At 42.0% G+C, this 144179-nt stretch overlaps 1 protein-coding gene across 6 annotated transcripts; it reads right to left on the bottom strand.

The window, feature by feature from the left end:
- Positions 1 to 67474: 67474 nt before the first annotated feature.
- ZNF462 (zinc finger protein 462) lies at positions 67475 to 140598 on the bottom strand. 6 transcript variants are annotated; one of them, XM_040541109.1, is made up of 13 exons: positions 139775 to 140595; positions 122255 to 122506; positions 116159 to 121656; positions 115069 to 115233; positions 112767 to 113038; positions 106375 to 106493; positions 102333 to 102524; positions 84899 to 85163; positions 82802 to 82938; positions 77147 to 77370; positions 74559 to 74691; positions 69260 to 69374; positions 67475 to 68196 (listed from the first exon to the last, which is right to left on the bottom strand). In XM_040541109.1, exons 2-13 carry the CDS (start codon positions 122472 to 122474, stop codon positions 67995 to 67997), a joined length of 7542 nt encoding a protein of 2513 aa, XP_040397043.1. In that variant the 5' UTR covers positions 122475 to 122506; positions 139775 to 140595; the 3' UTR covers positions 67475 to 67994. The 6 variants fall into 6 exon arrangements, with proteins under 6 accessions (XP_040397043.1, XP_040397047.1, XP_040397044.1 ...); XM_040541113.1 differs by having other exon boundaries at positions 116159 to 121239; XM_040541110.1 differs by having other exon boundaries at positions 112767 to 112870; positions 139775 to 140591.
- Positions 140599 to 144179: the final 3581 nt, after the last annotated feature.

Raw genomic sequence — 144179 nt, 5'->3', positions numbered from 1 at the left:
TGCTGTTAAGTAGGCAACTGGCTTTGCAGATGAACAGAGACATGCTAGTTTCAACTTAATTTGTTTTTTCCAGCAAGACCTTTTTATGTCTGCCAGTTATCAAGTGATCTGCCACAGACCTTTACTAGTGAAGAACTTCACTAAGAAAAATGGAATAGGACACATTAGGCGATGTGTCCTACACGATGCTGATCAAGCAGTTCCATTTTCATCACAAATTCAAATTTTCTTCTTTCAAAGACTTTTTGTGACACTTCTCTGAGGGATAAAAGTTCCCAAAGATGTTGATCAAACAACCTAGGACAGAATGATTCTGTAAGACTTCACCTCAAAGGTTGACAGTCTGAGTGGCACCATGCTATAGTACTTTTTTTTTTTTTTAAGGTTATCTTTTCTACACTTCTCACACTCTTACTCTTTCAGAGCTTTTCTAATTAGGGAAGTCTCTAGGGAATTTGACTGTAAATGACAACCCTGAAAACAATTTGTCCCTAGATGGAAACACGCTTTGAATGAATATACTGACTGTAAAGTTCAGTATCATTTCTTTTTGCTTGTGTCAACACAATTTTGTTTCAAAATATGGAAGAAAATTGTTTACCTATGGCCATAAAATGGCAATTTTTGGATCAACAACTCTTCTCTTCTCTTCTCTTCTCTTCTCTTCTCTTCTCTTCTCTTCTCTTCTCTTCTCTTCTCTTCTCTTCTCTTCTCTTCTCTTCTCTTCTCTTCTCTTCTCTTCTCTTCTCTTCTCTTCTCTTCTCTTCTCTTCCGTTCTCCTCCCTTCCCTTCCCTTCCCTTCCCTTCCCTTCCCTTCCCTTCCCTTCCCTTCCCTTCCCTTCCCTTCCCTTCCCTTCCCTTCCCTTCCCTTCCCTTCCCTTCCCTTCCCTTCCCTTCCCTTCCCTTCCCTTCCCTTCCCTTCCCTTCCCTTCCCTTCCCTTCCCTTCCCTTCCCTTCCCTTCCCTTCCCTTCCCTTCCCTTCCCTTCCCTTCCCTTCCCTTCCCTTCCCTTCCCTCCCTTCCCTTCCCTTCCCTTCCCTTCCCTTCCCTTCCCTTCCCTTCCCTTAATCCCTCAGTGGAGTGTATTCTGATCAACATATGGCATTAAGCATTTATTGAAGAATTGCTTATGTCTTGGGCAGAGTTTATGCATTGCCTTCTTTAATTCAAGTAGATTTCTCTGATTTTTTTCTGCATTGTTAAATATTATATCTAACAACTCTTAATCTCTTTATTCTAAACTCTACTGTTTGTAATTATTCCAATTATTTACACTTATTTCAGCTTCACTGGGATTATCCCTGTTGGTTAACCATAGGTTTTTCAGAAATGCAGAATGCATAACTTATCACATACTTAGTAAACAAATAATATGTCGGTTACTAATAATATTCCCTTAATGCATATCTTCATTGTTGCATACTTGTGTAACTTTGCAAGAAGACAAATGATACTCATTCTTGAAGGACACTTCTAAAAGATTTTAAATTTTTAATTACTTATTTCACCAACATATTTATTTTATTGATAGTCCACCACTGAGGTAAATAAAACTAATAGTTGTGGGGGAAAAAAAAAAAAAAAAGTGGGAAATACCACCTGATAAGCATTTGATGTGTGCTGAAAATTGCCAATCTAAACAACTGTGTGACTGACTGAATAGTTTGCTACTGGAAGCTAGCAGCCCATCCAAAACCTTCTCAGGGCCCCCATGGAGGGCAGCCCACTTCCCCAGTCTGCTGGCTTGCTCTGGGTGGCCAGCTTTTTGGGACAGGGAGTTTAACCACCTCAGAATGGGCAGACATCTCCACCTGAGCTCTCTGTTGCTGCTGCAGTGCATGTAACAATGTGTTTCCTTTTGTTCTGGCAGAATTCCTGCTCGGATGAATCTCCTACAGCTTGCGTTTCTGCGAGCTGGAGGGTTGTAATACCCAGATTGCCAATTCTGCTGCAGAACAAGATGAGTTTGCTAGCACATTTCAGCTGCAGGCTCTTTCTTTGCCATCATCAAAGTCAGCAAAATGGTAGGGAGGGTCAAACAGAGGTGAGGCTTGCTTGCAGCCAAATTGTACTGATGTCCCCAGCTTCTTTCTTTGTCATGGAGGCAGTGCAGCCTATGACTAAGCTTAGAAGGCAAGGTTCAGTCAGCTTTTATTGTCTCTTTCAGTGTCAGCTGTACAAAGTAAATGGCAATTAAAAGACCTTCTCTGATCCTTCAGCTGGTAGCTTTCATTTGGAGTCCTACTCTCCTAACTTAATTGTAAGTGAAAATAGTATTTTTTCCTGCACGTTTCCATGTCCTGAGAGCTTACCTGCAGCTATAGTTTTGGACTGGGTCTCTCTTTCTACAAATGATAGGTTTTCAAAAACACTTGGTGAATTCTTTGCCTCTTTATTTCAGCTTACTCAAGAAATTGCATGCAGGCTTGCAGCAAATCCTACACAGTCATCCAGGGCAGGCTCTGTTCCCATGCTTCTTTGTGTGGAAAACATCCTTTTATCAGAAGATCCTTCATCTCATTATCAGCAGTTCACACGTGGTACATGCAAGCAGATACACATCCTTCAGCTGTCCTGACATTTGCTGGGAAAGTAACGTAGTGTTGCACAAGCCATTTACACTTCTGTGTTCAGGACATAGTGTGTCTTCAGGCAATATAATGCATACACTGTCTGGGAGTGTTGGTCTTCTGGACCTACCGTTCACAAATAATGAATACTTTTTGGCAGCTTGGTCTACAGCGATGATAAGATTGTGAAGTGTAATGTCCTAAGGGGCTTGAGGAAGACAAGTAGCAGAATAAAGACCCTGAGATCAAGAAAGGGAGATTTTAGCTTCCTCACAGAAGGGTTAAGGGAGATCCAATGAGAGACAGACTTTCTTGGAGGGCAAAGGAGTTCAGGAGTGCTAGAAGATTGTCAGAGATGGCCTCCTCAAAGCATAAGAGGGATCCGCACCCTTAATCAGAAAAAGGAACGGTCATAACAAGAAAATAGACTCCTAAATAGTGAGCTACTTGGAGAGCCTCAGTGCAGAAGAGAAGTATGACAGAGATCGAAAAGGCAAGACTCCTGCAAAGACATGCAGAAATACTGCTCTGGCACCAGGAGATGTGGTTAGGAAAGTGAAAGCTCAGACAGAGCTCAAACTAGCAAAAGATGTCACACATAGCAAGAAAGGCTCTTACAGGTACATTAGCAAGTAGAAGTACAAGGAAGCTGTAGGTCTGCCACTGTATGGGGCTGGAAGTTTAATTTAAGATGCCTACAGGAAACTACTCATAACTACTCAGTCCTTTCCTTGGCTCAGTTCTCCTGGGGGAGACCAGCCCGCAAGTCTCTATGCTGAGAAGCAATGACAAAAAAATAATTTGGAACTACCAATAGAGGAGAAAGGTTGAATTAAGAACCAAAAATTGAACACCTATTGATACTTCCTCCAATTTCATGGGAAATTCTGACCAGATATATCAAAAAATGAAAATAAAAATTGTTATGAGAACAATTAGACACGGGATCCCAGAGAAGTGGTGGACTTTCACTTGTTGAAATTATTCAAGACTCAGTGTGACAGAGCTTGGATAACTTGATCTAAGTCACTGCTTTCCGCAGAAGGTTGAATGGGATGATCTCTAGAGTCGCCCTCTAACTTGAACCTTTCTATCATTGTTATGATCCTCTCAGGGTCCAGATGCAGGATTACAAAGAATGAGAAACAAACAATCTGATTACAAACTGTCCATTACCACTAGGGGCCACTTCAGCAAACACGCATGTGTATCACAGAATCTCAGAATGGTTGAGTTTGGAAGAGACCTCTGGAGACCATCTTGTCCACCCCCCTGCCAAGCACAGTCCCCTTGAGCACGGTGCACAGGATGGCATCCAAGCAGGTTTTAAGTATCTCCAGGGAAGGAGACTCCACAGCCTCTCTGGGCAACCTGTTCCAGTAAAGAAGTGTTTTCTCAGATTCAGCCGGAACTTTCTGTGTTTCAGTTTGTGCCCATTGCCTCTTATCCTGTTTTTGGGCACCACTGAAAAGAGTCTGGCCTCATCCTCTAGACACCCTCCATTCAGGTGTTTACACATTGAGCAGATCCCCTCTCACTTTTCTTCTCCAGGCTAACCAGGCCCACCTCTCTCACCCCTCCTCGTACGACAGGTGCTCCAGCCCCCTCATCATCTCTGTAGCCCTCCTCTGGACTCTCTCCAGAAGCCCCATGTCCCTCTTGTACTGGGGAGCCCAGAACTGGACACAGTACTCCAGGTGTGGCCTCACCAGTGCTGAGCAGAGGGGCAGGATCACCTCCCTGCTGGCTACGCTTTCCCTAATGTAGCCCAGGACACCGTTGGCCTTCTCGGCCATAAGGGTCCATTGCTGGCTCACGTCCCCTAGGACTCCCATGTTCCTCTCTGCAGAGCTGCTCTCCAGCAGGTCAACCCCCAGCCCGTACTGGTGCTTGGGGTTGTTCCTCCCTAGGTGCAGGACGCTGCATTTGCCTTTGTTAAACCTCTTGAGGTTCCTCTCCAGCTTGGCAGCACAGCCCTCCGGGGTATCAGCCACTCCTCCCAGATTTGTGTCATCCACAAACTTGCCGAGGGTGCACCCTGTTCCATAACCAGGTCATTGATAGTTGAACAACTCTGGACCCAGTACTGACCCCTGGGGGACACCACTGGCTACAGGCCTCCAACCAGACTGCACCACTGATCACAACCCCCTGAGCTCTGCCATCCAGCCAGTTCTCAATCCACCTCACTGTCCACTCATCTAACTCACACTTCCTGAGTTTGCCTTTGAGCTTGCCTACTCATCCCTTTAGTTTCCTCTGTATTTCACTTCTTCATGCTTCCCTCCCAGTCCTGTGCCCCTCAGTTACCATCCACATCAGATTCTGTAAAGAGTTTTTTTTTTTTTCCCAAAAACACTGAAATTCTTATTCTGAATAATTTGCTCACAATGTTCAACCTTTGGCTTCTGGAAAGGGCTGTTGTCTTCTGTTCCAGGGGCAGTGAAAAAATACCTCTTCTTAATGATAAGATTTTGTTCCTGTTTCTGGTGTTTGCAGCTACTCAGCGTATGCCTTCTAGAACAAGATGTGATAACTTCTTCACGGCTCCCACTTGAATTATTTCTACTTTATGGCTGTGTTGTTTTGGTACATCTGTGTCTGCATTTTGGAAAGCTTTTGTGCTACTACATGGAAAGAGCTAGGCAAGCATTTATACCACGGTTCCAGGAAATTTAGTCCTCAAAACTCTCCCTCAAATGTTTTGGCATGTCTCCTGACATTTGAGGTCTTAGTGAGGAACATGTGAATTTCCATCCTGACCCAGAATTATATCCAACTAATCTCTACTTTTTTTCCATTATTGAATATTTGCTTATCTAAGATGCACTGGAGCCAATTGAGGGGGTTCACCTGACAGCACTAGTGTACTTATCTTACATATAGGAAAAGGCTGTGCTGCCACAAACCTGCTGATGCTCACCCAACAACTGTTTTTAGTCCCAGTAGACTGAGTCAATGTAAGGTGCAAGGTCCTGCATCTGGGCTGGTGCAATGCCAAGCACAAATAGAGGCTGGGCGGAGAATAGACTGGGAGCAGCCCTGAGGAGAAGGACAGAATCACAGAATCACAGAATTGTCTAGGTTGGAAGAGACCTCCAAGATCATCTAGTCCAACCTCTGCCCTAACACTAACAAGTCCTCCACTAAACCATATCACTAAGGGCTACATCTAAACGTCTTTTAAAGACCTCCAGGGATGGTGACTCAACCACCTCCCTGGGCACCCCTTTCCAATGCCTAACAACCCTTTCGGTAAAGAAGTTCTTCCTAATATCCAACCTAAACCTCCCCTGGTGCAACTGGCAAAGGACCTGGGGGTGCTGGTTGACAAGAAGCTCAACATGAGCTAGCACTGTGCGCTTGCAGCCCAGAAAGCCAACTGTATCCTGGCTGCACCAAAAGCAGCGTGGCCAGCAGGGCTGGGGAGGTGATTGTCCCCCTCTGCTCTGCTCTCGTGAGACCCCACCTGGAGCACTGCCTTCTGCTCTGGGGCCCCCAGCACAAGAAGGACGTGGATGTGTTAGAACAAGTCCAGAGGAGGGCCATGAGGATGATCAAAGTGCTGGAGCACCTCTCCTGTGAAGACAGGCTGAGGGCGTTGGGGTTGTTCAGCCTGGAGAAGAGAAGGCTCCAGGCAGACCTTACAGTGGCCTTCCAGTACCTAAAGGGAGCCTAAGTGAAAGCTGGGGAGGGAATCTATGTCAGGGGGTGTGGTGATAGGACAAGGGGCAATGGTTTTAAACCAAAAAGGTGTAGATTTAGATTGGATATAAGAAGAAAATCTTTACCTTGAGGGTGGTAAGACATTGGCACATGTTGCCCAGGGAAGCTGTGGCTGCCCCATCCCTGGAGGTGTTCAAGGCCAGGCTGGATGGGGCTTTGGGCAACCTGGTCTGGTGGGAGGTGTCCCTGCCCATGGCAGGGGGTATGTGGAATTAGATGATCTTTAAGGCCCCTTCCAACCCAAACCTTTCTACGTTTTTGTGATTCTCAGATCCACATCGGGTATGATTCCAGGCTCTGTGTCTGCCTCTTGCACATACCTTGCCACTGAAATTTTTGTGGCAAAATAGTTCCACAGGCCAGCCTCCATTACCAGGGCTGATACCCAGTATGCTCCAGCTAACTCCTCTTCCCATAGCTCCAAGCTCTGGAGCTCTCTGAGCTCTCTGTCCAAGTTCTCCCAGGACACACACAAGTTCCAGTAATCCTAATTACTTTTTGGCTGATACAAGAAATAGAGAGGGAAAAAAAAAAAAAAAAAAGAAAGGCAATCTGTACACATTGGCTCGCCTTTGTGCCCTTGTTGCAAAGGAACCTTAAGGTTTAGATTAGATGCTTCTAAAGAGCCCAGCCTTCCTCCTCTCCCCTTTCCTTCCTGAAAGTACCCTTTCTCTCTCCTTCTTCCAGCCATTTTTCTGCACCCAGTCTTTTCTCATTTTTGATGTGACTGAAGAGAGAACCCTTCTTGGATTGCCACTCATCTCCTTGTCAGGAGCCTCCCAGATCAGACCTGTCAGATGTTCAAAATCCATCACCACCTCATCCGTAGCTCACTTGTCACCCTGCCGAGTTTCAGATTGGAACAATTAGTTTGCCTTGAGCTGTTGCCAATTATTTTGCTGCTGTATGATTAAATGGACTGTAATTGAGTAGCTGATCACCAGGATTTAATGACCCTCCACTGTTAAATCTAGCCAAGTTAAAGATTTTTTTCCCTTCTGTCACCTCCCAGGGGACTCTAGCTGAATCCGGAGGCGAAAGGTCACAGAGGAGACAAGCAAACACAACAATCAGAACAGAATTTGCAATGTGATATAAAACACTATAGAGAGTCCCTAATATTAAACAGGATTTATATGCAGAGTGGCTCACAGGTTGTTTTGCATGCACACATGCACACATTGGTAAGAAAAGAGCATAGTGGACTTGTGTGTAAGAACTATGCATTATTTTCCGATCAAGAAAACCCTGTTATTTAGTATACAATCCAGTTGGATTGAAACATACTCTTAAATATATAATTCTACACTCAGAAAAATGGATTCTTTGTCTATGACTAATATTCTTATACTAATAAGTATCTGTTTCCCCAAAACCATCTCCCAGAACCTAGACATGTTATCTATTTGTAAGTTGAAAAATAAAATAAAATAAAATAAAATAAAATAAAATAAAATAAAATAAAAAGACAGTAAAAAAAACAGTTTGTTTTTAATGTGCCTATAGCAAGTTTTCTTTAATGTATCAGATGTTGGAGCTGTTACAAAATTAGATTTTTTTTAAAGTCTTGGACTACAGCATTGTGGATAACTATCCTACAGTCTGAACCAGCACACTCGAACACATCAGGAATGTGTGTTAATGGCCCAGTGTCTTGTTTAGAAAAGAAACCATGGTGCCTTTATAGTACATTTTGCTAAGCAAAGCTTTCAGCAAATGTTTGTGCACACTCAGCATCAGCACTGATGTGACTGACTTTTACAGTTGCAGGGTAGTTCTGATCTATTAACTCAGGTGTGCATGTGAAGCAGCCTCTCCTACATTCCTTGATACTGCAAAGAGCCAACCAATGATTCATCCAGCTGAAGACCTCTTTATGAGAAAACTGAATCACTGAAGCTCTACTATGTTCAAAATAATGAAGAAAAAGATGCTATCATTCATTCATACCTACGTATTGTAGGTACTGCTCACACATGTAATGGCATGTTCCTTGCTCTGAAATATTCCCGGCTCAAAAGACAGAGTTTTTCAGAGTGTACCATGTTGATTACACTGTGAAGGTCCTGGACCAGCAAGATAAATACAAATCATACTTCTTTGTATTGTTACTGATTTGGAGCTGTAACTCATCTTCGTAGGTTCATAAGTGGCTTTACCAAAATTGACAGGACTGTTCCTGGGCTTAGGTTTTTTTCTCAAGGCTTCAGCATAATATGCTAACAAGAAAAAAAAATCTGAAATAAAAAAAAAAAAAAGCATATACATTAAAACCAAATTTGATCTAGACAATGTTAAATCCTATTGACCATGAAAATAAGATATCTAGGTAATGAAACACTGAATCTAGGTAAGGTACACTGGATGAATTTACAGAAAAGCCATTCCATGAACAAATGAAACACAACAGTGTTTTCCTGCATGGAAGCTCCAGTAGTGGGATAAACCAGTGGGATAAGCTTAAGCAGTTGGAGAGATACTGGCACCGATGCTCTCCTCCTTGTCAATGCACATATTTTCACAAATCTCATGAGAACATCATTGTCGAGTTTGGATGAAATTAGCAAAACAGTTTGGAGGTCATGCAGACCATCTTCACAAAAGTACCAAGACCTACTTAGAGCAGGTCCAGTACACCTGCAGGTGCTTCTGTCTGCATGCATAGATCGATTTTTGTTAATTACAGTTATTCAGGTGCAGGTAAAAACATTATTGGATTTAAAGTAATCTCTAGGTAAACCTGGGTAGGATTCAGAAATCTTGTTTTGCTTCTTCAGAAGGTGATTATGTTCACATCCATCTGTGCAAAAGAAATATGATTCCCTCCTGCAGACAGCTGGTAAATATCATGTAGGCTCCCCTCAGCTGCAGAATCCCTGGCTGATCCAGTTATCTTTCTTTCCTTGTTATTCTCTCTGGCAGCAGGAGCCCTTAGCAGTCCTTACTTTGGGCCCTAAGTGGGAGGTAGAGTGCGGGGCACTCAGCCACAGCACCCCCAGGCATATCCTCATCTCCATTTCACCAGGGACCAGCACTGGGAACCTGAGCACAACACTTCATTTGTGGTCTGCTGGCTTCTTCTCCACATTTTTTGTCTCTCTTGTCTATTCAGCCTGTAATCTTTTCAAAGGCTGGGACTGTCTCTGACTGTCTAGACACACAGGACCTGTTACAATGGGACATTGATTTCTGATGGGGTCTCCATCTGCTTACTGTATTGCAAATGACTACTGCTAACTTTAAAAGAGCTACATTTCAGCATCAGGGTTCAGCAGCAATAAGAACATTTGGACTTTGTTACAAAGTTAAATAATGCCTCATACTAGTGAAGAGAGAAATAATTTATTTCAAAATCAAAGTTTGTAGGCTAGCAGTGAATTATGTGGCTTTCATGCTTGGCTAGTGATGTATGCTCTTGCTTTCTTTCCCTGCTATCTGCTAAAGCTAACTTGAAATGTCTGACAAGTTGCTTAGTTTTTCTGTGCAGTATCTGCTATACGTATTGTTATTTTTAGCACTGTTTCTGTTGTTCTTATTGCTGCAGCGTCTGAACATCTCAAAACAGCTGAAGAATGTGCCTACGACACATAAATGTTATTACACCCATTTTACAGGCAGAAATATAAAGGCATGAAGTAATTCGTCCATAATCATGTAAAAAATACATTGTACTGCTTGGAACCGCAGAACTCCAGAGCCCTTGTGTAATCCTTCATCTTGGGTCTAGCCTTTCTACAGTGCTGGATTTTATTTCAAAACCTCCAGGAAGCCTCTCAAGATCTCTTGTTTGTCCTTGACATATGAAAAATATGAAGTGTGATTAGTCCCTAGAGTGTTTTTGAAGTTTACAAAACCACTGGCACCTGAAACCTATTCCCAGAATTGCATCTTATGTCTGATTTTTCACATCCTTTGATTCTGTTTACGTAGACAACAAGAAGATTTTGAGAAGATGCAGCTTCCTTTAAAAATATTCCCTTCTCCCCCACCTAACAAAGTAAAGGAGAGAGACAGGACAGACAGAATGATTGGCACAGGGTAAATTAATAGGAAGAGATAGCTCTCTGTCCCTTTATAGGTTAACAGCTGCAACACCATCACAGGCTCCAAGAAGACAGAAATAATGTGTCTGTGGTCATTGTTCAGCCTTGGCAAGCAACTCTGGAGATTCAATGTTAGCAGCTATTGATACCAAGAGCAACGCTGTCTTCCTGCTTTTGTGTGAGTACCCTTTGGATTACCCAGGGTGCTCTGCAGTTGTGCTTTTGAAACATGCCTGGCTCACAAGTCATCCCAACCCAGAGAAAAAAAAAAAAATCAGCAAAGCCTGCTATGCAGAGCAGCGTCTGAATAGCCAACAGCCAATTTGCCAGCACAACAATTCTGCATTGAGCCGATTGCTAGATATGAATATCCCTTTCAGGGACAGTTTCCCAAATGAGGGAAATCCAGAAGCTGGCTTTTGAAAGTGAAATTCCCTGGGAATTCAGCATAAGGCTTTGCCTGGCAACATTCCCACCCAAGAACCAACAAAAAGCAACTGGCTCTAATCCTTCTCCTTATGTATTTTGGCAGCTTTCTTCCATTTAAAAAGAAAATAAAAATAAAAATCCATCTTGCTCCCATACTGGAAAGAGTCCAAGATACACACATTGGGAGTACAGGAACTGGCATTTAAAGTCCTCCTGATGCTTTTTATGCTGGGTCTTTGATCACACAGAAGAAGGCAGATTATTTTTGCCTTTTACAGTCTTAAAACAAAAAGTTGTTCTTGGAAGCTGTCTGTAATGCAATTTGGTGCTCAGCTTTCCTGATTAAACTGTTCTAAATAGTGCCATAAAACAAAAAACACCATAATAATCCTGATTCTGGCTTCCCTTATGTCTCTTCTGAACCATGTATTTAGTGAAGATTAAAACAAATGTGAGCCCTTCATTTTCTTTTGTTGTTTGTGTGACCATTGAACAGTTTTTATAAGATGCTATTTTTTAAAAGCAGCAACTGTTTGTGAGTTCAAGACTGTGCTGAGATACAAGCACACATGCTTTTAATGTCATAAGTGCTATTGCTTTTCAGATAAGATGAAGTCTGAGATAAAGCTGTGGGGAAGATATAGTGTGAGACGATGGCGAAAAGCCATTTATGCCACTTCTTCTGCCCTTCAGGCATGCTGCCTCCAGACAGGCATATCAGAAAATCTGATCCAAGATGTTTATAAACTCTGCTGCTATGTCTGGATCTGCTCTAAGTGATGTGTTGTCTCTGTCAGGCATATAGTCATGCAGAGTGTTAGCTCCTACTATTTGTAGAGGTCTTGTATTCACTAGTACAATTTGACCTTTATATGAGAGCAAAAATAAGAGAATGCAGTTGTCCAAGTGATGGATAGTAAAGATATTACAAATTGACATTTAAAATAGGTGTCTTTCTCATGTAGAAAATATCAGGCCTTGCATTTCATCATCAGATATCACGTCTTAATTTGGATGTTAGTGAAAAGTCACATCTTACCAACATGAAATAATCTTATTGATTCCAGCTGCATTTTAAGAAGAGAATAAACCCAGGAGAGAAATGCTGAGTTGTCCAGCTTTAAAAGCCAGTTTTTCAGATGGTATAATCACCTAGAATCGGTGGAAAAATCTCAGGTTTACACCTACAGAGTGTGCAGCGACTGTGGAATATGAGAACTCTGGAAATAGCAAATTAGAACTACAAAGCACTGAAGTGAAATGTATGCTCTAACAGATCTATCAGACAAGGATCAGTGAAGCAAAATCCAGTGCTCCTTTTAAATGGAATCTGGCAACATATGAGATCTTGTCTAACAGATTTTAATACTCTGACATGAAAGGCTAAGCTGAACAGATAAACCATGGTCATTTCTGCCAACATCTCCAGCCAGGCTGAGTATTTCCTGTGCTGGGCTGATGGAGCTGGCATTGCTCAGGAAGGCTGGTTGATGGAGCACTATGCTGCTATGTCATCCTTAGCAATGTAATTTTTGTTAAATAAAAGACAACTGGGCAGATGCAATAAAAAAGGTGTTACCAGTAGAAGTAGCGGAACTAAACTTACATGAAGATACTTTTTCAGCATCTTGCTTACATGAGTCCATGTGGGTGGTCCATGGGCCAGTAAAGATCCCACAGTCTGGAAGATGCTCTCATCTTCATCAACCTAATCCACCTCTGCCCAAAGTGGAGGATAGAGATAACAACTCTGCCTCAGGGGACACCTGGCTGTGGAGAACCTCCAGGGACGCCTGGGACCAAGCTCTCATGGCCACAGCCATGTGAGTTTGTGCTCAGTACCCTGCTCCTCTTGAGCACTGAGAGCCCAGCTCCTGTCCACAGAGAAAAGTGAAGTAAAGAGAACTGGTTTTCTGCAATTTTGTAGTTCTACATTACTAACCACTCTTTCACTGAGGTGATTATCCTTAACATGGACCCACACAGCCTACAGTGTCATAGTGAGTCTAACTTCAGCAACACCTGGCTCTGCTTGACCTAGTCATCATAGAAGAGCAAGAAAAGCCCACAGACTGCACAAAGGTGATCTTGCAGGCAGGCGTAGGATGGGACACAACACAACCCTGCAGCTAGCCCCTGTCCTAGATGGCAGAGCTGGTGGGGTATACAAGTAGAGGGACACTTCTGTTGAAAGACAGTCTGGGGAGGTGCCTTCAGAGAGCGCTGTGCTGTCAGCACATACAGGTGCAGCCACTGAAAAACTGTCCCAGCAGAAAACAAGGGGTCCTACCACCTGAAATCCTTGTCAGCATCCTTCATTTGAATGAAACGTGTAGCTTTCCTCTGTGGTTTCCTCTTTCTCGGTAACCGTTGACTTCTTTCAGGTTAAACTTGGTTCTTCAAGTTTTCTTTAGCCATTTCACTTAACACTTAACTAATTGGTTGGAAGTGTTTTGGAGCCAAATCAAACAGCAAAGAAATGAAGTTCATAGGCAAAGAGTACAATTTTGGTCTGCAGTTCTTTCGTTCTTCTGATACACTGTATTAAACATTGCTGAAAACTGAATCCACTGTCCCAGTGTTGTAAGGCTCAAAGCCTCAGAAAGTCCATAGGTCACTGCTGAGTGAGCAGTGACCCTTATCAAGCTGATGATGGTTAGATACAGCTCAGTTTATGTCTTGATCTATAAGACAAGGAGCTCTTTTTAAGAGGTAACATTGACCAGAGCAGGAGTTGATCTTTCGATCTCCCCTTGGGAAGAAGTGAATGCATCAACAGTGAGGTTGTTCAGGGCAACAGGCAACAAGAAAATCTACTGATATTCCACGACATGTCTAGGTAAGCAGACAGCAAATAATGCATGGCATTTTACTGCAGCAAGTCATGGTCCGGTCTAGATCTCTGTGTATGCTATGCAGTTTAGAGATGGCAGAATTTCCAACCTGGAAAGAAAAAAGTACTCTGCTTCTGCCCAGTAGTACTGATTTTCCAGAGAGCAGGCAGTTTTAATGGCACTTTTGCTCCCAAACCGGCCAACTTTTTGTCCTCTATACCTTCTTTTCTATAGTAAAAATACTTTTGATAAAACAGCACTAGACAAATAGCATATTCTGAGATCTGACCCTGTCCTTCTCCAGTTGTGTTGTGCTGGTTTTCATACTCTGCAGCATCCAGAAATGCACCGCAATGTTGGCTTCACTGTACAGCAAGTGCAGCCCTTGCTCTGCAACACGACTATTTCAGTGACTGTCTTGGAACAAAATCTGGTTTCACTTCTGCAGGTGCAAATCTGGAAGTTGCATCTGTCTAGCAAAATTTGGCTGCAGACTAAGCTGAAGCGCCTCAGAATAGATTGTGTGGTATTACTTTCTAACCACAAGTCAGCAGTAATGGAATGATGTTTCACAATATTTGTCAGATTAAGACATCCAGCAAAACTTGTCATAGGTATCAGAGACTGCATGTTTAGGGTGAAACGGTTCTCAAACGACAGCCAGTAATAAAGATTCAGCTGTTTTTTACCACAGTACTGAACTGCTGTGGGGGATCAGTACACTTTGGTTAGTGTGCCGTACCTGGACAATTATACCCAAGGTCTCAAATTTCATTATTAATCCTCTGTGCTGTGCCTGCCTGATGCTGGTCTTTTATTGAGAAACTGTTTTTCAAGACTCTGGTGTGTGTCCTGTCTCAACCTCGGCACAGGCTCAGGTGTGTCTTGCTTTCAGTCTCTAGCTACCAGAGATTTCTTCGTACATGGGAAGGGCAGGAGAAGGGGACATGTGTGTTTTCTCAGCTGCCACCATTGACAGCCCAGTGTGGTCACTACAGGGAAAGCTAAAATATTGACCGCGTGCAGAATGGCACAGGCACGTGCTCTGGTCTCCTTCTCCCTCAATGTGCCCTGTAGAGACATTCAGCTTTAGCCGTTCCGGTGATGGAGAAATTCTCTGAGACATAAGGAAGACATTAATCAACACAACAATGCCTTATTCACCTGGCAGAGGTCCTAAGAAAGGAAATTAAGATACACTTCCATTTACTCTGTGGTGCGGTAGCCCAAAGCTACTGGTTGCCAAAAGGTCAGAAGTTGCCGTGCTCTGTGTTAATAACCATGTCAGATGTTTATACCTGCAGTAAATGCAAAGTAATGCCAAGTACCTTCTGTCAGCAAAAAAGAAGTGAGCTCTTTCATTCACTGCAAAATGCAATGGAAAGAGCATGCACACTGACAGCTGGTGCTGCATAGCTGATGTATGGTACCCAACGTAAGAATAATACTGACAATCTCATGAGCCTGCATTAAAGAGAGAGATAGAGGGAAATGATCATGTTCTGAAAGTCCTCATGATATTAGAACTTCAGAAGGATACAGTAAAGATGACTCAACTTTACAATAAATAAATAAAAGTGTTTCCTGTTTTGGACAGCTATAGATGTTGAAGGCCTGGATAAAGACAGCGTACAAGAGAGCAGCTTGACATGCAGGTGAGCCCCATGCTATCATGGACATGATTCCTGCATGTCTTTCTTTCTGGCAGACAAAGAGGAACCTGTCACACCATTTCTCTGGGAACAAAGCTATAAGGGATAAACCTATAAATGTTGTGCCACACACAGCCCTCTTTTCCTTGCTTAGTAAGAGCTCCTCTCTTTTCTGAGAAGCTGTGCTCCATGCCCTGGCATTTGTGATGTCTCAAGGTCAAAACAGAAGCTGTCCAGCCTCAGATTTTTGGAGTGATGAGACCTTAGTCATGAGAGAGTGGATGTACATGAGTCAGCACAGGATCACCTAACTGTCCCCTTTGCTTTTCTTATCTCCTTTTTTTTTTTTTTTTTTTTTTTTTTTTACACAAAATGCTAACCACTTAATCCTGAAGTTGAAGTAAGAATTGTCTCTTTTGCTGTGTGTGGTAGAGCCACACTCAGTATGGAAATGTCTGGATGTCTATTACTCCCTGGTAGAGTTTTTGCAGGAATCTTACTGTCAGCTAGCTCTGCTGCAGCGCAGGAGCAGTCAGAGCACTAGGCACACTGCTCAATGAAAGATGGCAGCTTCCATCTCAGGAGCAACAACTTCAAGCTGTTCTTAAAGCCACTTCAGCTCAGTTGCTCACAACCGTCTGATGAAATCCACACCATGGAAGGTAATCTCAGAAAAAGCACTGAAGTCATTTTGTCTCCTGTATTTCAGGCCAGACAAGTACTTTGATTTGCGTTTAACAAGCCATTGGACTGTCTCACCAGCAAGAGAAAGTAGAGGCCATCTCTAAGCCATTCTCAGCCTCAAGGCACCCAGCAGCTGGAGCAAATGTCTTGGGATATACCCATGCACACAGATCCCATTGCAAAGATGTTTTTGTGTGTTGGATGTCCTGCACTTATTTTTGGTAGGAGACCCATCATAGGATGTACTGTGCTCCAAAAGTATTAATTCTAGCCCCCCTCCCTGTGCCTCCTCCTGACCTTTAGCCAGGCTATTTTTGCAGTGGATTTCTTTACTTCACTGGCTGTGAAAAAGCAGCAGCATAATGTAGTGATTTCAGGCAAAGGGACCTTTGTGGATTTACTCTGAGCTTTTGAAGTGAGGATACCTTAATGTTCCTTTCACTATATTAATAATCTTCTCCATTTTGTACTCTTGTAAGTCTGCCTTCTGTTGGGATTGCAGCCTTGGCAGCTGTAGGTGAACCAGATAGGGACTCTTCTCAGTAGCCCCCCTTCCAGTTCAGACAGGGTGCTTAAAAGCTCGAGGATCCAGCTTACTTCCTGAAGTTAAACTCAAGGATACCAAATGGAAGTGGGGACGACATTGCCCTGTCCATGTCTTCCATGGACATGTGTTGGAGTAGTCCCAAAGCCTTGGGACTTGAGCTTGAGACCAGGTGCCATGCCAGCACCCAGTAAGGTCCCTTGCACACAGACCTTTGCCAATGCAGTTTGTACACAGAGGAATCAGCTTGCCCAGAGCCATGCAGACACAGCCACATCACCCCTGCAGGACAGCGATGCCTTTGCCAAGACACCTCAGTGAATTCCAGATGTGAATCCTCTACACTTGCCTCTGTCATTTTTGCTGCAGTCCAGCTACATGGGCTGGCCTCCTGTTTGTTTTTCTTTTTTTTTTTTTTTTTTTTTTTTTTCCTGTAGAAATTCCTAAAGCTCTTCCAAGAGTTTGGCAAAATGCTGTCTTGCAGAACTGCCAGCATACCACAGCATACCAGGTAGAGACAATCTTGGGAGATCAAACAATCCTTAGGGCTTCCTGCCGGCAACTGCTTCTGAGAGCAGCTTGTAAAAATCAGTGCTGATGACTATGAACACGACCCCTAGTCTTGCTTTGGTCCCAGTCCAAGCCCAGAATCATTGCCTACACCTAATCCAGATCCAGCCTGACATTTGCAGAGTATCCCAATCTTCTCATCTGCACAACGTGATAATTGGGGTGCTTATAAAGGAGCAAGAAACCAATAGCATTTTTGAAGAACAGTCCTTTTCCTTGAAATTAGAAAAATAATTCCCTTCAGGATTTCAGAATGTGAAAACTTGGATGAGCACTAACATTCACACATAATAACATTTTTAATATCCTTGTTTAGGGCCAGACACTGATCCATTTGCTCAGTTTTCAGAAAGGCTGCTTATTCCTTGGCATAGCCTCTCTGATTTGCAAGTACCTGGCAGAGCAGCCCGTCAGCCAGAACCTGGCACTCCTTCTGCAGGCAACAGGATGCGGAGGGGAGAGAAATGTGATTTCATGATCTCCAGTTCCCCTGGCAGCTCAGCAGAGCCAGTCTGGAAGAGAAGAGCAAATAAGCAAGAGCCAGAATAGGGGCAAGAGCTGATCATTTTTTTCCCCCAGAGCGAAGTGAACAAGCTCATGACAGCATTGTTTCTTACTATGGACTGTTAGCAACACCTTCTTACATATGCATGTATTTAACATTGATTGGTCCTGGAGATCATTAATTTTGGTGTCCTCCTGTCCCATTCACGAGCAAGCCAAATCCTTACTGGCAGGAATCTAGAGTTCCTCTTGATCCTCCCACTTGATCACTGGAGTTGCTGATACTGATAAGAAAGAGTAATGCTCATACCACTTCTCCCAGTGGGAATTTCAGTAAAAAGCTTCCCTCTATACTTGAGACAGTTCCCATAACTAATTCCCTCTGCCATATTTAGGCATTTCCTCATATATTTATTTTTTATTCACTGTGGTATTAAGAGTCCATATTCAAATTTTATTTATTTATTTATTTATTTTTAATAAAATGGAAACTTTAAAGTGATGCTGTGCCCTCATTGATGCAGCACTGCTAGATTTGGGTTTTTCTCTTTTTGTCCATTATTTTGCAGCCCCCAGAGAGGAAGCACACAGGAGTCATTCTGGTCCAGAGCAGCCAACCTGAAACCCAAAGATACACCAAGGGAACAAGAGACTGCTGCTTTCTCCCTGCTGCTGAAGGGACTCATTATTGCTGGCCTGCAGCTAGCAAGAGGAAAATTCACTTCCTTCTGCCTGACTGGCAAATGGAAGGGTTGGAGCACTGACCTCCTCCTCACTGCTTCCTGAAGCAGCGCTGTCCTTCTGAGGCCCCAGCTCTGCTCCTGCGCCTACGGGCGAGCAGGCAGCCTTCGTCACACCTTGAACCCAACATCTGCCTAGCCCACGCATTGTTCAGACGATGCATCCTTTTCCCCTTGCCCTGCTTCCACCCGCACTTGCCTCTGTCCTCCTCAAGGTTTGCCTCATTTCCTTTTCCTTTTCCTGCTCAAGGCACCCATTGAAATGGAGCAGAAGAGGAAAAGAGATGTCTTGTGCAAATAGGCATGGAAGTGGGTCACTCTTCAGGGGCTTTCCTCTTCCAAGCACTGGGATTTTTCAGCTGGGATGCAGTCAGGTTATAAATCTGTTACTGGACATGTTCATGGCAGTGTAAGTGATCAACAAATTAGCACTGTTTAATTTCTTGTTGTTGCATCTGTTGGGCACCATCTCATTCTCAGAAAAGAGGGTAAGGCTTTTCTTTTTCTTTTTTGCCTTTCATTTTCTTTTGCTTTTTTTTTTTTCCTTTTTTTTTTTTTTCCCCTTGGAGCTCTCCAAGCAATACAGCCGTGCTGCATCCATGCTCTGGCACTGGGCCGTGCAGACCGCACAGGGAGGGGAGGTTGGGGCTGGGGCAAGCTCCAAATTTCTGCATGGTGCCAGATGAGGCAGATGTGCAAATGCCTTGGCAGACCTAGCCCACCAGCACTCTCAGCATGCAGAGAGCTCATCCTGGCGAGCAGGACAGCCGGGACGTGGCTTTGGCTGAGCAACCAGGCAGCTCCATGCTGGGAGCAACGAGTCAATGAGTTAATGAGTCCCATGTCAGAGGTGATGAGCAGCACCCATGGACATTCATGGACATGACAAGAAGGTGCCCCAGTGGATCTTAATCAGGGTTGCGCCAGGGTGCACTCTTCTCCCTGTCATCTTCCACATCTCACCCTAGAAATCACCTGAGCTGTATCAATGTTTTTCTATTTCAGTTAATGGGAGTTCTTCACATTTGCAGCAATATAGCTCTGATTTCCATCTCTGCAACCAAGGTCAAAATCAGACCTATGTCCTGATTCCTTAGGGATTTTTTCCATGTCTTTTACAGCTGTTGGCCACTTCATCAACTTTTAAGCAAGCACAAGAGTGTTTTCATTGACTGCGGGGGCTGCCCTAGTTGAAGTAAGATGACAAGCAGAGGCTTTGGCTTTGAAAAAAAAAAAAAAATGGTCTAAAAGCTATAAGACTAGAAGTCTGTTAAAATGCAATTTACTTTACTGGGCTACCTTCTTTATTTGTATTTATGAGGCTTTTTATCTGGTGGGTGACATTTGGCAAGCCACTTCATCTGCCTTGCTCCCTTTTAGCCTGTATTAACCTCCCCTGTCTATTTTTAGACCCAAAAGTCTGCAAAGCCGGTGGTTGCTCAGACGTTGTCTCCAGCCTGCAATACAGAGTAATAACGTAGAGGTGAAAATGTTTGGGCAGGACCCGGACATGGCTGCAAAATACAAATCTGCTACTTCACCTGTGTAAAATGTAACCTGTATTTTCCTCATCTGCTCTGCCCGGCAGACCTGCCAGGGTCTTTCTTCCTGACATGGTGAGTAAGGTGAGCACTTTTCTGTGGCCAAAGGCTGTCAGATGGAACACTGTTAAGTGTTTAGTTGATTGATTAAAGGTGCATTACTACAGTGAAACAGCTTGACTTATTTATTATAAAGCAGAATAATATTCTGGTTCAGTGCAAAGGGAGGTGGAAAATTATTTGTTTTGGGACCCTATCCTAGACGTTTGCCTAGGGGGGGCTGAGCAATGGTATCAGTCTTGCAATGTGTACCCAGCAGCACACGGACCTGAAGGCTTTAGCTAATGTCAGGGTAGAAATCAACGAAGACCAGTCTAATAAGTGTCCATACATATGGCTGTTGTGGTGATAACCAGCAGTCACTTGACATGAAATAGTCAGCGGCCACGGCAAGCTGACAAAACAGTTAGACTTCCTTAACACAGAAGTTATGAGATAAACTATGAGTTATGAAGGAAAAAAAAAATATCTTGTATGAATGCACAGCTGAAAGAGACAGTAGCATTAAGCTGTGGCATATTAAAATGCCATGTGGGTGAGACAGGCTAGCGGCAAGCCAGATCCTGCTGAAATGACTCCTTACACTTAAAGAACTACCCCAGCTCATCTCCTGTCTCTGCCCACTTCTGCTGTTGTTGTTATTTCCCGGTGTAAAACTAGGCAAGTTGCTTAACTACAAGGTATCTAAGTTACCTAGCCTAGGAGTGGACACGTGTGGTACTGTCTGCCATCCTTCCTCTTGCCTCTAGAGACCAGGGACCTTCATTTTGTCATGCATCTTATGAGTCCTAGCGAAACGGAGCCCTAAGCTTACTTGTGTTTTCAGATGTTGGTGTTACAGAAATAACTGTGACTGGGTTTTGTTTGCTTTTGTCTTTGTGCCTAAATCTTCTGCCCCCATCCAAGTAGGGGATGTTTGTATCACGCTGGGTGCTTGTATGCTGCATCAAGGTATTTCAGCTGTGTTAGGGAAAGATTTCTTGCATTAGCACAAGCTGTCAAAGTGGGAGCTTTGAAGTGGGTCTGAGTAAGGAGTCTTAGCCTAGCATCAAAGTGGACAGCAAGAGCTTAAAGGGTAAGTCCAAGCAAATATGGGGTTTTCACTGTCTTTTTTTTTTTTTTTTTTTTTTTTTTTTTTTTTAATGCTCTGGCAGAGGTCTATTCTGTGAGCTATCACATTTTCCACAGCGTCTGAGTGCACGTAGTAAGAACACACCTTTCCCGTCACTTAAACCAACAAAGGTTGGCAAACTGTACGGCAACAAAAGCACAGGAGCAGCAGCATGCAGATGAAGCTGGCACTCTGCTGCAGGAGGCTGCAGAAGCAAAAGGGCCCCTTTTGTTCCCCGGGAAGACTGAAGGACTGGCTTTCTTCTCTTTTCTCTCCCTTCTGTCCTGTTTTCTTTGTGATGCATATTTTTATGCCTGTGGTTAAGGAACACCCAACAAAATCAAGTCACCGAGCAGGCATGCACCAGCAGCCCTCATTTCTAAATCTCTCCTTCTCTCTGTAGGATCTGTTTCTGCTGTAGCTGCTCAAGTTTTGCTGAGGAAGCTCTGTACTGTGCTGAAAATCTGTTACAAATGGGAAAGGCTCTCTCTTCCATGAGGGAGATGGACTGTGGATTTTGCAATTTGGTGAGGACACTTCTAGGGCACTGCTCTCCCCAGGGTGTGGAATTTCTGATGGAGTGGTTGGAAAGCTAAAGAAAAGGCTTGTCTAGACCGAGACAAAAGGTGTGATGTTAGCGCACTGAGACACACGTGCTCCAACATGTTTAAGAGATCTTTCAATGCACGCAACAGCTAGAGGAAAGTCCATATGCTAATCACATTGCACTTAAGTCCATTTTTGCTAAGTCGTTTCTATTGAATTGCAAAACCTCAGGTATTTGGCATTTGCTTGAAGTCACTAGAGGCAGGAGTTAGGTGACTTTGTGACACACACCCACACCCCCATGCCCACCTCTCATAGCCTTGCTGAGACAAGGTACATGCGTGGAGGTGCCTGGCAGGTTTTTGAGGTCGCAGCACCTCGGGATTGCCAGCGGGCCTCCAGACACGGCTGCTAGACAGAACAGTTTGGTTCACGTGCTCTGGGGTGCTTGAAGCACTGCTGGAGATCAAGGGATTCACCCTGCATCTCTGCTAACAGCAGAGCAGCACACACGCCAGCTCCCATCTCCCTCCCAGGCGGAGCTGAGCAGTCCATAAACAGCTTTTAATCTGATTATCAAAAATTGAAGTTGCCACCTTTTGCCTGCTTTGCAAGACATACTGAAACAGAGATGCAATTGCTCAGGCAGTGGAGCCACACACAGCCCAAATCCAGGTGGGCAGCCAGTCGAATTCACCCCTGCCACCCTTTAAAAAGGGCTCTTTGACTTGGACCAGCCTTTGGGAGGGCAGCCACAGCCCATGGAGATGGCTGCTGCAGCGGGTCAGGGTCCTGGTGGAGCAGGAGCTGAGAGGAGACAGCAGAAGTGTGCACTGAGGGGGAAAAACAAGAAAAAGAAAGCAAGTTAGTAACCTGCGAACGGGGTTTCTATTTGCAACACACTTAAAGCAATTCCCTGCTCCACCTCATGGTAGCAGTGCTGCATCCCTTTTTGGGCACAATTCCCGGTTCATAGGCCAGCAGTGGAAATAATGAAATCTACAAAGTGGCAGGCTGGGAGAAAGATCGTCTCTGTTGAGACAAGATGAACGTGGCAGATAGTTTCCAATAGGTGGGAAGGGGAGGGAGGGAGAATAACCCTGCACAGCTGCAGGTGAGGAACTCCAATGATGGCAGTGAATCCTGTGGGAGACCTGAGGGAAACCTTCCCACAAGAATGAGGCACTGGGAGAGGTGCTGGGGCCTCTCTCAAGGGGCCTTTTCAAGAGCAGCTCAGGCAAACATCTGTGGGGAATAATCCAGATACAGCTGAGTCTGTCTTGTGCCCCGCAAGTGGACTTGATGGACTCCTGCTGTCTGTCCTGAAGGACTCATTTGCCCTTTTTTAGGGTGACGTTTTACTTAGGACCATTCACTAGGGTTAGTTTGGTGGTTGCAGTCAGACATCCCCTTCCTTCCCCCACCAACCCCACCTGTTGGGTACTGTTGGGAATGCAGCACGACGTGGAGCACGCTGCTGTTTTAGCAGTCACAGGGCTGCTTTCTTCGCTTTTGTGGAGATGGATCCTCACCCTTAAATTCATCCTTGAATTCTTCACATCTTTTTCATGCAGTGCCAGAGGGAGGGAGGCTGGGGCTGTCCATCCCTCTAGAAAATCCTGCTCTGTCTACGTGACAAAATAAGAGTAAGACTTAATTGTGCATTAGTCTCCCAGTTCCAAATACACATATTTTTCTTTTTATCTGGGGGTGTGGAGGGATGGTGATCAGTCCTTCCTTCCAAGGATACAGATGAGCACTGTGGCCTGGACATAAAGACCTGGAGAACCATTTTGCAGTCACCTAACCCAGGATGCAGTGGCATCTGTTCCCAAGGGCTGGGAGCTGCTGTCCTGAAATGGAACAGCCTCCAGAGCAATGAAACAACTACGCAGGCTGAACATGTTCAAGCTTCTCATCGTGTCATTACACTGGTATCTAATGGTGACTCACCAGTAGCATGGCAGTGATGATGGCAGCTGCATTAATGCCTGTGGCTTCTATCACCCACCAGCACAAATATTTTTACCATTGTTGTCTTGTAAATAATGTTTAAAACATCTGAGCTCTGTCTAGAGAAGCAGTTGTCTCCTTGCAGGTCTCTGCTGTGGAAAGCACGCTAAGTTTCCCCAGTTTGATGTACTGAGCTTATCAAATGGAGATAGTATTTCTGACTTCTCTCCTCAGTAACTCTTTAATGCTTGAGGCTTCTCTCACAAGTTTCATTTCTGTACGCCCTGTGAGGAGACAGGCAGGCAACTGCAGCGATTCTTGTACCCATGCTGATACCTTATTAAAAGGCATGCTTTCCTAAAAAGCAGACGTAGCACCACAGTGCCTAAGTGCAGAAAGCCCTTGATGTTGTTGTTCTGGTTTCCTGCTCACATTCCTTGCTCATTCCAGCACATCACACTTCATCTAGTCAGTTCTGGAGCATGGGGACCATATCACTCTTTTTTTTTCTCTGAAAGGCCATTTCAGAAACTGTTTGCCCAGGCCAAAAATAACAATGAATGCCTGAGTGTCTCTCCCTGGTGAAGGGAAGCATATGGAGCAGCTGAGTGCATGACCCTCCGAGCATCACCTCTCTGGTAAACCCCAGCAGGTCATGAGCTGCTTCAGGCTCACCCATAAAATATTTTAGGTCCTAGATGAAGCTGTATGGTTTCTCCCAAGGAAGTCTGAAGCCACAATCTCCCTGTCTGCTGCCAGCCAGTGAGGCTGAGCTGAGTATGTAGGTCCTATGACTCACAGTGCCTCAGTGTCTGAGTAACTCATGGGGATGTTTCCTCAGAGCCTGATAGTGATAGGGGTTGCACCTCCATATGGGGTTTACATGGCAAGGTTTTGGCAGCCAGGGTCTTCAGGGGTGGCCTCTGAGAAGAGTCCAGAAGTCCAAAAGGTCCTCACTGACCTTTTGCAAATCAGGACTTGAATTGCCTAAGCCACTAGACCATCTTCCTCTCTTTCTTCAGAACACAGCACAGATCATTTACTTCACTGTTATTAATTCATTATGGATTATGAACCCACCCAGAAGTGGCAGAGATTGATTCTTCTCCTTTTTCCAGTGAAGAGAATTTACAACAAGAGAAAAAGAATGGATAAAAAGTTTTGTAGTGTTTTTTTCTTTTTCTTTCTTTCTTTCTTTCTCTTTCTTTCTTTCTTTCTTTCTTTCTTTCTTTCTTTCTTTCTTTCTTTCTTTCTTTCTTTCTCTTTCTTTCTTTCTTTCTTTCTTTCTTTCTTTCTTTCTTTCTTTCTTTCTTTCTTTCTTTCTTTTTCTTTCTTTCTTTCTTTCTTTCTTTCTTTCTTTCTTTCCTTCTTTCTTTCCTTCTTTCTTTCCTTCTTTCTTTCTTTCTTTTTCTTTCTTTCTTTCTTTCTTTCTTTCTTTCTTTCTTTCTTTCTTTCTTTCTTTCTTTCCTTCCTTCCTTCTTTCTTTCTTTCTTTCTTTCCTTCTTTCTTTCTTTCTTTCTTTCTCTTTCCTTCCTTCCTTCCTTCCTTCCTTCCTTCCTTCCTTCCTTCCTTCCTTCCTTCTGTCCTTCTTTCTTTTTCTTTCTTTCTGAAAAGAAGTTTAAGTGGAAGAACATTTTTAAAGGATATTCATTTCTGCTGGAGACAATCTGGTTTTGATGATCAAAATGTCAATTTCAAAGTAAAATATCTCATTTTCTATGTGAAGTCAGTTCAGTTCCAAACTGTGAAGGGCTTTTCATGTTTGTTTTCCTCAACTACAACAAAACAATTTTTAACTTGTCTCCAAAACTGCTGGGGGGGGAGGTGAAGAATCCATATCCACTGCAGCTGCTCTAATGGCAGCATCGGCTGGCTTTTTGCACCTGTCTGTTTTATGGCATTATGAATATATGAATATGACCACCCCAGCTCCCAGTGGGAGCTGATCAGGATGAAATACTGAGTGTCCTGGTCGGCAGCAGGTGCCTCCCGTGGGGGCCCATTCTGCAACCAGGCAGGCAGTGATGCCAGCAGTGGAGAATCATTATTTTTTAAAATTTTTTATTTATTTTTTTATTTCTTAATGATGAACTTGTAACACAGAGGCTGGGAGAGCAGTTCTTTACAATAGTGTCAGCAAAAAGACCTAGGGTGTAAAAATCAGCTTTGTGCTCCTTTGGTCTGTGTTTTATAAACAAAACAAAAAATAAATAAATAAATAAATAAATAAATAAAAGCATCTTCAGTCATGGAAATTTCTTCTTGGTTTTGCAAAAGCAACACCACCACACACTGGTGGTTGGGATTGTGGTAAGACAGCATGAGACAGGCAGAACAACTGCACATGAGGTTTTGCTGTGCTGATAGAGACAGTAGGGAGCAAACACACACAAGGGAGAGTATCTTTGCTGCAAATGAGTTGCTGGGAGTTTTGTTCTGGGAGTTAGTAAGTTGATTTCAGAGTTAACCTGATTCTCACGTATAATCCGTTCCCCCCTTTTACCCTCATCATGGTATAGAGCCAAAGAGATCCTCAGTGCAAGTGGGGATTGCACTGACCTGGAATGAGGAACCAACCAAAGGATTTGAGCATAGTGATAATGCTTCCAGTTCTGTCATCTTTACCCTGAAGCTCTTCCAAAGTGGAGCCAGTTTCACTTAGCTTACTAATACCCTTCATCAGATGTCTCCTGGTGGGTGCTAGGACCTCTAAAATTAGCCACCGCAAAGAGAACAGCCGAGAGAGAGAGAGAGAGACAGAGAGACAGACAGACAGAAAGAAGAAAATCAAAATTCTGTTCCCATTAATTGCAGAGGACAAGAGATTGAAAAATCTAAATTCCAGTGATAGTGGAAAGAAATAGTCAGTGCTACTTATTAAGCTAATACTTGTTAGCTGATGAGCTGCTCCCAAAATCTTACAAGTCCCATCCTGTCATCCTATTTATGTTCTCCACCTTGTAATTCTTGCATTGCCCAAAAATCCAAAAATGTTTACTGAAAGTAGGGAAAAGAAAATGGGCCCAAGATACTGAAAGGCTATTAAGAAAAGATTTTTAAAAGTCTGAGTTTCTATCTCTGCTTTGGGTGTGATAATTCAATATCTTTCACCAGACCAGGAGGTTTGCAATCTTTTCCTCAAAACGAAACAAACAAACAAACAAAAACAACCAACAAACCAAAAAAAAAAAAAAAAGAAAGAAAAAAAAAAGAAAAGAAAACAAGAAAAACTCCAACTCAGAGACTGAGTAGCTCAGAGCAAGACAGATGGTGTTCACTGCCATTGCAGTTACTAATATGCTGTCAAGCCTAAAAACAGTAAACAGCTTCAGCATCAAGGCCAGCAGGATTTTTTGCTAAACCTCTGGATGCAGAACAAAGTAAGCCAAGACCGGTGTCCTGCTTTCTTTCACCGGGCTGCTACCCAGCCTCTGTCCACTGGGGCAGGACCCCACCATTGCCACAATTCACATGTGGTGGAGATGTGACTCTTTCACCGTTTCATTCCTACTGATTTTTTTTTTTTTTTTGGAACATGAATGCAAAGCTTATCTTTCCAGATCAAGAAAATCATTCGTCCTTCCCTCCAGACTCAGAAAGCCTTCAAGTCACAGATTAATGGCACAGCTCAAGGCAATGCAGGGGAGTGTTTCTGGCATTCAGCTGGCCCCTGTGGGTGTGCAGACCCAGACCTCTGCTTTCTCATTGATCACGGTCAGAGAACAAGACCTACCCTGATGGGGAGGTCTGGCTCTTTGGCCAGGTGAAGAGCAAATCCAACAAACCTCAGAGAACTGCCAAACAGAAGGGGGGGGGGGGGGGGGGGGGATGGAATTGGAGCTGGCAAGGGGTCAGATTTGGATAGCCCTGTGTTGGCAGGGGGTCTCCAAAGAGACATGCTCTTTGCCATGTTCAGCAGCTCATAAACTGTGCACAACCAAGAGGTGAAAGGAGTGAAGATTTAAGGGAAGGAGAATAAACTTTGTATTCTTTTTATTTGTCTTCTGGAAATTATGAATGTATCACCTAACATTTACCTGCATTCCTTATGTAGGTTTGCCCTTCTCCAGCTCTGTGCTCTATCACAGCAGGAACAGAGAGTACAGTATAAATACCCTGCTGTCCAGCCTTGCAGGTCTGTGTTGTGATGAAGGTTGTACAGCCAGTAAGTCTCTGTAATGTAGGAAAGGCTGGGTTAATAGGACCGAGAACCCTCACTTTAGATTAAAAGCTCTTCAGGCAGCAAGTGTCTCTTCGTTCAAGTGTGTGAAGAACCCATCTTGAGGTATTGTTTGGGACCTTGAGGTAATGCTGCTATAAAGATAAGGGGTGACTTATTTTCTAGTTCCTCCCTGTCTGAACAAACAGTAGGGGAATGCACAAGGAAACCTCCCTTTCCAACTGCACGCGGCAAGAAGAGTGGGAAGGGCAGCCTGCAGGTCTGGCCACCCAGGCTTATCAGCAGGAGGAAACGTGTGCTGCTCTCAGCACCGACAGGCACAGCCCAGGGTACAGCCTCTGAGGTTTTCTTGGCGGGTGCCTTCCCTATAGCTCCAATGGGGGCTTTGTGCAGATAATTTCAATGTCTGTCAGCATAAGGCTATCCATTAAAATCCAATTCAATGTCATGCTATGTGGGTCTTTCCTTGCTTTAAATATTACTTCTTTCTGCATTGATTCTATTTCCTTATTTTGTTACTAATTTCTATTCAAACCATAGCAGGAAAAAAAAAAAAAAAAGTAGTGCTGTATACAATAGAAAAAAAAAATCCTTAAAACTGACAAATCCAACAGCAGCATTAAAAATCTCTGTTGCTTCTGTTGACTTATGTTGCTATTCAAGTGACAGAACTTCAACAGTCCCCTTATATAAGTCAGAGTTTCATCCTCTGTTATTTTTAGTTACTATTGTCTCAGTAACCATCCTGCTTAATGAAGTAGCCTATTAGCAAAATCATATCAGCCATAATCAAAGCAGCTTGACTATCTGTCCTCCTTGCATTTGCACAAATGTCATAATTAAATTTCTTTAAACATTTTTTTTTTGGTGGGTAGACAAACAGCTAAGTCTTGCATTCCCCTCCTGATTTTTTAGGGTGGAAATTTCAGAGGTTTAACAAGACAGCCAATTGCAGTATGTTGTCCTCACAAGTGCTTAGGGGAAGGAGGGATGGGAAGAAAACAGTGGTGCATAGGTCCATGCTCTAAATACTTCTGGAAGTCTGCAGTGTGGATTCAGACCTGGGGCACAATGCCAGCTGGATTTGCCAGGGCACTGAGTATGGCAGGCCCCACTCCCAGCTCTCCTTCCCCAAACCCACCAGTGGGAAGACCAGTGCCTGCTCGGTGCACAGGAAAGGAACCTGAGGAGACCCAGAGAGTACGTCTTCCAGTACTGAGAAGTTTGCTGTATGTACGGGAATTGCAGCAAGAGATTGGGGAATTACACAGTGGAGGGGGGAAGGGCAGAAAAGCAGTGGAACAGATTTTTTGGAGGGTTGTGGTAGGCACAGAAGAGCGGTACAGAGAAATGCTCGTCAGGAGCAGCATTGAGTTGGTGAGTCTTCTTTGGGACGGGGGGATCAGAAGGTGTCTGGAAGTCCTCCCTGGGCCAGTTTTTAGAAGTATATAAGCTGGTGGATGTATGTGTGCGTGTTGTTGCCCCTCTGCTTGACAGGCCTGCAGGCCCAAGTGCCAGACGCATCTGCACAGCACTGAGCTGCTACGGGTCTCCTGTCCACAGTCATAAGGCGTGAGGAAGTAGTGAAGGCATGACCGGGCACCGGTATCAGCCACAACCTGCACTCCCCGGGCACGTGGAGTGAGGAGCCCACACCAGGCCTCAATACAGGAGCCTTGTGACCAGGAAGCAGCAATGGCCAAGATCATACAAACAGTACAAAAGGGCCAAGTAAGTATTTTGTTCAAGGAGGGATTGACATTGCCTGCGCCAGGAGGGCTGGACTAGGCTGGCAGCAAGAGGTTCCTGTGGTGGATCTGTCTCTGGGAGTCTCCAGCTCAGTGGGACAGTGGAGAATCAACGTTTCTCTGCAGCAAGTAAAGTAGGGGACACAGCAGCTGTCCACCAGCAACACACAGAGATCCACCACAGGCCTGCACCAAGCCACCTCCCAAAAGAAGTCAGAGGGGAGAAGCTTCTCCTCTTGTCTAAGATGGTCTCAGCACCATCTTACCACAACGACTCAGCAAGACAGAGTTATTCCCTCAAATGGGAAGGGAAGGGAAGGGAAGGGAAGGGAAGGGAAGGGAAGGGAAGGGAAGGGAAGGGAAGGGAAGGGAAGGGAAGGGAAGGGAAGGGAAGGGAAGGGAAGGGAAGGGAAGGGAAGGGAAGGGAAGGGAGGGAAGGGAAGGGAAGGCTGTAGATCTACAGAGAGGGTACATAAGACAGCCCAACTGCTCACCGACATTTGCCCACGATGCTTGTGTTACATCTTGGTGATCACCAGTTGCCAGGGATGGTTAATCTGCTCCATCTTTCTGTGCCAGAATGGTCTCTCTGCGGTGTAAATTCCTGACAATCAGGAGCTATTTGTGCTTGGTGCTGAGCCTCTCCTACTGCAAATTCTGCCATTTGTACACCGAGGTGAGTTACAAAAACAGACACTCATCATGAGGTGACCTCCCTACCTTTGCTCAGCTTTAATGCTAATCGTCATCGGTAGGGGAAGGAAAAACTTGGAATTTCATTTGTAAAATGCCCACTGGTGGCTGACCAATCCTTTCAAACTGAAGTTTTTCACATGGTCAGTCAGATTGATGAGTACAGGAACACTTGGGTGTGTATTGAAAGGGTTAAGTTTCCTGAGATTCACATGCTTGGCAGGCAGTTTGGCTAAAAGCAAGCTCCCTCACCAAACAGAGTTTTCCCAAGCTTTTACGGCCCACAAGACCAAAAAGGCATGTGTTCATGTCAGGGGGAGTGGTGCAGGCTAGGCAGAGTGGAATAAAAAAGATGGGTCTGCAAGGCTGCTGCCACTGAACCACCCACAGCATCTATTTCTAGGTCTGAAGAGGCTTCATGGGTGAGGACCAGGTGACTGACACCAGGTATTCAAAAGCCAGGATCTGCCACCCTGACAGCACAGGGCTAACCTGATCCAAGCATTTTGAGTCTGAAGCTGAAACACTCAAGTGATTGCTCAATTCACAAAAAGGAGGCTGCCATACAAAAGCCAAGGCCTCTAAGGACTTTGGTGGCATGTTGCATGGGAACAGCAGTGGATCAATGGGGGCAGTTTTCAAACCGAGCAAGTCAAAGATTCTCAGTGTCTGAATTCCAAGTTTCATTTCCAGGCCTGCATTATTATTTTTTTAATCCAAGGCAGCAGGCTCTTGTCCCAGGTGGTGTTTCTCCTCCTAGTCCCATTTGTAGGTTGAGGCTTAGAGAGCTGGGCTGTCCCATTTCTTCCACTAATCCACAGAACACTGTTCCTATAGCCTCAGGACTGTGTGGGCAGACTGATTTGTGGGTCTGAGGTCATGCTCGGGTGGTTGGAGCTGAGCCAGGGTGAGTGCAGGGAAGGCAAAGGCGCAGGCATAAGGCCAGAGTGTGGTGAGAAAGCGTGCTGGAGGGTGGCTCTGGGTACAAGTTCAAGAGCCCGCCCTACACTTTCTGCACTTCTTGATTCCAGACAGAGGCAGAGAAAAATGCTTCCAGAAAGTCTCCCTGCTGTATGAGATTCCCTCCTCCTGCTTTTCCTCCCGGAGTAAGACATGATCCTATTCTGAGCTGATCTCATCTTTGCAGATTGAGGGGGAAAACATAGACAGAATAGCTTTTAAACCGACCAGAGAAAGAATGGTGGAGTTTAGTAAATGCCTTCTAACTTAGGTACTTTTGAACAATGAATCCAAAAGGTGTGTGGATGGGATTTCTGAATGCCATGGGTTTCAGCCTAACTGAAAGTTGAAGTCAGCAGGAATTTTACTATTGATTAACAATGGGAATACACTGAAGTCAAGGCTGAGCCTTTTTGCAAAACCCTCCTATGTACAGGGTTTATAGGAGGTTTTAAACATTTTTCCCCCTTTGGCTGATGTCAAATGCAGGTTTTCTTTGCTGATTATCTGAAAGGTGCCTCTGCTCAGCTCTGGAGGGAAGGAACAATACTGCTCTGTAAAGGAGGGTTTTGCAAAAAGGCTTTCTTTCCTTCCCTCTTTCTTTGTCAGAGTCCTTGTGAACAATGCCTTCACCCAGTGTATCTTTTCATCCCTTGTGAAGTGAAGCCTCCTCTTCTGATTGTACAAAGAAAGAGGGAAGGAAAGAAAGAGGGATCAAGCAAGCATTGGAAACAGAAGGCCAAACAAACTCTGATCCTACCCAAGCTTGAGATCCTGCTGCAGTCAGTAGTAGCTGACTGCATCCCCCAGAGGCAAATCTGGGGAGGATGCAATCAGTTGCCTTTTCTTTTCTTTACCACAGGGGAATGTCTTATTTACACACCTATCCTGTCTGCTAGCTGTGCTGCAAGAGTCTGGGTGCAGCAAACAACTGCTCTGTGCTGGAGGGAAAATTAAAAAAAAAAAAAAAAAAACCATAAGTGCCAGCTACCAAGCTACCAAACCAAAAGGATAACATTAGTAAGATGGAATTGTATACACCCTTAAAAAAATTGTTGCACTGTCTGAGCTAATATCTAGCCTATTACTTTAAGGCATCCACAGCTGTGTTACTTCAGATCATTACTTCAATACTAACACTGAACAATAATTAAAAGAAATAAAATCCAGAGATGAAAATGTATTGCTTGCCTCTTTCTTTGATATTTGTAGTGGTGAATAGACCTCTAGTGGCAACAGTAAAAATATCCTATCAAGTATAAATAAGATACTTCAGTAAGCAAATATGCTGTAGATAAAAATTCTGAACAGAGGTGAAAGCAAGAAACAAATACATTGGGTAATCGAGCATAAGATCTTTTGCTTGTGAATAGCAGAGTCATAATTATCTTTGTATGCTATTAATTGTCCAGTGGTCTTTGCCATTTTTGCCAGGGTGTATAACATTGTTAACTGTGAAAAACAGTGGAAAGTTTCCTCCTATTTAATAGCCATAATTCATTTTGTGCCTCCTCTAATAATTTTTTTGTATAATTGCATCAATATTAGCTTTTGTTCTCGAAGCTGAATTTTTTACCTTTGAAATATGGAACTCTGAAATGCCACAGAAGATCAGTAGTTATTTGATCCATACCCAAAGTGGTAGGACAGCATTGCAGAGCTGGAAGACTTGATGTCCTTTCACAAACACTAGAAAATGAGGTGGGAAAAGATTAAGATAGAAATCTAGGAAGAAATAAATAAAAATTTTACCTTCAGCTACATCTTCTTATTCTCACTTATCATTACAGAAACACATAAGTTTCTCATTAGGAACAGGATAGGTGCATGAATTCATCTCTCTAATGGCACTTCAAGGATAGGCAGTTTACATCTCATTTTCAAAAGAGAATCAGAAATTTAAAAGCCTATGTCCTATTTATTTTCAGTAAGGCACTATGTTCCCAAGAGGTTAAGGTGGTTTTGAAAACGACAGTGAAGCACCCAAGATTTTCTGTTTAAACCTTTGACTGGCAAAAGTCCCTGTTTTGCAGCTAAAGATCACAAGTATTAGAAGAGCACTGTTACAGCAAGGGACTAGGAAGGGGAAGCAGAATGAAAAACAAATATGAAGGGAAGATGGAGAAAGATAGCCTAACAGAAATGTAAATATAACCATACATATGTATACACATACGCTAAATGAAGTGTCCATTTGTGTAATTTGGCTGTGTGCCAAGGGATATTGCCTATCGCTAATATGAAACACAGACTTCTGTTTAGCTTAAAAACAACATTTCAGGGTCAGATTACACACTCCCTCACACACAGCCCCAAAGAAAAGCTCATGCACAGGACCCTCAGTCCTGGGCCTCAGAGGCTGGTGTCTTCAGCAGTCTGGGGCAGGGGTAGAGGGGAGCCAGGTCCTCGGGGCTTCATGGACAGTGTTGCAGAGGGCTTTGTGCCAAGGGAGGGCCCTCAGTGCTGTTCGTCGAGCTTGTCCTCTCAGAGGCCCCCAGCTGGGTTTCTAGAGTCTTTCTGTTAAATGTTTGGCTACAAAACCTTTGAATATCAGAGGTTTCATCTCTGGCGTTGACCTCAAAATTCAGATCCTTGCCTGAAATAAGGCTCCTTTGTGTTACCTCAGCAGCAAAAAGCAATCACTGAATAAAGAATAGGCACAGATTGTCTCCATCAGTTTACTAACTGAGATGTTGTGAGGGGTCCTACTGCATCATGAATAGGTCTTGAAGAAACCATAATCAGCCCAACCTGTACAATACTGCTGTGCCTCCAGAGCAGGACCTGAGTAGCTGATGTTTGTCATTTTCCTATGGAGGTGGGATGGGGAAGTTGTGATATTCCTTTCTTCAGGTGGGGACCTGCTGCACCAAAGGACTAAGCAGGCTCAGGTGAAACACCTACAGGTGGAACAGGGAGCTGAGCAGAGGTGTTTTGGGTTTGCCACCACCCACCAGTGCCTCCAGCCTCCCCAGTAGACACACCTGTAGGAGCTGAGGAGGCATCAACCAGCTGCGGTGCAAGCACCCCGACCTGCAGCAGGATTAGGTATGCACCCACAATTCCTCAAGCCAATGAAAGGCTACTTGGCCTAATACTTGGCTGCTAGTATGCTTGAGTTGTGGGCACAGTCCTGCACGGTCTCCTTTCATGGGAGTGGAGCTTTGGTGGTGGTGCTGCTGTCCATGCAGGATAAAGTGTATGAACTGGATCTCCTTTTGGATCCTTATGGGGCAAGTATTAGATCACTGGGTGCTGCTAATTCACTCCATCTGTCTGCAGATACAGAGTCAGTCCATGCTTTCAATTTCAAGGGCTAAAAGTTTCTCTCCTTAGCTTTTTCCTCACAAGAAAATATATCCAGATGGTTTAATCTTACACTTTAAAATAGTCTTTTTTACCCTTTACCTGTCTTTCTTACCCTTTAAAATTGTTTTTTTTTTTTTTTGGTCTTTTCTCCTGGAGGTTAATATCACACTTGTCATCCCTGCTGTGGTCTTCTCCCAGTAACGTCCTGGTGGCAGAGAGCTAGCAATGCTGAGCAGCACCCCAGCTCCACTCCATAAGGTGCTGCAACAATAGGCTGCTCCACTCTGTGGTGTGGCTTTCCCTTTTCTGGCCCCTTTTTAGTGCTTGTGCAGAATGAAGGGGTGGGAGCAGAGTGTGGCTGCCCCCTCCGTGGCTCCCTGGGTAAGCCAGTTCTCTGAGGGATGCGCACGGTGTCCCTGTGCATCTCCCTGCATCCTCCTCCTCCTTGTTGAGGAGCAAGTTGGGAAGCACGTCCATCCTCTCTGTTTTTATGTGATTATCTGCTGGCAAGTTACAGAAAGGGAAATAATGGTATATTCAGGCTTAACTTTAAATAAAAGTTTGCTCTCTGGCCATAAGGAAGCTGTATCACCCATGTAGCTGTGCTAGACAGGGGACTGCCAGGTATTGAAGGCCACCATTCATCTTCATCCTATTTCTAACTGTGTCATCACTGATTGGTCAGAAAAGCAAAGTGGTCCCAACAGAACCAGAGAATGGCTGAGGTTGGAAGGGACTTCTGGAGGCCTTCTGGTCCAACTCCTCTGCTCAAGCAGGGCCACCTACAGCAGGTTGCTCAGGACCATCTCCAGGTGGTTTCTGAAGATCTCCAAAGAGGAGATGCCACAACCTCTCTGAGCAACCTGTGCCAGTGCTTGGTCACCCACACAGCACAGAAGTGCTTCCTGGTGTTCAGAGGGAACCTCCTGTGTTTCAGGTTATGCCCACTGCCTTTTGTCCAGTCCCTGGGCACAACTGAAGACAGCATGGTTCCATCCTCTCTGCACCCTCCCTCCAGGTACTTATAGACATGGATAAGATCCCCCCTAAACCTCCTCTTCTCTCAGCTCTACAGTCCCAGCTCTCTCAGCCTCTCCTCAAAGGAGAGGTGCTCCAGTCCCTTCATCATCTTGGTGGCCCTCTGTTGGTCTGTGCACCAAGAACATGTCCTTGTTGTGCTAGGACCTGTACGAAGCGCTCCTGTTTGCTGTAAGAGCTAAGAGCAGAGGGGAGACACCGAGGAGCCAGGGTGAGCCATCAGCCTGCCCAGCCCTGGGACAGACACTTTCTCAGCAGGGGTGAGAGATGCCTCTGGGCAGGCCAGAGGAGCTCACGTTGGTCCTGTTCTCTCTTTGCAAAGGGGCTTGTTTTGACAGATTGCAAGGATGTGGTGCAGAACGAATGCTCGTTTCTCACCGACACAGAGTTATTATTAGCCAATGTGCTCTTGCTGGGTGGAGCTCTTCTCTTCCACTCCATCGCTGACAATGCAAAACCTACTCAACCAAAGCATTTAGGAAACTTCTGTCTATGGCACAGAGCAACTTAAAACATAAGTCATTAGGAAGGTGTTTGTTGTTGTTGTTGTTGTTGTTGTTAGGGGGAGGAAGGGAAGATCAAGAGAAACCGAACACCTTTTCACCCACTATTGTCTGAACAACACCTTTTGATTTCTCATTTCAAAATGATAATCATTACCAAAACCCTTTCCATTTATTTATTTGTTTTCCAAACTGAAATCTCAGCTAAAAACAAATATTTTATGTCAAGGCTAAAGATTTTCTTGACTCAAAATGAGCTTTTCCCACTATTTTCTATCTTATATTTTTATTGGTAAGGATACAGTCAAACTGAAGGTAGAGGTTTAAACATTTTTAGTGTTTCACATGACCAGGAAAACCAAACTGAGTGTGAAGACCTAATATTCACAAAGTTCCATGCTTAACAGCCTCCAATATAAGTAAGGTCCTACAGACTCAAGCATCTCTTGCCCTCTCCTAAATCTAACCACATAGCATGTTATCATATGCTAAAATACACATGCGAAAACTGGAGATTTAACAGTCCCAAGTAATGTGGGAGAATAAGCCTCATTGAATGTCATGAAGAGGTCAGAACATTATAGCCTTCTTCAGTCGTTTTAAACCTTGATTTAAATCTGCAAGTACCTGACTGAATGTTATTTGTAAACCTTATGTGCCCCTCTACACTTCAGAAATTTAATTGTAACACGATGAGAAAATAACCCCTCCTCTTCACTACACACTGTCTCACAATATACATATTATAGACATATATAGCACATCAGCTATCATTCTGGGGTCACTGGTGTCAGATACTTCTCCATATGTATGTTCAATATTCTCACCATGTTCATGAGTTTTGTTCAGGTTTCCAGCCTCTTCAGAAATATCATAAAGGAACAAGCAAAGAAGTTATCAAAATCCTTACAAGAAACACACTTTTTGTTGTTTGTTTGCTGTTAAAAGTTTACTAAACCCTCTAGTGTTAATAAGCTGTTGAAGTCCATGCTTGCACTGTAAAAATAATTAAAATATCACCAATGGGAATGTGGCCCTCTGTGAACAAATGCTTGTATGACAATTAATGTAGTAGTGAGTTTTGCTCCTAGAAACAATTAAGATATAATTGGATGAGTTGATCCAGAAAGCATATGATTTATTTATAAGGGGGCGGAGGGGGAAGAAAGCAGCTACTTTCAACATGGCACAAATTAAAGCACGGGAACAGACTACATTATTGCACCCTAATTAATTGAACAATTTAACGTCTATTTTTAATTTAGGTTTTATCACAGGGAGAAAATCGCCTAATCATATGATTTCACAGCCTCATTTTCACCTCCACAGATCCTTGTGCAGCCAGATGATGCCACCCTCAAATAGGTAGCGAAGCAACCCGTTGTTGCAAGAAACACTGCCAGCACTACCTCTCTTCTCCTTGTGGTTTTATGCACATGAAGCTGTCCTCTCCTACCACTGAAATAAACTAATGCAAGATAGAGCCCATCACATGATGACAGGAGTATGGTTTGGCAGCACACAAGAAGGCTGGGACTGTTGGAGGCAATTTAAAAGATGCCCTGGGGACAGCCAGCTACTGGATTACACACTAAGCCTTCCACCCCTCTATCCAGACAAGATTTGTGTCCAGAAAGCTGATCAGAATCCTGGTGATTAACCTGCTCTTCTGTGGGGGACCCCAGTTCATTTTCTTTGCTATGCTCCTGACCAGGGGCTGTATTCACTTGCTACCTTCTGTGTTGTTGGTTGATGGGCCATAAATCTAGAGGACCATGATAGATATCCAAAGTCAGGCTAGAATAATTTTCATCTGGGGTCTATTGTGTGATTTTCTTATTTATAAAACAGACAGCAAAGTGTGTACCTGTGCACAAAATATACTGTAATCAGGACTGTAAAGAGACACAGAAAGCAGCTCCAAGAATTTTGAGGACTGAATATACCCTGAAAGGATGAACAGATTCAATGAAACCATCTGCAACTGGAAGTGACATTGTGCAAAGATGGCCCTAAAATATGTCTGTAATGTAAAAAATGCTAGACTAAATGAACTCCCAGTCTTCCTACCATCTGCACCTGGACCTCTTGAACTTAAGTATAGTCTCTTTCTTTTAGGATTGGTGGTAACCCAAAATAGGGCAAACATAATTCGTACCAAAAGAGCACTCCTACACTTGCAAAATAACAAGCAATCAAACAACACCCCAAATCCCACTGAGAAGTACTCAGTGTCTTGAGAAGGACTCCCAGACTCACTGTGAGAAGGATGAGAGGAGCTCACAATGCCTGGAAGAATCTTTACGTTTATGGCAGGCAGAAAATAACTCAATTCAAAGAAATTACCTCCTCTTTGATGTCCTCTCCCCAGAAGAAAAGTTCTTTGAAAATGAACTGGTACCAATGAAATGTTAGGTCCATGCTGCTGCTGTAGATCAGATCAGTCGAGGCCTGGTGGCCTCCACTCCAGTCAGTATGGACTTGTTTGTTTTAATGGTGCACAGGACTGGAAAATACTGGAAGAGACAAGCTACATTCACGCCACACAGATTTTGACTAAAGTCTCTCCTGGACTCAGTATCAGGAGAGAAAACAGAAGTGTGAACTGGTTCACTTTGCCATTGGGCACTTCAGCTACTGCTTGCTACTTTCCCACTGAAAGCAGCACATCCTGTCTCAGCCTTTAGTAGAGCCTAAATAAAACTCTGGGCTGCTGCAAACAAAAGATTAGAGAGAGCCCTAGTTGTCCTCCACTTACTTTTAAAGTCTTCTCCTTGCTACACTGGGTATGCTGGAAGGAGGTTATAAAGCTAGCTGTGCTGGCACCAAATAGTTTTCCAGAGGGACAGCATCTGTTCCAGTTTCAATGCAGTTTTCCATCCTAGGTTGTTCTAAAAGACAGAAATCTTGCCTACATATTTCCAAAGGGTGCCTAGTTATAAGCTCAGAGGATACAAATTTCAGTGTATGTCAAAAAATGGGATTCTAGAAGCACATCTGAATGCTTGCAAGGTACACTTGAGTCAGTATTCCGTTGGAAAACAGGCTTTAATGACTATTGCATTGGGAAAAAATCCCCCTTTTTTCTGTCATTAATTACATATTTTACAGTCAAATCAACAACACAGTTTCAAATTGACAGGGTAAGCAGGATCCTCTTCTACAAATTGGTGTGTTCTGTTACAAGAGTGAGATAAAATATAGGTATTATTCCTAAAGAAGTTCTGAACTTTAGCAAACTAGTTCAAGACCTGAAAAAGTTAGAGGTTTCTTATATAACAAAGCATCAGCCAAAAGAATCAGTAATAAATAGGTGTCTTAGGCCATATCTTTGGCTGGTAGAACATGCAGACAGATCCATTATCACCTTTTCTCTTTTTATACAAGCCCTTCCACCTCTGGCTGTTGCAATAAGAATGGATTCAAGAATCAAAGGAATTCATGGGAGCACTGGGGAACATAAAGACCTGTAGCATGCATAGGAAATACTTGTGGTAACAGATAGTCTTGAGGAGCTTGTGCAATTATTGGTGAATGTTAAAGGAGGTTTTGGACCCCTGACAAGTAGTAAAAGAAAGTGAAGGAATGACACTTTTTTGTCCCTTTGCAATGCTGAGTGAGTCACCATAGACTGGCAGGCTGTGATTGTTACATTCTTGGTTATACTGCTTGGTGAGGAAGAGATTCCTAATGTCTTTAACAAGTTTGGTGAGACCCAAAGCCAGCTTGAAAACCCAACTATAAGCCAGGTCTACAGCTAAACTCTGCCTCTTCTTCTTGCACAAGTCTCTGTTCCTATGATCCATGTCTGAAACTGGCTGTAGACACATGAGGAAAAATTGAGACATCTCTGTTTTCATCCTCTTAGGGAAATGTTATTCTGTGTGATGGAGCTTACCTTGTGTTGTGGTCTGGGCCAGCTGTCCTGGCTGTGTACCCTCCCAGCTCCTGGTGAACCCCCAGCCTCCTTGCTGGCAGGGCGGTATGAGGAGCTTAAAAGTCCTTGGCTCTGTGCAAGCACTGCTCTGCAACAGGTAAAAACATCGGTGTGCTATCAACATTACTCTATCCTAAATCCAAATCAGTACCATACCATCTACTAGGAAAAAATCTACTCTATCCTAGCCCAAGCCAGGACACCTTAACATAATAAATAAAAAGTGAGTTTGCAACAATATTCAGGTAAAGACTGTGGTCAGCCTTCTACTGCTCAGTATTTTTATTAGCAGGTCTTATTGAGGGACAGTTTATTGAGGGACTGGAAATTGTAGTCATCGGTTTGTAGATGATAAGCAATGAGGGCCGTAGGCTTTGAAAAACAAAGCTGAGAACTCAGACTGATCATCTTCTCTCACATGAAGAAATAACCTAGAAAAAGAATTTAAAAAGCAACTTAACTGTCTTAAAAATAGTCTTAGAAATAGAAGACAACCTGGCAGGAATAATCAACAGCACAAATACATAATAAAAAGTTCTGGAGGCTGTAGCTGGTTACAAACTATACGTAAGGCAGGAATGATACAGGCAATATATGTCCGGATACAAGTATGCAGATGTCATATCTGTGGTCTGAAGTCACCCCTCGGCTTCTTCACACTGGTCAGGATTTATGTGTACTTACTCAGCTGGGCATTTTGGGGCATCCCCTTTCAAGGAAAATATGAGTCTGTTCTAGCAATGCAGAGGAGAGTGGCAGTACGACTGAAAGTCTGGAAAACATGACCTACAAGGGCAGACTGCAAGTGCCAGTGGCTGCTCTGCTCAGAGGGCAGTGAAGGCAGGTATGAGAGCCGTCCTCAGCTATCTTCCAGACTGCTGTAAGAAAGAATGGAATAAATTGCTTTCCATTTCCATTGCAGATGGGACACAAAATTATGCTGTAAATTGCAGGAAAAGGTCTTTAGGTCAGGCCTCGGGAAATAAACATTCAAGCAGGAGGAATAGCGAAGCCCTGGAGCATGTGTCACACCTCCTTCTCTAGAGAGATTGAAGAAGATATTAAACAAACATCTATCCTGGATAACGTGGGCAAGGCTGAACCAGCCTTGAGGCACAGTGATGGAGTAGATACCTCTTCCAGACCTATATTCTGTGGTTTCCTTTTTACAAATTAACTTTTTAAATAAATCACCTTCATCAAAATATTATTTTATTCTTAGCTATATGAATCAGTTACTCATTCTGACTCACTTGCTCTATTTTTCTCAGGTTCATTTGTGGATTTCACATTGCAGGCAACCTGGGAGCAAACTTTTCTAGACATCTGATCACTGTGAGGGTCTCTTCTTTGGAGACTTACACAGACGGTGGCCTGAGAGCAGTAGACAGGCTCACAATACATAAGGTGGAAGTATCCTGAAGTCTCTGAGATCAATCACGAGGTGACATTACAGTGCTTAATGAGTTCCTCAGAGTCAGCCTAACCCACAGCAAAACTCAATTCGAGGGCAGAGATCTGCCGTGAGGAGCCTGAGCTGGCCAGCCTGACCTCTGTGCTGGAACAAGATGAGCACTCAGCTGTAAGCTACTACAGCTCAGCAGGTGTAGGTTCTCTCCTCTAGCTGTGGCTGATATGTGCCTGAACCCTGAGTACCCTGATGTCACCTCCTGAACTCCATTTGCTCATGAGCAGCATGAAAATCCTGGGGCAGCAGTGTTTAGAAAAATCACACCCCTTCCTATCCATCTGTGCTGGAGGTCTACACAGAAGCAGAGCTCAAAATTTCATTTGGTTTTGGTAGAGATGAGTTTTAAATTAATGAACATTTTATTTCTCTTCTTAAACAGCCACAGATAATTCAGCTTCTGCTCCCAGCTCTCATGCGTCTAGTAGCTGGGAGTGCCCAACCCAGAAATTATGGGCTTGCTTGCCAGCTTCAGGGAAATCAGTGTGAAATCAACAGTTTGAAGCCCTGTGAATTATGTTACTGCAATGGATCATTTCCTCTGTGCTGGCCATTCAGATGCAAGATCACACAAGCTAATTTAGATAAGAAGGAACTTTACAGCAGGGCTGTGTGATAAGAGGATCCAGAAACTAGTGCTGAGGGGACGAGAACCCTCAGAAGAAGGAAGGGGTAGGAGGAATTTCCTGTTGAATGCACACACACACACACAATCAAAATAGCAGCCAGAAACCCACAAAACATATGGCTTACCCCAAAGCTGATACTCACTTTTACGATTCCTTAAGGGACAGGAGAGAAGGATGCACACATTGTATGGAAGGATGGAAAACCATCACCCTATCCAAAGCCATCTCAGTTAATGGAAAGTCATCTATCAACATCAGTAGTCACGGTGTTTCTAAGGGCTTGACCCGATTTGTGGCAATTGTTGGATAGGAAAACTTCTGTTCCATCCATCAGTCTGGGTGGATAAGGGCCCACATCCTCAGCTGCTGTCCAAAAGCTGTGGAGCTCATGATCGTCTGTGCAGATATGCTTTCCCCAACACAAAGCTTAGCTGCCTGCCAGCTAGTTCTCTCACTCTAATTTTGGACATGAGATAGGAGAAATATTCCCAGCAGTGTTGCTGTGGCACTTGGATCAAAATGAGCGTTATCAGGAAAAGTGGGAGGAGGAATCAAAATACATTTTTTTCCCAGTATCTCTTCTTTCTCCTTATCTTTTTGTCTCACAGCCTAAAAAGTGGTAGCTGGAATTTGGTTTTTAAAATAATAATAATAATTAAAAAAAATACTTGCCCCAAAAGCACAGTAAACCTTGTCATTTGGATTTTTCTTCCAAAACGAAGTTTGTAGGAAACTACCTTTTTCACTTCAGAGAAGCATCCAACACACACACACAATTCCCTCCAAATACAGCATTTCTAAAGGCCAATTGTTGTCATATTTAAAGCAATTTGATAAATATGGAGATGATCAGGAACTCTACTAAAAAGGGTGTTTCTTAAGAATATCAAAGCTATGAAGTTCTTCTTACACTGCATATGATATTATCACTGCTACTTTATTTCTTTGGCAATAGCACTTCGCAACCTCAATCATTTTGGCAGATGTTATGCAAACATATAGGTTCATTTACACTTTTCTTCATGTCAGCCAATGAGCTCTTCTTCTGCTGTTGGGACCTATTTGCATAGCTGGTTAGTGTTATTATGTCAGCTCCTTTCAGACACCCTTGTCTGGGCCAGATCTCTCAGGGAGCTTCTCTAAGTTTGAACAAGCCAAGACTTGGTTAAATATCTCTTCAAACTATCACACTCCCAAAACATCCTCAGGCAGTTTTTTCTTGCCTTTGGGTTGCCCCTTTTCAAAATGGGATTCACCAATGTAGATAGATGAGAAGAGCCCAATGCTTTCTAAGTGCTTGCTGGGCAGTATGTCATTTATATTCTCCTCACTTTTAGAAGCCCTTCTCAGGGCTCTGTTTGCTTTTCCACTGCTGCCAAACATTGTCCAGATGGTCTTAATGTCACATCACTGTAGGTCTTTTATTTTCTACTCTGTGCTCTGTTTTGTCCTTCCTTCTAAGCTAATGTCTCTAGGATTATTTTTGGCCCCTTACTTCATTTCCTCTCCCTTCTGTGCATCAAGCTGGGTGAGTCACACTCATCCGTCCAGGAAACCTCATCTTTTACCCAAATGTTTTTGAATTGAAAGGAGAAGAGCAGCTATCTAGACGACTCTGTTTGCACTACCCCTAGGTGGCTCACCAAGGCTTTAGGTGTTTAACACCAACAAGTTTCTCTGAGCACACACAAGGCTGCCTGAGGGTGTGTAACAGCACTGACTGCACCTCCAGAAATGTGCTTTGGAGAGGGACCTCTTGCCAGGCCCCTATGGTTATCACATGCTGCTGTATTTTCTAACAACACCAGGAGATCCAATCCCACCTACACACTCACGCAAAAAGTACCCGTCTATGCCAAATGCCCTACTGTAAACTCTCAGCTGAGACTGCTCCACATGCAGAATAGATAAAGAAAGATACACAAAATCTATGGATCTTAAATTCAGACAAGTAGATACGTTTCTCTAGCATGTTTCTTATCAGCAAGATGATCAGAAACCTTTGTTTCCTTTTCTTGAATTCTCTCCTGTATCACAAGGAACTATTCACTGTATGTATAACCCCATTATATTTCTCCCTTTCTTTTTCCTTTTGTCCTGCTCCCACTTTCAGGAAAGAAAACTTTAATGCCTTTACTACTCCCTTCTAAACTCTAACATATGATTTTTCCAAGCCTATTACTCTCATCATTGTCCTTAGTTTTAGCTCTGCCCTAACTGCTCAGATTTAAGAACAAATCCTATCTAAATATCACATGCCTCCAGAACAGGCAACTCTTCCTCTGGGATGCTACCATCAATAACTGCAAACATGAAGGCAAAGCAATGGTGCAACCCTCAAGGAACAGCCCATCCCACTTTTCAGTTGTAGAAAAAAGATGGACATATGGGCTTTGGAGACAAAGCTGTGCACGTCAGCCACCTAAAGTCTTAGACCTTGATGTAAAAAACCTGATTTATGAAGAAAGGGTGAAATCTTTATGATTTAAATAGATAAGTCTGTGTTCTGCCTCTCAGTCGAGGAAGAATGAGGGTAGGTGAGTCTCTCGCCTGTTTGTCATCAGACTCTGAGCATCCAGTGCCACACTATCCCCAGCCTCCAATAATGGAAATGTCAGGTACAGTGACTGCTACTCACCAGATGAACTTGTTCCTACTCCATAAATCCAAGAATTTAGTCAAAATGACAGAAGAATAATGCAGCTCTGCATTCAGTACAATTAAAATAGCATGAAACAATACTCAGAACACCTCAAACTGTGAATGTCTTGTCATGTTTTGATGGTCAGTTACAGTAAACGGGTGAATTTTGGTGAAAGTCTGAGGCTCTGCAACTTTAAAGACAGGGAAGATGAGCCCCATTCCCATTATTGGGTCCAAACCTGTTATCCCTCTTGTTGCTAGCTGGCCCATTGCTCTGTAACTAGTTGTATGAGAGAAGTCAAGTTTGTCAAAACATCCACTTGGTTGCAGTTCAGAGATGTTCAAACCCGTGCCAACCAACCTTGCTCTGGCATCAGAACAACCCCATCAGTGTTGCACCCAGGCCAACATGAGCAGGGAATTGCAAACGCTTTGTAAATGGAACAGCTGATTGGTGCTGCTGCAGGAGTCCCCACATTACGTTCAGCTGCCATCAAATCTTGTAAACCAGGGGGCTAAGTTCTCACCCTGCTTACCCCCTAGTGCAGATAAAATCCACTCTAATTCCACAGAAATCACTTTAGGGTCACAAGGCACCATGATAGACTGTTCCCAAGAGGAGAACTTGGTGTCATATAGATTAATTTTTGGGAGGAAGGAAGTTTTTTCCTTTCAATCAGAAGAAAAATAAAATAATAATAAAAAAAAAAAGATCTACTCCATGGAAACCCCAGACTGACCTGATTTTTCTGAAAGCTACGAATTCCCATTAATCAAAGACACCTGCAATCATTCTGCATCTTTGTAAAATCAGAACAAATTGTGCTTTTTTCTTATTTCCAAGTGTAATATAATACAGCAAATGCAAGCAGAAGGATCCCTCCCAGCCTGCCTAGTACTCTCCTGAGAGCCATCCTGTACGGTCTAACACAAAGCCACCAGTCCACTGATGGGATCAAATAGCATCCAGGTTAAAACCAAAACAATGTGGAGAACAATGGTTTCAAACTCAGTGGGGTGGGAAGTGGAAGGTATGTTGATCCTTTTTTTCTTACATGCACAATGTGACCTTAGGAAAGGAGAGTGGAATTCTCACAGGTCACCCACTGCTCAGCATGCCTACCAAGACAAAGATAAGGGGCCTAATAGCTCAAACCACAGAGAAGGACATAGGAGCTTATAAAAGCCAAAGTTAAGTAGAGACCCGTTTTTACAAAATTTAAATTAAAGGGAAAAACAAAACAAAAACAAAACAAAAAAAACAGTATATGATTTGGGGGGGAGAAACTTTACAAATGCCATTTCTCACCAGGTTTTGAGTACTGGGGAAGTACAGTGACAGAGGCTTGGGACTGCAGAAACCAAAATCCTCAGGCACAAAGAATGACCTTGGACTTATCTCTGTACATAACACAGCTTCCTCTTGTAGAAAGCAGAGACAATAATCCTGACATCTTTAGTAAAGCCCTTAAACTCTAGAAATTGTACTGTTGTGTGCAGCAAAAATGTATCCAGAGCCTGCCTCAGGGGCCTGGATCCCATCATCCTGGTTGAGAAGGCTGCACATAGACCCTTCTGCATAAAGTGTTGATATTCAACATGAGAAAGGCACGTATAGTTTGGGGAGAGTACAGAAACGACAAATCCGTTGGTCAAAGCAGGTCAACCTATCCTCTCAACACACCAGAAATCCAGCAAACATGGAGGGGATTTAGAGAACTCCATGGCAAATACATCTTAAAAAATGATTTGGAGGAGAAAAGAGAGCATATTTTTAGGCAATACAACAAGTGGGGAATGTACCAGAGAAGGCATCCAGGTTCTTGTTCAATCATCTCCCAAGCACAAATGTGGGCTTGATGGGATGTTCAACAGAACCTGGGAGTTAGGGGAAAAAACAGTCTTGTGACTGATGCTGGAGAGAAAGAGCAGCTAATGAAAAGATGCAAAGACAGCTAAACAGCTAAACAGTCTCTGCAGTGATGGTCTAGACAGAAATGAGTAAGGCATAGAGTTGTTTTTTTTAAGATCACAGTGCTTTTTTTAAGATCAAAGAATTTTTTTGGTAGTATGCACAATAGTTTTATTTCCAGGAGGAAGTAAAAAAAAAAAAAAAAAAAGGTTGATTTTTGAGGTGTTATAAAGACTGAATAGGCAAAGTCAGAACCTGTTTGATGAGAATCCCAAATCAAAAACACTCATGAATAGTTTTCCTCCACCTCTATTATTATTACCGTTGCTGTTGTTGCTGTTGTTATTTCATCAGTTCTCATGGTTACATTTATTCTCCATCTGTCAGGAAGCTGCTGCAGAGCACAGATCCTCCGTGTATGTTCAGCTTCTTTGGTAACCCAGGTAGTTACAGCAGTACTTCATAGCTTTTTTTTTTTCTCCCCTGGGCACCACAGAGGTGACATCCCTGAGACAGCATGAACCAGGTTTGATCTGTGGCTGCATATCACCACCAAATTGTTTCCTGTTGCCACCCTGTAAAGGTTATTGTGAGCGGAATCGAAAGCGGCTTTGCTCTCAGACCCTTCGCCGCTTGTGCTTGCACAGGACGATGAGCGCATCCCACGTGGTCTCAGCACTTGAGGTAGAGCAGGCAAGACTGGCAGGTGAGAAGTAAGGGGCTTTTCATTGTATGTTGAGGTGCAGTGGATGTGAGGTCGCTGGCAAATTGAGCATGCAACTCCACTGCGCACTTCTCCAGGCACTTCTGAGAACAGAGCTGTATTTCGACAGGGTAAGGCTGAGCCTTGGTCAGGGACATCTCTTTGTCAAGAAGTGGATGTTCCTTGTTTTCACACCAGCGGGAAGCAGAACACAGTGCGAGCACTGCTATTGTCCTACCATGCATTGAATACGTTGTGTCAAGTAACACTCAACCTCAGAAGGCAACACTCAGACACCGTTAAGTCTGCACTACTCATCCCACTTCACGTACAGACATTCAGCACCATTACACGAGACCCCTCAGCTTAGCAGGAGCTCCAGCAGCACTCTGTGCTTTTGAAGTGATACATGGAGTGAGCTCGTGAAAGATCCTCCGTTACTGCACTCCCAACGCTGGGAGCCGCGGCGCACCGACCACCACAGATTTACGAGCCACAATTCACTCCACGGCAATCGCCCCCAGAAACATTTAAGAGCTAGATCTAGCTAGCTATTTATAGAGCGACATCTGAGCACCCTCCAAGCCGCTGGAACAGCTGGGGGATGACTCATTTTGTCGCTGGAACCAAGGGGTGGAATTTCAAAGTACCTGGCCACGCAGATCTGCACCCTTGTGCACCCACGGAGCAACAAAGGGTAGCATGTGCCTCAGGCCTGCACAAAGGGAAGTAAATCCATCCGTGTCAGTGGGGAGGTGCTGATTTATGCCAGTAGAAGAGTCAGTCCCTTGGGGGAACTTCACAAGTGCTTTAGTCACACATTCCAGTTCTTCAGGAAATTTCTTTTGCAGAGACACTGCAAAATGCATGTGTGTGCATGTGTGGAGCTCTTGTCAGTGCTTTGGAGCAAAGTTGTTTTTCTTTTCTGCCTCTGGGTGGGAATAGTATTACCATGGCTGCTTATGGACTGCATCCCAGGTATTCAACCACAACGTCTTGCCCCACCCCACTTTTGGGTCCAAGCTCTGTCACCACCCCCCTCTGTCCATGTTCATGCTCCCTACTACATCTGCACTTGCCAGGCCATCACCTTCACCCAGTACCCGCACTCTCTACAACCTCGTGCCACCCCACATATCCTCCATTTTCTCTTGCCCAATGCACCTTCTTCACCTTGTGTCCTGCACCACCTACATGCCACATCTTTGTTCTGGAAATGCCTTAGGCAGCAGAGCATGGTGTGGAGCACAAGCTTAGTGCTACAGCTACCCACAGGAACAGATAATCAGAGGTCAGCAGCTCTGCTGCCACTGCATTGAGGTTAGGAAATATCATCCAGGAGATGTCCTTCCATTATATTGGTTTTTCTCCCTTTTTGCAATAAACTTTTAATTATACTCGGAGTCTGACTGTATTTTTGCATCTTCCTGGAGATAATTTGACAGAACTCATCGCCTTTTTCTGCATCAGCGTAAATTGCTAGAGGAGGCAAGAGCTGTGAATGAGAAAAGAAACACTGACATAACTTATTATTATTTTTTTGTGTGTGTGTGTTTTGTTGGTATTGTTTTTTGTTTGTTTGTTTGTTTGTTTTCATTTTTTATTCACTGAAAGAAACAGGCCACAGGCATAGAGTTGAGCAAGAGAGGTGTTATTGCAAGGGAACATTACAGTCCTGGGCATTGTCATTCTTGGATGTTCCCAAACTAGGAAAACCTCTGTGCAACAAGAAAGAATATGCAATATTCAGAAGAGAGAGTCCACTGACAGCTGAAAACTTTGTTTATGGCCTTTGGTTATATCCACTTCACTGCACCAAATTCTCTGGTGTTGCACAGATATTGGCAAGATCCAGACAGAGGAAATGATGCAGCTTTCAGGCAGGAGCTGGTTGTAGGTGGCATAGGGAAGGGAAACATCAGCAGCAGGGTGCTTACAGGTCTGAGGGCATGTTCCAGATCCCTGACACGTTGGTATTTTTCAGCAGGACATCATGAAGTGCATGCACTTCATCAGGATCCATTGTTTGTGTGATTCCCTCACATTCCCCCTGGGCTTCAGAAGGTGAGAAACAGAGCCTAATGAGGTCATGGAAAAGCACTGAAGCAACACTGCCTGACATGCTCTGCCTTTCCTCAGTCTCCGCTGTTTCTGTAATCCTGACCTCATCCCTTTCTCTGGTGTCCAACCTGAATCCAGAGATGGTAACAGAAGCTTGTCATCTCAGTTGTCTGCCACTTTACCAAGGCTCAGGGAAGTTGTTGGTGTGAAGGTGACAATTCCCTGCCTCCTCTGCTACTGTGGTGGAGGTGCTGCCAAGCTTTGAAGTCCCCTTCTCCCTGCCCCTCTGCTCCAGGACCACAGAGGTGAGAGGACACAGCTTTAATCCGTCCTGTTCACTCTGCTCCTGCCCTCTGCATTAGTTTGAATAGAAATCGGAGAAGATGGATTCCTACCACCGGGTATTGATTTCACTTTAGTTAAGTCTCCGGTTGTAAAAGGGTATCGGGTGTCCCCTGAACCGAGACAGGCAGATTTGTGGGTCTGGGTGAAACCGAGGGATGCACAAGAAACAAAACAGAAGAGCATGGCACCGGCCTCACAGCGGGCCTGAGGAGCGGCAGTCCCCAGGCAAGGCCCTGCCAGCTGCAGCTCAGCCACGACCAGGCCCACGCTGCTGGTACACAGCTGAGGGAGGTGTGTGCAAGCTCCCACAGAGGAAAACCCGGGGCCTCTATCCATTCTCCATCACCTCAAGCTTTGGCTCCTCATGTGCTGACGCGTAGTTGGAGGTGCTGAGCTGCTGCAGGCATCCAGCGCCAGGCAGAAGGTGCAGAGGTCCCTCCTAGGGGCAAGGAAGGAAACCACGTTTCAGTCAAAATTAAAATCTTCTTTTTCAAAATGGACTTTCAAAACAGTGTGTTATCTCCAAAAAACATTAAAGCCTATCCCTTTCAGGACTTCAAACCACTGAAACCGATTGTTTTCATTCACAAGTAGATTCCAGCCAGAACAATCCTCCTGCATGGCAGGTTTTGTGATTCCTTGAATCAGCACCTCCCAGCAGAAAACCCTGCCTTTGGAAAGCTTCCAACCACCTCCGCTGCGGAGACGGCGCTCAGGGCAAATCACACTGCCACTTCAACGCTGAATCACAGTTCAGAGGGAGAGAGAAGCCCAGAGGATTTCCAGAGCAAGTTGTCCTACCACGCCCTCACTGCAAAATGGTTTTCCCACTTCCAGTTCTTGCAAAGGGCAACCAGCATTGTTGTGAGTGTTTATGTCGTTGCTTTCTGCCAAATTAACATGATCGTGCTATTCACTCTTACCACCTTAGGGACTTCTGGATAATGCTAATTACTTGCAAGAAACAGCCTTAGAAGCACTAAAAGGAACCAGGATAAATGGTTTCATTTCACTATAACTTCAGCGAAAAACTCCACTCCGACAAACAAGCTCAAATTGTAAATTTTGCAAAAACACCAGTATTTCAGATACTTCCCAGTTTTGTAAAAGCAGCTAACTCTGAGCACGTATTTTGTTGTTCTTTGTTCTTTCAGACACCAGTCCATGGTTACTGTTGTATCAGAAAGCAGGCAGTGAGAAGTAAGCAACACACTACTTAAAATACCAGGCCACGTCATGGACCAGGTTTACACAAAACTCGTGATAATCACCTGCTTTTCAAAAGTCACCCTTTGCCTACCTTGAGCTGTTGAGGGATCTACTTTCACTGTATTCCAGTTGTGTAAGGCAGCAGAGTCCCCACTGAATTAAAGACAAATCATTGGGTGGTGTAGAAGAGCAAATACCATTCATCTGAACTCTACCCCCAAGCCTGACCTTTAAGACTATTTTCCCTCTTTTGGTTGCATGCTGCAAGTCTCCATATATCATCATCATTGGGAAATATGCAGTAGCTCCAGAGGAGGACAATCACAGGGAGACATCTAGGTAACTGAGACAGCGCACTCCTGTCAGAACCACAGCAGCTGCTAGGGGCAACTTCATGGTTTGAATTTATGCACATGTAAATTATCACCATTATGTGGATGTTCTTGCGGGTACACAAACCAGAAAAGACTTTTCGGGATTTTTTAAATTATTTTTATCATTTTGTGGTGGAAATACTGAAAGAAGCATTTCACCCATGAGTTTAGCTGGAAGGGGAATAAAACTGGTGGAGTCCCTTCCAAAGTTTCTAAAAAAGACATTCCTTCAAAAATATTAAAATTACCATGTCAATGTAGGGAATAACACACTTCCTTAGACTGCCTGTACCTCCTTTAAATTAGAGTCAGAGAATCATAGAATGGTTTGGGTTGGAAGGGACCCTAAAGACCATCTAATTCCAACCCCCTGCCATGGGCTGGGACACCTCCCACCAGACCAGGCTGCCCAAAGCCCCATCCAGCCTGGCCTTAAATGCTTCATGTTGAGCTTCTCATCAACCAACACCCCCAGGTCCTTCTCCTCAGGGCTGCTACCAGTCCATTCTCTGCCCAAGCTCTCTTTATCCTTGGCATTGCCCCAGCTCAGATGCAGGACCTTGCACTTGGCCTTGTGGAACCTCATGAGGTTCACACAGGCCCACCTCTCAAACCTGCCCAGGTCCCTCTGGATGGCATGCCTTCCCTCCAGCATGTCATCCCTTCCCACACAGCTCAGTGCCATCGGCAAACGTGCTGAGGGTGCACTTGATCCCACTGTCCGTGTCACCAACAAAGATGTTAAACAGCGCCACAGTCTCAATACTGACCCTCAAGGAACATTGCTCATCACTGATCCCCACCTGGACATTGAGCCGTTGACCACAAAGCTTTACATGTGACCATCCAGCCAATTCCTTACCCACCGAGTGGTCCATCCATGAAATCCATGTCTCTCCAATTTGGAGACAAGGATGTCATGGGGGGCAGTGTCAAATAATTTGCACAAATCCAGGTAGCTGGACTTAGCTACTTGGGCTAGATAGAAAATTAGCTTTTCTAAACTTTTGAAAAACTTCTATTAACTTTCAAAAACAACAAGAAGAGGAACCTAGACATTGTGAACATAACATTTTTAATGCTGAACAGTTCTGAAGAAAAAGGAAATTACAATCATGAGAGGAATGGGTAAACCAATGGGGGAGCATGGATCTCCCCATTTCTGCAGAGGCAGCTCCTCATGCTTGGTCTGCATGCCTTGTGGCTTCAGCTAAACGTTGGATCAGATTTGTGGCTGGTCTCAGCCTGCATTGCTGCATTAGGTCTTCAGCTTCCTGTGAGGATTAAGCACTTCTCTTGCCCGGGTGCCTTCCTACAGCTTTGCGCAGGCTGCAGCAGCACGGCTCCAAGCCTCTGCTGAAATATGTGGTGCTGCCTAGGGGACTGAGTTTCCCAAGTCTTGTTAAAATCAATGTCTCAATATCCTTGAAGCTGCCTGTGAAGTTTTGGCCATGAGTTTTTGGCCAAGATAGGATGATATATACCATCTTGTAGTGGGAATATTAATTAGTTACTGTTTCTGAAGTGCCTTGAACATGAAAATCTTCCGTCTCATTGTATCTCTGTCTTTTCTTATCTTCAATAAGAGATTTCAAGCCCCTCTAACTACCATGGCCAATATTTCATATAAACCTGGAGTGCAAATCCTACACTGACATCTTAGAGGATAAGCCAAGTGACTATCATTCAAATATTTATTTCATGTGAAGTCAGAACATTTTGCACTTTCCTCCACAATTCTTTCAAAAGCAGCTCATTTCTTCTTGCTGGAAGAATGCCCATGGTTCATTTGACACTAAAGATAGGGCTCTGCTGTTTTCTTTTAAGTCAGTGATTGGAGGGTTGGGAGCAAAGAGGGAGTTAAGCTTTATTATGCTGCCTTGTCAAAAGGATACAACATTATGCAAAAGGAATGATGTGGAACAAAAATTACTTTCTTTTCCATGCACTCTCTCTTGCTGGCATACAGATTTCAAACAATCTTCCTCTGCTTTGCCTGGTAGATTGGATTTCAGATAGCTGTGTCAATTAAGTGGTAGGCACTTTGTGCACCTTGCTGTCTCAATCTTCGAGGAAGCAGCAATCAGTTTTCTGTCACCCTCAAAATTTCCCAGTTAATGAGGCAGAAGGGTGGTGCTGTTTGTTTATAAATCTATCTTAAACATGCATTTGATCTCTTCAGTGTTGGAGGAGTCTACAGTCTGGAATGAACAGTATTCCCTGGGAGTAAAGACCGGCACAGTGCTAAATCCATGGAGGGGCAAGTGCGGCACAGAGGCACTCAGTGATTTGCCTGAGGTCATGCCACAATTTAATGGAGATACAAGGTCCTGGGCTTATAGCTTCCATACCTTCAAATGAGACAGACACAGAGGGAGCATGTGATCTATCAAGAGAAAAGAGGACAGCCTGTTGCTTTTCTCTGCGGTTTCACAGAACAGAACAGAAAGCACTGAGTTATGCCCCTCCTGATTTGTGTTTCTAACAACATGTCCCTACCTCCGGGTTGCTTGCCTTGCTGCAGCAGGATCATTTTATGGCCAATAAAGTGATTCTCTTTGTGTGTTTATCAGCTCTGAACGTGGAATCCCTCATGGCTGAATGAGGCTTGCATGGAACGCTGTGGGAAACGTGTGGCAGGCTCCAGGAGAATTCCAGTGTTGAATGTGATTAGTTTCCCTATACCTCTGAGGAATACCACCAGGAAATTGCTAACACTGTAAATGGTCTCAAATATGCACTTACTAAAGCCTTTAAAGAGCAATTACTGTATGTTAACTGAACACCAATCAACTGTAAAAACAGCAGTTATGTGGGTTTAATAGGTATATAAAGGAGAAAATCTCACCGCCCTGCAATTAATTCTAAATCACATAAAAAGTGTAACTTGTACACTTATTGCTTATTAATACATAAAACATGTACAGCATGTTAAAACATTTAATTAGCACTTACATAATAGGCTAAAAGTTAAGTATCAAATTATCACTAAAATACTGTTGAGCTCTTCATTAAACACGTGAAACAACCCCCCAACACGCAGTGTTCAGGTCGTTCTAGCAATTAGGTGCTTTCAGCTACTGCTCAGTAATTTTATGTCAGCAAAGTGCCCCGTGCTGTGTCAGGAGCAGTGATATATTGTCTGGTTTCACTGTCCCCAGAAGGGACAGTGGGAAGAGATGCTCCTGAGCAAGATCTGCAGCTCTTGTCTCCTTGAAGCTGTGCTTAAAAATATGGCCAGTAGAAGATAAATTAATGACAAATCCCAAGGTGGAAAACCTTGGAAAACCATGAGGAGAGAGGTCAGAGCCTATCTGCAGTGGATGTCCCCACACAGCAGAGGAGGAGGTCAATGGTAAAAGGCACAGCCAGTGCAATCGGCAGGCGGGCTGATGGCAGAGGCCAGGGCAGAGGGGTCTGAAACCAGAGAGGCCTCCAGCGTCGCCAGGAGGAGAGCAAGTGACTAGATATTGCAACAGGTGTTTGAAAATGTAGAAAAGAGGGACACCTTAGACTTGACTTGGAATCAAAATGGGTGCTCGCTAGGGTTCCCAGAGAGAAGGAAAATAATATCTGATACATGCCACTGGGAGCTCCAACCAACCACGCAGCCTGTTGACAGAAGGAAACCACAATGTAGGATTACCCTTTGTTTAGTCTAAATCAGCTGCCAGTATGCGCATACACCACATGAAAGGAGAAACCTGAACACATTCCCAGAAAGTCTTCCTGAAAAAGCCATCTGCTGCCCAAGCTAATGTTACCATCCTCCTCATCACAACGAGTTTTAAAAGGATAAATTCCATTTTCTGGGCAAGATAACATCCTCACCTTAACAACACAGCTCTGAGCTGCCAAGTGCAGTCAAGAGGCTGGTTTCTTCACAGAGGCTCTCAGCTATTGCATGCAAACTCACTAGAAAGGCATGAGTGAGGAAGGGGATTGCAAGCAGCCAGCACGGGCCATCACTCCTGTGGGTCTGCAGAGGGCTGTGGGCTTACAACAGAGACTTGGAGAAGAGGAAGGATTGCTAAGGGTCAGCACCACTAGCACCAGATTAAGGCAAAGCTTCCAGCAAGCCGGAGGGGTTTACCGCAAGGAGAGCTGTGCTGTCATGTTTCTGCACTTGCAGAAGGAGGTGGGAGAGGATGGGCATCCAGTCAGCCCCCCTGACTTCTGCAGGGCTGGTGTGGAAGTGCCTTGTCAAGGTGAAGGTCCAACAAGCAAGGGCCTTCTCTTAGCCCCAGCCATGTGGGTGCATGGGGGCTTCTCACCAGAGGAGAGTGTCCCTTTCCCCAGAAGCTCCATTAACTGACCCCATGCAGGTGGGAAGATCTGTTTTCCCTCAGGAAAGAGGGAACTCGCTAATTTCGCCTAAATTCTTTGACTATACTGTATTGCATTTTAACTCATCTTGAAAGTAAACTGGAGCCCATGGCAGCACAGCAGCTTTAAAGATATGTTATACAAGTAAAATAAAATCATGTCCTTCATGCACGGAATTTTAACTTAAAGAAAATATTTAACTTAAAGCTTTTTTCCTCTTGATATAGCTGCATCCATACACATACCAAGAGGACAGATTTAAATGTGAGCAGTTGTGGAATCAAGAGACAGATAGTTCCTAATCCTAACTCATGTCTTCAATAACTATCAGCAAAAGTACCAGCAGTCCTGATATCATCTAACCTGCAAAGTAACAAATGTGTGTCCTTATCAAGTGTTCGGACAACATGATGCCACTCGAAGAAAACAAGTAGCTTGCCAAAGGAACATATTGCTCCTCTCCCCTGTAGCTGAATGTGTTTTGCAAGTCCTTGGAGTAAACTTGTTCTTTTTACACTAAGAAATGGAATATTCAGGTCTATATTCTTTATCCAGGGGACTTATTCTTGACCTGGCATTTGTTGCCTATCTCTGAGGTGGGTTTATTATCCTTCTGTGCACAGATATGCACAGGAGTAGATGTTTAGTCCTTTTTTCCGGGCTGAACCAATTTTACTGTTAGTTCAGTTTGGCTGGACCCTGCTCTCCATGATGCAGACACTCCCTTCTGGGTTTACTTGCTTATTCTAGTTAAAAAAAAAAAAAAAAAAAAAAAAAATGGTAAGTGCTTCATGCTAAAGTGATGAACAAGGGCCCAACTTACAAGAGCTTTTGTCCCAGTTATGATAGACTTCCCCAAGACAATATTATTTCCTATTCTTCCTGCACCAGTTCTCCATCGAGTAAATGGAGCTATTGAAAGCTCTTCCTTCTCCAACACCAACACACAGCATATTTGTCCCTCTGATGGTAAGTTTTTTTTAGATGAAGAGTTTGTGCTCTGTTCATACTACAGCAAGTGCTACAAAAATACTTCTGTGGCATGACTTCTGTATGCTATTGTCATGTGCAAAAAGAATAGTGTCTTGTTCCATTTTTTATTCCGTCCTTTAACTATAAATTACTCTGTCTGAGGGTGCACGAGCGACAGAGGATACTAGCACGAAATACTAACTGGCTTTTGCTGAAATTATGACTACCATTGCTGAAAAGAAGCATGAGAATTAAAATAATTGAAACACTTCGTTAACAACAGAAGCCTTCCCAGTGCTATGGATCCTCCATAAAGCAGACTTTGAAATGGTGATAGGAGACGTTTATAAATAGGTTTAAGTCCTTGTCTGTCACTGGAGTATAAACAGGAATTAAGGTTTAGGAATTTTGAATACAAGTTTGTACAACTCTTCCTGCTCAACTTCTTTGAGAGGACTCAAAGTCTAAATATTACATATTTCATGAATGTAATTCAGAACATGTGAAAGCTAGTCAAGAGGGCAGTTTCACTACCTTTAAAAGACTGAAATCTCAGTATGAAATTGGACACAATATGGACTAACTAAAGCTGCACTGGAAACCTTCTGTTGGAGAAGCAAACAAGATTTATCACTCTTCACAGACAGCTAAAGATGTCTGGAAAACTGTGCAGTCCAACAATGAAACAGCTGCACAGAGAGGTTATTTAGGAACCATCAATTTAGATGTTCAGATTAGAGATGGATTCAAGACACAGGACTTTGATCAGGATTCAGACATGCTGTAAGTTTTCAGACTGACCTTCCATAGGGACTGGGCAGTATTCAGCTCCTAACTTCTCCAAAGTTTATGTAGAATTTGGATCTGAGAGTATAGTTTGCACCCAACTGCAGCTCCTAGAGGTCAGGTGCCTCAGTGTTGAAAAGAAGTACTTGAACCTTGACTCACTTAATCAGTGGCTTTGAGGTCTGTAAGGAAAAGCACGGTGTCGGTATGGTTGACGGTCACAGGTAACAACAGCAATGGACTGAAATTGAGAAGCTAGCTTGTGGCATGGCTCTGTGTGTTTATATTTTCTCTTTTCCAACATTAGCTTTCAGATGGCATTAGACATCTGGAAAATATAAGCATAATGGTCAGGTTTGAGATACGTAAGCTACCATAAAAAGGCAAGTGACCTACAAATACATAAGATCCAACCATGAAATGAAGTCCTTGTTATTTGCAGAAAGTGTGACTAAAACTCAGAATCTGTCAGTAAAACTCTCATAAAGCAGAAACTCACCTGAGTGCTGGAGAACAGCTCTTTTGTATTACATGCTTGCTGTTTCCTTACAGCCTTTGCTAGTGTTCTTATCAGCTTGCAGCTCTCTGAATATGATCATTTTAATTGAGAAAACTTGAGGGCTCATACTATTCAAGGTTTCCCTTTGCAGGAAAATCAAAATGAACTCCTCTTTCATGAAAAGATTAGCCACCTGTGAACACAACACTTTCCAGGTGGCTATATCTTATCAGGCTCCTACGTGCATGTGGAGCAAGTAATGATGGAGTTTGGTCTCACCAGTATTACACCAAGGAGGAAATCTCCTGTTTTTTTTCTGAGGCCAAAAGACCTGCAGTAAGTGACTGAAGTCTTCTGCTTCAGGTGAATCGAGACACAAATGAAAAGCAGACACTTCCCTGCCTGCAGTCAGAGAGATGTACCAGGAGGCCCTCTCAGTCACCATCACACCTATAATACAAACTCCCATATTCACTCCTGAACTCACATCTCCTGGAAAGTAGGATTTTCGGATGTTTTCGAAACCACTCAGGTGCCAAAGGATTCCAATAGGCCCCTGGAAACAGAAGTTTCAAACTTCTAAAAATCTCAAGCTGCCATTTCAGCTGTTGCAAGGCAAGGAGGCTGCCAAGGAAGTAATGCGTTTGCTTACTTTTGCCACCATGTGTGTCATTAGCATATTGTTTGGAGAGCCTTATCCCTTATTCCTCTTTTCCATCTCTCTCTCAGGCTCTCCCAGCTTGCGCAGTGTTCCTGTGAGCAGCCCACCCACTCAGGGTCAACACCCATTCGATTTAAATTAATGGGAAAACAGCATGTCCTTTTCAACTTTCCAACTCCATTACATTGAAAGAAATCTAAGCTACAGCATGCCTGAGGGGATGAATGAGGTCCTAACTGCTAAACATGTACGTTAAATGGATTAAATAACAACATACATTTAATCCGATTATAAGAATGTAATTACACTTTTATTGCTGCTGTTAATTAATTACATAGGGTATGATATCTAGAGCTGATCGCCTGTTCCTCCTGCTGTTGGTGGATAGGACAGATGACCAGCCTGCTCCTGAGAGAAGGATCAGGCACATTCACATCCATTCACCCCTCCAAATCTTTTTTCTGTGTGTGAGCTGAAACAGCAGACATCCTGTTTGCACCTCTGCTCCAGAGCTCATCAGAAGGACTGATGAAGGCAAGGACAACTGCGCTTTTGATTGCCATGTGCCTTGTGTGTGGTCACAACTAGACACAGCCTAGCAGATAGCTCTGCTTGCTTGCCTTGCTGCACGCTCCACCCTACCAGGCACGTACAGTGCCTGTGCAGTCTGTCATGCCCATACATGAGCCTGGGCTCCCTGTAGCACCAGAAGCCATGTTGACATTCTCACTCGCCTAAGAATAATAGCTAAACTCCTACCAGTTCTAGTGTGGCCAGGGTTTTTCATCTGATTACTAGGAGTAACCCTGCAATGGAAAGTGGAATAGACAATTACAGGAGCAGATGGGGCAAGGGGTAAGCAAGCCTTATTTTCTGCCTGTTTTCTAGTAGGAGTCTCCTATAACAATAGCAAGAAATACCTTGTATGTAGCTGCAGCAAGACGACTCAAAAGATGACTCAAAGACATTACTTTTTTTTATTTTATATTTTTTTTCTGCAGACAACATCCTTTTTAATGCCATATATTTATTTACCTGTGGGAAACCAACTCCTTTCTACTTCTGAATTATTATCATTACTTAAATAGTGTGGTTTCAACAATCACATACCTGAGTTCCTGAAGAGTCTAAGCAGAGGAAAACATCCTCCGGACATAACACGCAAAACACTCATTGCTTTACAGAGCCTGCTGTCTAATTATCCACTGTTTCATACAGACCAAAACTACCACTTCTCTTACTGCAGCATCTCTGATAGAAGTCTTTGGTGACTCCAGTCTAAATGACTCCACAGACCCAAAGCATCATCTGGCTCAGGAGCTTAATATGATTTCCTTCCACTGCAGAGAAAAGTTAAAATTTCAGTCCAACATTTTCAACACAAGCTAAATTAATTTGAGGCATAGCTGGTAAATATATTCCTCTCTTTAAACACTACTGAGAGCACAGCAGAACAGCTGCAAAGAGACACATTTTGCTTAGATTTGGAAGTCATGCATGTACAGTTGGCTAGACTAAGCTAAGCTCTTCATTAATAGAAGAGTAAACTCAATAGAGAATTCAAGAATCAAGCTGAGCCATATTTGCTTTTACACTAAACTATTCAAAGGGGCAAATTATTTGAGAATAACAGAAGCACGTCTCTTCTCATTCCAGCAGATGACTTCATTTTTTCCTAAGCATCCTAGCTGAAATGAATCAACTGGAATTCTTGACAGATTATTTTATATACACAAAAAATGCTTTCTATGAACAACATAAGAATAATAAGAGTTCACACAACTAACTTTCAGGATAACTAAAATTACTAAATTAACTTCAACACACAAAAATATTTTACTTGTCAACTCTCATCACAGAAACCAAGAGTTCAGTAAAATTTACAATGGAATTAGTAGTGAAACTACAACATATAATGTAAAATGAATGTGAAACAGGTAGAGCGCCTTATGTTTCTGAGCATAAAACTGTCTTCAGAATGGATTAGTATGAGATTTTTCATTAGAGACATACTATTCTGTTCCTGCTCACCAAGCAATATTCTGTTTTTTCCTTCAGGAGTCAAGCCCCTGACCTAGTCAGACACATGATCTGATCAACTCTCCCATTCCTCCGTGGGACTTGACGAGATGCATTCCCAGGTCCTGAGGAAACTGGTGGATGTAGTGGTTAGGCTGCTGTCCATCACAGTTGAGAAGCCATGGCAGAGCAGTAAAGTTCCTACTGACTGGAGGAGGAGAAATATAACCCCCATTTTTAGCAAGAGAAGAAAGGAGAACCCAGGGAAGTACAGGCCAGTCAGTCTCACCTGTGCGCCTGGCAAGACCCTGGAAACTATGCTAAGGCACATGGAAAATAAGGAGGTGACTGTTGACAGCCAGCATGGCTTCACTAAGGGCAGGTTGTGCCTGACAAACCTGGTGGCCTTTTACTATGGGGTTATAGCACTGGCGGATAGGTGAAGAGCAACTGACATCATCTACCTGGACTTGTGCAAGGCATTTGTCATTGTGCCCCATGATGCCCTTGTCTCTAAATTGGAGAGATGTGAATTTGATGGATGGATCACTGGGTAGGTAAGGAATTGGCTGGATGGTCACATGTAAAGAGTTGTGGTCAACAGCTCAGTGTCCAGGTGAAGACCAGAAACAAGTGGTGTTCCTCAGGAGTTGGTACTGGGACTGGCGCTGTTTAACATCTTTGTTGGTGACATGGACAGTGGGATCAAGTGCACCCTCAGCACGTTTGCCGATGACACCAAGCTGTGTGGGAAGGGATGACACACAGGAGGGAAGGCATGCCATCCAGAGGGACCTGGGCAGGTTTGAGAGGTGGGCCTGTGTGAACCTCATGAGGTTCCACAAGGCCAAGTGCAAGGTCCTACATCTCGGACGGGGCAAAAATAGAGGCTGGGCAGAGAATGGATTGGTAGCAGCCCTGAGGAGAAGGACCTGGGGGTGTTGGTTGACAAGAAGCTCAACATGAGCTAGCACTGTGCGCTTGCAGCCCAGAAAGCCAACTGTATCCTGGCTGCACCAAAAGCAGCGTGGCCAGCAGGGCTGGGGAGGTGATTGTCCCCCTCTGCTCTGCTCTCGTGAGACCCCACCTGGAGCACTGCGTTCTGCTCTGGGGACCCCAGCGCAAGAAAGACATGGACGTATTAGAACAAGTCCAGAGGAGGGCCATGAGGATGATCAAAGGGCTGGAGCACCTCTCCTATGAAGACAGGCTGAGGGAGTTGGGGTTGTTCAGCCTGGAGAAGAGAATGCTCCGGGCAGACCTTACAGTGGCCTTCCAGTGCCTAAAGGGGGCCTACGGGAAAGCTGAGTAGGGACTCATTGTCAGGGGATGTAGAGATATGACAAGGAGCAAAGGCTTTAAATTAAAAGAGGGTAGATTTAGATATAAGGAAGAACTTCTTATACTCTGGGGGTGGTGAGGCACTGGAATAGGTTGCCCAGAGAAGCTGTGGATGCCTCGCCCCTGGAGGTGTTCAAGGCCAGGTTGGATGGGGCTTTGAGCAATCTGGTCTAGTGGGAGGTGTCCCTGTCCATGGCACAGTGTTGGAATTGGGTGATCTTTAAGGTCCCTTCCAACCCAAACCATTCTGTGATTCTGTGATTCTGCTAGCAGAAAATAGTTCTCAAATGTAGAAGAAGAAAAGCCAATAGTGCTACCTGACTCTTAGCTGCACAGTCCATCAGTCCATCTGTTGCTACACAATGGAGTACATTGCACGAGAAGTTATTTGTTCATGCGTTTTTTTTTTCTTGATGTTTTCATCCTTTTTTTTTTTTCCTTTTTTTTTTTTTTTTAAGTTGACAGAACTTTGGATGGGATTCTTCCAGCTGTAACAAGTGAGAATGCTGTTTCAATCACAAAAGCAAAGCAAAAACAAAACCCCACCACACTGACACTAGTCTTTTTTTGTATTTCACTTGATTTGTAGCATATTGTGGGAGTGCTGGAGAAACGGAATTGTGAGATTCAAGGCTGAATTAATTAAATAGTTTGGGCCAAGAGGAATCCCAGAAGCACAGAGAGATATCTTCTATTTGATAGCTGTTTTCTACATCTAAGCGCTGTTCAGTGCTGTTCCTTGCTAATGATGAAAATAAACCCACACAGAAAGTCTGCTAAAAATTTTCTTTGATCCTGCCACGAGATTGTTACCGTAGGAGCATTACATCACTGAGCATATATTTGTATGGAAGTAATGCCTTTTGGTTAAAAATGAGTGGGCATAGGATAGACAGAAATGCTGAGTTCAGAGAAGAGCTCATGAGTCAATGAGCACCTCCTTAAAGTATTTCACACCAAAAACACGGACTTGCAAAATGTCAGGGGAAATTTATCTTGAAATAGGAAATGGGCCTGAGAGGGATTTTTGGAGGTCTCTGGTCTGACCTCTTGCTAAGAACAGAATTATTGCCAATGCTACACTAGGTCAGCCATGGCTTTTATGTGTTTGAAAAAACGACAAGGGTGAAGATACCATATCCTCACTGGGCGACCTGCTCCATTGTTGTCCCACTCCGCTGTTCAGGAAGCTGTCCTGTTACCCTATTCAAATTCCTTCTCCCTTTTTATCCACACTCACACAACCTGCATGACTGATGAATCAGACTTCCTTCTCTTCCTGCACCCTTGCAAAAGGTGTACTGCATTTCCACATACAGGTAAGTAACTGCAGACACAGCAGGAAGAATGATGCGTTCAGCTAGGTTCTCCAAACCTCTGTTGGTCCAAACAGGCATCAGCCTTCTTTACCAAAAATTTGACCAGGATGCTCACTCTTTTTCTTACGGCCCCCATTCCCACCTTTGACTCATAGGGTTATTTGATGCCACCCATTTATCTGAGGGCAGTCTGATAAGTGACAGACAAGACAACATCAAAAGGTCTACTTGTTGCATCCTGGGAGGACTGTAGCCTTCAATGCTGCAGGTTGCACTCCAGACTGCTCAAACTGAAATCCCTGTTTCCAGTGGCAGGTGGTGTGGGGGCAGTGGAATTAACCACTCTGCAAACAAAGAGAGGTTTCTGTAACATCTTAAGCCTTTCTTGGATTACGCATTCCCCTTTTCCAAAATCTTCTTACCCAGAATCATTTCCTGTTCAGTAATCTGGTTGCTTTGGAGCCAGACAGTTGGCTCTCATGGTGGAAAAGTCCTGTGTTATCAGAAAAAAATATTGAACAAAACACGCTTCAGGGTAGGGAGGAGAGGAAAAGCTTGGGGCAGTTTTCACTGAAATGTACCGAACATCTGCAATTGAGATATTTTCTTGATATTGAGATATTTTCTTGAAGCCAGGAGACTGACTTTCACTGTTTAAGTTCACATGAAGTCTTCCATAAGACACCAGTTTCCAAGATAACTTAGGTACAAGTATCACATAGGTCCCACTCATTTTGCAAACAGTAGACTGTCCACTGAAAGCCCTGCAGCACTGGACTTATAATCTTTACTGTGACATTGCCAATCCTCAGTTTTGGTCCCTAAATAACTAGGTAACCTGTGGCCTAGGCTGCTCAACCCAACTCTAGGGAGGTTGTGTGTTTGCAAGAGGGAGACTGTGGTCTCCCTTCCCATAGCAACTCCAGCAAAGCCTTTGCACCGGTGTGAGGACCTCAAGGCCAAATGAAAATGCCAGGAGTCAGCTAGCAATAAGATAGTAAACATTTACCCAGACTTCTCAAGAAAAGGAAGGACAATGAGCCTGGGAACACTGTGTGCAGAGCACCAGTTGTCCAACAGCATGAATGCTCGCTGTGAAGCCCAGGGCTCCCAGTTACGAAAAAAAAAAAAAAAAAAAAAAAAAAAAAAAAGAAAAAAAAAAAAGAAAAAAAAAGGAATTTCAAGTAAAGACTCATGATAGCAACTACTTCCTTTGCTTCTTCCTCCCCCAAAACCTTAAAATGTATTTTAATTCAGAACAGGAATTTCAAGACAGGTGAGCGAGTCCCATTCAGCCAGAAACCTGCAACTGGGAAGGGAAGACAGAGGGCTTTATTTCAATTTCACTTACACAAACCTGCCACTGAGGTGAATGAGATAACAGAACTGTAATACTCTAGAAATCATCGCAAGGTCTTTCATTATGTCAGTCATGTAATTCTTGTTAGTGACTGATCACTGGCAACCCTTTCTCTTTTCGAAGTGCAAGTTAGTTCTGGGTTAGAACATAGTGTGCAAATTATTTGTAGGCCTCCCTCATGGACAAAGGTTTCCAGAGATCACTGAAAAAAGGCAATGTCTACAAAGCCTAAAATACATCATTTCCCCACCCCACCCCACCCCCTTTTTTTTTTTTTTTTTTTTTTTTTTGTATAGATAGGTTAAAGAATTAGTTATTTTAAGACACATGGAAAATAAGGAGGTGATTGGGTGGGGAGGGGGGACACTTCTGACATCTTTTCAATGTGCTATTAAAAATCTATACTTGGCAAAGAAAGATTCCAAGACAACACCACAAGCATCATTTCAAGTTTTCAACAGAGGAAAAGGCAAAAAATAATCCCCTTTGCCCCAGCTAATTGGGTGTATATTCAGCTCTGATTAAGCACAGTGTCAGGTCATCAGATACTGGAGCATACAGTATCCCAACTCATGAAGAGACTGAGTTGATAATCCAAATAGTAGCCTGTCTCCATCTATTTTGATCCTTCAAGAGAGACTGCAAAATTTCTTCATTTCCATGTTTGGGTTCAGGAGGAGTCAGCAGACTTTGGCAATATGCCCTTGTCCTCTAATGGATGTTGGGCTGGTGGATATGCAAGGCATTCTTCAGGGATGTGGCAGACCCCTCGCCCCTATGTGAGCTAGATCAGAGTCACCCCACCCCACCTGTAAATCCAAAGTTCCCTTTCCGTGAAATAGGGGGAGAAAGGATGAAGAGAGGAAAAAGGGATGCTTTACTCCCTCCCAGAGATGTTAAATGCAGAACCAGTCACATAGATATTTCTATAGTCCCATCATGAAAGTAGCCAATAAAGAACAACACACACACAGGCACACACTCTTAAAAAGTTTTTATTAATTTTCATTGTTTTTTTTTTTTAAAAAAAAAACAAACCCGTCAGTGCAACAGTTCAGTATCCCCTTCCTATCCCCCATCAGTAAGCAGTAATTTTAAAATCAGGAAATACCGAGTGCTGAAGCCAATGGGTTAGCATTTTGCTATTTAATTCCTTCTGTCAAACTCTGAAAAAGTCCTCTGTATAAATTAAACAATGAAAAAAATGTTATTTTCAATTCTATGTCATTACAGTCAACAGAATCATAATAATGCATCTAAAATGTGTGTCCACAATATATCAGGTATACATTTTTGGGAAAAGAAAAAAAAGGAAAACAATATGACATTCTAAGCTTGTTAAAAGGATAATGGTCCCGTATGTTTTATTAACAGGTTAGCAAAACAAAATCCAATGGATTACAATATTTACATGTTATTTGAAAAATAAAGTAGTGATAAAAGCATGTCACAATCATTTATTTCTTTTTTTTTTTTCTTTTTCATTTTTGGTAACCATTACAAACACCCAATCCAGGTATGGAACTGTTGAAATACATTTGAAATGAGGCCAATTAAAAACAAATACAGACACAAAATGTGTATTTATATTTGTCCCTCGAATGTGTTTTTCACATGATGTTCCCTCCCTACTTCAAAAAAAGGCAAAAAAATTGGAAAACAAAAATCAAAGGAATCCCCCTACCCCACAACTGATGAATCCTCAAACGCAAAACACCATGCTTCTCAAGTAGCACTTATTCTACAAATGCAACATTTTTGCCATCAATTTTATGCGAAGCTCTCTGAGACACCATTTTCCCAGCAGCTTCCTCTTTTCCCCCCTCCCCCTCCCATAGATCCCCCCCAAAACAAACAAAAAAAAAACAAAGACACATGCATTTCTAAAACTAGGTTTCAGTCAAGTACTTTCTACTTTTTGGAAAGAAACTCTTTTTTGTTCACAATCAGAACATACCATGGGCACCAGATCCTGTATTCCCTGCTCAAAATCCCCTTGAGTTTGGTAGGCTTTCCATCCCAGGAAAAGTGCAGGATCAGCCACTTAGGTATGCAGGTTCCTATTCATTCTACGCTGCTCCCCTCATGCTAAAAGCTAAGGAGGAGGGGAAAAACTCAGCAACTCCACCTTGAATCGAGTAAAGTAGTTCTCCAGGCTCAATGTCATATGTAACTATTACACCTCCGCTTGCAAAAAGATGTGTGTGTTAACAAACACCCCTCCCCTCCCACCACACCAAAACAAAAAAGAAAGCACGCACACCACGGACAGAAGAAAACAAGGCAGCCAATCTTAACAAAAAGTTACTGGTGTGAGACTGATAGATGTTAATATGACAAGCAACAGAACGGTTATGAGGACCTATGTGTTTGGCCCGCAAGCTGCATAGCTGTGCTGTAAGTTTGGTTCTTTAGTCTTAAAAAAAAAAAAAAAAAAAAAAAAAAAAGTTAAAACATCTTTGTTATTTACGTATGTTTAAAATTAACAGCAACAACAACAGCAACAAAAAGTTCTATTCACAAGATCTAGTCTCCTTTCCCTGTCCCCCCTCGAAAAGAAATAATTCGTTTTACATGACAAACTTAATTGTGCTGTATTTGTAACACCTCAGGCTGATAGAAAATAAATGTGGCAAACAAAACCGCACAATCAGTCACATGAAATCTATCAAATCCTAAAATTAGAACTGAATACTAACAAACAGCTTACCTGGAATAAAGGATGACAATTCACAAACAGTTATCTAGGAATTAAAGTCTCTCTCTTTTTTTTTGTTTTTTTTTTTACTAAAATAATTAAAAAAATCACAGTATTTTAAGAAATAAAACCCACACTGGGATTTTAAGCACAATTTGTTTCTTTCTTTAAAACTTTTTTCTTCCTCCATTCACCACCTTGCCCAGCAGTCTCTCTACATTTAACCACAATGACAACAGGTAGTACTGACAAATGCAGAGATCTCCCTTGGTTAATTTTGAGGTACTAGGAAACAGGTGACTGTTTTAAGCAAAGCAGTTTCTGTTTTGTTTCTGTTTTCTTTTTTTTTTTTTTCTTTTCATTTCTAAAGCAGTTGCATTCAGTCTGGAAAAGCATTATGTATTAAAACTAGAAAAACGCACCAAAATTTGTGCGTTGAAAAGTTATCCCCTTACTTCTTCCAGGCTCACGATGCCTCCATTCACAAACAATCCAAGTCTCCACTGCAAAACACGTTGTGTAATGTAGAAATATGGGGAGTTTCTTCATTAGTCCAAGACGAATGTAACTTCCCATTGTCAAGATCCAGAAGAAAAGATGCAGTGATGTAATGGAGCCACTTATTCCACCACTTAAATAACTTTAATACACACACACTCACACAGGTACCAGTGCTTTGAAAATAGATCATTCAGTCCTAAAAGCAGCTTTATTTCTTCCTTCTGCCCGCCCCGCCCGCCCACCCCATCCCACTCATCACTGTTCAAGTACGTTGGTTAAAATCACACCAAATGCTTATTCGTTTTTGGCCTCCGGGTTTTCTTGGAGAGGTTTGTCAGCAGCTACCACACTGACTACTGTTTCACTGCTGTGGGAATAGTCCAGCACCATTTTCTCAATGCTTTCTTTTTCTTCTGGCAGTGTGCTAACAGTCTCCTCCACATCCTCCTTCGGCTGGCTGTCCTCGCTGGTCCCATGCTTACTTTCATTCAGTGCCCTGAAAGCCAAGCAGCAGAATACAGAAACGCAGTCAATACAGAGAACAGCAAAGCCAATCCATGCGTATCACAGAAGGGGGAAAAACAGACCTCTTCCTAAAAAAGTTGACACAAGCAGCCACACCTTTGCCACCTCATGCTTAAGAGGAGAGGTAGTGGAATGAAGCTGCCAGTGGGACCCATGACATTACAGCTCAAAGAAAGGCACAGGAAAAGAGTACTTTTCCCAAAGAGTTAATGATCCAATAAAACTTTTTCTAGCTTTCAACATTGCAAATACTCTTATCTAGGTAGACAAGATTAAGAGTATTAAGATTAAAGTATTTTTCATCCTGCCACAGTTAAGTTACAATATTGTATTTAAATGTCTTCCCCAGGACAGCAACCTTGAACAAGTTCTGTTCGTTGAAGAAACTCTTGTCAGCAAAGACATCTCTACTACAGAACTGATCTTCATCAAGAGAAGGAAAATTAAGTGTTCCAGAGACAGCTATCTTATCTGTGACATGTATCATCCCATGGTGTGTAAACTGTTGACAAAGATCTTTGCTATGAACTTCACTGTGCTCATTTTAAGAGGAGTTCATTACAAATTTAACTTCCCTTTAAGGCCTTACCGTAATTTCTCTGCACATAATTCTTTGCACTGCTCTACATGTTTAGCTGCAAGCATGCAAAATAAACATAATAAGAAAGGCAGGAGAAAAAAAAATGGTGCTTCCTAGAAAATTCCTCATGTTTTTTGCCGTTTTTAAGTTGCTCTACTGGCAGGCAAAGTCAACAGCACACTGCTGAAGCTATCCTGGGGCAACTATGTGGTATTCACTTAGGGATAGCACTACAGTCTACAGTCACTCTGGGCTGTGCAGTTAAAAAAGGCTGAACTGGAAATTCTCATACAGAGACATCCAATAATTGTAGCAACACTTAAGATAGAATTCTTCCTTCATGTAAACATGTTTGCCTTCATCATGGGACTTGCTGGAAGGTGAGAATACTGTGGGGGAATACACTACTACTGTTACCTCTGGCTCTTTGGTGAAGGAGAGTAAACCAACTTACATGCCATGTCTCAGCACATGTCGCTCCCACTCAGAGCCTTCTGTAAATGATCGGCCACAGAATTCGCACGGGAAGCGTTTCTCTGGAGGACCAGTGTCAGAAAACATCATGGGATCTGGAAAAGGTCAGCACAGCCTGTGAATTTTTATGTCCCAGGGCAAGAAGGGACCACTGCGATCCTACTCTGATCCCTTCTGCTGCTCCAAGAGAAAAAAAGTATCTCTAAGAAGCAAAAGGACATACCCATCAATTATTGTGTTTGTGAAAATGCAATTTCCCCAAAGCAAAATGACACTGCCAAGCAACATATCCCATCCTAAATCTTAGAACATATCTGCAAAGAAATGTAACAGAGTTACTTACTACACCCTGTCCTTGTATTTCAATAAATGAAGAGACTGTGGAGTTTGAATTCAAAACGAACACTGAGATGAGTTTATGGTAAAAACGGCTTGAAAGAAAAATGAAAAAAAGCCCATCTACATTTGAATTTCTTGAATTGGTTGTGCACAAACTCTGAGAGCAGCCCTGAGGAGAAGGACCTGGGGGTGTTGGTTGACAAGAAGCTCAACATGAGCCAGCACTGTGCGCTTGCAGCCCAGAAAGCCAACCGTATCCCGGCTGCACCAAAAGCAGCGTGGCCAGCAGGGCTGGGGAGGTGATTGTCCCCCTCTGCTCTGCTCTCGTGAGACCCCGCCTGGAGCACTGCCTTCAGCTCTGGGGCCCCCAGCGCAAGACCTCTTAACATGGACCTGTTAGAGTGAGTCGAGAGGAGGCCACAGAGATGATGAAGGGTCTGGAGCATCTCTCCAAACTAAGGGAGGTTATGAAGGGTCTGGAGCACCAACCCAAACCATTCTATGATTCAGTGATTAACATGTGATCCTCAGAAGAAATAGACTATTCATTATGAAGTCTTACAAGCTAGAGTATCTGCAAAAGTCTTGCATCATAACTGCATAGGTGTTTCATCCCATCCTAATCTTTTTATACGAAGGGCTTGGGGCCTCATTTGCAGAAGTGTCAAGCACCTAGTAATACGAGCAATACTGGCAGCTGAGGGAGCAGTATTTCTGAAAGCCAAAACCCACGTGAACACAGCCAGCTTTAACAAAAGATGAAACATTTTCTCACAAATTAAGAAGATCACCACACAAGCCATTAAAAATAATTGCATGGACTATCTCACTTGATTCTTTTGCTGGATATGAGACAGCACCATCTGCTCAGAGCATTAATTCCTTAGCAGGGATTATCTTAAGCAAGAAATCAACAGAATGTCTTTCTGACTCCTCCCAAACTACATAATAAAAGGGATTTTGCTTCTTTCTAGTTCTGATCTCTGCTCGCTTGATTTCTTCACTCACAGATTTACTCTGTTCAAGATCAGCCTATGATCCTAAAACTGTCCACACAAGCACTACTATCCACATCTAAAGTTCTGTAAAGGAATTTTTGTGACACATATCCCACTTTACTAAAGTTCTATACGAAATTATTCTTAACATCATTTGTTGCTTCTTCCCCCTCAAAGAAACACCCCCATTTCCTAGTTTTTACTGTTGGTGATTTATTATGTGGATAAACATCACAAAGCAAGGTGCTGTGTCAATAGGAACACCAGAAATTAAGTCAATACCATTAGTTCAGTTTACACAGAATCACAGAATGGTTCCAGTCCCCCCTGCCATGGGCAGGGACACCTCCCACCAGACCAGGTTGCCCAAAGCCCCATCCAATTTGGCTGTGAGCACTTCCAGGGATGGGGAAATCCATCTGGATCTTAATCCATGTGTGTGGTACAAATTTATAAGTACACTGCAACACACAGACATGGTACAGGGACAAATATTTGTAGAGGGCAGATGTTCTGGAAGCAGAAGTTGCTCTTCTGTACAAGAAATATGCCTGACATATAGTACACAATAGGAACTTCGTTCTGGTTCTCTACAAAGAAGAGATATGTACTACAGAGGATATTTTGCTGAAACAAATAGGGAGGATTTATATTTGCAATTCCCATTAAGATTAGCAAGTGCTACTCTAGTAAATCCACCAGCTCTTCAGAATACACTCTATTGTTCACCCTACTTCCTGATCATTTTTGCTTCTAGGGCTGTGAATTTGGACGGCTTCCCTGAAGGAGTATCAGAAGCTGCTCTTCTCTGGGGCCTGAGAATGAGACGGATGAGAGGTAACAAACTGCACAGACACCTGACTTGTCTTCAGTTTTGGTGGCGTTTTTTTTTGTTGTTGTTTTTTTGTTTGTTTGTTTGTCTGCTTGTTTGTTTGTGTTTTTGTTTGTTTTTTGTTTTTGCATAATATTATGTACAAGCACTTCTGGATCCTTCCCTGTTTCCCCCCTCTACCATGGAAGTAGATTCTGGTGAGACAGAGGTCATCTGGGACACAATCTCTAGCAGGGGCAGTGTTTCTTTTTGTGGTGTATGACAAACACCCTCTTTTTCCTCTCCAGCCCCTGCCATCTTCTTCCTTCCAGGTCATTATGTTTTCTGCTGTCCTTCACTAGAAACAAAACATTGTTTTCCTTTCCCACCAAAAACAGCTGTTCAGCTCTGCTGAGGGGACATACCCATCTCTGTCTGCTCGCATGGGCACTCGTTCTTCTTTGGTCCACTGCCCCAGTAGTCCATTTGGAGAAGCAACACACTCCTCTCTGCACCTTCAGTACTGTGCATTCCAGCCTCAAGTCAAAGCGGTGAATCTAGGCCGCTCGTTTGACTCATGGAAAGAAACCCTGGTTCTGCCAAAGTCACAGACTTCAGAGGGTTCAGGCAGCATTTGCTTCCAGATTCTCAAGAGCACAAAGAGGCACTCTCAGCAAATCCCACTTCCTGCTAACACCACAAAAGGCTAGAATCATCAAAAGCACCCCCAAGAGGAATATGAGACTGCACAGTTTGATGTGGTTTAAAAGCTGTGACACCATTAGCCACTGTGGCAGTCAATATTTAAAAGCATGGGTCTGGTCCTCTGCTAACACAGCAAACCATTTCTACGTTAGAAGTATCTTCTAAAAATCCATTGGGAGACGATGTCAACATGCAACTCTGCATCCAATCACACTTTCAGCTCCTGTCTCACTGGGACATTTTTCTAAAATGTACTTCGGATCTTGCACCTTAAAGTGGTAAACTACAACTTGGCAAGAAAAATACAGTAAATACAACTTCTGCAGTAGGCATAAATGTTTTCCTATTCAATCCTCTTCAATCTATTATAGTATAAAACATTACAAGTTGTAACAGATTAAAAGGAGAAAAATTAATAATGGTGAAACATCACCCTTATCGTCCAGTCAGGAAAGAATACCTGCAAAACAAGCCAGAAAACATGCATGCTTTTTTTTAATTGGTCATCTAAACAATCATGCACAAATCCCTTTTTAGCCAGCCGCTGATGAGATATACACAGGTGGAAAAAGTACAGAATAAAACTTAGAATTGTTTACACACTATCCCTTGCTTAACTATAGATCACATGAAACACACAGATAACACTTATCTATTTTCCCTGTAAGTTTAAATCTCCAACAGAGAAGGCGATGTTTTTACACTTGCACCATAAATGTAACAAAAAGAAATATCCTAAAGCCAATTTAACCAATGAACTTCACCTTCAGCTGTCCCCCTCCCTACAGCACATTTACAGGGATTTGTAAGGCCTGGCAGACAGCATCTTCTTCCCCTTGTACTGGATATCACAGTTTCCATGGTCACTTCAGTAGCACTGCTTCTGTGTAATGCTAAGGTAATCCTCACAAGGTCAGCGTGACTCTTCATCCTTTACTAGCTGTGGGTCTATCCAAAACATTAATCACTGTGCTGTATCTGCAACCAGGAGGGGGGTGGTCCTGTAGGCAAAGTGTTCCAGTCATGAACCTCTGAGGGTTGAAGCTCTGCCTGAACTGACACCTGAGCAGGCTTTCACACTTAATAACCCTGAACTTTGAAATGCATATGGAGCTAATATCCCTTTAGTAGGTCCTCTGATTTTTCTACTGCTGCTACCTAAGATCTTGTGAAGGATACTTTTCATTAAAATGTAAATGGTTTCCTATCTCACTAGCTTCCTTTCTCATTTAAATAAAAACTATCATTAACTACACTTGAAGTGCTACTGATAAGCACAGACTGAATTTATGCTGCAGGAACACTAAACAAAAGCCAAGACACTGGGGCCTGGCTATTAAGAAGGTGAGAGAAATGAACTACACCTCTCTTGTTCTGAAAACAACTTGTGAATCCAGAAATCTTAATTTTTCAAGGTCTAAAATGATTTGGGGAGACACTTTTTCTTTTGTGAACAACTCCTGTATGTGTTAGAAATCAAACCTTTCACTGAAAGTTGAAAATTCAGGAGGAAAAAGGTAAACATCATGGCATATCTTTACTTAAGTACATATAAACTTAGCTAACTGCAGTCATTGGCACCTGGAGGGTGAATGACCCCCAGGATCCCAACATCGAGGCATCGCAGGACTTATTAAAGAGTCATGAACATACTGTATTTGACCAATGAACTGAACACCACAGCAAACTAAACAACACACAATTTAGACCAGATACTTGCAATAAGTTGGTTTTCATACTGGGAGAGGGCAAGGACAACATCCGGTTTGATTTATAAGGGTATTACTTTTTCCCTATTGATATAACTTTGACCAAACCAAATGCATTAGCGAGTACATGCCCTAGCCTTGCTAAAGTGGGATTACTCATAGAAATGCACTTATGCACATAAATACACAATGGTATACATTGGACATGGACCTACCCTGGCTCTAGAGCTGCCAACCGCAACAACTACAACAGGACTAGCTCTCTAAGAAGGAAGGAATGCTGGGCACAGAGTTAGGAACAGCCCATAAAAAAGTTTGGCCATGACTCCTTCATCCCTTGCTTGAACACTGCCAACTGAGAAGCTAAAAACTGATTACCAACACAGAAAATCTGAGAGACCTCTAAAGTACTCCCTGCTTGCATAGTTTTCCAAGACCTTATAGATGTTATCTGCATGGGCAGATAAAGTCAAAGATCCTATCTGCATTTTCTCATAGTACGTATTTTCTTAACAGACTGAAAACTTGCAATAAGGATTAGAAACATGAGATACCCCCAGGAATGGTGTCTTCACAAAAGCTCCATTCTGTTCCTCCTGGCATGCCTACATGACTCTGCTGGAATGTGCTGTAGAGTCAACAGCTGACCTTCCGTGTTGGGACTGGTGGGGCACGTTGCTGTGTCTTAAAAGAAAAAGAAAAAAGCACTGTACTGACCTCTCTCTTCAGTTTTGGGGCTTAACTCGTCTTCTTTTTCTTCCTCATCACTGCTGGAGCTCTCTGTTTTTCCCTTCATTTGTTCCAACTGGTCCAAGTTAACCCGTCCAACCAGCTCAAAATTACGACTCACCTTTGACAAAAACATTTTTGTCAGCAATCAGCATGACCATCAGCTACTCAGAAAAAACACCACATATGCAAAATGAAATCCAGTACACCCCAAAGCCACTCAGCCACAGGTGACATGCAGACCTGGTCAAATTAACACTCATTTATTTTCAGTAACAACAACTCATTTTTCACTGTTTTATCTGTGTTTCTCATTTTGTGGTTTTCAAAAATTAATGCCATTCAGTAAATTATCCTCATTTCTTCCTGTCTTTGAGGTATTAAAACTAAAGAAGTCCAAGAAATATAAAGTACTAAGTTGTATCCTACTTTTACAGGATCATTCTACTATGACGATCAAACATTGCCATTGCACACTCATATTGAAAGAAAATTGTTTGTGGCTGGTTCATTCAGCGTCACGCATGAAAGGATGAGTCCTTTACTAAGCACATGGCTGCTGCACACCATGTACACTTTCACTCATTAATAACAGATTAATTCTCACGAACAGCTTCAAAGTGCTTTGCAAACTGATATATAGACTATAATGTGAACATTTCACCCAGCAGTTAAACTCAGCTAACCCTAGGGTAAAGTGCACCAGCACTTAATAGCTCAAGGCAGCAGTATGTAAGCAGCAGCTTAGGGCACAGAAGTCAGGAACTCTACCACATTCACTAGAAACAGCAGAGGAACAGTCCAGATTTACAGTAGAGGCAGACAGTGGAAGCATGACCAGGAAACTATGGCTAATACTTATTTGATGACGAGAGCCCTCTGAGCTCATTGATCACTGCTGGTAAGGATTTTGGATTCAGCTTTCACACAAAAAGACAGCCCTCCAGCAGCACAGGCACTGAGCTACAGAGGCAGAGAGGACGGAGACAGAGGAATGAGTGCAGTACAACACCTCCTGCAAGATGCTGAATGAAATACCAACCCCCACTGGCTATCTTTTATGCCTCTGCAGAAAAGGGAATCTGAATGAACCTAAGGGTCATATGAATTAGACTCTAGTATATCTCCAAATAGCAATCTATCCTAAACGCAGTGGTGTACAAGTAATCAGGTTCCTAGAACTACTACCTACAGACAGCTGGGACGAGGTTCTCTGACTTGACACGTTACCCACTGAGACTTAAACAGACAGGACCACATGCAAGGCATTTAATTCAACCCAGTTCATACACAGGAACTCTTTAAGGTGCAATATATCACTTGGGTATCTGAGCCCAGAACTTGGACACAAATTAGTAAGATATAAATTATTGAAGACAGACATAGAAAAGATACTGTAAACTATTGGGATCATTATTGCAGGTACAAACTGGAAGGAAAAGCTAGGTGAGGAATAATCTTCCCATTCTGATCCACTGTGAAAAGAATGAGGATTAATGTCTCCTAGATATGCCAGGGCTTTTGCTGTGGTGATTGGAAAATGAGGAGCATCTCATGCACCACATGAATTGCAGAAGACTCTTGAAGAGTTATAAAGAAGAAGACAAATAAAAATAAGCACAGCTGGCCAACATTAAGTTTACAGAGTCTGTTTTTACAAGACAGCCAAACATTTATTTGTTTGTTTGTTTGTTTATTTATTTATTTTTTAAGTGCAAAGAGTTTTGCTGGGACTCCTGATCTGCTAATACTGTCAACATAAACATGTTTGGAGGTAAGGGAAGTGTTGTTCAGTTAATGAAGTGAGAGTGAGTTTTAACGAGGACTTGGGCAGCTCAGCCCCAATAGATGGAAACAAATAGCTGCCTGCCCTGGAAATGTAACAAGAAAATACTCTGATAAATACTCCAAAATACAACTAAGTCCTAGAACTTCAGTATCTCCCAGATACACAGTTCACAGCTACAGAAATTCAAAGTTAACAGGAGTCTGTGGGAAATCTTGTAGCGGCTTCTTAAAGACTGGATTAGGTCTGTACTCATGGATTCCACAAAAACTCCAACCCAGTCTTAAGCTAGGACCTAATTACACTTGCAGTTTATCTTTCCGGTGTTAAATGTAAACGGAAGGTATTGCCCACTTTGTTATTAAAATATGCATGGCACTACATGCTGCTGAAGTTGCCAGAGCAATCTTATGTTTGGAATCTCCTGCCTTTTAGAAAAGCTGAATCATATAGCCTTAATATTGTTTTGTAATGTTTTTTTCTTTTTTCTTTTTTTCCCTTTAAAAAAAATACCATTCATAAGTGCCTTTTCCAGATGATCACACTTTGCAGAAAATAGTTTGCCAGTTCTGATCAATCTAACAGTTTTAGAAACTCTCAGTTTTGACTTTCTAAAGAAAACAAGAAAAAAAAACAGGAAGTAAAATCCAACATGGGATTAGTTTTCAGATTGTCATGGGGTGGGAGGAAGAGAAGGCAGGTTGGCTTAATCAGAGTTAACATGCAAGTAAACTAAATACATCCTTTGCAAGGAGTAGATAGTTACTAATTTAAACTATTTTGTAATTACCTTGTGCTCATCTCGAAGGTGAGCGTCCAGCTCTTCTGTGTGTTTGGTCTCATAGTAGCAGAGTTGGCATTTGTAAGGTTTCAGTTCATTGTGCTTCTCTATGTGCTGCTGCAAGCTCTCATCACTGGAGCAGGTAAAGGTACACTTATCACAGCGGAAAACAACTCCCTGCAAGTACTTTGACAGTTTGGAACGACAGACTTCAATGGGAACGACCCGCTCTTCTGTAGGAACAGGACAACGTTCACTTAACAAATTTTATGAAATACCAGGCCACGTGTCAACAGCTTGGAAACTACCACCCACACAAAGAACAGAATCTTGTATAAGGGTATGCAAATCCACCTACATAGGAGCGGGACCCAAACTGGAGTAACGCACACACACATACAAAAAAAAAAATTCTCTGCAACAACAGGGCTAATCCCCTAAGACTACAGATGCAGATGTCCCCACAAATGTAACTACTCATTGGGTAAAGAGGATGGGAATGGAGGTTTTGGAGCAAATGATATTCAAAGCTACTCACTCGTGACTGTGAGGGCAAGTAAGGCAGCACCTTTTTCTGGAAGAGACTGTGCAGTTCAGCCAGCACCAGAAACTCCCAACACATCCATAACTGCTAGAAAGCTCAGATTCAAAATCTACACACACATCATGTCACACCTCCCACAGTTCAGATCAGGGATACAAGCATGTACAGCAAATGCTCTTGCTGAGTTTTTAAACTCTCCGCTTCTCAAACAAAATACAGATATTTAACAGAGCAGCAATTAATTTCAGTCTTTTGACAGAACCAGAATCTGATGTAACTCTCATCCACTGTGTTCCCCAAACTGTGTGCATAAGGGAAATCCCAAATTTGACCCTTCAGCTGAGGGTCACCGGAAGGTCCTTATTATGGGCTTTTGTTATTTAACTGGCCTTTCTTAATTAGAACACTGAAATTTAGTACTGTTATCCCTTATGGACTGCAGATTAAAGGAGGAGTTTGATCCTCCTCATGCAGGTCATCCTTAACATATTAAAACAAATGAGAAAAAAAAAACAGGCCTGAATCTCAGGTGGTTGACAAGAAGGGTACAGGAATGAGATGTGGTAATCCACGTACAAGTCTGAGCAAATGGGCCATTTTCTTCAGCAAGGAGGGTAATATCACAACACAAGACAACCAAAGAAATACAAAGTCACTTATGGCTTCTGGAAGGTGGTAAAAGCTCCACTATTCTCTTATCTTCAGCCAATCCATGTGCCACCACTGCTCACAAGACCTTTTCCACAGCCCATGAAAATATTCCATCCTCCTCAGCTTCTCCCAGAATACAGAAGTTTTCCTACCTCATAACTACCACTTTGGCCACTTCAAAAAAGCAAAATCTCTAAAAAACCTGGAGGACTTGTGATTCTTTTCTACACCAATAACAGCTTCTCTAGCTATAGAGCCACTAAGTTGTGGCCATTTGGTGTGGAAAGCAGGGAAGGGAAAATATAGTCTAAGAGACAACAGAATTTAAAGCTGTGGTTCTGTGGTCAAAGATTTTTTTAGAAGCTTGTTGCTACTGTGTGCTTTTGGACCTGCTGAATAAGTGAAGCAGCTGGTTTCAAAAGTGAAAAGGCTAAGTTAAGCATCCAAAAAGAGAAACACCAACTAAAATATCTGAAAATTCCCTTTTCTTATAGCACATGGCACAGATTTAAAACATAAAACAAAACACTAAAACTTGGGATAGTATAAAATGTTTTATCTACTACTCTGGAGTAACTCAGCATTTCCTAGCTCACATCAGGAAACCCTATTTTCTCACAATTACACATACACTCCTCAAATGAAAAGCAACACAGTAACATGAGAAAAGCAAGATAAACATAAGTTCTAGAGTGAAGGATTTTACTTTTAGGGGATGATTTAAAACTTTTACTTGATAAGCTCATAGTGTGATACCTCCAAGAAATTACTTTGGAACTCGCAGGGTGATTTGGACCCAGAACCTCACATTTTGTAAGGTGATGTTCTTATATCTGGCTTGCCCCTATAAAGCTTTCTGTATTTAATTACTCATTTAGAACACATTTATCATATGTGAGCAACTGGCAAAATTACAGCAAACCATAAAGCCTCTGACAAAATCGAAAGACTTAGCTTCTTTTCTCAAGTGTAGATTTCTTCAGACTTAAGCAGTGTCTAAACTAATCTAATTTGGTGGTGGCATCACCATCCCTGGGGGTGTCCAAGGAAAGGTTGGACCTGGCTCTTAGGGACATGGTTTAGTGGGTGACATTGGTAGAAGGGTGATAGTTGGACCAGATGATGTTGAAGGTCTCTTCCAATCTTAATGATTCTATGAAACAAAGACTTCTATATATGCTTCATGGAAAAGATGTCATGAATTGTGGAATAGTATCAAGAGGTCTAAGAAAAAACAAGAACAAAACAAACACCTAAACAGCATCATCTCAGTTTAGGAAATTCAATCATAAATTAGACGCAAACATTCAGCTTAATTCCAGTGCAGATCAGAGAACACACTGAAAGGCCATTGACGTGCTAGTTATTTGCTACTTAAAGCAGATATATATTTTTTGTCTAGAGTCATAAAAAAGACCATGACTCTATCAGTCCTTTGTTAACAAGGAAAATTCTTTACTCACCAACAGACTATAGCACACACAACTCATTTCCTTCCCTTAAATGTAAACCAAGTGCAAACAAAATAGTCCTACTATCTGTTGAGCCTACAGAAAAATTATTTGGTACTGTTGGGTGTTTGCACATATGCATTTTTTGCCTGTAATGAATGTAAATACAAGCTACAGTCACAGAACACATACCATTTTGTGTTTCAGTAGCCAAAAGCAAGCAGACCACAAGGGTTCTGCATGTATGAATGAAGCTGTGTGTACAAGAGATAACAGCAGAAACAACCATGTGTAAGGAATCGGCACAGGCAGCAATGAAGCCTTTTGGGGGGTAGATTAAGTTGGAAATTTGAATATTTTATCTTGAACTTACTATTTGAGATAAATGGGTGCAGTTTCTATTAAATGGAAGAACAAAATCATCATTTCTACTAGCAAGAGAGTAAAATGATCACTAAAAGAAGAAAATATAATTTCCCAAGGACATTAAAGTAGACCTAACACTGATCTTGGTAAGTTGCATTCAGCCCTGGAAAAATATCAACGTGTTCCAAAATGCTGCTGGAAGGGATCATGAAACCTAATCACACCGTCCAGACTAAGTTAAAGGCCAATAGTTCTGCTGGCCATGGAGCAAGATTTCTGTCTCCTCTGTAGAAGGTTCCCATGCTTGCCTGTCAGAAAAGCCAGAAAGAACGCAAGAACCACGCTCTATCTCTTCACCTGCCCGCATAACAGAGGACCAAATCCTCTAGATGTGTCATTCCCCCAATATGGCCCACCAAAAGGCAATGAGTCTGTGCTCCACCTGTGCCTGCAGAAGGGATGGTGAACAGCTTTTACACTGATAAGGAATTGATTGAACAGAATAGGCTACACGTGCAAGAAGGCTCTTGGAAGCATCCTGTTTGCCCATGTCCTCATGGGGATGCAAATTTCTTGTCTAATTATTTCTCACAAGCCATTCAGCCTTAGAGCTTATAATGCTTTAGGCCTGTGAATGTCAACTTCCACAGACCCTGATTAAGACGCAAATATACTCTCCATTTCAAGCACATGCTGTTTCGTCAAGGACTACAGGTGCAACAATTTGGAAGTAATATAAGAGTTATGCATCTGTAAATGTGCCTTTTTACACAGGAGGAACATGAAATGGATCAAATCCTTCACTCTTGATTTTACACACTGCACCACTCCATCTACCTAAAAACTGATTTTCTTTGACCACAGATCACAACTATACTCTTGTTTTATCAATGCAATGACTATAAAAGAAGAAGGCTATCCCAGACTGTGTTCATCATCTCTCATTTTCTCCCTCGGTGCATGTTAAATCTTGTCAAAATCATCTGTTTTTGCTGCCAAACAATAAACAAAATTGTAGGGGCACCTTTTTTTTTGTTTGTTCTGTTTTGTTTATTAAAACTTCTTTTACTCAGTTTTACCTCTTCCAGTGCTAGAGCAGGTGTACAATCATGTCCTTTGCTATCTTTTTTTTTTTTTTTTTTTTTTTTTCCCAACAGCACAATGGCTCAAGGCTGGTTTGTGCATTTGAAGCAACAGCAAAACAAAAGAACAGATCCACAGTGTCCCTTACTCAGGAGGTAACCACCTCCTTGCAATGGGTCAGAAACACCTCTGTAGAGGCAGCACAGCTACATGAAGTGTTCTTTCACTACTGCAGCTAGACACTCCCAGTGTAAAGTCTATGTTTGATGGAAACTTTCCTAACTAAGTCCATCATGTCCTTTCCTCAGTCTGTCTATCTGTATTTTAAACGTCTGGCAGTGTTCACTGGTGCTCTGGCACAGCCACAAACAAGAGCACACGTTGGCATCACTTGGAACCACACAGTCTACTGTACAGGGGTTAACTAAACCGTCCTCTCTTCTGAAGAGAGATAATTCTGGAAAATGCCCTGAAGCTGGGCAAAATCTGACACTGCAACACCTTCAAAGACAGGAAGTAAAAGCATCTGCCAAACTTTTACAACCAAATAAAGCAGCTTTGTAATGTGCTTTTTGAATCACTGACAGGTCGTTTTTTCCCAGATGTTTCCTCAGAATAGCCGTGCTAGGAGATAGAAATATGTATCAAGTCTGCCAACCTCACTCCTTTGGTACAAGAAGGACTTTAAGTAACCAACAGTGGTAAGTGCTATGTTATAAGGAATTATGATAGCGCTTGTCACACCAGGATCTCCTCCAGGAAAAAGATGGCATGCAAAACTTGTGTTTGCACACCACCAGTATCCTACTGTGAAACTCTGCCCAACCTGCAAGCAGGCAGAGTGCCATCCCAACACATGGGTTTGGATTTCGGCAGCCAACAGACCATCTACAAGCATCAAATGTGATAGCTACGGGCAGGAATCCCAGCCCAGAGAGCGTAAACAGCTGTCTCTTCTGAGCTAGTAAGCCTGCAGTTAATACAATATAGAAATCCCTAATCCCATTTTTAGCTGGGTTAAAAAAAGAAGGGAGAGGAGCAGAAAGAAATGAAGTCTTAAAGAAAATAAAACATGATCATTCTTGTTTTGATCCTAAGAACAGTGACACATCATGAAGAGAAAGATTTCAAGCAAGTAATCAAGAGATATTCTGGGTCCTCTACAGTTAGTTGGTATACTGTGCCCCAGAATTTTTGATAGCAAGGACTTTACAATAACAAGGACAAAAGCAGTATACAACTCTAGCCTAGATCAAAGCTGTAAATTAGTGCTACTCTTGGTAAATAGGTGCTTGAAGACTATTAAAATTGTTTTTAAGCTTTACTTTAGAGAGGTTGAATCTGTCCTGTTTCAACAGATTTGAATTTTACAGGAAACTATTAAGATGTATGATTTAGAAAAGAACAAAAAATACTGAAGGCCTGATGTCCTATTGGTGTCCTGACGGCCTATTCAACATACTTGTGCTCAAGCACAGAGAGGTGAAAATTTAATGAAGCCAGTCTGAAATACACAGGCATCGTTCAGCATTTCCCTCATCAGACAGACACATACAGCAATATCATTACCTCTGTGCAGAACTATGTGGTCAATCATGTTGCGTTTGTATTTGGTGTGATATAGGCAAAGAGGACAGCGAAGGTCTTTGGGTCCTTCCTCAGGAACTGCTGAATGCCCAGCTTCCACGTGCATAGTAAAAGCAGATCTGTGAAACAGGAGGGAGAGATGGAAGCAGTCAAAAGAGGTGTGCAGTGAACGATGAAGTGTCACAGCTCTATAAGGAAAGTGTCTTGTAAAATGATACAGATACCACTCAGCCTTGTCTTCGCAGTGCCACATGGCATTGCAGCAGGGCGACTCACATGAGTAACACATGAGCAAAAGTATTTGTAGGCTTGTATCCTCAAGTAACTGGCACACATTCTGACAATATATTCTGCATGGGTTGCTCTATAGTCACATTGTTATAGTTAAGATAGCAAAAGAATTCCCATCTTCTATGTTCATTATTTGTCTTCAGGCTGAAATATTCTGTGTACTTTTTCTAACAAAAAAATATTTTTTAGCAACTTGAGTAAAATCTAACTGTTCTGCACTGCAGGGGTGAATGCAGATGTATTTCTGGAGGCAAATAACATTCTTAACCACCTCTGTCTTTGTAAGACAAGACCATTGTGATATTATGTTACAGGCATACTTAAAAGTTGTAAGAGACATGCAACTCTTCCTCCATATAGAGAAAATTAACTATATATCTACCTAACCACAAGCTCAACTACTGAAATAAGAGGTGTCTGTAAACTTGGGGGACCTAGTTATTTTTTTTTTCCTAAGGTAGTGGTAAAGCCTGCAAAAACTAGTGAAATTGCCACATTGAACTTGAGTTAAAAGTCCTCACTGAAGTTCTGCAAGACTGCTAGCTTGAACAACTTACTAATACAAGTGGCATTGGGCACAAGACAGTGATCATCAAATTCTACAGTTGTATTTCTATCAACTTCAGTGAGTGCTTTCATGCATTTAAGTTTCTACAGTGAGCTTAAGAGGGGATTTGTATGGGCTTTTTTACCCTTTTTTTTTAAAGGGAGAAAACACAGTGTACTTCCAAAAGAAGACTTAGTTCTTGAAAGTTTGAGATACCACATGAAGAAATACAACTCCGTTATGCAAGTATGTGTATCTTTAATTGCCATTTGATTTAAGATGATTTTACTTCATCTCAGTAAAAGGCACTAGCAAGATGTGAGCAGATTTAATGGATCTAATGATAACTGGTAATCTTTAAGACAGATAGCAATCAGGGTATAAAGCATAATTGTACCATAAAGGCAGGGGGGGCCTGAAGATATGTAAATAAAAGTTGCTCTAGTGGAGATTGATAAGGTTTGTGCTCAACATTTTCTTTAACAGAACGTCTTTCCTGTACTCAATCATACTATTTACTGTCACTAGTCTCCTAAGTACTTAACATATTTGAGATCTCAAATGGCAGCTAGGGGACTTAGGCTTGAGGGTCCAGCATATCAGAGTGAAATGATGCACAGGTGCATAAGCGTTTTTTCCTTAGGGAACAACAGCTAAAACACACACACAAGACAGCTGAGATTTTACATTCTGCAACATCTAATTGGATTTGCTGAAATGTCTCTACGTGCTATCAGTTACTCTGGAGAACACACTCCAGCTAGATAAACAATGGGAGAAATAAAATTACATGAGAGAGGTTTCTTCAGAAAGGGATATAACTTTTCATATCTCCTTAAAACACTTTTTTTTTTCTTTTTCTCATGCTTCATGCCAGTTGCACCAGGAAATGACCTTATTTTTTAAAAGAACATTTTCACACCTGAGGATAAGGAAAACCCTCTACTTGCATATGTTAAGGAAAAAGCACTACCTGTACCATCTCCTTCAGCAAGTAAAAGCTACTGCAAGGACTCACTGTGCTTTCGTCTGCAGCAGATGGTACCGGCTGTTGTAGGAGAGAGGAAAATGGATTACATGGATGCTGCTGTGATCTGGCATGGCATTTCCTATGTTCCTCTCTCTGGTCAGCAGTGGCCATGTTTCTGTTAGCTACAGCCAGCTCTCAAAGATCTCAGAAGTCTTTTCAAGTGCTAAAAAATCCTTGTGAGTTCAGTTTATCTGTTTTCCACAGTACTTACTTAAAGCCTGTATAAAAGGAACAATCTTTGCACTTGAAGAGTTTTTTCCCTCCATGCTTGTCACGGTAATGACGCCGAATGCTCTGTATGTAACCCGAGGAGAATTCACAAAATTCACAGTTAAGGATGGCTTCCGTTTTTTCCATTCCTGCAGCACTCCCTGAAAGTGGGATTGGGCTGACGTTGTTGTTGTTCCTGGCTAAAGCTGCAGACTGATAGTGGTTCAACTGCTGTTGAACATCAGGAGGCTCTGAGTATGAGGAGTCTGTGGAGAAACAGAGAGAAGCTGTTATTCCGTGTGGATCAGCAAACCTAAAAACGTTCAAGACCTGCTCCAGCACCTATCAGCTTTTACAGGGGGTTGACCAGGGGAAAGACGTCAGTTATTAAATCCGCTGACAGTTTTCTGAAGGGATTAAGAAGAAGAGGTATACCAATTCTATACCTAATGTGCAATCTACAATATAAGAGTTGATCAGTATAAATTATGCTTTTTAAAATCTGATTTGGGGAGGAAAAAAGTAGCAACAGGTTTAAGTTAAAAGTAGTTTAAAAAGAAGTCTTAAGACATTTTTCATTTATGAAGGTAAACAATATTAATCATACTGCTGAGCGCTTATGCATTTGGCGCATCAATCAGACCAGGTTCTCTGAAATTTTTTATGCCAATTCACACCAGACGAAGATCTGGCATAGGATACATGTGAGTTGCCTATGTAATAGGGGGAAAAAATAGTAAAGAAAAAAGAAATAGATACTCTTCCCTAATCATTCATGGAATTTTTTGAGAAACCCACACAGAAAGTTAACTGTAGTGAAAAGATGAAATTTTACTTTGTCACATTTGAAGAGGTCTTCAGAAAAGGTAAATTCAAGTACTCTGAGTTGAGGATGTTTGGAATCAAGTCATCATGGAAAAAAGATATTTACTCATAAATTTCAGTAAAGCAAACTTCTAAACCACATTTCCTTAGAAGTTACTAAGCTTTGCTATACTGAGAAAAAGATAAATCTGTACAGACACCTCCATTCTACAAGCCAGCAAAACTCTGTCACACCATTTTAATGGCATGTGGAAAAACACAGTCCAGAGGTATCCCAGTACTGACACCAAAAGCTGTAATACTTTACTTGGACCCTGCAAAAAGGGGCAGGGTGTGTGTTGAACCTTTTCCGACACACTGCTTATATGTGGAGGTTAGGAATTCATCTGCTTTGTCCTGTATAACCCACAGCTGCCCATGAATGGCACAAATGAAAGCAGATGAATAAAGCACAGACGAATTTCAGTGTAACTTTCATGAAAAGAAGACAAAAGACTCTTTTCTTAAGCTTTTTGGAAGAAGGAAAAAAGGAAGAGAGAAAAAGAAAAGCAAAGAAGTCAGGATACAAACTGTACCAGTCAACTCCTGCTTTGATGGGTACTTCATTTTCCAAAGCTTAATTCCCTGAGGCTAGATATGCAGGAATTCTCTAACAGACATACTTGCGGGAACTTAATACCATCCATTCTAACCAATTAGTAAGGAGAAACAAAAGGCAAACAGGCCTATACAGCACTCGGCATGGGGACTTCTCCACCTGTCTTCAAAAGAGTAAAATGCTCACCCTCTTTTCTCATTACTACAAAAGGGGGTTATACGTGCCTGAGAAACAAAAAACCAAACCAACACAACAAAAAAACAAACACACCGACAAAACACAAGTTTGAGATAAATGTCTCCAGGCTCCCCTGGCTTCATCTCCAGGTGTACAGCAAAGACAAAAGCAGAGACATGAAAGATTCTGGTTAAATTAAATATTTTTTGTTTTTCCTATCCAAGTCTCATGAACAGAGGCTGGACTACAATACAGCATTTATCAAGTCTTGTTTTCACCAATTCTACAGCAGGTTCCCTCACCATGGAGGACTCACAGTGAGCTCTACCAATTCAGATGTTAAGTCTTTCTTTTCCCTTTTGTTTGAAGCAGGCTCCCCACTAGATTAAGGTTTAGTTAGTAATTCACCGTTCCCTTCCTCAGAAAGGAGGCATCAAAATTTTACAACACATCATGAAGATTCCCAGCCAAGACCTTAGTGATGTCCACCACTAAGAAATCTGCAGGTTTAAAAAAGATGTCTGGTGTCTATTATTCCAGCTGTGGATTCTAGTACATGAAAACTGAAGGAGCAGATAGCTACATGATTATTCCCACAGGAAGAAAAGTGTACAAGGTAGCTTTCCTTGTCATCAGGAACAGCCAAAACCAAATCCTACCTTTAAATATTCACACTGGTCATCTTATAATTTTTAGTGGATCATTCTGTTACAACTAAGACAGTTATGATACAGGGGAAAAAAAAATCTGAAGAGCTCATATGGAGAGTCTTAAACAATGGTAGCATACATGTTCCTAGCTCTGCCTGCATATTCTTCCCCTTTTGCCTTGCCAAAAGCTTTCATTATTTTACTATCCTTCTGAAGTGCAAGATTTAGCACTTCCTGAAGAAAAATACCCATCATTAACACGTGTATGTGGCTTCTGTTGGTTTCTGAGAATCATCTTGCCATACAGATATGCTAGCATGCAGGTGCAACCCAGCTCCACCAGGAACACTTCGGATAAACTTCAAAGCCAACTAAAGTCATGTGAGGTTTTCCACGAACTTCAGTATGCACTGAACCACACACTGCTCATGCACGCTCCAAAATGAGTGAAGGTAGTGGAAGGATGGAAACTGCCTTGAGTTGTTTCCAACCATGCCGTTTAGCACACAGCACACATAGGAATGCGAGCAAGAAACAGGTGATGGGGGCTGGAAGTTGGGATTTAAAAACAACAACTACAAACAAACCAAAAAACAAACAACAACAACAAAACAGCAGCTGAGGAAAGGACTAGTGAGACAAATCAAAAATCAAAAAATCAAAAAGACACAGACAATGAGCAATGGTACAGTGATTTTTAAGAAACAGCACTGCCTCAAACTGGCAAAGCACTTTCATGTGTGCACCTACTCTACTCCTGCTGGAAGAGCAGGCCGATGTTCCAACTCCTCTGCGTGTGCCAAGCTGACTTAGGTGTTAACCAAGCCTTTGCATTTACTCAGGCCTTGAGCTGGTGTGCACCAAAATGATGGACACCTTTTGCCTGTGTTGCTGCAACAACAAGATGCCCAGATGTTAAGAGTGAAGAAGGAAGGAAGAAGAGAGAAGAGTTTTACCCTCAAAACTGCCCAAAATCTGAGTAATGGCTACACACAATGTAAGTTCCACCTCAGCCTTTTCCTGCCTGCATCCATGGCTCAAAGGGTTGGGAGCACTCTAGGAGATCATTAACAATCTTGGTCAGAAGCACAAAGATGGTCCAGCCATACATGTGTGGAAAAAGTAAAGTGGCCATAGAAGACTACATCAAAGTCAGAAAACAGAAGAAAGACATTAAAATAAGCAAAGGGAAGAGTTAACAAAATTATATGAAGTAATGTAAAAGAAGAAGTAAAAAAAGAAAACATACAGAGGTAGAAAATGAAGAAAAAACAAACACTAGGAAGTACTGATTACATGTTAACCAAAAAAATGATGTTTTCTTTTTCATAAAACAGCCTCAAAGTACCACAAGAAAATAGATGACAGAATACTTAGCCCTGGTAACTTTAAAACACGCACACACAGAAACCATTTTTAAAAATTATTTTATCCGAAGTGAAATAAGGACCTAACTGTGCAACTCCAAAAGCAAGCTAATGGCATGGGATGTTCTGAAGTAAAAGAAGGACAACTATAGTCATGCCAAGAGGCAAAAATTAAAGGTAATTGATGCAGTCGAACACAGAACAACAGTGGCAATGTTGCAAATCTTATGACTAGAACTTTAAACTAACATCTCTACCTACAGATTACCTGCACAGGAAGAATAACAAGGTTAGCAAGCAGTTTAATCCATGCCAGCACCTGTGGATCTAAAAGACCACAGCATTCACCCCTGATATACAACAACACTCTCATATCCAAATGAGAAAATGACTAGTTGAAAGGAAAGCAGAAGAAAAGACTGTCCTCATGGTGTCCCATCAACACAGCCATATCTAAATTACTGCCATGTTCTGGTAACAATGCATTAGAAAGTCTCACAGTGGCTCCGCAAGGGGGGAAGAAAAACAGCATGTCCAGAAGTGCCTAAAACACTTCAGTGCCAGGTAAGTGATTTTGCCATTCTGAAAACTTCACCCAGAGTGCAGACACAAAGTGGCATGAAGTCATAACTACATGTCATAACTACTGAAAGTCACTACCTTGTCCAAAAAGGCATTCACAGTCTCCCCTACAATGCAATGCAATGGTGAAAATGCAACTTGATACACACCTGCGTACCTTGAGACTATACACAGGCGAAGAATATACAGCAAAAACTCACCACAAAAGCAAAATGAAAATTCAGTTTTCATGGATCCTGTGCAGCATATTACATGCACATAGCAAATGTTTCAGACACCTGAAGAAGGAAAACTGAGATATTTTCAGAAGAAAAAAGTAAATAAAGATTCTGATCCAGTTACATAAATTTGCTTGGAAGTCAAATGATGTTTTAGCCATTCGTAGGTATTTTCAGAACTATCAATAACCATGGACACAAAAACAAAACAGACAAAAACATGACACCTAAAAAAAAAACAAGAAAAACAGATCAGAGCAACACCTGGAAATGTCTAAGCAATGAACACTGAGCATCAGGTGAGAGATGGAAGGAAAATTATCTATTAAAGGAAAGAAATCAAACCATTGCTTCATCCTTTCAGGGTAAGCAGAACTTGATACATCTAATGCGAGTATTTACATTTGCACAATCAGAGACATGGATGGAGGGAGAAATGTTGTTCAAGAGAAGCAACTGTTCAAGTACACTGAAAAGTATCTTTACTGCATGCCCATCTACAAATAATCAAATAGCTGAATGACCAGAAGAAGACAGAGGCAGATAAAAATGAGGACATCATGATTTCCTGGTAAATCCATATGGGAGCATCAACCAAAGTCAAAAAAGAGCAGCAACTGTGAGACAAATGAAACTGCAGAAGGCAATGTTTGGCTCCTGAGATAAGAACACTCAGATAGAATGTATAAATAACTAAAATAACTCTATGGGGAAAAATGTTACATAATACCAATACAAGCCTAAGACATTACAGATCTGTAAGAAAAAGTCCCGAAGAGACCAAAAGGAAAATATTTGGAATGCTATTTAATCTATTCTGAGTTCATTCATACAAAGAGATTTCTATGAAGAAGGCCAAAGAAATTCCAAGGACCTAAGAAAAGCACTAGACAAATGGAAACACATTTGTGAAACCAAATCAAGATGCAATACTACGTTTAAAAAAAAAAAAAAAAAAAAAAAAGGCATGTTTAAATTAAAGAGTATTGAACTACTAGGAATAATTATTTTAAATGAGTAAGTTATGGCTACTAACTTCAGAGTAGAGATAAGAAGACTCCAAATAAACATTACAGTGTCTTTCCAATACCAAAAGGGAACCTCCAGGAAAGCTCTTTACCAGGGAGTGTAGTGATAGGATAAGGGGTAACAGTTTTAAACTAACAGAGGGTAGATTTAGATTAGGAAGAAATTCTTTACTCTAAGGGTGGTGAGGCACTGGAGCAGGTTGCCCAGAGAAGCTGTGGAAGCCCGATCTCTGAAGTGTTCAAGGCCAGGCTGGATGGGGCTTTGGGCAACCTAAGCTTAGTAGGAAGTAATCTTTAAGGTCCCATCCAACCTAAACCATTCTGTGGTACTATGAAGGCTAACAGTGGAGCTTATGAGATTTAGGTACAAAATCCCTTTTGAAATTCAATGGAAATCAAAATTACTAGCTCAACGAATGGCAGGAAAGCATATAGTCATGAATGGCAACAGCTTGAAAAGTGGGAAGGTGGCAAAGCAGAGTGTCATACAAAGACTGTCAAGACTACACACATTTGTTCACTTTATGCCATGCAGCACTGACCTGGAAGGAAGAATATGTGGGAGGGTGAAATGTTCTGGCAGTAAATTAACTGAGGGAAGAGGATGATAGAACAGAATAAAATTCAGAGGGATGCAACAAAACATACATGAAGATGCTTAAGGAACCACAGTGTATACGTTTTTTTCATTGCAAGTTTAAAAACAGAGTATGAACCTACTTCTTACTTAATTCTGATTTTTACCAAAGAACATTTACATTGCTAGGATGTTATGAATGAGATGGAAAGGAAATCAACTTTGTATCCTTATTCACACACTCCAAACAGTAATCACACGGGAAAGAAAATAAACCCTTTTAATTAAATAATTATTTAAAGGATTTTAAATAAATGAATAAATAAATTTAAAAAAAGAGCCTTCTTAGAGGAATTTATTTCAGCACTATCTGTAAAAGCCACTTTTGGATAACTTTGGACTAGCTATTGCATTTAAGAGAAAGATACTACATATCTGTCCAAGGTTCAGAAGAAGGAAACCAGAAGGATACATGGGCTACGCAGTCTTGCTTATTCAGAAGGTGGAGATCAGTAACAAGTGGTGTTCCTCAGGGGTCAGGGGTCAGTATTGAGAACAGTGCTTTGTAACATCTTTGTCAGTAACGTGGGCAGTGGAATTGAGTGCATTCAGCTCTGGGGCCCTCAGCACAAGAAGGACATGGATGTATTAGAATGAGTCCAGCAGAGGCCACAAAGATGATGAAAGGTCTGGAGCAGCTTCCTATGAAGACAGGCTGAGGGAGTTGGGGTTGTTCAGCCTGGAGAAGAGAAGGCTCCGTGCAGACCTTACAGAGGCCTTCCAGTACCTAAAGGGAGCCTACGGGAAAGCTGGGGAAGAACTCTTTGTCAGGGGGTGTGGTGACAGGACAAGGGGTAATGGCTTTGAACTAAAAGAGGTTAGGTTTAGGTTAGACATTAGGAAGAACTTCTTATACTCTGGGGGTGGTGAGGCACTGGCACAGGTTGCCCAGAGAAACTGTGGATGCCCCATCCCTGAAAGTGTTCAAGGCCAGGCTGGATGGGGCTTTGAGCAACCTGGTGTAGTGGGAGGTGTCCCTGCCCATGGCAGTGGGGTTGGAACTGTATGATCCTTATGGTCCCTTCCAACCCAACCCATTCTATGATTCTTTATGACTTTGAATTGTCTTTTATGTGCATACCTGTCTCAGAATGGAGTTGAGACAGGATATATTCTATGCAGCTTCTTGTGCTAATATCAAAATCACATATAAGGGATATTGAATCTACTAAGAAGAAAATAAATAATTTTATCTTATGAATTCCTTTACACCGACAGACCCACACTGCTGTCTAGTGAAGCATCTTGGAGTTTCACAACTGAGATCAAGGAGAAAGTGATAAGATAAGATGCAAAGAAAAGCAGTAGGAATTATATAAGGTCTAGTGAGGATGAACACAATCAATGAAATATGTTAGACCATGTTCCTTCCCTCAGAAGAGAGGGACTAGTTCAAGAGCTTCATGTCCTCCCGTTTCTAACACTACCAGGTCCTATCAACATTATCTTTAAAGACTTTTAAAGACCATTCATCCTTAGGCAAAGCATAACATGGTCATGAACACTGCCTGAATCCTTACCATGCTCTACTAATGCTGTGATTTGGAAGGATCTGTTCAAGGTGTCCATGAAACACTCCATCATATTCACACTTAATTTCTAGCTATCCCTTCTTTTCACCTATCCCTCTCCCACAGCACAGTTTCTTACTTGGCTTCAACTCAGTTTAATTTTCCTTCAGTTCTTCAGGTGATTTGGTCACTTACTAGTTTTTACACTGTACACAATCCTCTCTTTAAAATTTGGGCTGTTTTGGTAGCTACTCTACTGCTTGCAATTGTTGCAACATCAGTGCCAAGTCAGTATGCTGTTTTAACCCCACCTGTTGCTTTGTCTGTTGCCATTTCCCCTACAATAGGGAGATGATCCATGCAGTGTGCATTGTGTTTCCCTGCTGCATTCATGTTCTTCCATGTCTGTTTACCCACTGCTTCTTTTAATGTAAGAACATTGCAGACCGAGAATCTGCTGCCACCCACCTATATTGAGTGAATAGTTCAACCTCTCGGTCATGTTTTGACCCTGTATTCTTATAATTTGTTATTGATAAAATAAAATAATGTATCTGAATATAATGTGTTAGATAAAAACAAGCCTTCTGTCTACATGTCAAACATCGGGATTCATGTGCTTATCAATTTCCATACCATGCATAAACTAAAAAGTTGTCTAGCTGTTCCTTACTCTGTTGAACGAAATTCAATCTCCTAATGAAATTACACTTACAGAATATAGGAACACAAATAGCTTTAGCAAGATGCTTATTTAACCAATCTGCCTGCAGGTAAACAGTTCTTTTCTGAAATGACCCTTTACTCGGGCAATAATTTATCAAGTTTTGTTGTTGTTTTGTTTTGTTTCATTTTTGTTTAGGCACAGGTAACCAAACAAGCCTTGTGATTTCCTTCTCATTTTTAAGGACAACTCATCAGGTATTTTTTTCAGGATCATTTCAGGTTTCCCTCTCTATTGCCCTGCCCCTTTTATCACAGAACCACAAAATATCATCAGTTGGAAGGGAATCATGAGGATCACCAAGCCCAACTCCCGACTCCTCGCAGTTCAACCTAAGTTAAACAGCATCTAAGGACATTGTTGAAATGATTCTGAAACACTGACAGGTTTGGGCCATGACCACTTGCCTGGGGAGCCTGTCCAAGTGCCCGACCACCCTCTGGGTAAAGAACCTTTCCCTAACACCCAGCCTGACCCTCCCCTGTCCCAGCTCCACGTCATTCCCTTGGGTCCTGTGGCTGTCCCCAGAGAGCAGAGCTCAGCGCCTGCGCCTCCACTCCCCTCGTGAGGAAGCTGCAGGCCGCCATGAGGCCTCTCCTCAGCCTGCTCTGCTCTGGGCTGAACAAACCCAGGGACCTCAGCTGCTCCTCATATGTCTTGCTCTCTAGACCCTTCACGATCTTTGTAGCTTCCTTGGGACATTCTCCGATAGTTTTATGTCCTTCTTACACTGTGGCACCCAAAACTGTTCACAGTACATCAAGTTAGTCCGCACCAGAGAAGAGTAAGCAGGACAATCACTTCTTTTGACCAGATAGCTACGACGTGCTCAATGCACCCCAAGATACAGTTGGTCCTTTTGGCCGCCACAGCACATTGTTTACTCATACTGAGCTTGCCACCAACAATCCCCCCCCCACATCCCTCTCAGCAGGGTTGCACTCCAACACTTGCCCTCCAACCTATACATAAACCAGGATGCCCCGTCCCAGGTGCAGAATATGGCATTTGCATTTGTTAAATTTAATATGGTTGGTGATTGCCTAGCACTGCAATCTATCAGGATCTCTCTGCAAGGCGTTTCTACCCTCAGGAGAGTCAACAGCTCCTCCTAACTTGGTATCATCTGCAAATTTACTTATTGTGCACTCAACTTCTGTGTCCAGGTCATTGATAAAAACCTTGAAGATAACAGGCCCTTAAAATTGAGCTGTAGGGAACAGCCCTGGTGACTGGCTGTTATCCCATTTACCCTAGTGCTTTGAGTTAGACCCTTCAGCCAATTGTTCACCCTTTGTATTTGTTCATGTCTAGCTATATGCTGGACATTTTGTCCAGAATGATACTGTGCAAGACAGTAGCAAAAGTTTACTAAAATTAAAACAACAACAACAACAACACTTCCACTGCCTTACCTTTGTACACTAGGCAGGCAACCTTGTCATAAAAGGATATTAGGTTTGTACGGCATGACTTTCCCTTCAACAACACATGTTGGGTTTAGTATAAACATTAATTCAAATACACAGACAGAAACACACATGCTGCTGTCATCTAAATGCTTCACTTGTCTCTAAGCTTGAGATGTAGAGGGAAAAGAAATTCAGCTCTATAAAGTGCTATATTTTTGCATTCTGCTTTAAAACTGGCCCTATTATTACAGTGAAAATACATGGGTGCTGATGATCCATTCTATGTTTTAATGTTTTAGTCCTATGACAAAGTACTACCAGGTTCATGCTTCAATTCTCCACAAAGCAAACATCTTAATTAACACCATGTAGTTAGAATAGAGTAGTTTTAGTTGGAAGGGACCTATAAGGATCTTTGAGTCCAACAGTAATTCTAATAATATTCTAGAGAAAATCATATTATAATCATAGAGCTCAGCAGCTTGTAATTTGTTCAGGAGACCTGAAGCATACGCCTTGGCATTATTATTGCTGCCAATGGAAAGACCTCATCTCTATCCTTAGATCTGAGTCATCTCAGATCACTGCAGGCAGCATTTTCAAACATTGGAGCTGAAACATAGTAACATTTCTTAAAGAAAAAATAAACCCAGCTATTTAAATGTCAAACCTCCAGCCTCCAACTATGTTGATGCTAAAACGTATGCCCATTTCAAAACATCTAAAATGAGCAAAGGAGTTTTACCTCTCTGTCAAACATCAAATCCCTCTAGCAGGTTTTAGATCAATGGAAAGCAACTGGTGTCTCAGGAAACAGGGAGAATATCAGTTAGTTTACACATGAAGACTACTAACATGTAGAAATGATAGCCTGCAGAAACACTATCTTGCACAGCATTGGTCAAGACGTATCACATACCCCTTCAGAGCAACAGCATCCTGTTTACTTTGTAGAGTTTTCACAAATCCCAGGGACAACAGTATAAGTTTCACCACCATTTTGTCTCCTACCCTAAGTATAACAACCGGTACCAAGAATGAGCAAAAACCTCAAGAGATAAATAAAGGGATCTCCATATGCTTCTTTCTTTTTCCTGTAGCTGCAGTGAGGTCTATTTCTGGCTAACAGGAAGGAATCCAGGAGATGTTTCTTCCTTTATTACTCTATCCATCCTAACAACTTATTCTATCTTCTCTCCACTCTGGGCAAGTTTTTCAATATCACATCAACCCTATCACAGCAGGCCGGCCAAATCCATACAAAGACTGGCAGCAACATCTTTCTTCCAGCTGCCCAAGTTCCTGTCTCCATCCTGTTGAATCTCAATTTTGCCTCTGCACATTCAGTTCAAGCACAAAAAGCCCCGGACCAGAAAGGAGCACAATGAACAGCAAGTTGACACCCCCACAGAGCACAACCAGTGATGGAATAAACATCTTCCTCTGTTCCACTGGCCACAAAACTTTTCTAAAAATGCTGCAGAAAAAGGCCAAAAGCCAAAAATCCATACACCATTGGAAGAGAGCTGCAGAGAACAAGGGCATCATCAGTGCCCTAGGGCCGTGTAACAGTGGGAAGTTTGTTCAGTAAACTTGGAGGTGAACAAGCCCTGCACTTGTTCTGCCAGTCCTTGCCAATCTGATGCAGGAGAAAAGTTCCCATCTGATCCCATCTGATAATTAGTTTAATGCTGACCACAAGAAAAAAGACACACCAACAAGTACCTGAGAGTTTTAACAAGCATTGGCAAGCAGTGTGGCCACTGACAGCACTTCTGGGAAGCCAAAGTCTTGGGAAAGCAGCAACTAGCTCTAGGTTAGGGAAACAAAGAACATGGCTGGGGAAGGAATGTGGCTGGGGAAGGGCTGCAAGGAAGAAGCATTAATTTTATACTTGAGATTTGGAAGGTGGGCATGCAGTACTACTCCTACAGGGCACAAAGCCAAGAAAACAGGCAGAACAGGGAGACATCCCTGTGAACCCTGACTACAAAAGCAGAGGCACCTTCTGTTCAGCAGTATGCAGACCACCATCTTGCATCCTTAACATGGATGCTACTCTTCCAATTCACCTTCCAATTAAAGACTTTATGCATTAAATCATCGCCTAAATTTGCCCTGTAGTCACTGCTCGCAGGCTGGCTGCCCAGTCAAAAAACAGTCAAAGAAGAGGCTATCATATACTTCAAAAGAGTGGGGTCCAAACTCCCTCACCTTAACAAACAAACAAATAAAATAAATAAACAAACAAACAACACAGATCCCAACCTAAAATACAACAGAAAGCCTATTCTGCTCCAAGATGAGGCTTCCAGGATTCTGACATTCCCTGGTTTTCCCTAAAAGTGGTAGCCATAAAACACTAAGACACAATAGCAATGAGACAGAAACAGCAAGAAAGGTGAAGAGTGATGCTCTTAGGGATTGTCCTTCTGCCCTGGTTGGAAGGCTAGAAAAACATACCTCATGAAGTGCTTTTTTTGCTATGCATACTTTATGAATAGAAATAAACCAGTCTGTTACAAACTAAGAAAATTATTAAAATAAATAAATAAATAAAAATAAAAAATAGGGGTAGCATGTCTAAGCATATGTAAAACATGCCTCCTCCCTAAAGCAGAAGAGGGAGCTGAGTGGTTCTAGGGCTTAATGGATCACAGTAACAATCCTGTGTCACTGGCACCAGCTGAGAGAATTTTATTGAAAAGTCTCCTTGCTTCCACACAGATTTCCTCTCATTCTGGCAGTACGTGAAATTGGTTTAGCAAACCTGCTAAAGATCCTCTGCACCCCTCAAGATTTCATCTGACAGGCAGCATAGGAGACACACACCCTGATTATGTATTACATATTTTGAAAAAGTGTACAGGAATAGGAAGGGATTTACAGTTCTTAAACAACAGTCCCAGAGACACTACTTAGTCAACCCGTTTTGTACCCTACTTAGCTCCAGCAAAGCAAGCAGGTGTATTTAAATTCCAGTTTCTAGATGAGACAAAGTTCTTTTCCACTGACAAAGGCTAAAGTTCAGAAAAAGCTGGAACAGGGCAATGGGTGTTTCACTTAGCAGTTTTTAATGCATTCACTGTTCCATTTAATTAAATGTAATGAAGATGTTGACATAGCACGCACTGGGAAATTTTAAAAAATCTTCTAACTCTGACTCTGCATGTGTTTTGTGATGTGTGCTGTTATTAATGATAGATACTGTTTGGTTTGCATAATAGTGAAAAGCGTGACTATTGAGCTTCAAGGGCAGACATGAAATGTGCTGCTTTCTACATTTCAAGAGCTGCTTACCACTAAAAAGGAATAATCTTGTGCAATGGCAGCTTGACTGAGAAGACATCGGAAGCCAAATCCAGATCTGTTTAGTTTATCACTTGCACTTAGTACTGTGTTATTCCTGCAATTCAATAGCCTTAATCAGTAAAATTAAAAAACTATTATTTTGAATTACTGCACAGAGTCGTGATACAAACAAATTTACGAGGCTCCAAGTCTGCTAGCCATATGAATATAGAGCAGTACTCTGCTCTACAATACAGTTAGGCCAGAGGGTTTTGTTGTGTTGTTTTTTAAAGAGCTACTCAAAAAAAAGCAACAGTATTAGCCAGGGCAATTTAGAACAAGTATTTTACAAATTCCCAAAAAGCTTCTGCTTAAGGGTAAAGTAATAACGTGAAATCATTTATCCATCTTTTGAGTCATTTTGCTTTATGGCTTTAAGACAATTGACTACACTCATGGATTTCTCCAGTTTATACAAGGAAGGCAGTGCGCCACCTCCACAGCTCTCAAATACAAGCAAACATGCATAACCTCGGTGCTTATACAAGCAGTGCCTCTCCACGTATGCTTTCTCCTTAGCTGATGATCACATTGCAGGTAATACTTGTTCCTCTGTATTCTTGTGTTCAGTCACACAATTTTTGTGTTTGACTTGCTTTCAACTCTTCCTTACTGAAAGTGACAGTGGTCTTTTAATATTATGACTTGAGCACGCAGACCCTGGGATTCCATTGCCCCACACTCAAGTCAACAGAGCTGACTCTGCACACTGTAGTGCTGGAAACCCTTATCTTTGACACATACTGCCACAACATGATAGTACCACCAATAAAGTCACACAATCCTTCTGGGCAGAGAGTAACATGAATTTAAGTTCTGGTTCTCAAAAGGACTGTGAAAGAACACACAAATCTTGTTAGGGAATTCACCCAATACTCTTCCTAACAGTTTGCAACCTTTCCATACGCAATTTTAATTTTTACTGTATAAGACAGCAAAACCGTTAAGCCACAGTGTAACTGCTAAATCAGTGTAAAGGGCAAATAAGTAAGAAAAATGAACAACCACACAGAAGCAAATAGTCAGAACACCACTATTTCTATTTTTGCAAGAGAAAAAATACTTGTAAATTATCAGGAGCGAAAGAACAATTTACCACAACAGCAATCTTATCATTTCAAGAAGAGTTGGACACCACAAACCATTCGATGCCATTATGTTATGCAAAACAGAGAAAAGTTGCAGAGGTGATCAACACTTGTTGATCTTTTGTGTCTCTTTTTATTTGAAAAAAAAAAAAAAAAAAGAACTGTTTTACATCTAGCTAGATTAGGATACAATAAAAACAGGTTCCTTACATATCCAAAAATCACACAACATGCAAGTAGGGTACAAAAAACACCATTTAAAAAAAAAAAACACCGATGACTGTAAGAAAGTCTTCACTGCTGACTCACTACTGAGACGGATGCAAACACCTTCTTACACTACTGCCCTGAGAGAAGCATACAAGCATTAAAGTGGCTGTTATGCTTTCTAAGGACAATGTAGTTGTCGGGGATGGCCTGCCTCAACCTTTCAGTACCTACCCTGCTTTAACTTCACTTTCGCAAAAAGTACATCAAGCACCCAAAACGTATCCAGGATATACAGTTGAACACTTCAGGTACGCTTGCTGCTACCCACATAGAACTGAGTCACACAAATTCAAATATATTTGCAACTTTTAATGAATGGGTCAATCTAGCAGAACAAAAGAAATGTTCTAAGAAAGGCCCCTCAGGGAACAATTTCTACAGGAAAAAAAAAAAAAGCATTAGCAGAAGTTCCACCAAGCTCTTGTCCCAGAACAGTTCTATTCAGACATGCACTCTGCTATTACAATTTTGGTGCCCTTTCTCCTTTTCTTCATTTTTATAATGCTCAGCAATGGACAAGAGGAATTCTGCTACACCCTCAAATCTCCACAAACCATCCAGCTACCTTTCTTCTTCCAACTATGATATTCATCCAAAGACAAAAACAAACCTTTTCTGCAGCCATTTCAATTATACTGTCTGCTGCATGCCTACCAGGCTACAAAACAAGTCCATAACAATGTGAGGCAGCATTTTGACAGTCACTCACCCCATGCCTAATTCAATTTTGTATCCCAAGTGGATTAACTTGATCAGAGCCCATGTGTAGGTTATTTATACACAGCAACACAACCAAAGTCCAACTACACCTTGTACAAGCCCCTCTTCTTATTGGTTCCAACTGGACACAACAGAGCCTCTCACATAGACATGCATTTCCGATTACTGGGACAAGTCTTTTATGTAGCTTTATGTATCACCTGCAACTTGTAGGCCTAGGTCACATAGAGCTTGTTTTATTCCCTTTTAAAAAACAAAAATAAATGAAGTCATAAGAGCCTCTGCCATTACCTTGATCTACAGCCAACTTCCTAATGAAAAAAAAATAATTAAAGCATGTTATTCCTTCCTCAAACAATGCTGGAAATGTTAACACTATAATTATAACACCTGTACTCATACAACTAGCTCCCCAGTGGGTGGCTTCTATTATCGTCAAAGTGACTTAACCACTAACCCTGTTTAAAGATGATCAAGCTAATTGGGACAAATTCTGCCTTGGTCTCTGGATGCAATACAAATCTAGGTAACAGAGTCAACCTCATAAGGTGTTTTTGTTAACAGACTCATCTCCTTTTATTTACTTTAGGAAGAATTTATATTAAAGATTATAAAATTATATTCTGTACTTGAATTTTTGACTTCTGCACTTAAAATTTTTAACTTCACTAATCATGACTTTGAGCTATGGAATAAACAAAAAAGGTGTAAGTGTACCATTTTTCCCAAATTCAGATACTGTCCTTCTGTATGTCTCAACACCACTAGTACTATTAAAAGATTGCTAATACACAGTAAAGACTAGGACAGCCACTAAAAATTATTCTCTACTTCTTGAAAGTCAGCAGCAGATTATTTTTTTTAGCAATTAAAAAGCAGAATACCATCACAAGATGTACTCTGCTTGTTGGATTAGCTTAAGCTAGCATTAGCAAAAATAAAAACTCAGTTAGTAAGTCTTCATCATACTGTTCCAGACAACCCTTTTACAAAAGGCAGTCTGAGAGCAGCTGGTCAAAATCGTTTGATAAGATTCTGATTCTGACCCCAGAAGTGACTTGCTTAACCACAAAAATATTATTCACTTCTCTCTTTTTCTTCAGCTAAGTATTTCTATGCCAATTATTTTTTTCTTTAAATTCCTTTCTGCTGTTTTCTGAACTTACTTCTTATCTTTCGCTTTATCATTTCACACTTTTTTTCAGGCAAGAAATGAAAGAAAGGAAGATGGGAGACCAGAAATGCTACAAAATGACTACTGATAGTATTCAGAACACCGCCCCCCCCCCCCCCCCCCCTTATTTTGCCAGTAAACAAAAAACAACAAAAAAAGTTTTTACCAAGAAACAAAACAAAAACAAACAAACAAATCCACCAAGAACCCGGCAAACTTCTGGATTTTTCCCTCCTTTTCTAATACCTCTCGTGCCAGTTCCTTGAACATCTGCAGGTCTCAATCTTTTCTTTATATTCACCTACATTCTCTACCCATGTAAACGCAACTCATCTAGGAATCAAAATTTTTTTTGCCCAAAGACCAATTCTCTTGATTGAAAGGAAGTGACACCCAAAACTTGCCTCTTAAGCTACCCATTAAAAAGTCTTAACACTTTCTATGATACCACACAACATTTTTCTAGAAGTCTAGAAGTCTAGCTCTGTTCACAGCACCCTTCCTCTCCTGCTTTCTAAGTATCTTCTGTGTACTTCCCTAGCACTAGGTGATCAACAGCTTTGAAGGAAAGTGTAGGAAAGAAAACAGTTTCTCATTCTTGCAGATGCAGTCTAGTATCTGGAGGTACTGTTTCTGTCCTCTGTAGCAAGAGCAAGAATAGTAACTTTTACAATTGTTACATTTCTGCATTTTACACTTAGTCGTATGGTTTCATTAAAGTTCTCCAACAGGACAAAGGGCCGCTTTTCAGGTGCATGGATGGAATTAGATGATTCCTTTCCCACTGGTTATCAATAGGAGTTCTCCATTTGAAAATTTTCTGCAACTTAAATCTTTCCTAAGAAGTAAAGCCAGCACTGACATATTCCAAAGTCAACTGGTGACAGGACAAGTTAATGAGGTATTCACTGGTGAAGGTCATGACCTAAAACACCATGTTAATTCTTGGTTTTGATGCAACTTCAGATTTTTATTAATAATCAAATGAAGTTGCTTTTTGGACAAACTGCCTGCTGTTTTTTTTTTTTTTTTTTTTTTTTTTGTAATCAATATATTAAGTGGCACCTTAGAAAATTAAATTCTTGCTCTGAGGCACCTCTTACCATTAGAGTCCTCCACTTCTTCAGCAGGAGTGTGGTTCTTGGAGGTGTGGTGGGCGTGTGAGGCTGCAAGGTTGACCATGCGGGGTCTTGGTAGTGTCAATGCTTTCCCATGCACTTTCAAGGAGTGCTCTTTCAGCTGGCTGATTGTCATGGTGGAAAATGAGCAGGAGGAACATTTGTAGGCATGTTCACCTGGGTGAGCGAAATACAGGCAAGTCATCAGCTCACAAAAGAAACAAAATGGGGTCCCCATACTTCTCCTACTGAACTTGGAAGTAAAGTTCCCATGGACTCCTTCAGCACTAGACTGATCCCAAAGATAACAAGCTACGTGCACCTCCTTGTTGGAGCAGCCTGAAGTCTGTGGGTACAGACACCTGCTTTGGAACGAAGTATTGCTTTTGGACAACTGCAGATACTTGTAAAGTGACTGATGTCAAAAAAACAGAGACCAGACTATTAGCATGCCTGTGTTGCATGGTATGAGAAGAAAACAGATTCTGAGATGAAAATGGAGTCACTTAACTATAGCTTTCCAAACTTCTTTGGGAGCACAGCAGCTACAGAGAGTGAAATCACCTGTTTCTGCATGCAGCAAGTTCAGCATCATTATTAAAGAAGAAAGAAGGATACTACAAAATGATATCAAAGGTCCCGCAGAAAACCAAAGACAAACAAACAAGCGAACAAAGCAAAACAAAAAAAAATTACATTTGGGGAACGTCACATTTTTTCCTTACGAAAAATTTTCCATTAGGCAGGAATAATCTCCATAGAACCCGTAACCAAGTCAAAGTTCTTTTACAACAAGAAGTGAACATGGCAATACCAAGAACAGCGCATATCTGTAGGGCTATGTGGAAGTGTGTTATGAGAAAGCACTAAAAGAAGTGAAAGAAAAGAAGTAATGAACAGTAGTGAACTTAATTTTGAACACATTTCGAGCTACAGAGACAGCAAACAAGGGGAAACAAATCTTGAGATAAGATTTGTTTTGCATTAAGCATGGAGGCAATTGGAACACAAAGTGAAACTCTCCCAACACAAACAATGTGATAGTAACAGGTGCCAAGTCATTGTTTTGGAAGTACCACTTCCATGTACACTGGCCACATATGAGCTGTATATAAAGAGCCAAAACTCATATTGGAGTAAAATATTCATGAACAGTACAGCAGACCAAGGGCTCTGGTAATGAACAAGGCAGAAAATGTTTTCCATCTCTCAAATTTAGCAAACAAGATTCTCAAATGGCATCGTTTCCAACAGCACAAATACATGAACCAAAACAGCATGTGTAAACATGCATATTGCAGCAAGTCAGAATAAGCACACCTGAAAAAATCAGCAACCATCTTACAAAAAAAAAAAAAACTCCCAACCCTCTCTTTCTGAAAAACTATGCTAATCGTGGGGACAAAACATAAACTTAAAAAGATTCTTTTGGTACATCTGAAAGAGAATAGATCACAGAATCTGAAGTGGTAAAACAAGAAATTGTCCCATTTCTTCAAATGGTATTTCTCACCTGCATATTATGTCAGAGTTATGTATTACCTTTATACAAACAGAAATAAAGCGCTTTTTGGATAGCATGTACAACAAGCTGCTTAATGGAACACAATAATGTAACGCCACAAGAAACTCCCGAAGTATAAGATACCAGTGAGATACAGGTATAAACCTTCACAGTTTAAGAAATTGCTGGACAACAGTAGGCACCAACCATTAACTTATAAGCATCACAAGACATTCAAGGAAAGACGACAATTACATATTAAGAAGACTGGACACAACTAACAAATATACACACTACCCATCAATAACAGTTCTGGTAGACTTCATCATGAAAGGATGTAGTAGCTTCTAGAGGCAAGACTATAGTTTGATTCAATATAAGACTTTGCATGTTTTCAACTGCCAGTTTTGCATTTCATAAAAATATTGTATTAATATACATACAAATAAATACATCTAAAATTTTCAGGGGGCGGGAGGGGGGAGTAATCTCGGCACTTGATATATACTTGGAGCATTACGTTTCAGATTATGTAGAATGCAAGCGGGGCAATACTCTGCTACTTCAGGATCTGGGATTTTAGTGAATTTTAAAAGATCTCTGGGAGACTAGACAAATTAATAAAGGGGCACAGAAATTTCTACTTCTAAACAAACTGATAATGAGAAGATTGACAACAGAAAAAAAATGGTAACAAAAGAGGTTAAGAGAACCACTGTGTCACTGAAAAACTGTGGAGTCTAAGGAGAAGTCTTCATAGAATGTTTATTCACTATTATATATTTCTAAAGGACTGACTCAAAACACAACAAAGCAAATCTCTGACTGAAAAACATCTGAGCAATTTTCTGTGATGTGAAAATCTGGTAGAAATGGACTGAGGCAGAAACAGATCATAAGCCTTTGAAAACCCTATTACACAAGTCATTGTGCAAAACACTATCTAGGCAACCATGAAATTGTGTTCTTGTATGATGCAAAACATGGCCCTTCAAGCAGTGTCAACTAATCAAGTTCAATAGCATGAATTCATAATAAATAAATCAATAACCTACATGAAGAGGAGTGTGAAGTAAATATCAGTTGCATGCTAACTTCAGATCTAAAAATATGGCAGGTTTGAACAAGGTAACACAAAGAAGCCCAACTTCACAATAGCGTAGAGAAAACATTTTATGGTTGGTGAAGATGAAGAACCATGTCATCTCTGTACAGGATGTGGGATTCTATAAACTGAAACTGCTGCATACAGTTGGATTGCCTTGGAAGTAGAGAATGCCATAGTCATACAGAACATGAGGTTGGCAACAGACGAGCTAATCCACAACACCCATCCAAGTACAGAAAAGGGTCCTTGGCACAAGCTCTGTGAAATCTGAGGAAATGGAGTACAAGAAAGACCAGCAATCCCTCGTACATTTTGTAAACAAAATGTGTCTTGGATCAAGGGTAAAAATTACCTTTATTAAAAATTATTAGACAGTTACGAATTCCTCCTATCTTTTCTCCCCATTTTCACATCTTCCTCCTCCATCCCAACCTGAATATAACGTGATGTGAGCAAATAATAAAGAAAGGAACATACTTCTAGACCTTTGCCATCTGTTCCAGTAGTTTCTACATGTGAGTTGGTAACAACTGATCTACTTTACAGCTTTTTAGATCAGCCAATATTATGTTATGTGTATCAGAGTGGATGTCTGGATAGTGGTTTGGGGTTCGTTTTTTTGTCTGTTATCCAAAAAGATGTAACAATTGCAGACAGAACCAGCGGTTCTTGACTACAGTTTTCTGATAACCTTTCAATGCATGATTCCAAGAATCCAGGGCCATGTAATGAAGACAAGACACCTACCAGGATATTTTGAGCCTCAAGCTTTTTAACAATCACAGCTGCAATACTCTGTGGTGATCTATCCTGTATGATATATCCCCTTCCCAGTTATTGTTCAACAGAAGCATGTTTGCATGCTCACTCGTATGGATTCTGTACTGCAATACAGAGAACTCCAAGATAAATTTCCATGTGCAATAATGGAACGATGACGTTCTTAGTCTGCTGAACACAGACTTGAATCCCAAAATTTCCAGTGTTTGGCTTTGCCATGAAAGCCAGCATAAGAATCTACCAAAACCAATATTCAATCCACAACTGTTTTCCCACTTAAAGCACAAACATAAATACAAACATAACAGAGCAAAGTTGAGACAGTGGTATAAGCTGACTGATTAGATTCTCCTCGAAACAAGCAAGAAAAAATCATTTACAAAAACGAAACCAGAAGAAAAGGAAAAATTTCTAGAAGTACTCATCACTGTTTTAAACTTCTTTCTTTCTGAAAACGCTATCCAAATTTCTACTGATTCCAATAGGTGCATAGGTTGGCCAATCCTGACTTGCCATTGAAATCTTACCCAAATCTGGTGACAAAACGCGTGACTCAAACCAGCATCTCTCATCAGCAACAAGAATACACGGGCCATTTCTGCTGCTGCACTGCAAAACTGAGAGAGAAAACTTACCAGCATGAGCCTTCAGTATATGGGTTTTCAGGCGGCTATTATAAGAGGACTTGAATGGGCACAACTTGCAACGGAACGGCTTATGATGTCCATGATGGGTCTGCATGTGACGATCCAGACTTTAAAAGAGAAAGGCAAAAAGGGGAAACACAAAAGAGTAAATAATTTCAACTATTCCTTCAGATGCAAGGCAAAACATTTACAGCAATAATTAAATAAGAGCCAAACCAGGCTCAATTACAATTTCTCATACAATCTCTTTAAGTTCAACAGGTCTACCTACAGATAAAGTAGAATCTAATTTGAGGAAAAGGAGCAGAGCTGACACCAATTCTGTTATGCAGAAAGCAAGCCTCTTAAATAACTTCTAGTGCAAAATTAGTATAAATTAAATTATACCTGATTTAGACTTAAAGGACCAGTTGAAAGAAACAAGAAACAGATGAAAACAGTAAAATTATCATTACAGACTGTTTTTCCTGGGAAACATTTTTGTGGAAATATGCCCCCCTTTGTCCTCTTGGGGAAAAAAAAAAAAAAGAAAAAAGAAAAAAAAAGGGAAAAAAAAAAAGGTATTTTTGACCAGCTTTAATGAGGAAGCCTTTTGGTTAGAGCAGCAAAAGCAGATTAGAGATCCTGCTCTGGGGAGGGTGCCAGCAGGCTGCAGTTGATGAGTTCCAGGATTAAAAGGCAACAGAGTTTCAGGCAGAACAGAGTGGGATATGCTGCACAAAGCTCAACAAGAGAAGAAGGGGTGGCTAAGACCAGCCTCTACTTTCTTCAGGGAAACTGGAAGCTACTAACAGCTTGATAACCAGGGTGTGATCAGAATCTGCTCTCTCTCCACAGCTTCTTTTAACAGCTCAGTGAAATTTAGAAGGAAGAAAAAAAAAAAAAAAAAAAAAAAAAAAAAAGACTTTTTCCAGTTTTTAACAAAAGATCAAATTCATTCTAAAGTCCTGCAGAGCTCTGCAGTTTCTATCCTGTGGCTCACAGTCAAGAGTTCACAGTCTCCAGGTGGTAGGCAAGTAGCTTGAGCTTGTGTTGTAAATATTTCCAGCACAGCCTCTTCCTTGGAAACATTAATGCTTTGTGATCTACTTTTAGTTTGAGTCTCCTTACACATGGCGATGGAACAACAAGGTAGTTAGAGAGGGCTGTAGGAGTAGTAATTTGACAGAACTGTCCCCCCACCTGCCACCTTAATTCTAGACATATTTTAGGCTTATTTCCTTGTTTTACCTAAATCATCATGTTCTTCTTTACTGAACATCAACATGGAATCAAGCGCAGGCTGTTCCAGCCCTCTCACACTATACAGATTGTCATGGGACCTTTAGTCCCACACTGACAGAGCTTAAACCAGAACATCCCTGTTTACAAGACCTAACACTAACGTCTGTGTCTTCAAAATTCTGATGGTAGCAAAAAAAAAATTAGAAATAAACTTATGTCCCCCTCAGGGCCACTTCAAAGAAATACAATTTAAAACAAATCCAGGATGAAGTTTGCAGCATGACAAATTGTACAGCTTTTCCAGGGAAATAGGAAAAGATGTCTCACTATGCAGACTGGACCCATTTCTTAGGGACATCTGCTACCTCGTTGGGGCCCCAATTAAAGATGTGAAGACAAAGCTTCCTACTCTGATGCAGCCCTCAGGTTACTATCCATTATTGATTTTTCAGGCTAGTAGCGCTGAAGTTTCAAAGTCTGAGGGCAATCAAGAGAGACTTCAGGGCCTTGGGACAACTGGTTAATGGATCAGGAGCACAAGTAGTGTTCTCCCCTGTCCCTCCAGTTGCAGGGAATGATGAGGGGTGAAACAGGAAGAATCAGCAGGTCAACACCTGGCTCTGAGCCTCGTGTCACTGGCAGGACTTTGGATCATAGGTTGTTTTACAAGACACCAGGCCTGCTGGCAATAGATGGGGTACACTCTTCTCAAAGGGGGAACAGGATTTTTGCGCAGGAGTTACCAGAGCCCATTGAGGGAGCTTTAAAGTAGATTTGAAGGGGGAAATGGATAAAACCAGGCTCTATAGAGACAAGTCTGAGGGCAACAAACCAGTGGTTGTGGGACGGTGTGCTAGCAAGGTCTTTTGGTCTGCCATCCCAGCGAAGGTAGGGGATGGAGAGCCATGTGACAGAAAAGGCACAAGTGATATTGTTGATGGGTGAAATCACTGAAGCGCCTGAGAATGGTCACATAGTAATTAAAACCTCTTCCCCCAAAAAGGTGACAGGATCAGTAGCCCAACTGAAGTGCATCTACACCAATGAACACAACATGGGCAGCAAACAGGAAGAACTGGAAGCCATTGTGCAGCAGGAAAACAGATACAGTTGCCATCACGGTAATATGGTGGGATGACTGGAGTGCTGCAAAGGATGGCTATAAACTCTTCTGATGGGATAGGCTAGAAAGGAGAATCTGTTAGGGAGCAGTTTGACTGTCTTGAGCTTCATGATGGTGACAATAGGGTTGAGTGCTTATGGGTAAAAATCAGGGAGAAGGACAACAAGGCAGATGTCATGGTGGGATTCTGTTAAAGACCACCCAACCAGGCTAAAGAGGCAGACACAATATTCTGTCAGTGGAAGTCTCACAGTTGCTAGCCCTTGTTCTCATGGTGGACTTCAACTTACCAGATGTCTGCTGGAAATACAACAGCTGAGAGGAAACTATCTAGGAAGTTCCTGGAGCGCATGGAAGATAACTTCCTGACTCAGCTGATAAGTGAGCCAACAAGGGACGGCACCCTACTGGACATTTTACTTGTGCACAGAGAAGGACTTGAAGGTGATGTGAAGGCTGGAGGCTGTCTTGGGTATAGTGATCACAAAATAATAGAGTTTTCAATTCTTGGAAAAGTAAAGAAGGAGATTAGCGGAACTGCCACCCTGGACTTCCAGAGTCCAGACTTTAGCCTGCTTAGAAGAGTGGTTGATGGAGTCCCTTGTGAGGCAGTCCTGAAGGGCAAAGGAGTCCAGGAAGGCTGGACACTTAAAAAAGTAAATCTTAAAGGTGAAGGGGTTTCCCAGACCCCTGAGCTAGAAGGTAGGGATAGGGAGCAGAATGAAGCCCGCATAATCCAAGACAAAATGTTTAGCGACCTGCTACATGTCTTAGACACATACAAGTCTATGGGACCAAATGGGATCACCCGAGGGTAATAAGGGAGCTGGAGGAAGTGTTCACTCAGCCACTTTCCGTCATTTATCAGCAGTCCTGGCTAGACAGGGAGGTCCCAGTTGGATGGAGGAAGCAAGTGTGATGCAAATCTCCAGGAAGGGCTCGAAGGAGAACCCAGTGAATGTACTGGCCTGTCAGTCTGACCACAGTGCCAGCAAAGATTATGGAGCAGATCATCCTGACTGCTATCATATGGCACATACAGGATAACCAGGTGATCAGGCCTAGTCAGCATGGGTTTATGAAAGTGTGACTAACCTGATCTCATTCTATCACAAGGTGACCTGCTTAGTAGATGCGAGAAATGCTGTGGATGTTGTCTACATTGACCTCAGTAAAGCTTTTGACCCTGTTTCCCACAGCATTCTCCTGGAGAAACTGGCTGCTCATGGCTTGGACAGGCATATGCTCTGCTGAGTAAAAAACTGGCTGGGCTCAAAGAGCTGTGAATGGAGTTAAACCCAGTTGGCAGCTGGTCACAAGTGGTGTCCGCCAAGGCTCAGTACTGGGGCCAGTTCTATTTAATATGTTTATCAGTGATCTAGACAAAGGGATCAAGTGCACCCTTTGTAAGTTCACAGATGACACCAAGTTAGGAGGGAGCATTAAACAGCTTGAGGGTAGGAAGGCTCTACAGAGGGATCTGGATAGGCTGGATCAATGGGCCAATGCCAACTGTATGAGATTCAACCAAGGCCAAGTGCCCGGTCATGTATCTGGGGCACACAACCCCATCTGACACTACAGGCTGGGTGAAGAGTGGCTGGAAAGCTGGCCAGTGGAAAAGGATCTGGAGCTATCGGTTGATAGCCAGCTGAATACAAGCCAGCTCTGGTGGCCAAGAAGGCCAACAGCATCCTGGCTTGTGTCAGAAGTAGTGTGGCCAGAAGGACTAGGTAAGTGATTGTTCTTCTGTACTTGGCATTGGTGAGGCTGCAGCTTGAATACTGCATTCAGTTTTGGGTCCCTCACTACAAGAAGGATATTGAGGTGCTGGAGCATGTCCAAAGAAGGGCAATAAAGCTCATAAAGGGTCTATAGAACAAGCCTTATGAGGAATGGCTGAGGGAACTGGGGTTATTTAGCCTAAAGAAAAGGAGGCTCAGGGGAGACCTTATCACTCTCTACAACTGCCTCAAAGGAGGCTGTAGCGATGTGGGGGTTGGTCTCTTCTCCCAAGCAACAAGCAGTAGGACAAGAGGAAATGGCCTCAGAGTTGTCAGGGAAGATTCGGGTTGGATATTAGGAAAAATTTCTTCACTGAAAGGGTTGTGAAGCATTCAAACAGGCTGCCCAGGGAAGTGGTTGAGTCACCATCCCTCGAGGCATTTAAAAGTCACGCAGATTTGGTGCTTAGGGACATGGTTTAATTGTAGACTTGACAGTGCTAGGTTAAAGGTTGGACTTGATTTTAGAGGTCTTTTCCAACCTAAATGATTCCATGAAATCTCTCAAATAGTAAGATACTGAATGCTTGCAGTGAATACTTGTAACAAATACTTAAAACATATTTTAAACAGCTGATAGGCAATGAACTTGCTGAACAATTAAAGCAGACTGTCAACGATGTGTATAATACATATTCAAGCTATTCTAAAATACATACCTTAAGATGTTCGACATTGTAATACTTAAAACTGTATTCATGACCACAAACGTTGCCAGCACAATTCTTCCAAGGGCAGGTTTTTAAGTTTTGGTAAGATTCGGGAGAACAGTGGGTCAGTTAAACACTGGTTTGGTTTCTTTCATAAACTTTATCTCTCAAGACAACAATTGCATCAGGATCAAAAATAAAAGATAAAGCAGACCACCTCAACAATAGCAACAGCACCTATTATCAAAATAGGTGGTAACTGTAGAGTTCTTCCCTGCTATTCACCACTTTCTGACTTACCAATCCTTCTACTTGTAGGACAAGGACTTTATCCATTTCCTAGGTAGAAAACAGAGTAACCAGAGACTAAACACAAGTCTGATTTTGGAAGCAAACCAATTTACTAGGCAAACAGCAGGCTTTGTGAGCCAAGAGAGGTCGGGGCATCCCCATTGTCAACCTCAACAAAGATGGGTGGTATATGCACAGTAGTATCCATCCTTCCCCCACCTCATGGATCTTTTCAACACGGCAGACCAAACTGTGGCATCAATTTGTCATGACACTAGTAGAAAACTTGGTTTCCAATGTAAGGAGTATAAAAACATTTTGTATTGTGCTTCTCTCCCACATACATTTAATGGCAAAACAGCAACATGTTCACCAAATTTGAGGGTGCTACTGATGGTTCTACAAAATGTCTATATTGAATGAGCATGTGAATCATCTCTTCTTCTGTTAAAATGGTAAAGAAGCAGCTCTCTCCCCAAGCTAGCAAAAATGTGTCACATATGTGATACATGTCACAAAGAAAACTGTATGTCAGTCCAACATGCCAGTGAAAAATACCCCTAAGCCTCCATTTTTTGGGAAGGTTTATACATATGTATGTATGTATATGATTGTAAGAATTTTTAAAACTACCCATCTGATGGCAACCTCAACCTGTAGGAAGAAAATCATAAGAATTCTGACTGTTTTTGATGACTATAAATTTTTTACATACTGCATGAGACAAGGAAACAACTGACGGAATCATAAGTATACCATGCTGGTGTGAAATTGAAATATTTTAGAGTGAAATTGCACACCGTGATTAAGGAAAAAAAATCTATTTTTAAGGAATCTTATGATAGCTATTTAACATTAGATATGAAAATTCAATGATCAAGGAGTTGTAGTAGTTACAAACAAGTAGTTGTGTGCAGCAGAAGTTCATTGTGTGTTAATGATTAAAAAGAAAAATATTTTTCTCTCCTCTTCTTTACCTGTTAGGTCTCATGCATTTGACATGGCTTCATAAATGGTAAGTTTCAACGTTTACCTACTGAAAAAAGTCATATTATTTGGATTGCATGTTTTCCCCCTACATGCAAGAAAAAGGGGCTTAAATAAATTCAAGAAGATATAAAGATGTGATGTTTTAGAAGCAGTTACAAATAATGATGGCCAAAGGTTTTGCAGCACAGAAGATACCTAAATGCTGAGAAAATGGTTGCTCAAAATCAAGTTGAGTGTGCTCTTCTTCACTGTCAACCTAAAGAACAGTAGTGCTAATCTGTGCTTCTTTTGAAAACAAAAATAAAAGCCACAACTTACTTGTGCCTGAATGCAGAGACAAAGGAGCAATACTGGCAGCTGTACTTGTCTTCCCGGGTAAACATGGCCAGAGCCAAGTGACTCCTCTCGTGAGATCGCAGACCCTGCATAGACATCAAAACCCGGTCACACTGGCTGCAGTGGTAGCCCCCAGGCCTGGTTTCATCTTCCAAGGATGCTCCAGATTCAGCTTCTGTAAATTCCACAATGCCAGGGTCTTTGGCTCCCTCAAAACCCTCCAAAGTTGTGTTTGAAGAATCTTCAGCTTCCTGCTAAAAAACACATACCCCCCCAAAGCCATCAATTCTCTCTCCCTTCTGCCCTTCAGGCTTTCCCACGTGCTCATTTTAATTCCTAGGTTTTCTACTACGTTGTTTTTCTAAATATATCCCTACACAAGCTCCATATTAATGGCTTTCTGAAAAAAAGAGCCTATTCTTGGGAGGGGAAGAGGTAATTGTATATATTGTATACGTACACATTAAAGAAAATCTCTCTGCATAATAAAATAATGAATGCAAAGAGACAAGAAACTGAATCAACTCTCTCTCAGTAGTACTTATATGAATCTTCTAGACTTGATCAGTGAAACCTTGGTATGGTATAGAGCAAGTTCACTTTAGTTTATTTTGCTCTAGCTTATAGTGTAGCTACTCTACAGACTGATAGAGTAGTCCATTTTACCACATAGATTTGCCCATCAGTGTCAAATTCATAAGAAAGAAGCAGGTGCTCTAAGATCCCAGAATCCTTAAAAACAAAAAGCAAACAGAAAAAGTCTTTTCTTATTCCCTTTCTTAACTGATCTGCCCTTTCCCTTTTCTAACCAAAGCATGTGTATTTGCAGCAACTTTAAAAACCTGTAAGAATATCTGCATCATGTTGTTTCAGCATTGAATTTCAACTTTTGTTCCCTGCTGCATAACATCTATTTATTCAAAAGATGGCATTGACCCCACATTAACTTCATGTGAGAAGCTGGGAGGAGGGGAAATGGTCTGATAGGAGGGAAACATCACAGTCTATTAGCAGTCAGGTAAGGTAAAAAAAAAAAAGGCCCATGGTAGGGCAATGAAATCTCTCTGAGGTTGCATGAATTTCCTCAAAACACACAGCTGGTGTCACAAAAGAGGCACCATAAGTAAGGGACTGAAACCTGCAGCAGGAGCACAAGGAAAAGGAATACACACCTAGCTACTGCAGCCTTATTGCACCTGCAGTGCTGCTAACAATACCATGGAAATCAAAATCAGGCTGTGGAGCATGGCCTATCCTTGGAGATGTCCTAGAAGACACTTTCTTTCACAGGGAGAAAGGAACAACATTTACAACTAATCACCTGAATGGTACCACTGCCTCAGCTGGCCATTTCAATGTTCTGTCTGGAGCCAGTAAGGAAATCACAGAACCATAGAACAGCTTGGGTTGGAAGGGACCTTAAAGCTCATCTAGTTCCAGCTCCTCTGCCATGAGCAGGGACACTTCCCACTAGATCAGGTTGCCCAGGGCCTCATCCAACCTGATCTTGAACACTTTGAGGGATAGGGCAACCACAGTTTCTCTAAGCAACCGGGTCCACTGCCTCACCACTCACAGAGCGAAGAATTTCCTCCTAACATCTAAACTAAATATACCCTCTTTTAATTTAAAGCCATTCTCCCTCATCCTGTCATTGTCTGCCCGAGCGAAGAGTTGCTCTCCCTTTAACTATCGAAAAGCTGCAATGAGGTCTCCCCGGAGCCTTCTCTTCTTCAGGCTGAACATCCCCAGCTCTCTCAGCCTGTCTTCATTGGAGAGGTGCTCCAGCCCTCTGATCATCTTCGTGGCCCTCCTCTGGACCCAAAATTTCATGTGCAAACGTATACCACAAGCAAGTTCACCATTCACCCATTTGAATGTGCACACTTACTCTTCTTACTTAGAAGAAAAGGAAAAAAAAAGGAAAGCAGGTCTTTTATGTTTTAACTAAGCAGAAAAGTAGCCCAGAATAGCTGAGAGAAAGCTTCCTGCTCATAAACCAAGTCTTTCGGTCATCAACGACATCAATTCCTTTGTGGCTGAGAAGAAATGAGAATTAAATAGTCTTCGTGCCCCTAGATCAAAAGTGGAAAAAAGTTAAAACATCTTAAAATAAACCAAATGCACTGCAGAAACTTAATGTTTAAATGACAGAAACATTACACTGAACTGGAACACCCAACTCAAAATCCATTCAACTTCACAAGAGCCCTCCACAGGTTTTCAATGAGTCCTTCATTTTAAACAATGTTAAAAGGTGTAATTACAGTTTTAAAATTCTCACCTTTACTGTAGCTGACACAGAAGAGACATTTCCATACTGGACATGCTTGCGGAGGTGATTACAGATGGCTCGAAGCGTTGGATGGACTTCCACACAAAATTTACATTTGTAACCAACCACTTTCCTCTCTTTAAGTTTTGAAACATCTTCCAGGTGCCCAAAAGCCTATGAGTACACAAGCATAAATCAATTCATATGCTAAAGTGTGCTTTTATATCTCATTTTAAGGAATGCAGACCGGATTTTGCAGCTGAAGGGAAATTATGTTTGATGTGCACATGTCCTGTTTTGCAAGACTGTAAGGCCAATTTTTGTTGATGTCTATTACTGCCTCTAGAACAAGTGGGCAAGACATCTGTGCAGGAGAGACCTTCAGGTCTTTCATAACAGTGGTTCTCCAGAAGACTATTCAATCTGGCCTGAAACTGCTCTTTCATGACCCCACCACTTCCCCAACAGCTGTGAGGGGCTTTTCTGCAGCAACTATATTCCAAATCAAAGCAGAATGAACGGGGTGAACAAGCAGGAAAAAGAGCACAATTTGGTCTTCCAGTTATGGTGCACTAGTCCAAAGCTTCAGTCATCAGATAGATTCATGTCATGTTAATATTGAGTGCTTTATCAGTAAACACACTGGAAGAAACAAGGTTGAGAAGTAAACTGACGTGTTACTCAGAGGTACTCTTAAAAAGGAGATTGGACATTTTGTGAAGAGTCTGAAACAAAGTACATTGCAGCCTTGCAACAAAACAACAAGGAACTGTCAGATACAGATGGCCTTCCAGAAGGGTGGCAGGAAAGGAAGGAGATGGAGAAAATACTGAAGGAAGCAGTAGGAAAGCATAGGGTTTCCTACGGAACCTAGGGAGGAAAGGATGAGGAAATTAAAGCAGAATGTGTAATTGACTTATGGAGCTCACTGACACACTGAGTCATTCATTAGCCTGTGGTTATTTGGCTGTCAAAGAGAACATGCAAGTGGGCATTAGTAATAGGCAGCCTCTTGGGGTGCAGAAGGGTAGTGGTTTTGTTTCTTTCCCCTAGCAGGGCAGGGAGAAGAGGGAAAGAGACCAGACACAGAGATCCTTACCCTCTCTTGTTTGAAATCTGCAAAAGCACCATCTGCATATTTCTGCTTGCTCAGAAGCTGCTTCCTCCTCTCCTGACGTTTGGCACGCTTCTGGAATTCCTCATTGTGACCATTCAAGTGTGCAGTCAGCTCTGCCGTGCTATGCAATTTCATATCACAGTGCTTGCACTGGTAGACAGCATTCTGAGAGCGGGTGCCACTTCCCAGTATGGTAAAGTCTCTCTTCAAATCCTTGCTGTGGTGGTCAGTGTAATGCATGCACAGCAGCTCCGCTGTGCTGAAGGACAGCTTGAAACATTTTATGCACCTGAAGGGAAGCCACTCAATTTCCTGAGCCTCACTTTCCACCTCAGGCTTCTCAAAGTCATTCCTCTCCTCAGTTGGAGTTGGCTTTTCATGCTCATCGGCATATACAGCAGTGAAGTAACCCCCCAGCTTGCTTGCATGCTGCTTCTTCGGGAAAACACCAGGGTGACGCTTCATGTAGTGGGACACAATACCCTTTTTGCTGAAGGACTGGAAGGAACAAAGCGAGCATTTCTTCTTCTCTACAGCCCTCCTCAGCTCCTCACTTAACTGAGGAGTGTCATCTTTGGGAGGAGATGGAATGATCACTTTATTGGGTTTGTCGCTTACTGTCCTGGAGGCTGCTAAGCAGTGAGTGTAGTAAGCATCAATGTCATGTCTTTTCTGGTAGTGTGCTGCAAGCCCTTTGCGGATAGGGTTGGTGTAGGAACACAAAGCACATTTGAAGAGGTTGTTCTTGCCTTCCGGCTGTGCCCGTACATTGTTATGTTTGATGCGGTAGTGCCTGGCTATCCCCTTCCGGGTAGAGCAGAAATATTTGCAGAGCTGACACCGGAAAACTGTGTGTGACACTAAATGAGAACTGGAGAAATGAGGTGCTGCAACAGAGATTTCTCCAACATCCTCAGCAGCAATTTCTGGGGAGGCCTTGATTTCAGTCACCATGTCTGGCTCCAGTGAAGCAGACACCTTTGGTGGTGATTGAGCAAAAACATCAAATTCAGGTTGATTGTGGTATTTCTCATAGTGAATTTTGAGCTTCTCCAGTGTACCATGGGTATAAGGGCACAGCTTGCACCTGTAAGCACCATAGCCTTGCTTGAAAATCCTGCTCGTCTCTTCCACATCATTCTGAGCAATATCATTTGACTGCTCCACATCATGCACAAAGTCTTCAGCAGTGACCTTTATTGATGGGTGCCGTTTCTGGTAGTGTGTGAGAACACCATGAATACGTGTGTTAATGTATGGGCAATGTCTACACTTATATACAGCCCCTGGGTTAATGTCTATATCCTGAGCAAAATCTGCAGCTTTCACTTTCATGCCAGGATGTTTTTTGCCATAATGTGTCAGAAGGCCATGCAAGTTGTTGTATTCAGACTGGCATACTGTACACTGATATGGAGTAGAGGAGATGGCAGGGTTTGCAGAAGCCAGCTGCACCGTTTTCTCTTGGGAAAGGCTGGGATCCTCTGCACACTCTGCATCCTGGTCCATCTGTGACGTTGTTATCTGGTCTTCAGAATCCATCCTGATCCCAGTTTCATCAGGCTGTGTGCCAGACTTCTCAGCAGCATCTTTTTCCTTAATGATATCTAACAGCACAGATTCATCCCCATTCATGGCCCAAGGGTGAAAAGCTTGGTAGTGATTAGTAATATCCCAAATGGAAGATGCTTCAAAAATGCAATCTCTGCATTTGTAGGACTTTGCCTCTGTTGGCATCACTAGGGCAGGAGGGGAAGGATCGGGACCTGCCCAGAGTTTAGTTGCCATGTAAGTATAATCAACATAATGCTCGGGATGTCTCCTTTGGTAATGCACAAGCAAACCACTTGGCTCTGTGTGTGAATAAATGCACCATTCACAGTGATAACCTGCCTCTATCAAGCCATCCAAAAATGCCCATCTGAGAATGGATGTGACTGTAGCTTTCAGTGTTGGGTGATCTTTCTTAATATGCTTCCTCAATGCATAGAAGTAAGGTGAAGTATAGCTACACTGCCTGCACTTGAGGGCTCTCAGCTTTGACTTGTCCCGTTCAGTGCTAGAGGTGTGAGCAGGCACATTGCCAGTTGATTTCTTCTGGCTGCGATCACAAAGGCTTCTAATGGTGGCTGTATGCTGTCTAATCACATCTGCATTAGCTTTGAAGTCACGATGCTTCTTTTGATAATGAATGAGCACACCTTTCACGGTCCTGTTTCCATAATCACAGTGCTGGCAGAAAAACATTTCATTCTCAGGAGGATTCACAGAGGTCTCCGAACCACCTCGGCTCAACTGCTGCATTGACACTGGTGGCCTCTGAATACCAGGTGGCAGCTCACCAGCCCTCATCATTGCTGCAGTGGGAGGTGCCTGCCTGATATATTTGGCAGTGACCTTTATCTCTGGGTGCCTCTTCTGGTAGTGGACAAGCACTCCAACAACTGAGCGGTTGCTGTATGAACAGTGTTTGCAGTAGTAGAGTTCAGTAGCAAGGTCTGGGGGTGGTGGTGGGGGAGGTGGAGGCTGAGAAGCCAAGCTGGACAGTTTTGGGGAGACAGGTGTCCCCATCTCAAAAGACATCTGAGCCAGGGCAGAGCCCCTATCAACAGAGACGACACGCATGGTCTTCTGGATTCTGAAATATGATGCTTTTTCTTCGGGGTGCTTTTTCTGGTAATGAACCAAAACCGAATGCATGTTAGGGCTTGCAAATGAACACACGTCACAGTCATAAACAACCACAGTATTGACGGAAGGTTCCTTCTGATTTTCACATTCAGGACTAAAACTCTTGGCGGCATTTTTGTTAAAGCCAGCTGGCACACCAGCCCCGCGAGCCACGGGGGTGGAGGTTGCCATAGTTTTTGGAGCAGAATTCAAGATCTCTCTCAGTGTCTGAGACTCTGTGTTCAGCCCTTCTTGCTGCTCAACAACATAGCTTGAAAATATCATTGCATTGTTAATTTTCACTGTGGGATGCATTCTTTGGTAATGTGGCATCAGACTTCTAACATTCGGGCTTGTGTAAGAGCAGAAGCGACAGCGGTAGATCAGATCAGAATGATCAAAGTTCAGTACATTCATAGCTTCAGGGTGATGTTCTCCATAATGCTGCTGCAGGTCTTCAAAGTTTGTATAGTCAATATAGCACTCAAGACACCGGTATACTGCACTGTGATCATTGGGATCCAGGATATACCTAAAGCTGAATTTAATATAGGGGTGCATTCGCTGGTAGTGGGTGCTAACACTCCGGGCAGATTTGTTGCTGAAATCACAGTGTTTACAATAGTAAAGCCTGCCAGAGTCATTAAACTCTGCATTCTCATTGTTCTGATCAGTACCATACATGTTTGACTGGCCCCCCAGAACAGAGGCATTAGGGCTCTGATGTTCTTTCATGCTGACAGAAGAATAATAATCTTCCTCATCTTCTGATAAAGTGAGCTCAATCTCTGCTCCATTGGCAGAATTGTAATCATGCTGCAAGCTTCTGAAGTTTGCCTCCTTCTGGGAATCATTAGCCTCTCTTCCCCACATTTGCTGTGGTGCGTAAGAACTGGAAACTTCTATCATTGGTTCTGTTTGCTCTTCTTCTCTGTCTAACTCAACTTCTATCTCCACCTCATTGTCTTCCTCCTCTTCCTCATCATCCTCTACATTAATCACAGCATCTTCTTGCTGTTTGTTTTGGTTGATTTTGCTCTGCAGATTGCTTGCTATTTCGTCGATCCTAGTTCTTTTTTTCACTGGTGAGAGATCTAAAGGGAAATCATTTGACACCTTCCGAGGTGCCTTTGCAACAAAGTTATTTTTAGATGACAGCCCAAGGATCGAGGTCTGGCTCTTCTTCACTGTGCTGGCAGAGGTGTGAGCATCTGCCTCACTCTCTTGTGGTGTGTTGGATGGTGGTCCATCATATTTCGGCAAGTTGTCACAGAATGAGTGCTTGTGCTGCTGATGAACTCTGAGGCCTTTCAAAGTTGTGGTGGAATAGTTGCACATTGTGCACTTGTATGGATGCTGTGAATGGGGCTGGGGTGATTGCTGTTGTTGTTGCTGCTGCTGCTGCTGCTGCTGCACTGGCTCCATCATCCCAGCTGACTTCCTGCCATTTATATTTCCACTCTCATAAGACACAGCACTGTCATTCAAAGAAGAGGCGATGCTTTCGGTCTGAGAGTTCACAGTGTCCCAGTCTGATGTTGTACCTGTATGACATTGCTTGTGGGCGCCAAGCTTTAATGAACTCTTGCAAGTGAAAGGGCATTCATCACACTTGTACACGGCTGTCTTTCCAGACAGGTGGATGTTCTCAATGTGACGGGAAATGCTTCGGCGGTGCATAGTCAGGAAAGGACAAAAAGGACACTGGAACCTGTTCATATACCTTCTAAAGGGGATCCCCTTTGTTTCCAGGAGTTTGTTGCCATCAGATCCCATCAGCTGCTCTGCGGACATTCCTGTGGTCTGGTGATCCATGGAGTTCAAGCCATTCTCGCTGTCCATTTCATTTAGCTCTTCATCTGAGCTGGAGTCATTTAGCATACTGTTTGTTTCCAGGTCAGCAGAAGAATTTGTCACATCAGCAATTCCATAGCGGGATCTGTCAGACAAATTAACCATGCCTGAGTTGTGAGGTGACTTAGGCTTCATTTGAGGATAAGACACGGAAGAAAACTTGGAAGATGTAGAAGAGTTGGGCCTGATAAGGGAATTGCCCATAGAGCTTCTGAAGTTTGAGACATTAGCGTTCGACATCTCACGTCCTGTCGTATTCATGGACATATAGTTAGAGTTTGGGGAGGCATTCTGGGCACTCTTGTTCTGTACATCAGGTGCACTGGTTCCTTCTTGTTGCTGCCTCAGGCTTGACAGTATTTTTACCATACTGCGGTGCTTCTTCATCATGTGGTCACACCAGCGCTCCCTTCGAGGTGTCTGGTAGCTGCACCATTCACAGCAAAAGTTGCCCCTTGACTTTGTCAGGGGCTTGACCATGGACTCCAAAATGCTCCGCTCCACCACCTCTGCAGGCAGCTCCTTGCAGGGTTCCTGCACTGGCACAGAAGCAGATGTTGATTCAGATATAGCAGTGGCAGCTGTAGGGGGAGTTGAACTCTCTTTCAGGTTGTTTTTGTGATACATTTTCTGGTGCTTAATAATCCTTGCACGCCTGGGTGACTTGTAGGTGCAGAACTGACAACTGAAAACTTTGCCAAACCCTTCATGCATCATGATGTTGTAATTTAAGGAACTAGTGGTTGGTGGCCCCACTGAGCTCCCCCCAGCCTGCGTTCCATGAACCTTGCGTGTGTGCTCTATGAGGAGGTTTTTGGAACGGAAGTAGCGCACACAGAACTTGCACTGGAAAAATTTGTTGGTTGGTTTAGGATTTGGAGCCATATGCTGACCATAGAAAGTCTGGCTCTGGTTATAGTAACTTCCAGTCCCCATCTGACTTGTTGCATTTTGCCCTAAAATGAGAATTAAGGTGAATATATAAATAAATAAAATCAAATACTGAGCCTTTTCTCCACCCACCCTATACGTGTAAGAACACAACTGCATCTTGTTCAACTATCAATCACACCAGGGTTCTCTCACTTACTTATGACTTAAGTACACTCTCTACAGACCATACACTCTCTACGCTTATCTGTATATCTGGCAACTTTCAGAAAAATGGCCATTGTCCATAATATAGACATATATGTGATATGGTGTAAACTTTGGGATGGACCATTTCCAAAATTATCTTCTTTGGGAAAACAGAAAGCTAGCACACTAATAAGGTTGAAAATTTTGAGGTGGTTCATAGTGGTGAAGAACCATGAAAATCTGACAAACAAAAAGCATTATGAAGAAATACAGTAAAAGCGGCTAATAAAACCACCCTCCACATTTCTATTTACAGGAAGAGCTGTGGTCAGAACCAATATGGCTGAAGCTAGATATCTGCTTTGCTGTCACAGCAATAAGGATAATTGAGTTTTTACAATCACATTAAAAGTATTAACTAATATGTACTAAAATAAGCCACATGTGAAATAGGTGGTTAGAGCTGAGATTTACCTGCTATTTCATCTGCAATCGTAAATTCATCCTTTACGGAAGAAAACTCAACCTCAGTCTGGTTGCTAGCATTCATGGAACCAGACCTTGGCTGGCTAGGGCTTTCCTCCGAGACATCGGTTGGCTGCAGGAAAGCAGTGTGAACATCCTGAATATGAGCTTTAAGGTCTTCATACGATGGAGCTCGAAAATCGCAGCCATCACACTGCAGCACCTCCATGGTTCAAGAACGATCTTTCACATGAGAAAATTCTGCAAGAAAAAGAGAGGGAGAAGAAGAGAGAGGTTTTAAAGCAATGCCATTTTAACAAATTTTGAAATTGGTAATATCATGTTTATAAAGACAGTCATTTCCAGAGATTCCATTTACTGCAGTGTAAAACTCAAGCTGTAGTTACTATATGAAGATGCCTCAGTCTGGATTCACATGAAGTCCTACCTAGGTAGCTCACAAGTTGCTGACTCAACCCTACAGTCAATGTTCTGACAAATGACTACTGACTCAGTGGACTTTGTCCTCTTGGCTTTTCCATTACATAGGACAGGGCTGTTCAGAAGTTTGTCTTGTTCAAAGACCACAAACTGTATGCTAGAGAAATAGCATATTACTCCCAAACAGTCATGTACTCAATTTTACAATCAGAAGACAGTGGCTTCTGCCTCTGTGAATCTCACTAACACTTCTTGGAAGTTGAAAAGTATTGCCTGCTTTATCCACCACAGATTAAAAGCCTCTACAGGAAAAAAATCTGCCTTTCTTCTCAATATCCTCTCAGTTCTGAGGTTGACGGAAAACCTAGACAACACTACAAGTTGAGATGCAGCCACATGCACTCAAGGTAGTACAGTTGTTCTACCTTACTTCCACCATGCCTTGCAAGGGCATCTCCATTCTTTGTTAAAATGTTTACTGCTTAATTTGAGTCTGTTCTGGGGACAGAACCTTTGCGAGATAGCAGTCTTTTGGGAAGGCAAGACCTGGAGGATGAGTGAGACAGCAAAGGAAATAGGAATTTTGCAAAAGTACAATGGACGTATGAGTAACAAAGACCTTCCTCAGAAACATCATGGCTTCTTTGATTTATCCAAATGCTCTACATATCTTGAAGTACCAAGTAACACAAGATATGGCAATGTGAATTATGGAAGTTTGGTGTGTGAGCAACTAACCCTGCTTCAGAGAGTTGCATATTTATGCATTGCCATGAAGGAGAGGAGACACAAAACACAAGCAAGACAAAAGCCTTAGACTTTCCTACTCTGTGCAGTATTTAGACAGAAGAGCAACTTTTCTATATCAATAAAAGAATTACTTGTTTAAGCTTCCACATGCTGTGCTGGTACAGCGATAATCTGGGCAGTCCAGAGGTCCAGTATACAAGGGCTGCCTCAAAAGCTGAAAATTCCACGTTTTTTATACATAAAGTACAAAGCTACTTCTACAGTGAGAAGAATGCTCCAAAACATTAGTGAAATGAAATTAGAGAGGATACTGCATCAGGATTTTATATGAAAGAATGCTTCTTCTGATAGCCTGCTAAAATAAACTTCTAGCAAGTCAAATTCTGGACAGTCTGAGCACACAGGCTCTCCACATATTTACCTACATTATTTTGCAGGCTGCACTGTGTCCTTTCTCTTCCAACCCCCCTCTCTCCCTCCCACCACCAATAAAGAAAATGAACGCTGTACCAGCTCCTTTTCGGCTAACAAAGTTACAATAATCGAGATACTCAAGCTTTTATGTACAAGCACCAGACCAAATTGTGTGGAAGAGCTTGCTATCTGCTCTGGATCAAATTACAGCAGTGAGTGAAGCCCCACCCCACGTCTCCTTTAGCACAGTCCATTAGACCTGAAAACAAATTTTTTCCATGGAGCAGACGACTCCTGCATTTAGAGCACTTCACAGAAAAGCAGATCATCTAGTTTTCACTACCCATCCCCCAAGCTTAGTCCTTTCATCTCAGCCAAACAAGCCACAGCTCTGCTGAATGTGTTTATCACACTTTCAAGAGATATGAGCCCCTGCGTCACTGAAGCTTTAAGACTCACTAAGCTGCCCTAGTCCTCTGAGCTTTGGGAGCAGCCATTTTAGCTCAGACAACTCCTGCACTGAGAGGCTCAGAGCTTCTCGCCCGTGCACAACATGGCCTCACTTATCTCAGCTTCATCTCCAGCACACCAGGGTTTTTCTTTTTTTTTTTCCTTTTTTTTTTTTTTTTCCTCCTCCTTCTTGGGTCACGCTTGAAAAATCAGCACCAGCAGAACACACCTCCCCTACTCCTGCGTGACTTGCACCCCAAACCATGTCACTGGTGTCCCCCTGCACTGCCCAAGCAGCACCTTCTCTCCCTGAGCAGATCGCCGACAAGCATCTCCTAGGGTTGGTTCCCCTGTCCCATGGATGACAAATGTGATGATTCAATCCAGAAACACAGCATTACAGCATCAAGACACTGGTCCAAGCTGTCCTACAGAGGCAACACAGAGCCGAGCCTCCCAGGAGGAGGCGGGGTTGTGGGGGAGGCAGGCGGGGGGCCTCCAGCCTACCCTGTCCCTGGGGAGCCCTCCTGCTCAGCGCAGAAGACACACCACCCCACTCCCCTGCCAGATTCCAAAGTCTAATGACCTTTGTTAATCACCAGCCAGCCTGTCTGCATCAGCAAACCCTGCCAGCAGACACACCCTTCAACACAAAGGCTGTAGCTATGCCTTTTAAGAGAGGTTCTCTGAAAGCTCCATTGTGTAGAAGAGAGGAAAAACAACACACACACACACACACACACGCACGCACGCACAAATCCATCCCCCCCCCCCGCCCCCCAGCCCCCAAAATCTTCAGACCCTTTAGAAACACCACCACGAAACGCTTTCAGCTGTCTCTTTCAGAAACTTCAGGCCAGCTTACAAAATAGAAAAAACAGGGAGGGCAAACCTGAAGTTCTGAAAAAAATGTAATTCTGGCAGCTTCAAGAGGTTAAAAACACCACCATCCCCACCTCCAGCAGTCACATTTCTTTCACGAGCTGACAACCAGAGAAGGTATCCTCAAGGATGCTTGCTGTTGTCTAAACGATCTTAGATGAACAACAGCAACTTTCTGCTACAAATCAGAAGAATGAGTTGGAAGATCATGAACAACTGCTGATTACAAAACCTGATGGGGTCTTTCTCATGGGTTCTAGCTTTAATGTCCGCAGGATCTCTATCGCAAAGGTAGTACCAAGTCATAGAAGAGGTTAGTTTTACTGCAGCTGAGAGGAACAAACATCAGGTACAGCTGCATGGACTTCAATTTTATGTTTTCATCAAGCATCAGGCTGAAAGCAGGATGAAGCATTTTATACAGAATTCTGCCCTACTATTTCCACTTTTTTCCTTAAAATTCAGACATTTCACAAAAGCAAGAAAAACACAGTGCTAGTTTGAGCTCATATATCAAAAGAAACTGAAACACAATGTGTGTCTTTCTCTCTTCTTTATTGTCTGCATGGAATACAGAAGAGAGATCCACCTAGCCACCAGTGAAGAGCATTTTCACTGCAACACTTTCCATACATACAAACAATACTACTTTCTATATTTTTCTTTAAAAAGAAAAAAAAAAAAAAACTACAGTCCTTAACCCTTAAATTTTTGAACAGCACAATAAAAAATGTAAGGGGGAACAGAGGTGGATTGTGAAGGGAATTACCAAATCCATTAACTCAAAAGCAGAACAGCAAAGCCTGGAAAGAAAACAAACAAACAAACCAACCAACAAAACAAACAAAAATAAGCAAACAACCACCATGAAATGAATCCATAAATCCCACAAGCCCTCTAACATATTCACAACCAATCTCTTGAGACCACATTGCCCACAGATAATGTGACTTCTAAAATACCCATACTAATGTGATGATAACCTCACCAGATTATTAAAATCCCATTGTCTGGCTAATTTTCATTTACAACCTCTTCTTAAAATATATGGCTTTAATGCTGAATACGGAGAAGAGGTATTCTTATTTCCCTTATGAGTGAAAAGCTTCCAAAACACTGAGCTCAAGAGATTCTCAAAGTTTTCATAGTTTTAAAGACCCAAGCTAAGCTTTCAAATTGTCTTTGACATACTTCTCTACGCTCCTGAACATGTAAGGAGAACATCAGAGAGACAGTTGCATTAGATTTCTAGGTTTTTAAAAATCCAAAACAAAAGATAATTGTGCTTGTTGAACAACAGTCATTACAGAATTTGGCAGCAGCCAAAGTAGTACAAATCATTATGTTTAAGTTTGGTTTTAAAGCTTCAAAATACAAAATTAATTGTGAAGCCCAAGGCACTGACCTCAAAATTGAGCTTCTGTGGTTGACTACCCATCCGTTATATTTTGAGATGGAGTCAGCGCTGCTTCTAGAAGTTAAGAATATGCACATACACAACCACAGCTGAAAAGGTCACTTAGACCACACACACTATCTGAACTTCCACCTCAATATTTTTAACATTGCACTTAAAATAAAGAAATCTCCAGTTTTCCAAGCCTTTCCATACTCTGATGATCAGACGCATCTTCATCCCTACCTCACACATGCAGGTTGCACTCAACGGTTTTCACTTTACTCATTGCCAAAGGTGAAGCTGAAACGGAGCAATCCTGGCGTTACACACATGGCTCCAGAGGCAACAACGCTGCCCAAGCCTGTTTCCACTTTACAAAGCTCCCCTGGAGGCACAGACTGTGTCAGGGCCCTGAGGGCACCCACAAGCTTTGCTGTCCCTGCCTGGCTCCCTGGGCCTCCCCCTAACTGCCCACAGCCTAGGACCCCATTTCAGCCCTGCTCAGGCCTTCACCACCTTGCCCATGGCCCAGGATCCCGCCGTGGCCCTCATGCCTGCCCAGTGAGAGCAAGGCGGGTCCCCAGCTGTCGCCAGCTCTGCCCTGAGACCAGCCCTGTCCCCAGTGAGGTGCCTGGTGCCGGGGTGCTGGGACAGGCCTGGCTGCCAGGCCCTGCGCTGCGGTTTGGGGGGGGCGCCTCCATGGCACCTGCTCATGTCAAAGCGTCTCAGCGTAAACAAAACATCGTCGCAGAGGCTGGAGTCATGCATCAGGGTGATCTTTTTCCTTGAAAACATGCAGGAAGCTTCAGCATTGGTCGACTCTTCCCTCACCACTATTTTTTTTTTCCTGTTGGAGATTACTCCACCAGAAATGAACTATCAGACAGTAAAGCAATGTGATTAGCATGTAACTAATCAGAGACACGGTTTTCAAGAATCCCATGGATAACACCACAGGCCAGGCAATTTTCCCTGCTGCAGAAGCTGGGGTTTCAGGAGGAACCAGTACCTACAGGCCCGGTGGATTCTCAGAGGCATTGCTTGGGCTCCTGTCAGTGCTTGCTTCAGCTCACATACCACTAAGATGGTCTGATGACCTCAGGTTTGGGGCTTTTTCCTTTTTTAAAAGCAACGAACAAACAACAACAACAAAAACAAAACCTTTTTATAACACAGGATTGCAATGGGGAAAACAGGCAAAACAAGTAAAATCACAGGAACGGTGCAAAATTTGAGGAACTGGAAACCTGAAGACAGTTCAAAGTGGAGGGAGACAGCCTCATTTTTCATTTATGAGAAAACATAATTAGTGAGGAACTCCATGAGTAAATTCAATTCTCAGCTAAAGTCTGGCAAACCCACTCAACCCATGGGTCTTTTTCAATGACTATATACCATTCAAACTATGGGGATTCTTGGTCCTCCAAGGCTTGACTTTGGAGCCACGCATCCAAAGTCATATAAAAATAAACTGAATTGAAACACTGGTTCCTTTTCCCTTTTTTTTTTTTTTTTTTTTTTTCCCTTGAGGGGAAGAGGGGAGATAGGATGTTTGATAGAACCGGACATTGATAGGACTCTATGGGTTGGGTTGCACCTGTCCACTCACATATGGTTAATTCATGGTTCCTATTTTTATGTAAAGTACTTATGGTAAAATATTATCACCAGATATAGGTTTTATTGTCAAAATTTCCATTCTGATATCCAGTTTGGGGCCATTTATAACATTTTGAAACTCAACAGTTATACCCTTGAGAGTAATGTGTTATCTGAGATATGTGATCCTTATTCCTGTTGCCCATTTCTTCCAGGAAATATTTTACCAGTTTGTTCTGGTTTATTGACCAACAAGGAAATTTATAGCATATTACAATATAAGATGTTGTCAAAGTTTTTGGAAAGAAACTTCTATTAGAGATGCATTACAACTCAACAATAAAAATGATCTAAACTGAGAAGAGACAGACCCACCCCCTGGAAGACTGCTTGAACTTCAGGTGAGTTCCAGGTTGAATTCCTTCTTTGCACAATATACATCAAACTTGTCAAAAGTCTCCCTATCACAGAAAACAGGATGACCAACTTGTTCATCCCTATGAAGTCACCATTTGCTTCAGTTGCATCTCTGTACTTCAATGCAAGCATTCATTTAACATACAAGATACCATACTATGGGTCACTGTAAAGCTACAGCATAGCTTGCAAAATCTTCAACACTAGAGGAAATATAAACCACATTACTCTTAAAACTTGTGAAAGAGCAGCTACACAGTGCTGGTAGCTGCCCAGGAACATAGATGGCTTTTTTAGTTCTAGAGAACAATGATTCACAGAACTTCTGGTTATTTTTCCTGAAGAACTCAATAGGTAAACACATAAATGACCTGAAGCAGGTCCATCAGGATGAGTTCAGCCAGTTCCCCAAGACTATGACTTTAAAAAAAAAAAAAGAAAAAAAAAAAGATTGGAACATGATGTCAGTTTTAGCAATGTATCAACGAAAAAGACTGCAGTCCCCAGCCTCAAGCAGACACAGCAACTGATAATTATCTCACTGCAAAAAAAACCCACAAACTTCCCCTGCAGGGAATACAAAATTCAAGGATCATAGAATAATTAAGGTTGGAAAAGACCTCCAACATCATCTGGTCCAACCATCACCCTACTACCGATGTCACCCACTAAACCATGTCTCTAAGCACGAAGTCCAACCTTTACTTAAACACTCCCAATGGCGGTGACTCCACCACTTCCCCAGGCAACCCGTTCCAATGCCTGACTACTATTTCTAAGAAATATCTCCTCATTTCCAACCTGAACCTCTCCTGGCACAACTTGAGGCTGCGCCCTCTAGTCCTATCACTAGTTACCTGCGAGAAGAGGCTAACCCCCAGCTGCCCACGCCTTCCTTTCAGGTAGCTGCAGAGAGCAATAAGGTCTCCCCTGAGCCTCCTCTTCTCCAGACTAAAAGACCCCAGTTCCCTCATCCACTCCTCACAGGACTTGTGTTCCAGGCCCTTCACCAGCTCCGTAGCCCTTCTCTGGACATGCTCCAGGGCCTCGATATCTTTCTTGTACTGAGGGCCCAAAACTGAACACAGCATTCAAGGTGCAGACTCACCAGAGCTGAGTACAGGGGGACGATCACCTCCCTGGTCCTGCTGGCCATACTATTCCTGATACAAGCCAGGATGCCGTTGGCCTTCTTAGCCACCTGGGCACACTGCCGGCTCATGTTCAGGTGAGCGTTGATCAACACCCCCAGATCCTTTTCCTCTGCACAGCTTTCCAGCCGCTCTCCGCCAAGCCTGTAGCATTGCATGGGGTTGTTGTAGCCAAAGTGCAGGACCCAGCACTTAGCCATGTTGAACCTCATCCCACTGGCCTCTGCCCACCGACCCATTCTGTCCAGGTCCCTCTGCAGGGCCTTCCTACCTTCTGACATATTGACTCTTCCCTGCAACTTGGTGGATGGAACACTTCATCATAAACCCAGATGTTCTTTACAATAAAATCAAATAAATTTTTTTTTTGAGCCATGAGGTGCATATAAGTTACCTAAATGCTGATCAGTCAATTTGAAGTTCTCACAAATAACTTCTCTTACTTTTTCTTTGGTATCCTATTTGCTCTTTGGTATAAATATATATCTGTTCTTTTGGGGAAAAAAAAAAAAAAAAAAAACAGACATGTAAGTGCCTGAAGGCTACTTTCACATTTTTATTTGAAAAGCAGATTGTAAATATGATGGCACTACTTAACTAAAAGAAAAATTAAGAAGCATCTTCCAAATGTACATCTTCTCTGCCTGACAGTTAGCTGTCAAGCATTATGTGATACAGAGCATGGGCAACTGAGGTGCAGGATGAAAAACTTCAGGACTATGAGAACGCTCTCAAATATTAAATTCTTTTGCTCCAAACATGACTAGGATGTATTTTTCTCATCTTCTAAATTATCTTCATGGAAAGTTATTAATCCATACTGAAATCATGGCTCTAAATGTATGTTCAAGGCTTAACAACTAATGGTCAGAGTAGAACTTTTTCTTTATTACGTATGTCAGTTACTCCATTTACTGTACAAAAGTAGTTGTGGAGGTTCAAGTATAGACACAGTTTTGTCAGCTTTTCCTTTGGTTCACCAGATTCAATAAACAGTATACTGCCCTGGCTACATGTTTCACAAAGATGCAGCAACTATGCTAGGGGAGGTCATTCTGATCAGATATGCTCCTTCTTTTCCACAGAATGAATTTAGTTTCCTTTCTGACCAGGAAGGGAAGAAGAGGAAAATAAAACACACACGCAAAATGCAGTAAACCATTTTCCCAGTCAAAACTTTCAAGGAAAATATGTATTTCAAACCTGAAGTTAATCTAATACAAAATAAAAAAAAAATAATTATTATTAAAATATATATATATATATATGGAACAACACAGAGCAAAACTGTAGAGCACAAATGAGGTGTGCTACTTGGTTCCCATACTAAATGATCACAGGAAGTGAGCTGCCACCCACCTCAGTGACACCCACCTCAGTGACACAACCCAAACTCTCAACACTGTTCTGCATAGATGTCTGGTCAAAAGGCAATTGGGCTGGCCCACCTAAGAGGACAGATACCAGAGCAAATCAATTTTGGTTTTGTACCCTGCTCCTCATTGCTCTACACAAGGCGTAGTGCAAGTTGAAAGCAGTGGGTCTGGAGTTTCTTATTTTGAGCCAAGTGTATATTGTTAATTACTGCAAGAAATCCAGTTCCTGTGATGTGACTCTCCTGTGTACATGGACTTGGGAGAGGAAGATGTCAGTAGGTGGTGCTGAAGAACACAGCAGTGCTCTGCCTGGGTACTCCAGAGACAACCCAATTCCTTCTCATGCATTGCAAATAATATCTTCCAACAGCTCTTTACACAAAGGGTGCATTACCAGCCTCACCCTCATAGGAGCAGGGGGAGGAGCAGACTCCTCAGCCTGGCATAACCCCAGCAAAGATCTCTTTCTTGCCAAGGAAAGTCAGACCTGTTACAAATGGTGTCCTGACAGTAGCAAATCAGATATGACAAATTCAACCACATACCCTGCTACACCATGAACTGAAGAGGGAAAGAGCAGAGCTGTGGCTGAAGACAAAAAAGATTATGTCCTGATGGCCATCTGCCCTTAAATGAACCCTTAAACAGCCTTGCCTAGCCTGTACTGCCTTTAAAAGCAATCTTGCCATTCACCCAAAGTACATACTCCACTGCACGCTCTGATCACTTACAGTGCTGTGGCTGATGAGTTGCAAGCATGCTATAAAGAGAACTGATCTTAGTTTGCAAAGAGCATGGTGTTTTTACAAAGGCTAAATACAGCTTAAAAACTGGTGACAGTGATAAGCTATGGGAACACATGAACTGCTGGATTATTTAGAGGCCACAGAATTTTAATCCTGGAGATCTGAGATTAGATTGGCCAACACAGTTGGTTTAAAACATGAGCAGGTACTCAGTGAAGTCACAGAGGTAGAAACCAAGTCACTAGCACTCATAAAGTGCCAACGACAAGAGTAAAGCAATGTTTTGGAACTGCTACAGAAGTCGTCAAGATGGTAAAATTAAGAGAGATCATCATCTTGTAAGGCAGATTTGAAAAGCTGCTTCTCTGGACACACCTTTCAGCCACAGTTTCAAACACCACAGATCATTTCCAAAATCCAGTGCCCAGTTAGGTAGAAATACAAGACTCCCTAAATAAGAGAAATTCACAGGACAGTTCGGAACCAAAAAAAAAAAAAAAAAAAAATGCTGCATGGATCAGATCCAAGAAAGCAAAAGGCCATTGCCTGCTTTCATCACCAACACGGGTTCAGCTTAATAAGAACCCTGGGGATGACACAGTCATCTCTCTCAATCTGTCCTGAGATCCTACATGTTCCAGATGTAACCAGTCCTCTTTCAAAGGGTACATGCAGACAGCATATAGACAGGATGAAAAAGGGCATTCAGAAGAACAGTTTTAACCCTGTAAAACCAAACATCAGAAGTCATGTTCTGTACCAGCAAAGTTGAGTAGAATAGCACCATCATCTCATGCAAACCCAAACCCATCTCATGCATGAATATAATTATAAAGCAGGATTTGTGGCTGAAATCCTACTGGAGAACAAGAACACACTGATTAGCAAAGTCTAAACATTGTTCTGTGTTCCGAGTAGACTCCTCAGAAAATCTTGTTTGAGGAGCTAGCTCCACTGACAACCTGGCTGCTTTACCATTGCCTGCATCTCCAGCTATCCATCCTCTTCCCCCAAGCTTCTTGCTATATCTGACATTTGCTGGGCAGCCAGCAGAAGCCTTTTTGTCAACCAGTTCATTTCCTCAGGTAATACAAATCCATCACTGACCCATTTATAATGCCAGACAGAATTCATGTTTTTATTTGCCCACTGACTCACTCACAGTATGGCAGCCAGCATCTTTGCCCCAGGTAGAAGAATATATATTTTTCCAGTATTTGACAGATCTCAGACTAGTGGTAATCACTAGTCTGCCACCCTTCATTCACCCTGCAACCCCTCCCAGAAGATCTTTTCCACCTGTGCAAGTGAAGATCCTCTGTTTGGGACGGCAGCAGCAAGATGCTGGTACCATCACTGACTTTGCTGAAAAGTGATACCACTATAAAAAAAAGGAACAAACTGCAGCTAACATTTATATGTTATCCAAAATATGTTGTCCCAAAAACTGTGTATATACTTCACTGGATTACATGTTGGGATGCAATATATAAACACTGAAATGCAATATTCTGCATCCAAATGGGAACCTTGCTTCTTTTACTCCCCCTTAAAGCTCCATCTCCACCCACTTGGTCCTTCCAGGAAAAAAGTTTTTGCAGTTGGTGTAATATATAAGGCCCGAGTACAAACCATTTTAAATAAGGGAAGAATGCTGACTCGATCATCACCATTTTTGTGATCTGCAGATATCAGTATCTAAAAGAAACTACATGGAACATCTACAATGCACTTCAAGGACAAGAAGAAAAAAAAAGTAGAGAATTCAGAGTGATCCCAGCATTTTGCTTCACAGTATCTATGAATTAACCAAGGTTAATGTAAAGTCTCCAGCTAGAAGGTGTCAAGATCAAAGAGATGTTAGAAACAACTGCATCAAAAACAGGGAAAAGCTGCTATTCCCTGTCTGTAAAAGAAGTATACTTTGTTACACAGATAATAATTAAGAATAATCTACCTCACAAAACAAAACAGAACCAAAACAAACAAAGAAAACCACCTCATCTTTCCAATAATAAGCAGCCCTTTCCCCTAACTATTCTGGACATATTCAAATTAAGGAGTATTATTAAAGCTGAATTATATCAAAGGTTGAAGCTTCTAATGAAGGTTTGTCCCAGCCTATTCCTTTTTCCTTGAAATAACCTATTTGAGAGTCAACCACTAAAATTCAATTTCTTTTGCTTCCTCCTAAGGAATACCCAAACAGGAAATGAACTATAAAGAAAAATAAATAAGACTTTATTTGTAATATGGCCCACAGCTAAGGAGGGCTGAGATAATAACCAACTCCATCCTTCAAAAGCTACACTCCCTGAAAGCATGGAGACATTAAAGAACTATTGTGGCTTCTCTTCTGCACACATGTTTTACCATACTAGGAAAAAAAAAAAAATGATTCACATTTAGTAATATAAAGCTGGAAAAATTTCTAGAATTTTAAGTACTAAGGTTACAAAATCTAATTTTAGACTAAAAAATCAGTTCCTATTGACATCAGATTACCTTCACTTTGAAGAAAGTGGGACCATTCTGGCTTTATCCTAAAGACACAGGGTGAAAGCTGACAAAAGAGAAACTAGTTTCCAAAACTTTATTCCAGAATATGCACACAAATGCCAAACTACATAAAAAGAAAACTATCTTTATTGTCACGAGTTCAGTTCAAGACTAGTTTATCAACAGGAAAAGTGTCCCTTCGAAAAGAAATTAAAGGGAGACCATGAACACCCTGACGTTATATTTTCCAGACACCTACTCTTCCCATTTAATGCACTGAATTAAACTAACAGCTTCACATAATTTACAAATAGATCATTAATGATTTTAGCTACCTCAGGCCACCAACAATTTGAAACGTGGCTGTCATGTTTTATTCAAACACTCTAAAAGAGGATAGTGTATCTTCATTATGCAAAAAGAAAAGCATAGGACAATCCACTTCAGAGAAAGGCTCCAGATAATTTAGATTCCATAACCTTTGGAAATCTGTGCAACTTGTAATCTGAATCCAAATGCTTGATTTTTATTTTCTTTTTTTTTTTAAGAGGCAGGATGTAGAAGACTCAACACAGGTCCCTAGAGAACACTGTCTAAGTTAAGGTGAAGTACAGAAAAAATCTTGTTTCGCTGGCCTAAGAAAAGAGACTTCTTGGGCAACTTTAAGGCAGGAATTTTTTTTTGGCATGCTCTCATAATTGTGCCTAGTGAAAGAGGAAAAAATACCAATACAAAATAAATAAATAAAATTTAAAATATAATAATAATAAAAAAAAGTGCAACCAAGATACTTGGACAAATTCAAGAAAAGGCAGAGATTCCAACAGCAGGAGAACCCTAGATTTCACCATGATTTTGGTTTTGCACAAAAGTACTAAGAAGCAAGAAAAAGCAGTCTGAAGAGAAGCATTAGATAAACTGCCAAGAAATTTAATTAATCTGAAACCAGTTCACTAATGTTCTGAAAGTAAGGAAAGGGTAATCGGGCTCATAATGTTTTCAACAAAGAGAAAGAATATTCACATATGGTACCGACAAAGACATGCTGCAGTGAACTGCAGTTCCAAAGCAAAGGGGCACATCATTGACACTGCTTCTATTGATGGTTACACAGCCACCTAAAGGAAGGAACTAAAGTTTGACTTAAGGGGAAGAAGCTTACAAAATTCACAATTTACTGGTTTCTCAAGAGGTATACATAAATACTTTAGGTAGACCAAAGGTCATTAAAATCTCCAGCTCAAGAGGAGGATATAAAATGAACTAGGTTTAGTTCAAAGCAGAACCATATATAAAAATTCTCTTTTGTACTTGTCACTTCTCACTAAAGTAACTAAGATAGAAACAAGCAAGCAATAATTAAAAATAAAAATAAAAAAATAGTAATTTAGAAAAAAAAAAAAAAAAAAAAGAAGAAGAAGAAGAAGAAGAAATACTCAACCAGAAAGATTGTAGATTGAACTGTTACAAAATTACATGTCCTCAGATCTATGCTGGTCAAAAGGGACAGATACACCTTTTCAATTACACATAGAAAGGAGACGTGGACAATCACAAAGATAAATACGTGCCTCTTTCCAGTAAAAGTCCAGCTAAGTGAACAGTCCCTCAGGTGCTTCATTCAACCACACTACTTGCCGATCAGGTGAATCTCCTAGCTGTTTTTTCATCCCAAAAGAGACATACATAAACCATATGACACTAAAATATAATGAATTTTTGAAACTTCATTTACATTAGCCAGCATCCTTAAAAAAAAAAAAAATCTTTTGTAGTCTATTCTGGACATTTTCTTCTTTAAAACTCATTTGATTAAAAGCCACTTGTAGTCTTTTATTTGTTTCTTGCAACAAGCATTCATTCAAGCGTGGGCTCTTGTTAGCAAGAATGTATGCAGAGTTTCACATTCATTTAGGACTTCATTGACAAAAGAGTCTATGCCAAAAGTATACAATCAGTCCTGCAGAAATTTCATTTTTCCTTCTGCTGTTTATGGAACACCAAAGTGACACAAGACAGTATCATATGTCTCTGGTTTCAATTCATTTGTCATAAACAAGTCATTTAAATCAGCAGAAGTGACTTGCTCTCAGAGACAGTAAGACAGAAGTAGTCCTGTGGTTTTCAGACAGATACAGATTATTGAGCATTAGCTGAGGACTCGCAACTGGTAAATAATACGTAAAGAAAAAAAGTGTAGAATTAAATATATCAAGCAGCAATACTGATACTGATACACTGTTCCATACAGTTGCTACCTATTTGTTGGAATCGTGTAACTTCAGGCCACACTGTGGTAGGCTCTCACTGTGTGAAAAGCAAGAGGAGCAAGTCTTCACCATGAAGATCCTTCTTCCTTTACCTGATGTTAGAGAAGCACAAGGAGGTGAAGTGGCCTGGCTACAGGTTGCACAAGTAGTCTGAAAGAAAGTGGGCTTCCAAATTCCAGCCCTTCCTCATTATGCCATACTATCTTTCTGTGCCATTGGCTCTAAAATCCCAGTGCTAACTTCCCGCAACTACAAATGCAAAGTTCTCCAGCACAATGGAAGTAAAAATTTTGGTAGCAGGGGTAAATCACACACCACACACAAGTATATAACCGATGCTCTTTATTAATCATCTTTGTGTTTACGTTTTAAGTGGAATTGCCATTTCCAGCTTTCTGCACAGAATCCAAGTCTTTTGCTGAAGAATTTAGGTCAACTCAGCAAAATGCCTGCAGAGCTGAAGAAAAGAATACCAGGGGAGGCAGAGGTTAGGGATGGTGATCATGGTCTAACCCTCATATTACTTGAGATCACAGGAGTTCAAGAGGGAGAAAGGAGATGGAAAAAAGGGAGGCAGTTCAAAAAGGGACCTTTATAGTAGGGTGGGAAAGGAGATTTGTTTCCAAGGACTGACACTTGGTAAAATTCAAGTTATTGTGAGGTCTGAGAGGCACTTCTCTTGAGACAACTTTACCGAAACTGCTGAATCCTTACACTCTTACCAAACTCTTCTAAATATTGGGCAGTGTATTCATAATTCTTTTGTTCTGGCAAATGTCCAGGGGAGGGAAAAAGAAAAAACAATAATAATAATAAAAATCGAAGGGGATGTTCTTTTCTTTATAGCACCTTTATAAAAATATCTGTAAGAGGAACACTCTAGATCTTCCTCAATGTCTTCTGTAAGCAGGAGATATTCATGACCAAAGAAGAGGAAGTTTGATTTAATCAGACCTCTCTTTTACACATGCTAGCTGGAGCCACAAAGCTTGTGCACACTTCCACTCCACCCTGGATAACAAAATTTATGAGAACAACCCAGGCAATTAGTTTTCGCATGCTGACAATTGCACTTACCCTTCACTGTTAGGACAACACCACAAAAAAAAAAAAAAGACATTTTATAGATTTTTTTTTAAAGTTCAGATTGTAAGAGAATCAAGTCTTAGAAAACCTCTAGTATTCAGCACCACCTTCACTGTATGTTCAACTAGTACTTTTTTCCTGAAAAACTTCAGTAAAATAAATATCCTATCTTGACAGTCTGGATGTCAAACACGTTTTTCCAAAAATGGCAATTAGCCTCTGCTGAGAGCCATATACAACCTGCCAATGACTCCTGATCCTGTTTAATGTGAACCCAAATTCTGCAGGAGCTTACAGACACAAAACATTCTCTGTAGTAATCCAAGATACTGCTGGCATTCCTGCTGAAGGAAGCATACTGATCATGCTTCATCCTACTTCTGCAGAGCACAACCAGCCTAAGCTCTGCCAAAAGCCAAGTGTGTCATGGGCAGCTGTAACTTACTTGGCCTGGGCAAAGATATGAAGTGGTAACACCTCTTCTTTGTTTTTTTTTTTTTTTTTTTTTTTTTTTTTTTTTTGTCGTTGTTGTTGTTCCCCTACAGTTGTCAACTGAGATACACAAACATGCTTTCTGCAGCTGGAAAAAGCCTAGGTAAAAATCCATTTTGAGTTTTCTGTGAGGGACATCTTGGAATCCGGGATTTTTCTGGAAACAGCATCTGCCAAATCTCTGCAGTCAAAAAAAGTAGTCTTCAATATTTTAGCACTCTAGCTTAAGGCAGCATACAGGCAGATGGACTGTGCACATCTTATATCTACAGACAGCTTCCTTGTTGTGTCACCTGAAAGAAGTAGACCCCCTGCTACCTCACAGCAAGCCACTGGAGGAATCTTTACTTCCCAACTCTGCCAATCCAGCTCACAATTTTCTGGAAAAGTCTGGAAGTAGATATGACATCAGCATTTTGAGGAAGTATATAAAAAGTTCTTTTCCTTTGAAAGAACATTCCTTTCTAACATAACCTATCTCACCTTCGAAGCTGTATTCCTGCCATTAAACCTCAAATTCCTGCTTTTCTGCCATATTTTTTCCTGGTCTGCCTACTACTTGCTCTGTGGGCCACTCCTTCTCCAGGTCTTCTGGAAAGATGCAAACTGGTCACCTGCTGTTGCTATTTCCACAGCCTAGAAAAGAATGATGCTGGTGACATACAGCTTCAATGTAGCTCTGAAGTCAAAGGAGCTGCTCTTTCATTTCTTCTGTGTATGTTTGGTGTGCTGGTCCCAAAGTACACAGGATGAAATAAAAGCTACTGCTTTCATTTCTTAAGAAAGGAACATAGTAGGGCAGAGAAAATAAGGGAGGGAAAAGGGAGGGTTGTGAATGTACTACATCAGATACCACCAGGAATGACCAAAAGTCATCTGGTTTTACTGTCTCTCAGATGTGCTGGTGAGGAAGGGCCTCCCATGCACTCCACAATCTGGTATCTGAGCCTGCAGCAGTCTTACATTTCTTCCTCTTTCTTTTTGAGGAACAAGACTCCCTTTTTGGTTCGTATTGTCTGTTGCTCTGAACTCAGTAACTGATATAACTGTGGTCAGTCAAGATATTGCATATGTGTGTGTGTGCGTGTATGCTATGTCTGGATCCTCAGGAAGGCAGCCTGGTATTTTATTTTTAAACTTTGGCTCCTGTTGCACAGCCCCACATATAATGGCTTCACTCCTGAAGGCTGGATACTCTGCTGATATCAGTTTTCAAAGAAAAACAAAGCCATGCAAGCCAATATTACCAAGAGAACAGGAGCAAAGTTCTCTCCTAAAGATTTTCTTTCCCTCATGAAAAAACAAGAGACCACAGAAAGATTAAGCCATCAGTGTCATTCCTGCTCCTGTATTCTTTTGAGCTGCAGAATGTTGTATAAATGCCAGTACCTGTTGTGCTTTTTGAGATTTCTCCATTTTTATTTTTATTTCTAGAAACTTGCTGAAATTTCTGCCAATTTTCCCCAGCTGAGGACCAGACCCTTATGTGGATCAGTACTTACTGATTAGCTTTTATTACAAAATAGAGGGTCAAAATGGGAATCCATTTCTCCTTACCTGAAAGCAGAACTTGCAATGGATCTTCAAGGTCTTGGAAGCTAAAGGAGGCAGAACTAGACTTGGCTAATCATAGGATTGGAGCTGCAGCTCACCCTTCCTGAAGAGTCTGCCCTTCAGATGTGTTCCAAAGCTGACAAACTAACTTGTATCATATACCTCTAGCCACCTGCAGTCCAAGATCATTTTGGCAGTGAAGTTTCACTGTCAAAAAAAAAAAAAAAAAAGTGGTTTCCTTTTCAGCTGAGCATACAGGGGCTATATCTGTAGGCTTGATTAGAAGAAGAAAGGAAATGTTCAAGTTAAAGACAAGAAGGTTCCTTTGCAACCATGCAAAAAGAAGATTTGAAACTGGATATGGAAGATAAATGGATTGGGAACAGTTGGAAGAGAAGAAGTCACCTTCTATCTTAACTTCACTTGCATTTCATGATGGAAGACAGCTGTTACTTATGAGTTAAAATAATCACTCATTCCCTAGGAAACAGAAAAAACAGCTCAGACCTCTTCCCCCTTCTTCATTCGAGAAATCCTTTGTTCTGCCATTGTCTTCTAACTCCTCCAATTAGACTACTGCAATACAGTGTTCTGAATCTTGAAAGCCTTCCAAAACTAAAACTACAAATTAAGAACTGCAAATATTTTGTCCATTAGGGAATCAAAACTCTCCTTTATCCTGTTGTAATAACTGTTTTACAAAAAATAAAAAGAAAAGCATTTACAATGAGGACTTTACTGCAGCATGACCTTCAAAAGAAGCTAATATACCATTTTTCTCAGATATTGACTAATTTGTGTATGAGTTATCAAGAAACCCAGAAGATTTAATGACAGTGCTAATTTTAAAAGTGTTTTGATTAGCACAGAAGACAAGAGAGTTAATCTCTAAGTTTCCTAGGTGTATCGTCCTTAACAGAATAAATATGATTTTGAAAGGTGCCTAACAAAAAACTGATAGATTACTACTGAAAGATATTATGAATTGGTTATTATGAAATTATGACTATTATGAAAACTGGTTATTATGAAATCACAATATAATTGGTGGGGTATTTTTAATAGAAAGTTAGGTTGCTCTAGGAAATCAACATGTTTACAAATTCTGATTGAGTTTTTATGCCACAACCACCTCTGTGGTAACTGCAGCACCAAAGTCTCTAGTTCCTGTCTGTAAAACCAGGAGTAAAGTTCTGGGTGACCAAAGTGCTGGTCTGTAGAGTCCAGAGGAAACCAGAGGTCTTCTGTTTGGGGGATTTACTGTCCTTTAGAAACCACAATGTGCAAGTCTGTAGCAGCTCAGCACTGTCAGGCTATATAAAAACTCTGTTCTGTTTCTTCTTTTCCTCTATTAAGACAACCAGAAAACACATCTAGTTTGTAAGAGGAAGGCAGCTTCCACCAACCTTGTACATAGATTCCATGTTGAGAATTAAGTGCAAGTCGTTTACCTTTAGTTCTAAGCCTAAGACGGGGAAATGGAGGAAAACCTGGGAGAGAGATAATCTAGCATCAACTGATACTACAAACCTGCAGTCTGCCTTATTATTTCATTTAATTGGTTATTTGCTTCACTCTGGTATGCCTGGGGAAAACGATTCTCACTGCATGTTCCAGTAAAACTCAAGTACCTCTTTAGATTTCCTACATTTCAAAGCTCCAGCATTCTCATCGGCTATTCTTTGAGACAACTTACCCCTGACCTGGCATGAGATAAGTGCAGTCACCTTGCTCAGAGTTCACCACCTACAACTAGGCAGTTGTCCTCATCCAACTCATTGATAGTACTCTAAAGCCTGTCTCTCAGCATGGCTTCTAGAGAGAGACTACAGGCTTGATGCCTTAGGATTTTCTACCGAGTCCATTAGTTATTCCAATAGCTCCTAATCTTTTTCCACTATTAAATTAGAAATAAATAACTATTTATATAGCAAACATTTTCTAGTCTTAGATTCCAGCCACTGCATCTTGTTACAGCTTGGTACAGATTCCAGATTCCTATAATATCGGGCATAGCCTGGCAAATTAACTGCTTTTAGCCTTCTAAATGTCACTTCTGAAATCCTCTGAAAGGGGAGAATGGACTATCTGTAAGTTCTCACTGTGAAGCACAATTTTCCAGACTTCAAATCATTGCTATCCTCAGCATTTCTACCCTTATTTTTAAAGACATGCCAACTTCAGGAATGGATTTAATATTCCAAGAGTAGTACTTGCACAGATCAGCAGAGGAATGACAGTATCCCCTGTATTTATATATCTGAGTACTGTAGTAGTCCGTTTAGCTATTCTAACCATTTTGAATGATATCTACTCCTTTACAGCATTTTTGTTTTCTAATTCAAGAGAAAGATGGGACTCTTTAAGTCAACATTGGCTATCAAGCCAAGGCATTTCTCAAGTGATTCACAAAGCATTTTCTATTCCATATTTTCTATCCATTACAGATAAAAACTGAATGAGGAGATTTTAGGTCTGTTTTATTTCTAAATATAAATTACTGGTGTAGAGAACAGAAGGAAAAAGGAAAAGTCTCTTTAAATCCTATCAGATACCCCTCTTTTCTGACCTGTGGGATGCTTTTGTTTGCAGTGGAACAGGTCCAAAAGAAAAAGGAAGACCCTTGCTTTTCTCCCTGGGATCAAGGGCTCTCAAAAGCACAAGGCTGGTTTTATCTGTTTGATCTATTAATGCAAGGTCAGTATTTACTTTGGTCATGGAAAGACCCCAAAGTATTTTCTGATATACTAGAAAGCCAGTAGCCAATAAGACCTGTGATTCCTCTGTGCTCTCTGCATGAGGTTTTCTTACCCCAGAATCCCCTTCTTCTAGAGATGCAAAAGCAGGTACCTCCATCTGTATAACCCCAAGGAAACTACTCAATTTTCAATCCCTTTTTACTGGGAGAAAAAAATAATAAAAAATGTTAGACTGAGATTTAAAGATTGTACAAATACATGTTTTGATAACTTCTCTTCAGCTTGGCTCCTTTGTGAATATTTGAGGACAGCCCTCCCCCCCTTCTTCCCCAAATGGCTATTGCCTTGTAATGATACTGGATAAATTCCAAAAATCATCATTTACCCACAAGAACTTCAAATATCCACCTTCCTTAGCCTGGATAGATGAATGACTGAGAAACACAGTGGCTCTTGCTTATTGCACAGTTCAAAGTTTCATACAAGCCAACCCTTCTTGGTTCTTCTGTTATATAAGCCATAATATACTCTGTATTTTATGAAAACATTACCATAATTATAATTGGTAGTTCTGACTTTCTAGAAAACAGTGATGGGTCCAACTGTCTTGTATCTTAAGGAGTTGTATTGTTAGGAACACACTAAAATAAAATCCCACAAAGCAAAGATGAGATCTGCTTAATATAAAGTTGGAATATGTAACAGCTTCAATGGATCTCCAAAACTAGCCAACATCCTCTGCTGTGCCTCCTGTTTCCTGAATAGGCAAGCAGAGCATAATAAGAAATGTTTTTGCAGCCTTCGTTGATAGACAATTGACTTTTTGTCTCTGCTTAGCATCAAGCTGATCGTGTTCTTTTCAGAAAGCGCTCCTTCTCAGAACCACTTGGAAGAATGCTTTGTGATTTATGTGTGAGATTTATGTCCACCCAGGAGATTTTTCATCCTGTCCTCACACCCAGGTATTATTTGAAACTTCATTTAACTCTTTTCCAACAGACTATATACGTAGCTTTGGTCACCCTGCCCAAAGCTGATTTAGTTTAGACATGGTGCAACCACAATTGAATAATGGAGGCAAAGAAGCCACAAGAGCTCAGCCACGGAGCAACCAGTATCATCATTTCCTCTCCCAACAGTATTTCCTCTTGGTCAAGACAGCTGGAAACCCATACTGAAGGATATGTTGGGTCAAATCCAGCATGGCACACCCTCTGGGTCTGCATTTAACTCCTTCCTAGGAATAAGAAGATGGAACTTTCACAATTGCTTTTAGATACTAAACAAGGTGGTCATGATGGCCCAGAAATCACATATTTAAAAGTTTCAACACAAGGTTCCTCTCAAGAGGTCTGGTGACTTCCTGATGCGCTTTTCTAAGCAGGCTCCTAAAGAAGCATCTTTATCCCCAATGTAAGGTAGCGATGGACTGTGTCCATATCTTGTGGAACTCATTACATCTCCTTAGAATTCATATTACCTTCTAGACAGTTTGTTGGAGAACAAGGAATGGAAGAGATCTCATGGATCACCAAGACTGGTTCTCTTGTTATTACACATACAAATCTCATATCTATTAACTTAAAGAAAGAAAAACAGCATGCTTGCTAAAGAAATGATGCTATGGGTCCCTGAACCAAGAAAAGCCTGGTTTTAAAGAGAGGGAAATATATACAAAAGTCTTCTGATAACCAGAAATCTAACTGCTA

The sequence above is a fragment of the Cygnus olor genome, chromosome Z (genome assembly GCF_009769625.2).
Source record: "Cygnus olor isolate bCygOlo1 chromosome Z, bCygOlo1.pri.v2, whole genome shotgun sequence".
In the NCBI taxonomy this organism is placed as follows: Eukaryota; Metazoa; Chordata; class Aves; order Anseriformes; family Anatidae; genus Cygnus; species Cygnus olor.
Note: the sequence above shows the minus strand (reverse complement) of the source record. Positions and strands in the feature narration are given on the sequence as shown.

Excerpts from the sequence above, each read along its gene's own strand:
- ZNF462 (XM_040541109.1), bottom strand. The coding sequence starts at position 122,474 with ATGGAGGTGCTGCAGTGTGATGGCTGCGATTTTCGAGCTCCATCGTAT. Across the intron at positions 113,039-115,068 it reads CTGTGTCAGCTACAGTAAAG|CAGGAAGCTGAAGATTCTTC; the intron begins GTGAGAATTTTA and ends TGTGTTTTTTAG. Across the intron at positions 82,939-84,898 it reads TCCTTTTATACAGGCTTTAA|ATCTGCTTTTACTATGCACG; the intron begins GTAAGTACTGTG and ends CCTGTTTCACAG.